General features: G+C 41.4%; 12 protein-coding genes across 16 annotated transcripts in view; 6 read left to right on the top strand and 6 right to left on the bottom strand.

Annotated features, from left to right (window-relative positions):
- Positions 1-17,784: 17,784 nt before the first annotated feature.
- Positions 17,785-23,627, bottom strand: LOC117492237 (inward rectifier potassium channel 2-like). The gene is made up of 2 exons (XM_034142379.1): positions 23,489-23,627; positions 17,785-21,311 (listed from the first exon to the last, which is right to left on the bottom strand). Exon 2 carries the CDS (start codon positions 21,061-21,063, stop codon positions 19,741-19,743), a length of 1,323 nt encoding a protein of 440 aa, XP_033998270.1. The 5' UTR covers positions 21,064-21,311; positions 23,489-23,627; the 3' UTR covers positions 17,785-19,740.
- An 807-nt stretch (positions 23,628-24,434) lies between these two features.
- On the bottom strand, positions 24,435-28,366 carry LOC117493199 (inward rectifier potassium channel 16-like). Its single transcript, XM_034143649.1, has 2 exons — positions 28,305-28,366; positions 24,435-25,701 (listed from the first exon to the last, which is right to left on the bottom strand). Exon 2 carries the CDS (start codon positions 25,673-25,675, stop codon positions 24,533-24,535), a length of 1,143 nt encoding a protein of 380 aa, XP_033999540.1. The 5' UTR covers positions 25,676-25,701; positions 28,305-28,366; the 3' UTR covers positions 24,435-24,532.
- Positions 28,367-31,258: 2,892 nt separating this feature from the next.
- Positions 31,259-34,032, top strand: LOC117493464 (5-hydroxytryptamine receptor 3A-like). 2 transcript variants are annotated; one of them, XM_034144028.1, is made up of 9 exons: positions 31,259-31,350; positions 31,451-31,590; positions 31,842-31,886; positions 31,965-32,071; positions 32,152-32,321; positions 32,741-32,856; positions 32,979-33,189; positions 33,277-33,408; positions 33,556-34,032. In XM_034144028.1, exons 2-9 carry the CDS (start codon positions 31,495-31,497, stop codon positions 33,810-33,812), a joined length of 1,134 nt encoding a protein of 377 aa, XP_033999919.1. In that variant the 5' UTR covers positions 31,259-31,350; positions 31,451-31,494; the 3' UTR covers positions 33,813-34,032. The 2 variants fall into 2 exon arrangements, with proteins under 2 accessions (XP_033999919.1, XP_033999918.1); XM_034144027.1 differs by having other exon boundaries at positions 31,267-31,354.
- A 419-nt stretch (positions 34,033-34,451) lies between these two features.
- Positions 34,452-37,147, bottom strand: LOC117493334 (Golgi apparatus membrane protein TVP23 homolog B-like; the record flags this gene model as incomplete). The annotated part of the gene is made up of 7 exons (XM_034143846.1): positions 34,452-35,047; positions 35,129-35,257; positions 35,350-35,475; positions 35,936-36,025; positions 36,493-36,637; positions 36,720-36,787; positions 36,992-37,147. Coding segments are annotated over 7 exons (741 nt in total), but the record flags the coding sequence as incomplete, so codon positions are not given.
- A 654-nt stretch (positions 37,148-37,801) lies between these two features.
- LOC117492220 (proton channel OTOP2-like) lies at positions 37,802-41,344 on the bottom strand. Of its 3 annotated transcripts, none has more exons than XM_034142352.1 (7): positions 41,318-41,344; positions 40,406-40,776; positions 40,182-40,318; positions 40,029-40,087; positions 39,293-39,435; positions 38,356-39,203; positions 38,094-38,264 (listed from the first exon to the last, which is right to left on the bottom strand). In XM_034142352.1, the coding sequence occupies exons 2-7, from the start codon at positions 40,773-40,775 to the stop codon at positions 38,094-38,096; spliced, it is 1,728 nt and encodes a 575-aa protein (XP_033998243.1). In that variant the 5' UTR covers position 40,776; positions 41,318-41,344. The 3 variants fall into 3 exon arrangements, with proteins under 3 accessions (XP_033998241.1, XP_033998243.1, XP_033998242.1); XM_034142351.1 differs by having other exon boundaries at positions 41,306-41,324; XM_034142350.1 differs by lacking the exon at positions 41,318-41,344 and having other exon boundaries at positions 37,802-38,264; positions 40,406-40,841.
- A 3,182-nt stretch (positions 41,345-44,526) lies between these two features.
- ush1ga (Usher syndrome 1Ga (autosomal recessive)) lies at positions 44,527-51,055 on the top strand. Its single transcript, XM_034144308.1, has 3 exons — positions 44,527-45,008; positions 48,827-49,280; positions 49,655-51,055. The coding sequence occupies exons 1-3, from the start codon at positions 44,845-44,847 to the stop codon at positions 50,453-50,455; spliced, it is 1,419 nt and encodes a 472-aa protein (XP_034000199.1). The 5' UTR covers positions 44,527-44,844; the 3' UTR covers positions 50,456-51,055.
- An 867-nt stretch (positions 51,056-51,922) lies between these two features.
- On the top strand, positions 51,923-55,675 carry LOC117492397 (tripartite motif-containing protein 16-like). Of its 2 annotated transcripts, XM_034142656.1 has the most exons (6): positions 51,928-52,739; positions 52,975-53,070; positions 53,178-53,411; positions 53,659-53,824; positions 54,626-54,700; positions 54,803-55,675. In XM_034142656.1, exons 1-6 carry the CDS (start codon positions 52,335-52,337, stop codon positions 55,327-55,329), a joined length of 1,503 nt encoding a protein of 500 aa, XP_033998547.1. In that variant the 5' UTR covers positions 51,928-52,334; the 3' UTR covers positions 55,330-55,675. The 2 variants fall into 2 exon arrangements, with proteins under 2 accessions (XP_033998548.1, XP_033998547.1); XM_034142657.1 differs by lacking the exon at positions 54,626-54,700 and having other exon boundaries at positions 51,923-52,739.
- Positions 55,676-55,720: 45 nt separating this feature from the next.
- amn (amnion associated transmembrane protein) lies at positions 55,721-58,455 on the bottom strand. The gene has a single exon (XM_034142658.1). The coding sequence runs from the start codon at positions 57,207-57,209 to the stop codon at positions 55,773-55,775; it is 1,437 nt and encodes a 478-aa protein (XP_033998549.1). The 5' UTR covers positions 57,210-58,455; the 3' UTR covers positions 55,721-55,772.
- A 1,507-nt stretch (positions 58,456-59,962) lies between these two features.
- LOC117493335 (proton channel OTOP2-like) lies at positions 59,963-64,119 on the top strand. Its single transcript, XM_034143847.1, is given in 8 exon segments — positions 59,963-60,006; positions 61,998-62,389; positions 62,465-62,601; positions 62,700-62,758; positions 62,830-62,954; positions 63,038-63,227; positions 63,229-63,841; positions 63,942-64,119. Coding segments are annotated over 8 exon segments (1,731 nt in total). The 3' UTR covers positions 64,113-64,119.
- Positions 64,120-64,853: 734 nt separating this feature from the next.
- On the bottom strand, positions 64,854-73,564 carry hid1a (HID1 domain containing a). The gene is made up of 19 exons (XM_034142659.1): positions 73,426-73,564; positions 72,687-72,836; positions 71,638-71,808; positions 71,023-71,139; positions 70,403-70,509; positions 70,173-70,289; positions 69,380-69,587; positions 68,733-68,789; positions 68,509-68,649; positions 68,331-68,421; positions 67,626-67,777; positions 67,454-67,532; positions 67,134-67,298; positions 66,748-66,975; positions 66,214-66,365; positions 66,049-66,135; positions 65,871-65,962; positions 65,625-65,783; positions 64,854-65,542 (listed from the first exon to the last, which is right to left on the bottom strand). The coding sequence occupies exons 1-19, from the start codon at positions 73,489-73,491 to the stop codon at positions 65,479-65,481; spliced, it is 2,403 nt and encodes an 800-aa protein (XP_033998550.1). The 5' UTR covers positions 73,492-73,564; the 3' UTR covers positions 64,854-65,478.
- Positions 73,565-74,397: 833 nt separating this feature from the next.
- Positions 74,398-78,295, top strand: LOC117492400. Its single transcript, XM_034142660.1, has 3 exons — positions 74,398-74,949; positions 75,198-75,315; positions 76,088-78,295. Exons 1-3 carry the CDS (start codon positions 74,933-74,935, stop codon positions 76,310-76,312), a joined length of 360 nt encoding a protein of 119 aa, XP_033998551.1. The 5' UTR covers positions 74,398-74,932; the 3' UTR covers positions 76,313-78,295.
- A 19,762-nt stretch (positions 78,296-98,057) lies between these two features.
- Positions 98,058-142,853, top strand: part of LOC117492754 (BAH and coiled-coil domain-containing protein 1) — a 60,819-nt gene continuing 16,023 nt past the window's right edge. The window contains exons 1-12 of the mRNA XM_034143135.1: positions 98,058-98,283; positions 101,282-101,605; positions 128,170-128,352; positions 134,915-135,037; positions 135,250-137,253; positions 137,425-137,820; positions 138,008-138,119; positions 138,218-138,417; positions 138,872-139,024; positions 140,238-140,515; positions 140,875-141,220; positions 142,036-142,853. The exon at positions 142,036-142,853 is cut by the window's right edge and continues 97 nt beyond it. Of these exons, the coding sequence (XP_033999026.1) occupies positions 101,434-101,605; positions 128,170-128,352; positions 134,915-135,037; positions 135,250-137,253; positions 137,425-137,820; positions 138,008-138,119; positions 138,218-138,417; positions 138,872-139,024; positions 140,238-140,515; positions 140,875-141,220; positions 142,036-142,853 (4,785 nt within the window). The 5' untranslated portion in view covers positions 98,058-98,283; positions 101,282-101,433. The remainder of the gene's footprint in view (positions 98,284-101,281; positions 101,606-128,169; positions 128,353-134,914; positions 135,038-135,249; positions 137,254-137,424; positions 137,821-138,007; positions 138,120-138,217; positions 138,418-138,871; positions 139,025-140,237; positions 140,516-140,874; positions 141,221-142,035) is intronic.

A 142,853-nucleotide genomic window follows, 5' to 3' on the forward strand; every position in this document is an offset into this window, starting at 1 on the left:
CCTTCTTTCCCCCCACTTTTCTTAAGACTGTAATGTAAATGACCTAGCTGAATTAATCCTCTTCCCTATATAAAGTCATTGCTTTTCTGTGTAACTTGGTCAGATCTTTGTATCACATCAGAGATGCAGGTTATCTGTCCTTCCTGAAAATAGATTGATTCTGTTACATTACATTACATTACATGTCCCTGAGACACTTCACCCCAAATTGCTCCTGTGGGGATTGTCCACAGTATTGAGTATGTAAGTCGCTTTGGATAAAAGTGTCTAACAAGTGACATGTAATGTAATGTAACAGAATCAATCTATTTCCAGGAAGGACAGATAACCTGCACCTGATTACACTGCAACAAGGCTGCACACTTCCTTATCTCTTTTACACAAACACACACACAGACACATGTTCCACTAGTAACAAAGAAAACAAAAATTGCTTTGACTCATCGCCTCGAGCAGTTCCCGTTAATCTGTTTGACCTATTTTGGTGAATGAGCCCTGTTTTTTTCACCCAATAGGTTTCCTTTGAAGGATATGCTGACCTTTAGGCCCAATTACAGTCTGAAAACACTGAAACACTGAAACACAAAACACTGAAACACTGAAACACTGAAACACCGACACACAGAAACACCGAAAACTAATAAACAGCCCTGCTATATACTATGACCATTCTTTACTTATTTATAATATGTGACCCGCTCTATCGAAATCAGTCGGATGTCGCAACGGCTCATTTCAAAATAAACGTGGATTTGCGGAAAAAACTATTTTTTCGGGGTTCGGGTGTTTTGTTTGATTTTAAATAAACAAAGTCTTGGCTTTCAGAATATGAAACTTTTATTTCCAAAATCACACGATAAATACATTTGTGAAGCTTGTAAAGGGAAGATGACAGGCACCTCTCAATCGCAATCTGCTGTTCCTGTAGCGCAGCCCCCCCCTCCCTCCGGCTGAAATTATGAATGTAAGGCATAAGTAATCATAGATAACACGGCAGGGTCCGTTACAGTTTGTTTTCATCTGATTTCAATTAAACAAAGTCTTGGCTTTCAGAATATTAAACTTGTTTCGGCAAATGTAGATGATAAATACAACTATGAAGCTTGTAACGGCATATTTACAAGCGGAGAACGGAGTAACTTAACGTCACAGCAAGCATAACAACAGCCGGTGTTTCTCGTGAGTGTTTTCCCCGGGAAACAAACACAATACACACAAACGCAAAAATACACAAACACACACACACACATACACTCACACACTCGCGAGCTTCCCCCAGACCAGTAATCCAAACGGAAATATTTTCCCTCCGGACTATTTTGATCATTTGCTCCGCTAATAATCAATCAGATCGATGGATTCCAGAGAAGAGGAAACTTTGAAGGCCTTTTTCTCAAAATGATGACTCGGTGACAGTCATTATATAATGTGACATATTTTGCTTAATATTTGGAGTACAACAAAAATCTTGATATCATTAGAAAGCTAGGAATCTCCTCTTTCCAACAGTGTATACAACTCAAAATGTGTCTTCGGGTCAATGCGACTGATTTCGATAGAGCAGGTCACATATGGTTCAAATGGAGTAATTTGAGTTGTCTGATGCACTTGATACAATTTTACTTTTTAAAATATTGATGTGTTTATTCAAAACCATTTCAACACACAATGTCATGACTTTTTCAAGATCTTTTTGTCAAACTATACTATGACTTTCTCTCATTTTTTTTAGAGATCCTATACTGACATTGCAGACAAACTATATAATATAATTCTTAACTACATACTATACTTGGACTTTTTTCAAGATACTTTTAACATACTATAGGTACTAGTACTTTTAAAATAAATGTTCGGACATTCTACACTGTGACTCTTTTTTTTAAATGATATATAGGAAATACTATACTATGATTGGAAGACAACAGTTTTTTTAAATGTAAAAACCACTTTTTTTATTTGCAGAATTTCATATTTACAATTTATTGTATTCACCCCATAGGAATCAATAATACATTTATACTGATTGCAACATCCCCATGATCTTCTCCAGCACAGAATCCCCCAGATGAAGGGAAATATTATAATGGAGTTTTTGCACTTCGGCCAAAGTATTCATGTGTATGCTGTTTTTGACACAAAGATGCATTACATCTACAAACAGAGCATACAACGCGAGCACATGATACACTTTTGGTGTTTGTTTAATTTCTTCGGTAATGTTACAGAATGTTTCGGAAAATGAAGATTCTAGGACCACTTTAAATGTTTCGTTTACAATTGTTTCCCAATGACCCGGAATAGTACTGCCAGAATGAACGATATCCAAAATGTCTTCTAGTTTACAAACTTCAGCCATTCTGTTTACACGGGGATCACTACTCATTCTGTTTTCAATCGTCATCAACAACACACTTATTAAACAGGTATTGACTGCATTCTGATAGATATATACAGATTGTTTTCCATAGTAGTTACCCATTTTTATTTTACTTTAAAGAAAAGTCAAAGTATCGAAAAAAAAAAATCCCTGGCTTCAATCAACCGCTGGTTATTAGTCTTCTTCTTCTCCATCCAGCTCGGCATGGATCTTTTCAAGTCTCTCCTTGAGGCGTCTGCAGTTTTTGAGATTGTGCAGAAAAGCCTCCGAAGCGCCTTGGATCCTCCATTCAGCCGTGTAAATGTTTTTATCATTAAGACTCTGGTCAATCACAGTAATGAAGTCGGCGAGCAAAAGACTTTTCATTAACGCGTTGTAATTGTTTCTGAAGAAATATTCTGGAATGTCATTCAGACAATCGTGTTGCCTCTGGCCGGGGTGACTGACTCGGCATCCATTGCAGATTTCTTCTCTGTACCGATGCAGCACCCTCTCCAGAATATCAACCAACTCCGATTTCACTATGTTCAAAAACAGAGACGTCTTGGCCCAAGGAGTAACATCAGCAGCAGTAGTACTGCAAGATTTGGGTGTCCACAATGGTGGTGATGATGGTAGTCTAGGAGTTTGTTCCTGGCTGCAACTCGCGGGGGGAGACTTGGTTTTTCCAGGGACGGGCGAGAAAAAAATTCAGAGGATGAAGAAACAGAAAAAAAAAACGGACAGCACGGCAGTTTCAAGAAGGATGACACAGTTTTTTATGCATGACATGCAAAAATATCTTGAAGCCCTACAAAAAAAAAAAAGGTACAAGTATATTGTGTTGAAAATATCGCAAAAAGTCGTAATATTGTATAATGTATTAGTTGCATGTTGTATTTTGATAAAAATCACTGTGTAGTTTTTCAAAAATATAATGGAAAAAGGAGAGAAAAACAAAAAATAACTATCACAGTATGTTGAAAAAATATGAAAAAAGTAATGTTGTGTTAAAATAACATGAAAGAAATCAAAGTAAAGCATCTAAAAAAAACATATATTTAAAAAAAAGTAATGCTAGTCAAGTCAAGTTATCAAAACTGCATTGTTTCATCGAAACAGTGTTAAAATCACAAACTTTCCATTTAGAGTTTGATTCTTTAAGAAAACTCAATTCATTACAAATTAATGAATATTTTACCAAGTTATAAAGTTTTGCATCCATTAAAGTGTAACTAAAAGTATCTTTGTAGGAGAAAAAACTAAAATTATTTAAGTTATTTCCAGAAAACTGGATTGTCTTACTAAAATGCCCTTAAGAGTCACAGTCTTAAAGAAAATCTGTTCAGAAAAAGTACTTAACTTTCTATCAGTTGTAAAGTTGACAAACATAAAACTGTATCCAAAAGTAAGAGAAGATGTTTCAGATGTTGCATGTGTTTCAGATGTTGCATGTGTTTCAGGTGTTTCAGATGTTGCATGTGTTTCAGATGTTGCGTGTGTTGCAGATGTTGCATGTGTTGCAGATGTTTCAGATGTTGCAGATGTTTCAGATGTTGCATGTGTTGCAGATGTTGCATGTGTTGCAGATGTTGCATGTGTTTCAGATGTTGCAGTTCATTTTCGTAGCAGCTTTTTTACAATGGCTAGATGGGGTATACAGGTTACGAAACACTTGAGCCGCATTTTCCTTTGTCACCTGCAGTGGTGTCATTTTAATACTTCGGTGATAACTATTATTGTAACTTTCAATTAGTTCACGCAAGACGTCTATGTATCTATGAGTGTTTTTTAGCTGTAAAATACCTCCTCATTTTAGTTTTCAGCGTACGGCTAAATCTCTCTACCACACACGCCTTCATGTCACTGGCTGTTGCATAATGTGCAATACCTCGTTTCTTCAATAAGGCTTGAAAAACTGTTTCAGATGTCGCATGTGTTTCAGATGTCGCATGTGTTTCAGATGTTGCACGTGTTTCAGATGTTGCATGTATTGCCTGTGTTGCCTATGTTTCAGATGTTGCATGTGTTTCAGATGTTGCATGTGTTGCAGATGTTTCAGATGTTGCATGTATTGCCTGTGTTGCCTGTGTTTCAGATGTTGCATGTGTTTCAGATGTTGCATGTGTTGCAGATGTTTCAGATGTTGCATGTGTCTTACTAAAATCCCAGAGTGCCTTTAAGAGTCACAGTCTTAAAGAAAATCTGTTCGTCTTAGTGGGGTCCTTAGTTTTGGATGATTTGCTGAGTGGGGTGGGACTTATTGCGTTGAGTGGGGGGAGTCATCTGTAGAAATGAGAGTTTCTTTCACCCGTATAATGTCCCTCGCTGTTTCACTCTTTTTAAAAAGTTATTTTTCATCTATCATTTTCAACCAAGCAGCAAGAGGTCAAATTTAAGAATAAGTAATAGTTTGTCACGATTTTACGGGAAAAAGTCAGAGCGCGATGTCACATCTTAAAGACAGCTTGAACTGGATAGATGGTTAGTCTTTTTCAAATATACCATACGTTCTGCATGTTAGTATATTTGGCCAATCGGGTTACGCCCTACTGCCCCACTCCCTCAAGTCACGCTTTGGGAAGAGGTGTTTAATTTGACAGATCTGACTTGATTGTTGTTGTGATGGCTGAAGGAAGAGGGACGGGGAGGAAAATTCAGAGGGTGAAGAAGCAGAAAAATAACTTGTTTGTAAAACGGACAGCACGTCAGTTTCAGGAAGATGACACCGGTTTTATGCATGACATGCCAAATATCCTGAAGCCCTACAACAACAAAAAAAGGTACAAGTATATTGTGTTGAAAATATCGCAAAAAGTCGTAATATTGTATAATGTATTAGTTGCATGTTGTATTTTGATAAAAATCACTGTGTAGTTTTTCAAAAATATAATGGAAAAAGGAGAGAAAAACAAAATATCACAGTATGTTGAAAAATATGAAAAAAGTAATGTTGTGTTAAAATAACATGAAAGAAATCAAAGTAAAGCATCTAAAAACATATATTTAAAAAAAGTAATGTTAGTCAAGTCAAGTTATCAAAACTGCATTGTTTCATCGAAACAGTGTTAAAATCACAAACTCTCCATTTAGAGTTTGATTCTTTAAGAAACTCAATTCATTACAAATTAATGAATATTTTACCAAGTTATAAAGTTTTGCATACATAAACGTGTATCTTACAGTTCCTTTGTGAGAGAATTACGCACAAATCTGTCATATCAAAACATTCTATTGCAGTATTTTATCTGTTTTATGTGCTCTATATATATATATATATTTGTTGCACTGTTGGAGGAGCCTGTGACCTATGTTTTTCATTGACATATCTACACTGTAGCTAATGGGCATATGCCATAAAGCCTTGACATTTGAAACTTAAAATTATCAAAAACTGCATTGTCTCACTGAAAACAGCTCTAAAGAAAACCCAATTCCCTACAAAGTACTTTATATTCTACCAAGAAACCATATTCCTTACAAAGTACCAATTGTAAAGTGTTGCTCACTTCAAAAGTGTATCTAAAAAGTATCTTAGTAACAAAAACAAAAGCAAAAAGCATTAATGTTAACAACGCCTCAAAGGGCGGACTCCTGAGTTCCATAATGTCCCCCCCTAACATGGCACTTGGACTATTTACATCATCCAGGGCTCAACACCAGTAAATACACCTCTCTTTATCCGCTCTCCAAGCCTCCAAGGGCGGACTCCTGAGTTCTGTAATGTCCCCCTAACATGACACTTAGACTATTTACCAGAGGTGGGGACTCGAGTCACATGACTTGACTCGAGTCAGACTCGAGTCGCATATTTTTTGACTTGAAACTTGCTTGACTAACATTGATAAAAGACTTGACTTGACTTTGACTTGGTATTCATGACTTGAGACTTGACTTTAGCTTGAGACAGATGACTTGAAAGGACTTGACTGTTTACAATTAAATATTTGCGTTTGTTTTTGTAGTGAGATATTACGTTTAGTTTTTTCGAAAAACGTGATTGGGTGATTATAGCGCCGTGCGCGCAAACCTGGCAACCCACTAGACGGCAGGAGTGTCAGTTAACATGGCAGCGGCTAGCGTTACTCCAAAAATAGTGAAGTTTGGATTCAAGGATTATGTTGTCGATGACGCTAATAAGAAGAGAACATCGGTATGCAGGGTCTGCAGCATAAAGATCAATGACACGACCACCAAAACATCCAACTTCATTCGTCACTACAAAAAAACCCACAGAGAAAGGTGCGTGAATGTGTTGTGTTAGCTAGAAAGCTAACGTTAAGTTTAAGCTACGTTAGACTTGGTTTCAAATCGATTAAGCATTGCAAAGAGAAGACAAAACGGTAAATTAACACTCGAACCGCCAAGGGATTCATTTTGACTATCCCTGATACTGACGGGCTGTCAGGAGAGAGAGAGAGAGAGAGAGAGAGAGGAAAAGAGATGCCTCATTTATTTCCCCTGTGTTAATATCAGAAGTTACTGTAAACTGTTGAATAATGTAGTTCATCTACTTTTAGTAGTTTGTTTAAATGTTTTAATTATGTTGTTTTTGTTTGTAGAAGTGCATCATTCCTTGATTTATTGTAAAATGAATCTGAACTTTTTGATCTGTTATGATGATAAACTGAAGCAATTTCTAAATTAACCCAATTAACTGAGTTTTAAATCGTCCTACTTAGTTTATAAGGAAATTATAAAGAGGAACAAATTAAATGATTTGAAAATGATATCTATGTAGGTGCTGATGCTGTTGGTGGTTCTAGTGTTAACATACATTTAAATTAAATATGTGTAATGGCAAATGCCATATATGATTTTCTTAACTGGAATTCTGCCTTTTTGAACAGACTTTTTGACTGAGTCCTAGCTATATTTTCTGCAGTTCTAGGGTTAATATTAATCTAATATGATTGTCATCGGTCTAAATTAGATTTCAAATGATTAACTGTGTATGTAATGAAGATCATAGTGTGGGTTAAATCCATTTTCATAACCACTGTCTTTTAACTGATTTAAATGCGGAAACTGGGCTTATTCATCAGAATTTCGTATGACTTGACTTGACTTGACTTGACCTGAGCAATGACTTGACTTGACTTGCTTGACTCTCACCGCAGTGACTTGGGACTTGCTTGATACTTGTAGGTCAAGACTTGAGACTTGCTCATGACTTGCACATGTAGGACTTACTCCCACCTCTGCTATTTACATCATCTAGGGAAGCACACCAGTAAATCTTCCTTATAGTTAATAAAGTAATTAAACAATAAAAAAGACAAGATCAGGGGGTCATTAAGATCTTTAAATTAGACAGCGCAAGAAAGTTCACTCACACTCTTAAGTCTGTGCATTGCTAAGTGTTTTTACACCCTGTCTGCCCTGATCAACCCCCCTGCAGCCACCCCCAGAATGAATAGCAATATAATATAATTGTTCTTCTCTTTTTTCCTACCTACAGCTAATTCTAATATTACCCCTACACAACCTCATATAACTTCATATAGGGATTCTTTAATAGTTGTGTGAAGTAATTAAACAATAAAAAAGACCAGGGGGTCATTAAGATCTTTAAATTATTATTACCCTCTTCAGAGAGACTTCATTGTAGTTAATAAAGTAATTAAACATTAGTTCACTAGCCATACAGCTTAAGAGCACATCCAGTTCACATGCCCTACAATTTCAAAAGAACATCCTTAGTTAACAACAACTTCATAGGGGGTTTTAAAGTTGTGTGAAGTAACTAAACATTACAAATACAATATCAGGGGATGATTAACCTCTTTTTTAAATTATTATTACCCTCTTTCAAAAAGAGAGCCCCTTGTAGTTAATAAAGTAATTAAACATTAGGTCACAAACCTTGCAACTTAAGCGAACAGCCTTAGTTAACACAAATCATATCTAATAACTGACTGGGAGAGGGAGGGGTGGGTGGAGGGGGGTGGGGGCGACAGCTCGAGACAGGGGGGAGACAGGGAGGATGTCACACCTGTACGTGATAAGGATATAACACGCAGGTGTGATATCACACCGGCATGTCATAACACCTCGAACAAAGGAGGTCATTAGCATAAGTAGTAGTAGGTGTGACCTGTCACTTTTTTATGCATACTAATGAGACGAAAGTGGGATGAATATAACTACTTACAACATTGATTACCTGAGCCCACAGGTGTAACACTGAGCCCTCAATGTGGCAGGAGTATGTCCTTAAGTGGCACACCACTCTTCTCCCATTACTTGTTCCTCTCAGTGTACGTGGAAAACTTGCTATGTTTTCAGTGCTCTATAGACTGGAGATGGCTTCCATTACACTTGTGGTTCTTGTTCATCGCATTAATTAGACCACACAGCAGAACCTAACCTTTCTTTGGCAATTGTACCAGGAGAGTTGCTGAAGCTCCAGAGGTGCATTACATGTGCACAAACATGTTTTATTGTTTTAAATGACAATAAATGCTTTATCGGGCACTTTATTTGCTGTATATCGCCAAGCCATGAGATTTGCCTTAAGGAATATAATGCTGATGATATAAGATGCTTGACATAAACACCTGAGTTTGATTTCGATCATTGTCCCTCTCCCTGTCTAATCAGAGATCACATTTCGTTTCATGCACAGCTTTTGCTGCATTGTTTCCATTTCACCAGACCTGCTTAAACCAAGCATAAGCCACCTCTGTAATCTCAGGAAAGGAAGTAAAATTATGTTGTGACGTAAGAAATAATCTTCTTGTTGGGTGGAATTGCATTCTGAGCAGCCTGAAGAAATAACTTGTTATTTTTAGAATGATGTAGCTCTTTGTCCTTGACAAATAACCTTTTTTAACTTATTTAAATAAACATTCTGCATCCTTCCTGTTTGTCGTGTTTTGAAGGTCATTTATACAGCACAAGGTGTGATGTCAACCCCACACCGGGACCATCATGAATCCCCTGCGCGCCTGTACATTTTGGTTGTCAGATAGTTTGACACCATGGGAAGTTCAGCATCAGCATCCCACTGACGGATGGCAGAAAGGCCAATGTCGCCACCCTTAAGGGCTGGGGAGATAATCTCATGTAGAAAGAGGGAGAAGATGATATCGACCATCTGCTTGGTCTGGAGGGGATTTGATTGGCTTGCGGCAGCAGAGCGGAGCTGTGGGGATGATGAGGCCTCCCTGGTGTCCCATTCCGCCGGGTGCTCAGCTCAATGTCACCACTGATTGGATCCTCTAATCTTGCTCTGTGTGAATGAAATCTAAAGTGGGTAGAAGGATCATCGCATTTACTTTGCTTTGTGCCCAATGTTGTGTGTGTGTGTGTGTGTGTGTGTGTGTGTGTGTGTGTGTGTGTGTGTGTGTGTGTGTGTGTGTGTGTGTGTGTGTGTGTGTGTGTGTGTGTGTGTGTGTGTGTGTGTGTGTGTGTGTGTGTGTGTGTGTGTGTGTGTGTGTGTGTGTGTGTGTGTGTGTTACGTAATTCAAATGCAAATGCAGCTCATTAGGGTGCATTCAAAATCAAGGCACACAAACAAAAATGTTCTCTGGTATATATGATAAATATATGTTAAAACCCCATGCTGAAAAGTATTGAAAAATGTAAGATAAAACACAAATAAATGCATCAAGGAAGCATGACTCTAAATAACATATGTGTTTAACAAGAAATTAAATATATCAAATTAATGTAAACAATGATGGTGGCACAATCAAATGCAAAATGAATGAAAAGGGATTGAAATTTGTCCCCAATTCGACGTTGATCTGCAAATAAAAATCAGCTCCTAATTTTCTCTGATACAATGCATTTCATATCTTATATTATGCTTGATTCATAACTAAATAATAAAGGAAAAGCTGTAACAGTTAAAGGGAGTAACAGACATGAAGGAGCATGGAGAGTGCATTTCCTACTTGCTTGCCATTATGATCACTTAAAATAATCAAACATGCCATACTATCATTTATATTTGGACACTGAACAAACAACAAGAGTTTGATTCCAATTGTCTCTCTCTTCCAGAGGGATCAACACTGGAGATGACGTTGCTGGTTGCCCCGATATCGTTATAGTAACCCTAGCTGTGGGCCTTTCTTGGCTCTTTTAGGTGCGGAGGCTGCTTGGTCCTCAGGGGGCAGATGTGCCACACGTTCAGTGGAAAGAAGTCAGCTCCAATCACAAAAACAGGTTAACAACATTTAGTATGCAATATTAGTTTTGTTGAACATGGAGCCAGCAGCGGAGCAGGTTACAGAAACAGGCTTGTGGTCAAAAGTAATCCTAGAAGGAAGGGAGGAAATAGAGTGGGTAGGAAATGATCACATCAGCGTCCAAACTCCCAGGTGTTAATGTGTGTTACTGTACAAGTGAAACATGGTGTTCTATGTTGTTTGGCAGACATCTACAGATATCATGGACTGTCGTATATTTACAGTTGTTGTTCCTCAGTGTAGTCAACTGGCTGGCAAGACCAGCTTGGTGGTAACCTTTATCACCAAAGGGCGTGACATAGTCCAGAGGTATCCATCTCTCCTCAGCTGTCTTCATAAACAAGCCCATCTCAAGTATCCCCTGTCCTTCAAATTCTCCATTCTTGAAATTGCGCATGATTTGATGTTTGACTATGTTCTTATTTTATCATTACTTTCCAGGCTTCACTCAGTGAATTTGTGTAATTTGAGAGGAGTCTTGGCAGAGATCCTGCAGCAGAATAACCACAGACAGAAAGAAAGAAAAATTCAGGAGGTCAAGGCAGAGTGAAAAGGAAACATTTAGAAAGAGAAAGCGACAGAAAAAAAGCACAGGTATTTGCACTGTTTCTGAGTATTAGTGGATCCACATTGTCAGCAGGGCTTTGTAATGACGGATAGAGGCATCATAAATGGAAGTCAAGGAGGCTTTGTTTTGGCTGATGAACCTCCATTATAGGCAACACTGTGCAACACCACACCACACAGAGCCAAGTCCTCTCAGTACAAGGTGCCGCTGGTCAAGAGCCAACAATGAGCATAAAGTAGGTATCACTTTTGTTTCCTGGCTCTGGATGCATTTGTCAAGGTCAGAGGAGCCTGAGCCAGAAGGACAAAAGTCAGCGGCACGAATAGACAACCAGTTACTGACAGGGAAGAGATTGCAAAACTGTAAATGTATTCTGCCCCTAAGGAAAGGACAGAAAAAACGTTGTTTCTATAGGTAAATACACATCTGAGTTGACAAATATGACATGTGGGGTACCCCAAGGCTCCATCTTGGGGCCTCTTCTCTTTAACATCTACATGCTACCACTGGCTCAGATAATGAAAAACAACAAAATAAGTTACCATAGCTATGCGGATGACACAAATGTATGTAACAATTTCACCAGGAGATTATGCTCCAATTCAAACACTGAGTAAGTGCATTGAACAAATCAATGACTGGATGTGTCAGAACTTTCTCCAATTAAACAAAAATAAAACTGAGGTAATGGTTTTTGGAGCCAAGGCAGAACGTATAAAAGTTAGCGCTGAGCTTCAGTCTGCAATGTTCAAAACAACAGATAAAGCCAGAAATCTAGGTGTAGTCATGGACTCTGACCTGAGTTTCAACAGTCACATTAAAACAGTTACTAAATCAGCCTACTATCACCTAAAGAACATATCTAGGATTAAAAGACTAATGTCACAGCAGGATTTGGAAAAACTTGTCCATGCTTTTATCTTCAGTAGACTCGACTACTGCAATGGTGTCTTTACAGGTCTCACTAAAAAATCTATTAGAAAGCTACAGCTAATTCAGAACGCCGCTGCTCGAGTCCTCACTAACACTAAGAAAGTGGATCACATCACTCCTGTTCTGAAGTCTTTACACTGGCTTCCTGTGTGTCAAAGAATAGATTTCAAAATATTGTTGCTGGTTTATAAAGCTTTGAATGGTTTAGGCCCAAAATACATGTCTGACCTACTGCTAAATTATGAACCATCCAGAACTCTCAGGTCTTCAGGGACTGGTCAGCTTTCTGTCCCCAGAGTCAGAACTAAACATGGTAAAGCAGCATTCAGTTATTATGCTCCAAATATCTGGAACAAACTCCCAGAAACCTGCAGGTCCGCTGCAACTCTTACTACTTTTAAATCCAGGCTGAAGACTTTTCTTTTTGCCGCTGCTTTTAATTGAACTATTCACATCTTAAACTGCACTGTAACTTTTATCCATGTATTTTTTCTTTTAATGTTTATCTTTTCTTTTTAATGACTGATTTTAAATGCCATTTTCTTAATGTCTTCCATTTTTGTAAAGCACTTTGAATTGCCTTGTGTTGAAAGGTGCTATATAAATAAACTTGCCTTGCCTTGCCTTGCCTTGCCTTGCCTTGCCTTGCCTATGATAATGTTCAGGAAACAGAATCTCAGGCACAAACTCAGATATATTAGCATGAAGCATGAACAGTTATTAAAGCAATAAACTAACAATGCACATTTAAACAAACACACACGATTACATGTGGCAGCTACGTGCAAAATTCTTTTGTGGCTTCTAATGTAACCAAACACACCCTCTGTGAATGAATATTGCCTTCATGAAGGCGTGGGTAATGGAAAAAACCTGAATCTTGTCCAACATATTGTACCTGCTGGATGCTCCTATTCCTCCCCTGAGTGCCATGAGACTCAGCTGTCAAAGATAGAGCCAAAACAAGTGTCAGCAGGTGTTTGTGTATGTGTGTGTGTGTCGGAGTGTGTGTGTCGGTGTGTGATTGTGGGTGGACAGGTGTGGGTGTGTGTTTGTTTGTTTGTTTGCATGTGGGTTATTGTAGTTCAAGAATAAATTATGATTATTGAATACCAACAAGCAAAGTCGTTTTGAAGATATTATATTATTTATTATATTTTTATATAAAAGTATCTGTATCTATTCTTTTTTATAATAATTTTTAGCTAGTCAGAACTTTTGTTGTCAAAGAAAAGTATTCAAATCTAAGCGACAAAAGAAAGAAAAACTATTAAATGAAACCAATGAAACCAGTAAACTCCACATGGCCATCAGTACGATTTTGCTGTTGATCACTGCATCAGTTTTATTTTCACTAGCCGGAAATCCCATTTTCACACATAGGCAGGGTTGCCAACTTTGGGTACCTGGCTGGAGTGAGATTTTGATATCATGGGTTTAATTACACATATGCGCACTAAATGACTGCTATCATGTCAGTAGCGGGACCTTAGCATATATATTGGATATATATACAATATATGCAAATACACAATATTGGACACAGACTATAAAGGGCACAAAGTTTCATTCACTAATGAAAGTCAAACACATGTTTGTTTCCACTGTTTTATTGTGCCTGTCGCGATAAGCAAATAATTGACTTATCGTACGATAAATAAAAATGAACTCGATAAATTGCCATTTACATGAGGATGTGACAAGCAGTTTGAAAGGATGTACTTGAATTATTATTATATATTATCATTATGTCAGTGGTCTAAAATGGTCATACAACGGTGCCGACAATATTATCGTTTATCGCAATAATTTCCGGGAAAATGTATCCAACAAAATTAATTATCGTGAGAGGCCTATACATGAAACACACACACACAAACAAATCTACAGACTTACTCCAAACTGCCAAATATATTAATTAACACACTCTCACTCTCATATACTCTTTGACTCTATTTTGGCCTAGTAGAACAATAAGCAGCAGACTTTTACTTTTTATCATTTCTACTGGATCTTAGATCTGCGCATGTGCAATACGGGTCGGGGATTGACCAACCGGCTCCCACTGCTCTGCTGTCTGTTAACGTTGTTAAGAGTGGTGGGGGCGGGGAGGGAGCGGATTGACAGCTTGAGCAGCTGTCAACTCAACATTGTAAATAACCAACCAAAAATGATCGCCGGTTCATCTTGTTTTTGGCGTGAGAATAGTTTGGGCAGCGTGAGAGCGTGAGATTGAGAGTGAAAGCGTGTGTCACACGCCAGATGCGTGAGAGTTGGCAACCCTGACATAGGCCTATAGAAGGTGCAGGTAAGTAAGCTATTGGCTGTTTGGTCTGCCGTTAAAGTGAATTTCGCTAACAGCCAAACGCCAGTCGGAGATTTACTCTTGCCTGACCTCTTGCTCAATTACTCTCTCACAATCAGGTGTCTTTGCCTATACCACGATGTCCGTACCGACAATGATAAGCTAACTTTGTATAGTTAGCTGTACAGCTAGCTAGCTTATTTTTGTTGTTTAGCTATCTAGCTTAGCTAGCTATACAACAAAGGTTCATAGTACAACAGACAGGCAGTGGGAAAGAGGTGTAATGTTTTCTATTTGAAGTCAGTTTACGGTCAAAACCTACTCTTTTGGGTGCTTGCATCCATTAGCACTACTTAGTGCTTGTTGGCTTACACGCAACTGGTGAATTCAGAATGCACTTTTGCACCCGACATTTCACTTAGGATGTATCGCAATATGATATCGCTGCAATTTAAAAGCAGCAGGTGAAAATGATGCCTTGTTCCGCCTGTACAACAAGTCCTCATCTGCTATCATTGAGTAAATGGTTGATAGTTTTGGACAGCAGGTCTCCGCTGCACCGTCAGACCCACCAGGGGCCTTACGCAATAGCCTCGTCATTAGGATTATATAATTCCATAATTCTTTTCACTTCATGCCAGTGAGTGGCACACCTTTGGATGCTGAAAACCAATAATGATAACTCACAAAGCATTATTAAATATATCTTTGCACACTGTTTCAGATTAGTCTTCAGCAGGCAGTTAGTTATGACCTCGCCATGAAAAGAACATGTTGCAGGATTTATATGCTTGTCATATGCAAGGTCAAGCACATCCCTCAGACTTGCATTGCTCTGAGAAAAGTTTGCCATCTGCAGGTTCTGTCCCACTTCCAGAAATGTTCAGGCAATAAGTCATTTTGACTGAATGGTTACAATTTGTGAACGTCACCGCAGCTCTCCTTCACCATCAAAATCATCACACTGCTTTCACGGAAGTAACAGAAAATGCAGAGGCTGAGTAACAGAGACGTCACATCTATAACGGTTGGGAACCAAGTCTGTGATGATAGGATAAAGCTGTGTATGCTGCAGCTCAGTCATGTTAAAAACGTTCATTTACTTATACACCAAATTGTATAACTTAAAGGGGGCCTATCATGCAAAATGCACTTTGTGATGTCTTTTATACATAAATATGTGTCCCCGGTGCGTCGGGGAACTCACGCAGCGTCAGAAAATAAAACCCTCTCTCTTTTCCTCCGTACCCAAATCTTTTCAAAACGGGTGTACAACGAGCGGATACAGATTTCCATCCGAACTGACGTGTCCATCCGTGGTGACGTCAGCGGACCCACAGAAAGTTGCTATCAGAAACAATGCCTGACGTGTTTTGGACGTAATCTCGTCTTTGTTTACATTAGCAAGCCTCGCTAACACTCAGAGCTAACCTGTACTGAAGAGCACATGTGTTTAAAAAGCAGGAAATAAAAAAAGAACCCACCTTGTGATAAACCTGCAAGAGAAAAAGCATTTGAGCTCCATACTATTTCAGAAATAATCCTTGGCGTGGTTTAAACAGGATGGCGTTTTATCACAACCGAATTTAACTTTATCTCCGGTAGAATTCTGATCAGGCATTAGCTCCGCCTCCTCTTCTTTCTTTTTTTTCAAGCTAAGGACCCAAGATCCGCGTTTCTCTAACAGGGCTGCAAAAGAGGGGTTTGAGCAGTATGAGGCATGGCTACAATGGGTGATCTGTTTGGTATTTTGAAAAAAAAAACTTCACAGACATGTTTTGTATAGGTATGGCCCTACAATATATTTTTCAAATATAGCATGATAGGTCCACTTTAAATGACTGAAAACCTTCATTACACTCTTTCATTTGACACATATTTTTTTTCTGAACACAGCACTAGACATGCATTTAGGCCAAGCCCATACAGTTCCAGCTATTTATACTGTTGCAGTCTGTGAACGTGTCCCAGATATTTTTTTCTGATATAATACCCTTTCTAAATATGTACAGGAAAGACTTTGTCCAGACTACACACACTTCCTCCTGAGCGATAAATATGACTGTGTGTTTTAACACTTCTAAAATTATGTGTACAAACTTTCTCTAAGTGTCAGTCCCTGAGATAAACCAGGGGTGTTTCTGAGCCTTTTCAAAGGGTAAAATAATACAAATGCCACACTTTTACTTGTATTAGTTTTATCTTTGTTGAGATCATATTCTTGCCTATACCTGTTTTCCTTCCGGATCCTGACCTTATGTTTCTTTGCTCTGCTGTCGAATTGTTTATGTTTATGTTAATTCCTCTGATCTGAAGGTCAAGTTGATTAGCCTGTTGTTAATAGATGGGGGATTTTGTCAGTGAGGCGTCATCGGCATCATTGACAGGATCTCTCTGGCCAACGCTGGCTGTCAATTTCTTTGGAACAGGGCACCGGGCACAAACAGGACACACAGTGAAATGTTGAGTAAAACATAATTTCAGAGGTTCCAGGATTTCTAAACAGAAAAGGGACAGTCCTAATTTTCACCCCAAGCCGGAGCTTTGTAGCAGTTTCATTGGCTAATGTGGAAAAAGCCCGGAGGCAGCTCCCACTTCCTATGTAGAACCAAATCAAATCGGCTCACTGCCTCCCTTCGGATGTGTCTGATCAATAGATCCCTCGACTACGTCTCATGCTGGCATAATGCAGCCGTGGATGGAAAACTAAATTTGCTGACAGATGTGTCATAGAGCAAACCCAACCATCACTTCTGATACAACTATGTTGATCCCATTTTGTGCATATTTATGCTGAATTCCAAAAGTGATGGACCTCACAATGCTGGCTGGGTCCTGTTGTGTATTACGCAATATGTGTGTCCATGTGGTAGAGAGATCCCCTTTGTTTAATCTATTTTGGAAATCTAAGAAAGAAATATAATACATTGAATTAACAAATACATGTTCAGGACAGGATGATGACTCCTATTGTTTATTTGTGGCTTTGAAAAATATTAGTTCTACAATATAAACCCACGCTTATTTCTAAATGTCTCTGTAGTTTAGAAATCATTTATTTTCTACAGTTTACAAAAATGGAGAGGATGAGGCATTATTTTCATTGCCATTACAAAAAGAAAATACTTCCAGCGTAGCCGACTGATATACTAGGGGTTTTCGATGGGCCTTCACCGAAATGGAGTGATTCAGTTTGGTGAAATAGAGCTAATGATGGGGTGAGCTCTGACAGATAACAACAATTAGAGGAGCACATCTAAAACAGTCGAGCCAGCCTCCAGATGTCACAGATTTTGGGTCAAAATTAGATGCATTGCTTAATGGAGTCTAATAATTAATAATACATGTACAGGTCATACACAAAGTATCATCCACTGAAGTGCACTTTTTTAACAATTAATTCACAATTTTTTATTATTTTTTTCACATTTTTATTGAAAAAAGGACATAAACTGTTTTCACCAACTGCAATATAATCATACAGTGTTTGCATTATAATTTACAAAAGATTAAAAAAAGTCTGTACAGTCTCTGGTTTGTGCAGGAAGGTAGTAGGACCTTGGTAGAAAAATAAAGACCTAAGACAGGAGAGGTGTCAATGTAAGATCAGATCAAATGTTTTAATTGAATGATTTCCTTAACATAGAGGTGGAAATGTAATCCAAGCATGAATGTGTCACAATAAGAGTTCAAGCATTGTAGCTCAATCTCCTGTAAGACGGAAGTCAAGTGTGCTGCATTATTTTTGACTGTACCATTTATCAGCAAAGGTCCATTCAGACAAATAACTTCACAAGACCTGCGGTGGTTAGGTGTGAGGGGAAACTACTATGTGTCCAAATTCTGGACCACTTCCACACCAAACACATTGATTTTAAATAAAGCAGACTATGTCAGCATCATCTCAATTAATGCAATGTTTCAACGACCAACCACTGTTAGATGAGCAAAAGCTACAGTTTTTAGGTCAGCATCCACTAACAGATTATTTTACGGTTGTTGTCTCATATATGTATCTACACATTTGGCTTTGGGTATTAAAACAATTTCTGCTGAAGTTGGGGGAATTCTCTGGTCAGGAATAAAAATGCACTACAGCTTTGGAAAACACACGGACAGAATCATGCTCGTCTACATCTAGCAATAACATTATAGGCTGCATCTGCAATCTTCAAAACCGATACTTTAAATTACAAATAATACATTTTGGCTCCTAGATTTCCATCTAAACATACAATATGTAACTTAGCAGCACTTATCATCAACATTCATAACCTCAGCTCACGATTGAGCTTCCTGTAATGCTTCCACGACCTGTATTGCACATAAGAACATGAAGTCCTGCAAAGACCTTAAGGAGTGGCATTACATTTCACAGTGAATCTCTTCTTAATGCCTATTCTTCCTGTGACATCTATTGCAGTGTGTGCCTCCACCAGGACTGAGACTTTTGTTAAGGCACACGTTGCAAGAGATGCTATACTTAGACAATGTGATGGGCTGAGGAGAAGAGTGTGCTCTTTCCTGCAAATAGGAGTGTACTTGCACATCGAAACTTAACAGGGTAGGTGATGAGTTGAGGGTGAGGACACAATGAAAAACGAATAAATAGCTTGCACAGGACAGGACTCCTTAGGTGAAATAAATAAGTGAACTTTGGAGACTTGCCATGTGTGAGCTATTTGTTTTTCACATCTCTTTCCTGCGTCACGCAATGAGAGTAACGCCATGCAAGACCACATGGAAGAGAACTGTTATTATACTTTGCTAAGAGACCAGCTCATTAACAAACAGCGGCCTTTGTGCAGGTGGTTTAATGGGTCAACATATTTTTAGTAGCCATTGAAACAAGATTATTTAAGTGAAATGACAAAATCAAATATGGAGGAAGGTTGTCATTTAAGTGTCAACGTTTCAGGTTCAAATGTTAATTTTGATCTATATTTTTGTTTATGAAGTCACAACCTTGTGTGATGTTTAGGCTACTAATAATATCTATTATACCCAGGAAAAATATGCCCTTTAGAATTATGAACTGTATTTTCCATTAAATTGTGGTAATTGTATATGAGCAACTGGCTATTTTACTAAACCTCTTTAAGAAGGGCACACTGCACAGTGTGTCACTGAAGGCATCTAACCCATTTCATCCCTTTAGAACCATCCAAGCAGGTCATTTATCACCAGTTTCATCATAAACAATATACCATCTGGATTCCCATGGTGTTGTGTCCGTGAGCTTCTGCATAGAGAACTTTTTTACCCAAGACACAGTCTTTAACAAACCGTCATGCATAACAAACAACAGCCATCAGGGTAAAATGTAAAAGTTTTAAAATACCATGTGGTCGTTTTTAACCGTTCTTTATCCCTGCAGTCATATTTCAGATTCTGCTGTCAAAGGCCTTGATTCTAAGGGCAAAGAGTCCAGATTGCACTCAGAGTCTGACACCACATCTGTATTTGTGTCATCAAGTGCACATACCTCAACAGCCTTTATCTCCCTGATTTCATCCTCCTCCTCAAACTCCTCCTCCATCTCAACTTTTTCGAGAGCCACCTCGTTCTCGTAGCAAAAGGAGTTCCTCGTCGAGTTGGAGGCGCTGGATTTTCTCTCGGCTAGTTCTCTTGCACTACAGTGGGGTGTGCTGGGCACCTCATACGTGTTTTCAAATCGAGAGTAGTCCACTTTGTAGTAGTTCTTTTCTTCGAAGAGCACTGGCTCAAAGCGATAGCCCCAGAGGATCTCGCTGGCCAAGTAAGAGCTCCGACACTGAGTGGTCATGGCTGTAGCCTCAACCATGCCCTCCAGAATCACCACAATCTCAAACTCTGACGTCTCCAACTCCTGTTTGCTCATATCATAGAATGGGCTGTCCTCATCAATCTCATGAACAATGGTGATTGGAGATACCAGGAAGATTCTGTCAATGCCACTATCGAAGCCTATGTCAATGTCTACCTGATCCAGAGGGATGAACTCTCCCTCTGCGGTGGTGCGGGACTTGAGCAGCTGGGCCCTGACATGGGCCTCCACCAGGTGACTCTTCCTAAGGTTCGCCACGCGCCACATCAAGCAAGGTTTACCATCCCTCATGGCCACTGTAGCATAATGGCTGAACACCAGGGTTTCATTCCTCTTTTTGGGTTTGGCCATCTTGGCCATGACAGCACCGATGATGAAAGCGTCGATGATGCATCCCACAATGCTTTGGAAGACGACCATAAAGACCGCAATGGGGCACTCCTCCGTCACATAGCGATATCCATAGCCAATAGTGGTTTGGGTCTCCACTGAGAACAAGAAGGCAGCGGTAAAGCTGTCCACATTGGAAACACACATCTGAGTCGAATTGTTTAAATCCCCGTAACAGAGGGCCACTAACCAGAAGATAAAGCCAAAGAACAACCACGACAGCAGGAAAGAAAGGCAGAATATGAGCACCATCCAGCGCCAGCGGACGTCCACGCAGGTAGTGAAGATATCTGCCAGGTACCGCTGGCCTTTCTCACTCATATTGATAAACTGCACATTGCAGTGGCCATCCTTCCTGACAAAGCGGCTCTGTTGGTGTTGCGCTGTGTGCACCTTTTTGACATTTCCGTTTCCATAGCCATTTGGTACGGCAATAGTGGCCAGCTTCATGCCGTCTTCCTCAGAGGAGACGATGCTGTAACGGTGGCTTCGCACACTCCCCATGACTTCCGCCTGGGAGGGCTGGGCCGAATCTGCTTTGGAAAACAGTCTAAGTTTTTGGTAGAAGCGTTGGAGAAACAGTTTTGAATGATCCTGGGGACAAACTCAAGAAGAAAATGTGGACAACAGGACTAGACCCTAAGGGGACCAATGGAGGGAGGGTCCGTGCTGCTGCAGGCGGGTTGTGCACCTTTGGTGAGGGCAGGTCACTCCTATCTGATGGCTGCTTTGGACCTCATCAGTGAAGTGGGCTGCGGAAATTAACAAGAGAGAAAAAACGCTTTAAAGTAATCAGCAGAAACCAGAGCAAAGATCAGTGTATGTGGGTGTGTGGTTACCTGCCGTCTAAATAATGCAGTGCACACTCATAGTTATCTGTGCTATTCTTACCTACACTGACGATATACAAATGTGTGTGGTGCAGCCAGAAAGCACAGGGAATGCGTAGTGCATTACAAGTAGATTAACTATATTATTCAAGCACTTTGATAGCTGCCAAAGAAGGATAGGATGTGTTCCTTGCTAAACGTAAGTATTGAGTAGGCAGCTCAGACCATGGGGAGCTGAATCAAATTACAGACCAAGTTCATGTTAATCTATTGAGCCACTGAAACAAAGACATGTTGTAGCTCTTTGCAGATGTGTCTCAAAACTCTGTACCAAAGAAGTGTGAAAGCAACACGAGAAGAACACACATAGCCACTGTTTATTCACAACTACAGTTTGCACCACTAAATCATGGAGGAGATTTAATGATCCTTGCTGCATTTCAGAGAGGATGGGTCTATTTCTCCGAAACCGACAGTAACCTTGCATCATATGTAATAGAGCCACAAGGACAACTAAATTACAAAAGCTATTGACTTGGTTGGTGTGTTGTGAGAGGTCCATTAAAATGCACCACCACAGGCTACAAAAGGCCATGGTCAGCCAGACATGCTCTGCTAGTGCCAAAATAACTCCACTTTGACACTGTCTCATCGAAGAGTCACTGTTGTGTCAAAGTGAAAAGATCCATTTAGTCTACAGGAACTTTTCAATAGATATTCTTAATAGATTATCCCTGATTTAATTTTATAGTATAGAGTTCAGGTGTCAACACAGGAAACAGTTTGTTTATTTTTTCTTTTCAATCATTTCATTTAGTGAATGACTCTGAAAGTGATCAGAAGTCATGTAGGATAAGATTTGAAGGGTTGGTGCTAAATCCCCCTGCATCATCTTTGTTTTTCTCAAGTAATGATGTCACTGCTGGGTCGACTACAAAGAGCAACCTGTCACGCACACTATTGGGAATATGAGGCACCATTCATACAGTAATGAATAGAACATGTAGGTACCATATCTTATTTCTGCATGTTTTTAATGACTTATTATGAAATGCTTTCCCCAGTAATGATATAAATGATGTCCTTATTAGAAGGACAATATCCAGTTTCAATAATGAGCATACATGTACTTTCTATTTAGTGACCTTTTTGTTTTGTTTCAGTATTTTGTATTATATTACTGGAACAAGGCAGACTTAACGAAAGTCTATGATGCACACAGTTTAGGCTACAATGCTAAAGATCCTTCAAAAGTGTGTGATTCATATTTTAAGCAGCCTGGATTAAACAGAGGACACATTTTAAACACAGCTGACCCCCATTGCAAATCAATCTCTACCTTTTCGTGGTGTTGATGCACTGACACTGAACTCACACTACACGCACTTAGGTCACTCTCTTCTCCTCTCAATGCAAATGGCTTTTTGGTCACTAATCTCATATGTGCTCACTATATAACATCCCTTGTTACTGCAGGTTGGTACCTTATGATAGTTCAAGGCCAGAGGAGGCAAAACCTGTGATTGTTTGTTTTGCGTGTGTTCTCAATTAGAGCCAACAGCTGAGGCAGATGGAAACTGGTTACATAAAGCTGCTCCATTTTTTATTACACCAATCAATAACTATGACCAATCTTTCAACAGACAGCATTTTTTGTTTTAAACCTTTACAACACTAATACTTTTATGAGAGAATACTATTTAATTGTTTGCTGTCATTTTACATATCTACCTTAAAGTCATATTTAGATGTGTTGTACACAACAACAAGATCAGTATAGTATTATATACTTTAGTTAAATCAAAGGAAGTCAGCGATACAGATCACGTCATCTACATCCTGCAATCTCCAATAGCAGAAGAAGCAAAACAAATATTTAATAACCATAATAATAATAATAATAATGATAATACATGCAGATATTGTTAATAATAAATAACTGTATTTCCCCGTAATTGAAATTAATCTTATTACAGGAAATCAATTTACTTTTACTTTTGAAGTGAGGCTTCACATAAATTATGCAGAGAGCAGATTTATTTTTCAGACAACATCACTTTATGAGTTAATTATAAATATTCCCTGCCTATTACACCTACCTGTTGGTCATTGCGTTGCAAATTGTCCGCGTCCTTGTTGTTATGAGTCCCATATGCTCCACACATGCACACTGCGTCCCTTTTATTCTTGCTGTTCTTTTATTAGGTTCACTTAGCTTCCCGTCTGGCGATGCAAATTCTGCCATAACCCTCTCCAGCAATACTGAAGTAGATGTTTCTCGTTGCATAGACATACTTTAAAAACACGTGTGCCTATCCCCGCCCCTATCACTGTAGCGACCAATTAAAATGTGCAGCGCCTGTTTGAGGGTCTGAGCCCTCATGGTGGGTTTACATTATCGGTCTGAGTGTATGACAGGGAGAGTCAAACCCACTTTTCTCTAAAACCATGACGTTGATTTAACAGGAAACAAACGTCAGATTGAGAACAGGGCATCTCCAGAGCCGCTAAAAAACACACTGTATGTGAGTGGTGAAAGTATTCAAAGTATTAACTTGAGAATTAGTTTTTGTCCTATACTGTCTGAGAATAGGAAAATATGTTGGTCATTGTGGAGTAAATCCTATATGTGAAATCTGTGACTTTCCAAAATAAGCATCACTGCTGGAGTGCTTTTGAGTGCACTTGGTGAACACAAGGTGGCGATGTATATCTGCAAATAGGACAACCAAGGGCTGGCATCACATAATGTGGTGACATTATTATTATAATTCATGTTTCTGAGTTTAAAAGGCAGCTTTTATTTGTGTTCCATATTATTTGAAAGATTGGATATAGTTTTTGTTAAAGTATAAAGCTGACTTACTGATTATTCGTGTATTTATTGTTATTATAAATTATTATACTATGGTATCATACGTTCATTTTGTATTTTTTGTGTTGTTGGAAAGTCGGGCATTGAGAACGTATTTACTCAACCAGAAACATTTTTATGAATGTCAACAAATGACATTTGTGGTAATGAATTTTATTCATCTCAACCATTCAAAACAGATTATAACCAATGTCTATAAATTCACATATAAATATATTTACAAGAGCACACCTTATCACACTGTCCATCACCAATCATCCTATTTTAATCACAAACAGGTTTGCTGCATGACCTCTCCAGTGTTGTGAGGATTCCTTCTGCAAGTGTTCCTCTTGTCCAATGCAACGAGAGGACCGCGGGACAGACTGCCCTCTACAGGACGTCCCCTCCTGTCCAACTCCTCTGCACTGAGCAGTGGCACAGGAACCCACGTGGTCACATTGAACAGAGCGTAGTCCACCTTGTAGTGCTTATTGCCCAGTTTCAGCATGTCCTGGAAGCGCTGGCCCCAGCGGATGTCTGCTGGTGTGTAGGAGGTTCGAGACTGGTGGAGCATCCCCGTAGAGTCACCGTTGTAGGTGAAAGACACCACCAGCTCAAAGTCTTCCCCCAGCAGGTCGTCAGGGCGCATGCTGTAGAGGGGACTGCCAGGCTCCAGCTTGTGGACAATGGTGGCTGGAGTGGCGAGGACAATGTCTCGATCCTGGATGTGTACGTCCTGGTATGACATCACAACAGATCCCCCTGGCTGTTTCATATAGCGGACTAACATGGCCTTGACGACACCCTCCAGGATGTGATTTCCCCTGAAGTCCCCAAGTCGCCATGACAGACACAGAACCCCGTCCCGCAGGTTGACCACCGCACAGCTGCTGAAACCAACCGTCTGAGCTCTCTTACGAGCGGAGGCCATTTTAGCAACAACAATACCAATGACGATGGTGTCCAGGAGGCAGCTGAATACATCTTGAACCGTCACCAAAATAATGGCCACCATACAGTTCTCAGTCATCCCCCTAAAACCGTAGCCAATGGTCGCCTGGGTCTCCATTGAGAACATAAAGGCTCCAGTGAAGCCACGCACGTTTTCCACGCAGGGACTGTTAGATACATCGTCAATGTCACCGTGTACTTTCGCAATGAGCCAATAACAGAGACCAAAGAAAAGCCAAGATAGAATGTAAGACAGAGAGAAACCCAGGAGCGTCACCCTCCAGCGGATCTCCACAAGGGTGGTGAAGATGTCCATGAGGTATGGGGTCCAGTATCCAGGGGCCTTCTGGAAAACCACTGGGAACCTGCCATCTTTCTGCATGTAGCGCAGCCGCCTGCCCTCCTTTTTACTGCCCAGTGTGTGGATTGTGGTGAAGTTGGTATCAATGATGACTTGCTCACTCCTCTCTGTGCTCATTGTGAATAAAACTGGCTCTCAGACTCCTGTATGAAGAAAAATGAAATGAGAAAATGCATGTTAGGATGACAAAGGAGCTGGAGTGAATGCATTTTACCCATTACATGTGACTTAAATGGTACATTTTCTCAAATTTGTTTGTTCAGCTGAATCCTTCATGATTGAGTGAGCAGCCGAGGTCACTCCATGCCTCGGGCTGTCAGAAGCAAACGACTTGAGCAGTGCCCAGCTCAGGGTGTTAAAAATGTACTTCAAGATCAACATTTCTTTACTGGTTGATTATTTACCACATGTTCCATTACGGCCTGGATATTGTCAAGACTGCAAGCTGCTCTATAAACACTTTAATGTCTGCATTAGGACCACATGTTACCATGCAGAGGTTTTGTTTTTATTCAGCTTGTTAAAATAATGTTTAAAGTAATCAACATAACATAAAATAAGCATTTTCAATTATCCAAAAAAACCTATTCAATTTCTTTTTTTTTTATAAAGTTAGAGCTTAAACTAAATTATAAAAAGCATGTTTTTTTTTTTTTTAAATGAATGACAATAAGTCTTGATTTTGATTTCTATACACCATTTTTTATTGTTTTGTGTTTTTTTGTTGACTTAAACATACAAAATAACAATAATTTCGTTTTCTTTTAGACACTCTTTTACATATATAGATTTGGTCATGACCATCCGACAATATTTACTGGCTTTTGGTCGGGGGAAATCTGTTTACCACAGAGAGTTACCTCTTTTAATGGGTTTCGCTTATCTCTTTGTTTGTGACCCAAAACATATTGGCAAAGGAGACAGGTGCAACCTTTTAAATAAAGTCTTAAACTGACACATTTTAGAAAAATCTGAAAAGTAATGGGACTTTGTGTGAGTAAAAAAAGCTTGTTATGTTTTTTTGCCAAACATGCATGCACAATTGTCATGAAGTGCTCAAGTAATCTAATTCCAAGAAAGTGTGTCTTGGTTAATTAAGCTAAATGTGACCTCTATTTATGTCCTAAGGGGGGTCAATTATTATCCTCCAACCACCTCTAATAGCTATCACCTCCAAATGCTTCCTCAGATGTCAGACTTTAACCACACCCCTATTTTACTCGATAGAACATAAAACACACATTATGTTGTATTGTCAGTACATTGTTATCACTTTCTTATACCGTATACTCTACTTCAAGACTTGTAATCGGACATTTGAGTTGTCACTGATGAAAGGCACGCTATCAAGTTTCAGCTTGTTAACCCACTCACAGATCAATGTGTTTTTAAAGAGATATTGTTCCTTCCAAGAAGTCAGTTCGACTTTCATTTAGAAAGTTTACTGCTTAATTGACTCAGTTGAGAACATGTAGCTGGTCTTTATCTCAGTTTATGATAAATGGCTTACAACACATCCTTACTTTCGGTCAGGCAAATGTTAATCTAAATAAGATTTTGCTGTTTTCCACTCTCTTAAGAAATAATTGAAGAAGAAAACAAACATAGTGACAAAACTTGAGTGTTTCAATAAAGCATATAACTATAATTAGACTACAGATATATTTAACATTGTCATACATTGTTGTGTCACAATGCTTTTGTAGCAGGTGGTGATGGTATATGATAAATTGGTAGATAAAAATGCGTAGTTATAGTAAGTTACCACGCATTTGTAAGCAGGTGAATAAGCAGCAGTGTCACAGTTACAGACTGCTGATTTCTACACAGCAGCCAAGCAGTCCATGGAGAAGGACAAGTGTAGGTTATAAGGCAAGCCTATGTTATTAAGGTATGGTGGTTCCAAATATATATATTTTTCTGAACATTTCCGGTAGCCTTGCTGTGTGCTTTTGTTAGTCTCAATTTCTTAACCTCTTTTTACATATTTCACTGCCTTTTTTCTATCAATTTAACCTTTTTCTTTCACCTTTCAAACCCTTTTGTGAGCCATTCTGTGATCACACTGAGCGATTTTGACACTGCAGTCTTTGGTAGCCTATATGAGAGCAATCTGGACCTAAGCTTGAATCTCAAACCTGAATGAAATGTCTTAGTTCCTAAAGAACACCTCATGTTTTCTTGTATAACTCTCACTATTGCCTGGAAATAGTTTGTGTTATGAGGGTTAATCCTCAAACAACTTCCAATCAATGCCGTTTATATAACAACAAATGTTGATGTTTCCCCATATTTAACAGGAATTCACAAACTTTAGGTTAATAGGAAACATTTAAAATATTTAAAAACGAAAATCAATTCTCTGATGTCCTTTTAAATTCCAAGACGTCTCTTCAGTTCATGCTTGGCAGTACTTAATAATTGCTGTTATATTTGTTTTAAATTAGTTATAATGTTTAACTTTTACAACTTGTAGTTAATTATTTCCCTTCTATTTAGCTTGGCTGTTGCTAATATTATGGAATATTAGTCTGTGGGATTTGTGCACCTATGCAGCTGCATTTGTGACAATTTAAACCATTTTACAAATATTTGAGTATTCTTACAACAAGAATTCTGAAAGTGCTTTAAGAAACAAAAAGCACTTTTTCCTCAGCATAGACACTAGTAAATTGCATTCATGTCATAATTCTTTATAGATAGTTTTTGTAAAAGCACACAAGGTAAATTGTAAAAGTCATCTTACTTGCAAAGTAGAAAAAAGACAAAAAGAGTTGTCCGGGGCCCATCAGTCGAGGTATAAGCGATGTGTTGCCACAGTGAAATTAACCTGCAGGGTCAGTCTGTTACCAATGTTTGTGGGCTGGCTCTGTGGCAAAGTCCAATTTAGTTCTGATATCACAGCAATCCCTTCCCTCTGAAACCTTATTGGACAATCTGAAAGAATTTATGGTCTATGGAATATTTTAGAGGTTCCTCAGGAAAAAAACATAAATGCCCTTTAACGGTCTTTAGATGTTGAAATAGGTATTGCGTTATAAGTATTTACAAAATATTGAAGGCACATATTGATGATTTGTAATATTTGAGTGATTTCTATGATTCATTAGACAGAAAGTTAACCTTTGCTTCATCAGCTGGAGATGCATTTCTGATAAGACAAGAGAGATAACACCTGAGCCGCCAGGAAACACTAACCTTCACCACATTTATTGCAGTCATAATCTGACGATAGACAGAGGTCTACAACACCCAAACAACCGTGTTGTGGTTTTAAAAATAGAACATAGGGGTCATGTTTTACTTTTAAAAACAAAACTAGGCTGTCCTTTGAAACCTACCTGATTCATTACATATTGGTTGTTTAAGATGATGTGTGAAGACAGAGATAAGAGACATTCCTCTGAGAGATAACCTGGAAAGAGCAGTTCACACTAAGAGAATTTCACTTCCTTTAGCGCAGTACATAACAAAACCATAAACTGTGAAACAGTACAGTATATTGATGTCCAATTGATTTAACTGTCCACACCATACGAGAAATTACAACATTATCCAACATTTCAATTTGTTTAATTTTGTATTTAATTAAGTGGGTCACGACCATGATGCACAACCGATAATGCAAAAATAAATCATCATAAAGGATTAAATTAGACTGTGTGTGTGTGGGTGAGTGTGTGTGTGTGTGTGTGTGTGTGTGTGTGTGTGTGTGTGTGTGTGTGTGTGTGTGTGTGTGTGTGTGTGTGTGTGTGTGTGTGTGTGTGTGTGTGTGTGCGTGTGTGTGTGTGTGGTGTGTGTGTGTGTGTGTGTGTGTGTGTGTGTGTGTGTGTGTGTGTGTGTGTGTGTGTGTGTGTGTGTGTGTGTGTGTGTGTGTGTGTGTGCAGACCTTCTATTAGGTATTTGTAACCTCTTTATTAGTTGTATCAGGGCACTTTATTTGGGCAAGAGGGCCCTTTAAATCAAATCTCTTACCAGCCAATGTGATCTCACTATATATTTTCTTTTATAAGGCCATTCTCTGCTAATTCTACAGACTGCATGCATGAAAAATAAAACCAGCCTGTCTGGCACTACCAGCTATGCTACATTCAGGAAACCTAAACAAGTTTCTCCTCCATTCTGATGCTTGGTTTAAACTTCAGCAGATCACCATGTCCACATGTCTAAATGCTGACCCCGGATTGGCCTAATAGACAGGTGTGTTAACTCACAATTGCACAGGTGTACCAAATAAACACAATTTAAAGACACAAAATATGTGTTTTACATGATATATATCATCATATATCGTCAATTTTGACTCATGAGGTATATATGAACTTATTGGATATAAGATAAATCACTAAATTAGTCGTATTATAAACAATACACGCTACGACATGTCAAAAGATTTAAATAAAAACAGCCATCATTTCAATGAATAAAGTACCATAATTAAAAAGCAACAACGTGTTGGCGGGGACAGAGTGAGCTTAGTTTTATGGTAGAGGGCTTTGTGTAGTGAAAGAACACTGATTTAAAGATAGGAGTCAAGAATTCAAAGAATGTGTTTTGAACCTGGGTGCCAGACAAAGAGAGACGAGAGGCTGCTGTATTTTCTCAGTAAAACCTGAATAAGAGACAATAAGAACAATGCAAGTCCAACACGCAGGATGACCGGGAGGCACGTATTCGAGACCAGGCGGTGATAACCTCATTGACTGATATTGATCAGATCAATCTGATATGACACAAATGTAAAATATTCAAGATAAAGCACCTGTTGGTCAAGTGGTCCAATCATTTAAATAAAATCACATTCATAAAACTTGTATGTAAGGTTTTATATGCCCTACTCTGTTTTTATACACATGGCCATTAAAATGTACAAAAGTCACGTTTGGTAATACGATTTTGAGAAATACTATTTATACACAGAAATAAAGCAGAAACACATAAGAAATAAGACAGTAATACAGTCATGTGATAAACCTTTTTGGGCTTTTTTATTAAAAGAGCATGCCTAAAAATCTAAGATACATTTTATATTGAATAGTTTTAAGAGACACTGTGTACTGACCCTTATTTTAGCACTTTAAATCATCATACTTATTTAATGTTGTAATAAAAATTAGATTAATAACAAAATATTATCCTCCAACTACTATGAAATTGTAACTTTTATTTTAAAAATAACACTGTTTCATAAATATGTTAAATCGTATATTATTGCAGATGACAACCTCATCCTGTAAGACATAAATAAATGTTCTGGCAGTGCAGTTTTTTTGTAATAAAGATTCTAATTAACCTCATATAGTGATTATGTGTTTCGTATTGTCAAAAGTAAGGGAGACTAAACCTGAATTCATCAGCAGCTGTCAAAACAAAAGCCATTCTGTGTAATGATCTTCCTGGAATACACTGAAACCTGTCTTTGTCCCACGGGTGGTGGACTCCTAAGTTAAATATACAGTCCCATTGAAATACAGGATGGCACGATATAATGACAAAAAGCAGCTGGAGCTTTACTTGTGTCTGCTGGCAGGTAAACAGTGTAATTGCATTTGTGTTCTGTCTATTTACACAGGACTGCGGGATGCGCTGAACATGAGACGACCATATTGTCCTGCTTACACGGTGGTGCCAATATGTTGTGAAACGTCACAGTCCAGCCTATTTAAGTGTCATGTCAGGGTGACAAACAGCCATCAGTCAGTCTGCAGTTATCAGTCATATGTGAAGTCTTATTTTCAGAAATGTTAAGATTCCTGAGAAACTGGAAAGCTCTCTTACTGAGTTTACTAACAGTAGGTAAGTGTAACTTAAATGAAGGGTTTATATTGGTAGTACACTAAAGGCAGTATTCATGTATATTTAATGCTTCATTTTTTTTTCTTTCTACTTTAGGATGTGGAGATGCAGTCTGCACAAGTCGCCGATGTCTGGCTGAAATGTTGATCAAAAAAGGCCTTCTATCACAGCCACAGACTGAGAACTGCACCCATGTGATCAAAGTGCTGTTCATTGAGTACCAGACTCTGGCAGTTGTGAGTATCTGTTTTGTGCCGCTATCTGAGAACCTTGTTTCTCTTTTTAGACCTGTTAACATAAAGAGAAATACAAATGTATCATGTGATGTTGCTGTACAGTACCTGCTGAATATTTGTTGAAAATGTAATTTGATCAGGTCAAAAGTAGATACATTACAAACTGTTATTAATCTCAGCAATAATTTGAGACACAAGCACACAGGTCTAATTTCCATCAGCATCCAATGATTTTGACTTTTTTTTAACAGGACACAAAGAACCTGCGCCTCATCAGTCGTCTGCAAGCTAAAATTGTACGTTTGTAGATATTTACAGATGGATACAAAATAAATAAATGTTTTAATCACATTCAATTTGATTTGAAACTACAGGAATGGTCAGATCCTGAGTTGAAATGGAACACATCAGATTACGATTATGAAGACGTGGTCCTGCCAGTTGGAAAAGTCTGGACCCCAGAGATCCTTGTAACAAATGGGTAAGGTTCATGACACAATTCCAACAAATGTAATTAATGGACCTCTTGATATTCACATCTGTTGTCTTTAACCTGTGCAGAATAGAATCAACTATGAAGCACAACTCCAAGGATCTGCTGGTACTGAGTGATGGCACACTGAGACACTCTGTGGTCATAAACGCAGCGGTGAACTGTGAAGTCAACCTCTTCAACTATCCATTCGCTTTTGATTCTTGTCCAGTCGCCATACAATCGTGGTCCGATACCGGTATGTTATGAAAACAAATATTATACTTTTTTTTGTATCACTAACTCGATGGTAAGCACCTATTTTACTCATCAATCAACATATCTGTGATTATTCTGAAGAAGATTTTGATAAAAAATGTTGTCTCAAGTGACTGCGCTGTTGTTTTTTTGGGTCTTATCTTGATGAATTTCCAGTTATTAAGGCATCTTCATAATTTTCTTTTATACATTGTAAAATTAGGCCACATTAGTTTACTCAGATTTTTTTTAAATGCAGGTAATGTGGGCGCCAGGTTTTGCCAGAATTAGAGATGGAATAAAAAGGACTATATCTCTGGTTCTGCTGCACTGATTTTGATCTTTTTTTTAAACTGCATATCATGAATCTGTCAGCGGTATAGGGTTGAAATCAGTAGAGTACCCTTTTCTTTCTTTCAGGTTGTGGTTCTAAGCTGGTAATAAAGGAAGTGTTTAGTGCTGATGGTAGCCAGGGAGATTGGCAAACTGATTATGTGGAACTTCAGAATAAAAGTGATAGCCGTCAATACATCCTGGTAAGTTCATGAACGTGTAGCATGGTCATTTAGACTTTTCATAAGAATTCACCTTATTGGTGCAAAAGTGGTAATAGCCTTTCTCTATTGTAATGTGTCATTTTGTCTGCCATGTTCCTCAGGTGAATTTAAGTATCAAACCTACCAACCCCTTTATAACATTACTGATGCCCAGTATTCTGATCCTCTTGGCTGATATGGTCAGCTTCGCTCTGCCGCTGGGAGGTGGTGAACGCAACTGTTTCAAGGTCACGCTGGTGCTCAGCTTCACCGTGTTCCTCAACATCCTCAACGATATACTTCCTGGAGACAGCTCTTGCAGCCCCATCATCCGTCAGTCAGCTCACATGCAGACACAAACCAAATAGATACACAGCAGCAGCATCATTTGAGTCACTAACAACCTCGTCTTTGCTGCAGGAACCCACTTCTGCATTTGTCTGGTGTTCCTGGTGTTCAGCATGCTGGTGTCCCTGGTGCTGACACGCTTGGCCATAGACGGTAGTCTCATATTCTGCTGCGGCTCCAAAGGGACAGTCCCCGACAACACAGGTAACAGGGACAAAAAGAGGAAGAGGGTGAGAATGACCTGGCCTTTAAAGGACTTCTGTTTTGTTATTGAGTAGGGGATTTTAAGTAGTCCTTATTTTTGATGAAACACTATATAACCTGCTCTCATTGTGGCTTCACTCCCTACAGAAGTCAAAGCTGACGTTAGTGTGGTTCAGATTAGCAGCCCAGAGGAGGATGGTGGAATGCTGAAAAAGGTGGTCAACTTCCTGGAGGCTGTTGACGCAGACACACTGAAAAAGGACAGAGATTTGAAGTTTGCCAACAAATTGGACAAGACATTTTTCTGGTTCTATTCAATAGGCGGAACTATGTACTTTATTGCCATGATAATGGTTATGGTAAAGTATAGATGTGTGGTTAACCATTTTGAATTCTGGTATTAATAAAATGAATGTTGATACTATAACAAACAGCTTAACTGAGCGCACAAAGTTCAGGATATAAAGACAACGATTGATGCCAATCTCAGTTTACATTTATAAAACTTGTTTAGCTCACTATATGTCAAATACTGCAGATGTATACTCTCAATTATAAAGATGTGTGTGAACATATTTCTGAAATCATACAAATAAAGGAATGTCATGCTTCACTCCTCAATCACTTTTGAGTCACAGTGTATGGAATTATATATAAAACTAACATCTGCACACATGACAAGACCATGTTCCTTCAGCCCTCATAAACAGGAGATGTTACTCTAGGATTTCTCAATGATGATATTAAGACATGTGTGGCATTATTTTGTATTGGAATAAAGTGGTTGTAGTATAATGCCTTTCTATACAAATATGTTAAATGCAAATTAAAGATAAAGGAAATGGTCCTTTGTTGCCACCTACTGGTTAAAGCAGTCACTGCAGGTGGGCAGGGGACACTGCACTTTGTATCTGCTGAGGTTTTCCTACTTGGACCTGTTGACATTTTAACCTCTATTCATTTCATTAAGAATTAGACATACTTTTTGAATGCCTGATGATAGGAATGGTGAGCCATTAGTTAATTACATTTCCATCCAGAGATACTTTTAGTATAATATGTATTTATTTATGTATTGTAAAGTACAACAGTTTCCCAGAAAGGTTTGTACAAAATCAGACAAAATAAAGCTTCTTGAAACAACATATAGCAGTTAAATAACTTTTAGCTCCAAAATCCAGTTTTAGATAACAAATACCTAAAGTATTGCTTCGTTCCAAATCCTCTCAGGAATAATTATTTAAACACAATCTTCTTAACTTCTCTAAAAATAAAATAAAGCTTATTCAGGATTGTGCCAGTGATGCTAGTGCTTCAATTTCACAATTACATTACCTCAATAAAAGTTATAACACTTCTGATCTCTGCATAAACTACTGTATGAATGTATTCTCAAAAGCAACTATTGGATTTCTTTAGAAAACGTTTGGCAATTATTCCTGAATCGATCAATGCACTTGGAGGAAACAACACATACAAAATCTGCTTTATCAAAAACTTGAAAGAAATTATAAAAACCCATATAACCTCAAAAAAGACCAACAAGAATCAAGTATTTATGCGTCATGCGTTCATCATTTTGCAGACGGGTTGTCACTCATTCTGTTCAACTTCAAGGTCCCTCTGTTTTCTTCATTGCCTTTAGTGAAAAAAATGTAAAAAGTTATCATGTCATTAAGGCAAAACTGTATGAAGGGAAGTATGATTACTCTTCACATACCTGTTTAAAAATCTCAACGGTGAAATAGTTCTTTGCCATGTTTCTCAGGTTGGACTTCCCGCCCACCTTGCATCTGACATAGCCATACAGGTTGGCCCCTTGTAAAACCAAGCCCATGATTACTACAGCCTGTGGGGCACAAAGAGGAATGAGATATACCGCCACAATAAATAAGATGCAATTTAAATCCACATTCACTTTAAAAACAACACTGAACTGACCAGCCATTTAATCTTGAGAGAGAAAATGGTGCTGAAAACGAAAACGATCCAAAAGAGAGGGCACACGATGAGTCCGAGCCAGAAGATCCGTGACTCAGCACCGCTTGTTGTGTTCAGACTTTGTGTCTATCGAGAAAGATAAACAAGACTTTGTGTCATGAATTCCAAGATACAAAACCGTCATAATCTTACAAAAATGTGTCTTCACTTCTATGTTACACCGTTTGATTGTTCAATAAGGTCATGCAGCTACATTATACCATTAAAAAGGAGTGCAAATACTGATACTTAGAACATGCTGTAAGGCTTATTTAGCTTGCCTGTGAAACTTTAGGTGCACATACAAGAATGCAGTCATTGTGTGTGAAGATCCTCATACTCAGATATGTATTACTTTCTTGGGACTTTGCTTCTAATAAAAAAGAAACATGATGAGGCCGTTTGGCTTACAAGAGATTAGTTTTTTATAAATGTGTCTGTCTTTCAGAAGAAAAACCTTTCTTTGGAAAAGGTCATTCTTCTTCTTGAGTTGAAAAAAAGCCCAGTGCATATTCCTGCAAGGCATTCTAGAAATGTATCTGCTTACCTTCCGTGACTCAAATACCCAGTGGCTCTTTCCATCTTCATCCACTTGATTCCACCACCGCAGGCCCACCAACAATCTGCCAGATACATTCTGGAAAAAAAGGGATCCATCTGTTAATGAAAGCCTGGCACTTTGATTTGATAGACATAACACACGCAGATTTTCAAAAAACAACCCCCAGTTTTAACATGGGACAAAACTAAACAAAAAATAATAACTATGTAACTTCCGTTGTGTGTTGAAAAAATGTACATGCAACAATTTGAAAAATCAAATGAATTGTTTTTATATAATTAAACATGCTCCTCACAGCTGATTTATTGTAGGGATGTACTACTTTTTTTCATGTGATGATGAATTGAAGAACAGGAACTTCTTAACTAAATGATTCATTGATGATTCGAGGAAATATTCTTGCGAAATATTTGGAACTGAAAACAACGCCTTCAGCCCTAAATGTGCCGCAAACAAGGTGTTGTGTGGGAAACAAAAACATGACATAGTTTTCATGCAAGTCCATAGTATATAAATGATCCTATGTCACCTGACCTGCTCACCTTGACGGTCCAGAAGTCACATGACAGCAGGAGGATGATGGTGACCATACAGGCAATGAACCGACTGCTGAACATGTCACACAGTAAGTAAACCAAGATGGCACTTGTTCGGAAGAAGAGATGAAAGAAAGAGACCACCGGATGTCTGAAACACAGATTTGATTCTTTAAAAAACAATGATCAAAACAGGATAGTTAATTTTAAACTATAACCACAAAAAGAAGCACCTTATGTTGGACTTTCTAACCAACGTGTTACCGTCATCTTCACCAAAAAGCGGAGCGTCTTGGGAGTCCTGAAAACATGAGAAAACATTAGCAGGTTAACGCTAATGCTAATTTGTAAAATACATGTATAACGTTTTCATTTCGTTTCAATTGCAATTTCAATCCAAAAATACATGCATGTTAAGGTATAACATGTCAACTAATGGTATATCATACTCAAAAATAAATATAGTTATTAAGTTATCCCGAAAAACTACATTAGGATGGATCACCTGTCTTAGCATGTTGATTCTCCGGGATGTATTTCCTGGTGACGTGTAGTAAACAAGTCCGTGTGCTAAGGACCCAAAGGAGGGAGGTGTGGCTTTTAATATGCCTGACTCAAAGGTAAACCTAACATATCCGCTCAAAAGTGTAAGGCTTTTATTTCAAGCTCTTAAAATTCTTTAAGAGAGCATTTGTTGGGTGCGTTCAATCAAGTGACTCAGTGCATAGTATTTCTTGTATAACCCGCTCTACTGGCACTTATTTCGAAACATATTAAACGACATGAACTAACACGTTTGCAATATCTTTTAAAAAAAAGAAGCCTAGTACTTAAATGCCACAGTAGTAGCCACAATAAGGTAACACATATATTATCTATAACAGTGTAGGCTACTGTTCATTTAGTGCATAATGAATCATTTCAAGGTTGCAACATGCAATTAGTTTAATTATCCTTGGATAATCAAATTGATTTAATCTATACAGTCAATCGTTTAGTGAAAAATACCCATGAGAATTTCCTACAGTCAAAGATTAAAAAGCACAATTTAGGCTGAAACTATAAAAATGTTTCGTAATTTTCTTAAAAATGTACTAAAATGTTGATTCCTTTTCTTTCCGATATCTTCAATCACCCAATCGGCTAAAGTCTGATCTAAAATAAAACTGGTTTTCGACTACAAAGCTCTTTCAAAATAGGCTGTTTGTACTATAGCTTTTGTATTGGGCCGGCTAACTACACCTTTGTTAAAATAATTACAACAATAATCCTTAAAATTATAATCATAATAATTGTTGACACAATCATTCTCTTACTCAACTAATTGCAAACATTGCCTTTATTTTGTGTGTACATAGGTTAAAACAAAAATAATGTCATACAAGATCAGCTTTGCAATCCATTATTATTGACTTCTGAAAATAAAGTTTTGAATACATTTACTTTGACACACATACTTGTATACAAAGTGATGATATATGTCAGTGAACAACTACTTCACACATTTATAAAGAAATAACAAAGATTCATCAAACAAACTAGAATGTATACAAAACAGCTTTCTATTGTCAAAACATTTGTCTGTACACATCATGTGATCTGCAGTGTTATGATGTCAGAAAAACCTCAAACAGACTAGCAACTGAATGCATGCGGTAAAAGATGCCAAATGGAAGTCCAACATTTACAACTGCAGCCCACATGTTGAATTGGTAGAACTCAGTTTCAGTGGTGTGGTCAAACTGGGGACGAGCACCGAATGCTGGCATTATCCACAGCTGTCCAAAAAAAAGAGAGTTGAGAACAGATTGAGTAATTGTTGAATTTTAATACAGTAACTTTGAGAATGTGAGGGAAAATACTACTCACGATGACGTTGCCCAGCAGCAGAAACGCACAAACCTCCTTCAATACCCGTCTCTTCCATAACAGTTTAGGCCTGTGCGCGACTGTGTGGTTGTGCAGGCTGTCTGCTGTGAGTACCGGGCCGGGCTCTGTGTCCATGTCTGATTCTTCAAGGATGCTCATATCTTTGCCTGGCTGCAGCACATATGGATTTGCCAACACACTGATTGGTTCTACCTCATGGAAGGGCTCCCGATGTAGACCTTCAATGATGAAATAGTTCTGCAGGCCGAGTTGGATCACCATCAGGATAGCCCATGCCAAGTTGAGCCCGTTTAGGTAGCCTTTGGCTCCAGTGCCAGCCATTGCGACGATGGTGAAATAGCTGATGATGAACTGCCCCAGTGAGGCTCCCACCAGCAGCCCCACATCCAGGCTGCGGGTGGGGTTTTTGTCTGATACATGCTCCCTGTGGTCTACCTGGTAGATGGCACAGCCGATCACAGTTGAAACAGACATTAGTGTCACTATCACTATATTCATGACAAAGTGGATCATTACTACTTTGTCTTTCTTGTCTTCATCCCTATTGTACTTAAGTATTTCCATCTCGTACACGATAAATGTTGCCAGACCCGCCACCACTAAGAGAACTCCTGCCAAAGGACCAAGAAAAACCTCAGTCGGGCGGAATTTGATTTTATGGTGTCCATGTTCTTCTGTTACTCTTCCCACATTTTTCCACATGATGTAGGTCATGGCCGAGGCAAATAGACTGAACTCGATGTTGAAGGGATACAAGTAGTAGTAGGCCTCCTTGAAGAGGCTGCATGAAGTGTGGCTGCACTTGCAGGTATCGTCACCATAACCCGCTGTAGGACATAACAGGGCACAGAAATGTTATGCCATGGTACTTTAATCATTTCTAAATTTGTTTTAAGTGCTTTAATGCTATAATTACCTCTGTTGATGTATAGGTTTCGTCCAGAGAGTTTAGTGGTGTTGCTTGGATATTCAGGAACTGTTGTTTGATGAAGGGACTCCTCAGTGACTGCAGCCATCCACACAACTAGATTTGTGGAGAGGGTTAGCATAAGCCCACAGCTAAATAATAAGACAAGAGAGAATAATGATCAGAGACAAAAACAGTTACAAAATAACTTTTAGTGACTTTAGTGCAACATTAAAATTCAGTTTCCACCAAGTAATGTAAAAGAAGTCTTACTTTAATTCAATAGGATTTTCAAACCATGTAGAATTGCAGGAGCACAAGTCTTTAGGTCAATGGACAGAAAGAATACAAAAAGATGCTGTTTCCAGTGTAATATTATATTAAATATCATATATATATATTTTCTGGGTTTCTTAGTTCTATATTATTGTTAACTGAACAACATTGCGTTTTTGACTATAAAAGACGTCAACTTGGTCTCTGGGAAATTGTGTTAAGCATCATTAAACGTCCTCTGACATTTATAAACCACATGATTTATTGATGGCAATTGATCACTACTGTGGCAGCAACTACACAACACAAAAACTCTCAATTGTCAAGGTTACTATCAATTGTCCCATAGAACAAAAGATGTGTTTAGCAGGGTTCATTTTTAGGTATCACATAGATACCCTCAGGAATAGCCTGTTAACAAAGACAGTGAATGATGGAAAAATAAAAAGGAAATTCAATAATCACGTACCGTGTTATGTTTCTTTGGAGCTCCACACAGTCCATGGCGTGGATCCACAAAAAGTATGTCTGCAAAGAGATTGCACAATTGCATCAATATTTTTGCAATAATGAAGAATGAGTACATTAATTGAGCTTCATTTCTTGTAATGGGTCATTTTACCTGCACAAGAACGAAGACAAATTGCACCACAGGAAATGCAACCTTAACAGCTGAATCGCAGTGGAGGTAGCCCACATAGCTGGCTATCTTGAAAATGTCCATGATGATAGTAAGCAGTCCAAACAGCACAAGTCCTCCTAAATAAAGGGGCAATAAACAGAATCATAAAACTGTTTCAAAATGATTATTATATAACAAAAACGTAATTCTAATAAATTACTTACCCCTGAGCCAAACAGGTCCTGCATGGCAATCTTTGTATGCAATGGCATTTTCTGTCCTGGCCGTGAAGGCGATATAATAAACCACCCAGATGGAGGTGAGGAGGAGGAGGACGATGAGGAACATCTGCAGGTCAGAGCTGCTGATATTAACATCTTTGTAAGCACTGCCGCTGACCAAGGCACATCCCAGGATCAAAATGTTTAAACAAATGATCACAGATAGCATCAATCCGAGGTGTCGACCACGCTCCTTAAGGACCCCATTTGAAGGGATGTTCAGCTCTGGTTCACATGTATTCCCGGATCGACTCGGTACATTGATGTTGTTGGAAAGGTGGGCCTCCTCCCTCTCCCTGTCTTTGACGGTCATCCTGCATGGTTCACAGGGATTGCCATCGGCCAAACAGTCACATGCATAGCCAGTGTTCAAACACATCCTTCTTTCTTTAAGGTCTGCTCACAAATCAGTGGTTTTCTGCATCTTGTTTTATATGAGACATTACAGGTTTAACAGCTACACCCACTCATCAGGTCCCTGTAAAGACAGATCCCGCCCAAGCGAAACCTTTTCACTGGCACAAAATCAGCATAATTGTCACCCTGATGGTGCTACACAAAAGAGTAGTTTCAAATCAACAAATGGGATTTAATTTCTCCCTCTCCAGGCTCCATTTGCCAACAATGCATGTGACTGGTGCGGTATTGAGTGAGAATTCACAAACACGTTTACATCCATTTTTTATTTTAAGCTACCCTCTTTGTATCAATAATAAAAGTAGGAATAACATTAGGACAAGTGAAATATATTTAAAAGTCACTCTTGACAATTACCAAAATGTAGATCATATAACAATCCAACAAAGCATTGACCTTCTAATATCCAACAAGAGGTTTGGGTACCTGTAAGCCTACCTGATGCAGTGGGATCCTGTGAGGCAGTCTGAGCTGTCATGCCTTTTATATGCCTTTAAAAAAACACTGTGGTTCACTGTACAGTCATAAATGTCAATAATCTGTTTTGAACACCATATTATTACCAAACACAGCCTGTTTTGCACAAAATACTAATGCAAAGTTCAAAAGATGTTTCCTGGAAAAAACCTTTTCTCACGATTTCCAAAATACAAGAAACCGGTTTATTTTTGGATAAACAAAATGTTTTGATATTATACAATACACTGGAAATGTCAGGTATTTCTTGTAAAAGCCTTCACAAAGCATGCACACTCTTAATGTTCATTATCTTTTTTGCATTTATGAATACTTTTGGCTGGAGTCTTTTATTAGTGTGTTACTTGGTTCTACCTGATTCCCTTTTTTCAGACTGCATGCAGCTCACAATCTAAACATGATCTTAAAATATTTATGTAGGCGTAACATGTGTTACTCTATTATCTTATTGATTCCCTGCTTGAATTACTTTGAGTTCTTCAATGCTAAGCATAGCTCAATTAATAAGTGTGTCTCTGTGGCTCGTCTCTTAGGCTGGAGGTGTAATACATGAAAAGCCACTATCTGTGTCTTTTGTTATGTGAATTTCAATGTGGGTATCGTCTGATTCTTCAGTCTGCTGTCCCTGGTGCAAATGCTTATATTAGATCTTTACTTTATCAGGGTGGGGCTGATAGCAGAGGTACTTTTTCATTGTGACACTCATGTCGCTCATGAATCCATGTTTGTCTGCATTCATGTTTCTCCGGCAAACCTACCACCAATGGAAAGTTTAAGTGAGAACAATGGTTCATTCAAAAGAACACAAACTCGCAATGACACCAGTGATTCTGACTATTCCCTGTCAGTCACATTGAGACATTTCCAGGAAATATTTTGTATTTCTAAATGTGCAGAGGGGGGAAGTAACTAAGTCGTTTACTCAATTACTGTACTTAAGTACAATTTTGAGGTATTTGTGCATTACTTGATTATTTCCACTGTTGTATACTTTGTACTTCTACTCCACAACAATTCAGAGGTATATAGTGTACTTTTACTCCACTTGTTTTGTACCTTTAGTTACTTTACATATTTGGACACTTAAATAAGACTTTAGTTACACCTGGAGTTAAATCAAATGCTACCCTGCAGTATACAAAGTCATTACAATTAGCTGCAACTTTACCAGCTTTGATAACACTTTAATGCATCAATAATTATAATCAAAACATATCATAAATATATTATTCTGAAATCTGCATAGTGAGTACTTTTACTTTTGGTACTTTAAGTATATTTTGATGCTAATACTTTTGTACCTTTACTTGAGTATATATAGGTTTATAACAATAGAGGTTACGTTTTTAATCAAAACATAAAATGTGTGTGTGTGTGTGTGTGTGTGTGTGTGTGTGTGTGTGTGTGTGTGTGTGTGTGTGTGTGTGTGTGTGTGTGTGTGTGTGTGTGTGTGTGTGTGTGTGTGTGTGTGTGTGTGTGTGTGTGTGTGTGTGTGTGTGTGTGTGTGTGTGTGTGTTGTGTGTGTGTGTGTGTGTGTGGTGTGTGTGTGTGTGTGTGTGTGTGTGTGTGTGTGTGTGTGTGTGTGTGTGTGTGTGTGTGTGTGTGTGTGTGTGTGTGTGTGTGTGTGTGTGCTGCATCCTTACCAAACCTGTGAAGTTTTGGGCCGTTTGGAGCATTTTCACTGAAGTTATGAGAAAACCGTGTTTCATGGTGAGCATTTGAAGATTTGAAGAAATCTCAAAACTGTCCCAAAAATATTGAAGGCACATATTGATGATTTGTAATATTTGAGTGATTTCTATGATTCATTAGACAGAAAGTTAACCTTTGCTTCATCAGCTGGAGATGCATTTCTGATAAGACAAGAGAGATAACACCTGAGCCGCCAGGAAACACTAACCTTCACCACATTTATTGCAGTCATAATCTGACGATGGACAGAGGTCTACAACACCCAAACAACCGGGTTGTGGTTTTAAAAATAGAATATAGGGGTCATTTTTTACTTTTAAAAACAAAACTAGGCTGTCCTTTGAAACCTACCTGATTCATTACATATTGGTTGTTTAAGATGATGTGTGAAGACAGAGATAAGAGACATTCCTCTGAGAGATAACCTGGAAAGAGCAGTTCACACTAAGAGAATTTCACTTCCTTTAGCGCAGTACATAACAAAACTGTGAAACAGTACAGTATATTGATGTCCAATTGATTTAACTGTCCACACCATGTGACCTCTTACGAGAAATTACAACATTATCCAACATTTCAATTTGTTTAATTTTGTATTTAATTAAGTGGGGCACAACCGATAATGCAAAAATAACTGTGTGTGTGTGTGTGTGTGTGTGTGTGTGTGTGTGTGTGTGTGTGTGTGTGTGTGTGTGTGTGTGTGTGTGTGTGTGTGTGTGTGTGTGTGTGTGTGTGTGTGTGTGTGTGTGTGTGTGTGTGTGTGTGTGTGGTGTGTGTGTGTGTGTGTGTGTGTGTGTGTGTGGTGTGTGTGTGTGTGTGTGTGTGTGTGTGTGTGTGTGTGGTGTGTGTGTGTGTGTGTGTGTGTGTGTGTGTGTGTGTGTGTGTGTTGCATCGTTACCAAACCTGTGAAGTTTTGGGCCGTTTGGAGCATTTTCACTGAAGTTATGAGAAAAAAAGTTGATGAGCATTTGAAGATTTGAAGAAATCTCAAAACTGTCCTGTAGATGTCTTCACGGCTGGACTGTTAGCACACATGTGAAGTTTGAGCACTTTTTGAACATTTTCATAGGAGTTATTGCGACATCGTCTTTTATGGCGAGGGATGTGTGTGTGTGTCCCTCCATGGAAACGGTATGATGACACCCCATAATTAACGTAGAGCTGTTGAGGGCTGGACCGTTAACCATTATCTGAAGTCTGGTGCTGTTTTGACCCTTTTCATAGGCGTTACGACAATGGCGAGGGATGCGTTTCCATGGCAACGGCATATGGTGAGATGTCAGATTTGACGTAGAGCTGTTGAGGCATGGAGAGGTGATATACAGGTGAAGATTGTGGGACGACCGGACTAATTCTTCTACTGTCTTTAATTGAGTAACATTTTGATTGAAGGACTTTTACTTACAACAGAGTTTTCCTACACTCTGGTATTTCTACTTTTACAACAACATTTGAGTACTTCTTCCACTTCTGTGTACTTCTTCCACTTCTGTGTATTTTACTTAGAGGGTCCTTCTGGGGGATGTAATTGTGTGTTTTGACCTCGGCCACCGGGAGCACTGTTACCCACACACTGTGTGTGCACCGGCGCGTCCATGCCGGATACCACCGACTGACGCCCTGCTCCACTCATCAGGAGCGGCTGGTGGCTGTGGGAGAACTGCGGGACAAACATGGCACTTCGGCCTGTCTCCTACCACTACATCGCCGCAAGACGACGACGATGAAGGTGGTGGTGGTGGTGGTGGAGTTGATGAAACGCAATGGTGTCGAGCATGGTGGATTAACTCTTCACCATGAATGACAGGTACCACCGAGCGGCCCGGGACGGCTACCTGGACCTGCTGAAGGAGGCAACAAGAAAGGATCTGAACGCCCCGGATGAGGATGGCATGACGCCGACGTTATGGGCTGCTTATCACGGCAACCTGGAGGCTTTGCGGCTGATCGTCGGGAGGGGGTGGGTACAAAGAATTGGAAGATATTATTATCATCATTATTTTGTTTTAAAGTGTTCATCAATGTGCTCTGTCCCGGTTCAAATAAAGGATTAAATGAACAAATGAAATATAAGCTATAACTTATCAGGACGTGTGAGCACTACTTTTCCAATCTTCAATCATTTGTATTGGGTATTAAAACTATTTTTGAGAAAAGTGAAGTATTTCACAGGTTCATTTTCTTATTACAAAGGTGTGCAGTGTCAGATTGTGCATAAGGCAACCCATAACAAATCATCTTCTTTATTGGAAATTATTATAAGAACAAAATGTATTTCTATGCTAGAAGTAGGGCTATGTAAAGGCATATTTTTTTTGCAGTGCCGTTTAACCATACAATGTTCAGCTGCTAGAGCATCAGTACTCCACTAACAATGTAGGTCTCTTTGGAACATTGCATTTACTCAGTGTTACCATGATAACTATTATCAGTTAGTTAAACTTGACATTTAAGACATCAAGTTGATATGCCATTATCTCTAAAAAAGCAAATACAGTTTTCATGGGATGATGGGATATGTTTTACTTTCTTGACATAGTAAGTTAAACATAAATATATATTGCCATATCTTGGAAAAAACTACATTTCATATTTGACAGGGTTCAGTACTGCAGGCCCTGATCTACAATTATTCAACACAATAACCTCAGGCTTTGCTCTTGGCTAGAAAAACACTTTGACCAAACAACCTACTATTTGGCCATGTCTGAAAACACTGATAAGAGAGTGTCTTGCCCAACAAGATTACAAAACATGTCTGCATAGATAACCACCAAGGCACAGGTTTTTTTTTTCTGCATTTACATTTGAACATGCTCTAGGGATCTTTTTGAGCTAAAGTTGAAGTTAATGCTTTAACATTGATCAGTTAAACGTTCCCCAGATACTTTCCACACTTTAGAATCATCCTCTGAAAGACTATTACGAATATTTTACAGCGGGGGATACTTTGTGAAGCCATATAGGATATTTGACTGTGTAAAATTGAACACATTCATGGCATTTATCATGATGACACTGATTAAGGTCAATTGATGGCAGGGACACCTCTCAGGAGAGCACATATATAACTCATAGCGATAGTAGTTCATCATGTTCTGCAGTCCTGTATACATTCAGTGAATTGTAACTGTATAAAAGCCAGAACATGTTGGCCCATTAAAATAACTATATGTAAAATAAGAAATGTCAATACTTTGTTTAAATCCGTTATTGTTGATGATTATCACTTTGATAGAAACTTCTGAAGTAATGGAGACAGGACTCAGAGAGACACGGGAAGAGCAGGAACTTTGATGGCAAACACTGACAGTTTATTTGGAGCTTCGGCCGGAGAATTCACAAGACATGTGCTGTGCCACGAGTTGACACAGCGGTTGCCAGACCAATTCTGGAGACCTCTACCCCAGACCCATGTATTTAGCTGGTTCTGAGAGAAGAATCAACATTGTGCATAACAAGATAAAACCATAACACCTCTATCAGCTGATGCCAACAGGCAGGAACAGGAAGACAAAACACTGAGAGCACAGCAGCCCAAGGTTGCAGGTAAACTGGGTCAAAGGTGTGGGCCTAGGAAAATATTTCCCCAACAATCATAACAACCAATTGCACATTATCACCAGCAACATATATCTTTTAAATCAAATGTATATCAGTCAACATGTTAGAAGGCTGCTTCATTGTATAAATGCTGGCCTTACTTCAACAAAGTGAGCTAATGTGATGATGAGGAGTCATGGACAGCCCATTCCTCATTTTTTCTGGCTGACCTGGTTAGCACGTCAGCCACAAAAAAGGGCCCATTATGAAGCAGTGTAATGAGTAAAGTTTGTGAGAGGCTTACTGTAAAAGTGAGACGATGAAGATTATTCATCATGCGAAATATCAGATTTTAGGCCGTTTATTTTTGCTTTTTTCTGTAAACACACAGGCAACAAAGGGTGAAAGGCTTCCAGTCCTGATGCTAAACTAAATTCACTATTTCCCACGGAATAAGTACAAACAAGGCCCTAGAAGCATTCATCTGACAAGGACATAATATTCCTCTATTGATAGCACAACGCATATAAACCCCCTGATTGACATGAGGTACTAAAATTAAACATTAATAGCTGCCATAATGTTTCACAGAGGCAGCAAACTCGTGAGACCCGGGGATATAATGAAGAGAAGTTTAATACCGCTTGGCAATTTCATGGGAAAGTTGCCATGCAGCGCTATATTTGGCAAGTATATTGCACTGCGTGACCTGCAATAACATCAAGCTGTCATAGGAAGTGAAGAAGCAAACAACCTATAATGCAATAAATAACAGGGGGAGGGATAAGTAGGTAGAACTATCACTGCTGCACTCAGCATTTTACTGGGACAGACATAAATTATGTCTGTCCCAAGATTAAGCTATATTTTTAGATACATTCTCCACCTACAACAAGCATACTGTATATAATATGAGGGTGATAAATATTTCATCTCAAAATAGAAATTGATCATGGCTACATTTTGTTTATCTCTTGAAATTAGTTTATGGCTTTTTATGTTCCTATATGTATTCAGCGCAGGGTTAACAGTTCCTTTAACAGGACCATTGTTTTATTGTCTCTTTCTGGTGTGTTTGCCAAATATTGTCTATCATGCACTCGGTTGACAACCATTTCCCTTAAGTTGAACTTCAACAACCCCTGATCCTGAAGCTGCCGTTTCCTTTTGAAACCAAATCCTGTCCAGAAAGAAAAGAGCAAGGGGGCTGAAATCAGAGTGGGACTTTGCTTATTGCTGCCCAGGTTGGGTCTCGCCGATCTGACACACATTCCCTGTGAAAACCTTACAACACAATCCATCAATAATACATTCGCCTTTCGACAGTAGCTTCACGTCTACCATATCAAATATTCAGCAGTCTGTATGTGGCTGCATTGGGTGTGACACCAACGAGATGTCTCCAAACTGAAAAATATAAATGCAAATAATTTAAGGGTAAGATTGTTTAACAAATATCAAATTGTTGCAGCCAAAAACATGCTCTATACAGTACATTATATCACAAATAAATCCTGTTTTTCTTGGAATGTTAATATCAGTAAGATCCTAAATGGAAACTAAAAATGTGAAAATGCAAATATTGAGTTCAATATTTTTGCTTTTTAGCTGTACTCTGCAGACAGCCTCTGCATCATTGAAACAGCTGTAATACTGTATGTTTTGTTCTGAAGGAATTCAGCATGACATCACCAGCTATGCACAAATGTGCTTTTTGAGTCAGGAGCAACCGATATGGCCTCCCCTGAAACTAGATACAGGTAGTGTAGCAGTGTTGTTGGCCAGCCTGTGGTCATATTACAGACAAGACAGCAACACGCACACATAGAGGTAACCCTAAGGTCGCGGACTGTCAGACAAGGGTAAATGTTGCTTGGTTGCAGTTATGGATAATAGTCTAATTATTTTCATTTTAATCAAGACATACTGTTTGCAAATTAGTCAAAGCCTTTTAAAAAGTATTTGTTTTACAAAACATCTGTGCTTGGCTTTCTGAAAGGGCAATTTGGTGTTTAGATGATACATTATTAAATAAGGCCCCATTAACAACCCATGGTTGGCAGGTCAGTGTTGAAAACATAATCAAAAAATCACATGCTTACTCATGAGTATGTCATCTAAACAAAAGGCCAAGGAGACAACCGGTATCCATGACAGTCTAAACAAGAGCTGAAAATATTTTAGTCTTAAAGAAAGTTCAAATTCTGTATCTAATATCTTTCTTATGACCCACAGAGGAAACCCTGACAAGTGTGACATATGGGGGAACACGCCGCTCCACCTGGCAGCCGCCAATGGTCACCTCAACTGCCTTTTCTTCTTGGTGTCTTTTGGTGCCAACATTTGGTGCCTGGACAACGACTACCACACGCCATTGGACATGGCAGCCACAAAGAATCACATGGATTGCGTCCGCTACCTGGATAACATCGCCACCAAGCAGACAGGCCTCAACACGAAGCTGGTCAGCAAGATGAGGGACAAGGCGTTTCGCGATGCTGAGCGGCGAATAAAGGAGTGCGTGAAGATGCAGAAGAAACACCACAAACGCATGGAGCGGCGGTTTCAAAAGGAGACTTCTGAGGCCTCCGCATCAGACGTTATGAGCTTTTCCAGTTACAGCAGCAGCTCTCTTAGCCACAAGTTGCACAAATTAAATTCAGCCACAGTCAGCGTGCCATATTCTCAGGTCAGGAGTTCTTATTTTGTATTCTTAAAGGGTAGAGTTTGTTTTGTTTGGCATGTTTGCATTGTTCAGGTTGCCAACTAGACAAGAGTTTTGAATCCCTCCTCTTTAGTGCATGACATGAAGAGACTAAGCTAAATTCTAACATGGTCACAGTGACGATGCTAAAGAGCTATGTTAACAGATGTTACAACTGATTATTAAATGACTACTCTTAAAAGTATTTGGTCATAAACCACAATATTGATTTATATTATTTTGTGGACCATTGACATGTCCTGTGTAATAATTTAAATTGGTCATAAGTAATGTTTGGAACATTTGAATCTTTAATTAGTTATTGTGACTAATTACTGTTTTTATTTATGTCGTATTAGGCTACTCTTCATGCCACAAACCGCGGGAAGACCAAGATACAGAGGAAGCTGGAGAAGAGGAAACAAGGAGATGGAACATTTAAAATCTATGAGGAGGGGAGGAAGAGTGTTCGCTCTCTCTCTGGACTTCAGCTGGGCAATGATGTCATGTTTGTCAAACAGGGGACTTACGTCAACCCTAAGGACCGTGGGCGTCCCAACGTTCGTGACATGTTCCCCAGAGACAATTACGATGCCATTTCACGTGCCATGAGCGAGCCGGACCTCCACGGGCCCGATGTGGAGTACTCTGAGATCAGCACTGACTCAGGACATGATTCCCTGTTCAACAGGCCTGGTCTGGGAACGATGGTCTTTAGAAGGAACTATGTGAGTGGGGGGATGTTTGACCTTGGCGGTCGAGATAAGGACAGTGTGGACCAGTCAGGCAATAATGTGCGTTTACGCAGTCGGCTGCAGCATTACGCAAGTGCAGATGAAGACAGCATCGGCAGTGCACGCAGCCTTCAGGAGAGGAACGTGGAGGAGCTGCCCTGGGAAGACGTCGAATTAGGGTTGGATGACGATGACGAGGCTGACACAAGCCCTTTGGAGGTGTTCCTTGCCACCCAGAGCATGGGTGACTTTATCTCCATTTTTAAGAGGGAGAAGATTGACCTTGAAGCTCTGTTGCTGTGCTCTGACCATGACCTCAAGAGTATCCACATCCCCTTAGGACCAAGGAAAAAGATCTTAGAGGCCTGTAAGAGACGGATGGAGACCATAGAAGACCCAGACTACATAGAGGACACACAACTGTGACTGATGGGAATTTCTGATGTAGAGCGTAGTGAGGAAATATGCAGATATTTGTTATGGTGTCTTTGAAATCCAGCATGGATTGTCTTCGGTAACCCACTGTTTCTTCACTTAATTCTGTCCTGCAGATAATGAAAGTTGTTGTATATGGCTCCTCATGATGTGGGCTCATCCATGCTTAAAGTTCAGGGGAGCATTGTGGAGTGAAGATTTGGACAGGGAAGACATAATGATTTACCTCTCCTAAGACATTGTGAAGATGAATGTGTCAAGCAAGAATAGGTGATTGTGAGACAAATTCCTCATAGGGTTCTGTAGGATTCAGTGTCTTGTTAGCCTCAGGAGAGTCACTGCAAATATTTGTTGTATGTTGGATGGTGGGAGTCGCCTGCACTGCATGGTTTAACAAACTGAAAGACAATTTTCAGAGTGCAGTCCTGTGCATGCCATGTGAGACTGTTAACAGAGAACTGATTGTGGGGCCAGTGTCCCCTGAAAATGTTTGCCCCTGTGGGGTAAATCTTACCACCTCATGTGCCTGCATTGCTCGTGCCTGTGCATTTGCTTAAAGGTGTCTTTTTCATAAATACTTTTGACATTAAATTCATTGTTAGTTTATTATTAACTCTTTCAATCACAACATTCTGGGCAAAATGTCCACCCACAGCCACTGTTTCCTTCTCTGTGGGTGTTTACATAAAGACAGTCGTATTGTGGCTCACTGTTAATACAGGCCAATTGTTCATGGAGATTCCTGATTTCTTTGTCTTTAGATCATTTTATAATTCTTAATATAACATCATTCTGTTCTATATTTTGCATATAGATTGATTAACTTTTGTAAATAACTAATGTTAGTGTTGACAATTTAACAGTTCTCCAACTGTTGTATACCGAGTAGTTTTAAATAATGTATTGCACTCGTTACTGTTAACTACTAAATCCATAAATTATAAGCTGCTCACATTTTAAGACGTGCCTTTTTGGGATAATTATTGGTTCAAGCTTCATAAAATGTGGCACAATTCGGGATTTTGTCAAAATGTCAAAATTGTGGTTCTTTATAACTTTTCCACTTTTATCAAAATTACAAAAATGTAGTACTACCACCAGAATTATCTACACTAATTGTTTGTGTGTGTGTGGAAGCGGAAGAGACACAGAGAGTGGAACATTCTTGTTTCGACATCTTCAGCCAAAATCCTCACATGCTGTTCACACACAAAAGACAAGCGTCACTGTTGCCTCTGTACTCCATGACCCGAAATCAGGAAGTTGTTCTGCAGATAATTGGTGTTGCCTGGAAGCTCCATGCCTCTGACATTACACTGTTATCAGAAGGAAACACTGTCAGACTCTCCCTCTTGAGTCCTTTAGCCACATTCACTAACCAAAAGCTAAACTATACATAGACTTTAGAGATAATTGTTCAACTTGTTTTCTTATTGGCAGTAGGAACCCGACACTACCGGTTTTTGTGTAACCATTATTGTTGAAATAAACCTTTAAACTCAACTTTGCCAGGGAAAGTAAATTCAGTAAATAAGCCAGGTCATTAACAGAATGAAGGAAAGGATGTTTATTCCCTCCCTGGCTTAGTCATGATAAACTCGTAATTTCCTCCTCTCATCTGCGTAATATCCTGTATCCTAAGCTTAGCGAGTGGGGATGCAGAACACAGAGAAGAGTTAAACAGAGGAGGGGTGAACATTGAGAAATGTTCAGCTGGCTGAAATACTTCAGGCGTGGTTTTAAATGTTTTCCTTATGCACTCTGGCGGTCTTTAGATTTCAGAGACGAGCAGCAAAAAGTAGTCTGTGTTGTGGTTACCGCCTAAAACTCAACCAAAACAGCTTTAGGTGACGAAGGAAAACTGTCAAAGATGGCCACGCGCAGCAGCAATAATGAGGAAAACTTGAAGGATATTCAAAACAACACAGACTTAAATAAGGAAGTGAGGGATCCTACCACCGAGATGCTGCTCCCACAAGATGTGGTATGTGATTCCTGCATCGACAGCCCTAACAAGGCCCTAAAATCCTGCCTGACCTGTCTGGTTTCTTACTGCGAAGCCCATCTCAGACCCCATCTGGAAAACACGAAATTTCAAAACCACCAGCTTGTGGATCCTCTGCACGACATCGACTGTCGGACTTGTGAGGTTCATCAGCTTCCTCTCGAGCGCTTCTGTCTGATGGACGGCTGTTGTTTGTGTCTGGAGTGTGAGAACCAGGAGCACGAGGGGCACACGACTGCATCTGTGGGGGAGGCACGGACACAGATTGAGGTCTTAACAACACAACACAACAATTTATTCAACACAGACAGGTCATGTTGTAATGGTTATCTTTGCTATTTGTGCCATTTCTTAAGGTGGCTTCGATTGCTAAAAAAAACAACCCTTTCAACATATCAAAAGGACTGAATATTACGTCATATTAAGTACTTATGTCATATGTAATGGCCTGATATCTTTGTAGCGACAGTTTTTTATGTGTTAGTTACAATTGTTTGTCCTCTAGACTGAGATGCAGAATAAACAAGAAGAGATCGGTCAGAGCTCCTCAGCAGCTGAGAAAGCAATTGGAAAGCTCCAGGACAACACTGACTTAATAAAGGTATGTTATAGACAAACATACACCAAAACACATTTTCCTTCGATTCATTTAATGCACATTGGTCTGGTTTGAATTATGTTTTTTTTCTTTTTTCTCTTGCTCTTCAGTCTTCAGTGCAGGAGGTTTGTGTTATTGTTGAACAGCAGTTTTCCAGGCTGCAGACAACTGTGGAGGAGGCCAGGAAAGGGGTGAAGGAGGTGCTGGAGGGAGAGCAGAGACAGGCCCTGAGACAGGCTGAGGGCATCCAGGCACATCTGGAGCAGAAGAGAGCAGAGCTGCAGAAAACTCTGGCTCAAATGAATAAACTCTCCAGGAGCAAGTCAGATGTTGACTTCCTGCAGGTACAAAATATCTCAAATACTTCAGATAAAAACAAATAAGTATTTTGTCTGAGATGATCTGGGATAAGCACAGGAAGTTCTCTGAGACAAGGAGTTTACTTTGGACGACTGTGTGGACAGTATATACAGAACAGGCATTTCACTTAGTCTGTTATTTTTGCAGAGATCAGGGAAAAAGCAGTTGCATGTCATTCAACAGTCTCGTTTCACACACTAATATATGTCACTTTTGTTTTGCTTGTTCCAGGAGTACTCAGAGTGGAAAAAAGGAGTGGCAGATGTATGTCTGCCTAGCCCCTGCATCAACCGCATGAACCATCTAACTTCCTTTGTCCAAGTTGTGACAGATACTACCAAGGAGCTGTGTGACCTGATACTCTCGTCCTGCACAGAAAGACTGAAATGTAAAAGTGGTGAGTGTGTACTGTAGATCATACTCTATCAATATAAATTCCTATCTTAAGTCTTTTTGCTTACCATGGACAAAACAGATTGAGACTTCCTTTCTTCAGTGTACCTTGTAACTAGGAGTGAAATGTGATCAGAATTGCTCTTACTGTATATCAGTTCAAACATACATTTGCTGATATCACAATGTCTGCCACGATTTGATTTTGACTTTAATTCGATTTAGGTGCTTCACGTAATCATTATGAGACAATATCAAAAGCCCCTTTTAATACAATCAGTTGTACTTTTTATCAACTCACAAAGGGCAGCTGAAAAGTGAATGAAGATTACATTTGAATAACTAGGCTAGTCCAGATTTTAAAATGATGAACAATATATTCCTTTAAATAGAAATAATAAAAATAGATCTGTATAGCTTGTCCCTCTTAGAGGTCAGTGCACCATATGTAAGCATGGGCTGTTGTTGTTGTTGTTGTTGTTGTTACAAGATGAGTACATTTCTTTTGTTAATTTCTAAAAATCCATGTGACTTTAAAGAAGCTATTAGGACAATTGTGTAGGATTAAACTCTTCATTTTGAAGAGGAGAAGGCCACAAACCTGGTGAAGAGTGCACCTTCCTCTGTTTAGACATGCGTTTAGCCATCCCAGTACCACTGCCTCACAAGGCCACTACGACTGCTGTGCTGTAGATATTTTATGCTTTTTCATCTTTCTTTGCTCAGCGTTATTTTGTAAACCTCTATTTACACATCTTCTTGTCTTACAAAAAACCCAACAATCTTTCTGCATAATATAAACTAGGTACTAAATCCCTGATGCAAGAATCTGAACCTTCAGCATTGCCTGATCCTGAGACCCGAGAGGACTTTTTAAAATGTAAATAGACTTTTTATATATATTATATCTGTGTTTACCATTTGTTGACTTTGAATGTTTAATTTAGAATGATTCACCAGCTATATATCCCCTATATTGTAGACACAAGGAGTTTGACCTTTGACCCAGACACCACCCATCATTTTCTCCGTGCAACGGATGGCAACAGAAAGCTGACTAACACCAGCCCCTGGCAGCACAGCTACCCAGAACACATTGCTCGCTTTGATTATTGGCGTCAAGCAATGACTTCGGACAGCCTTTACTTGGGGAGGCACTATATGGAAGCAGAGCTAAGTGGGGAGGGAGCACATGTAGGAGTCACGTACAAGAGCATCGATCGGAAGGGAGAGCAAAGCACCAGCTGCATCAGTGAGAACGACTTTTCCTGGTGCATGGGAAGGAACAGCCGAGGTTTCTTTGCCTGGCATACTGGTGTGGAGACGCCTTTGGGTGGCACTGATATCACAAGAATTGGCTTATATGTAGATTTTGAAAGGGGCTCTCTGTCTTTCTTTGATGTAACAGGTCCTATGCAGCTGCTACACAAGTACATGGTTGATTTTATAGAGCCGTTATATGTTATAGCCTGGCTGTCAAAGAAAGACAACGTCATTTCTCTTGTTTAAGCTAAATGTTCAGCTGCCTTCACTGTAAGCTTGTTAAAGAGTATAGAGTGCCTTATAAATGTTTATTGAGGTTATATAACAAGTTATCTAATTGTATGGTTCATATGGAGGATTTTTTCACATACATGTCAGTTAAGGTTACATTTACTACCATCTAGTGGCAACTCTGCAACATGACCTAAGAGACCTGCACAGCAGTAGGTGTGTTAGGAATTTACTGCAGCTTTACTGCTCTTGAATTTAAAACAGATGGTGAAAAAAAAAGTACACAAATGTCTGCCAGCATTTCTTTTATTTGCCTTTCATATACACTTGCTGAAAAAAAAGCAATAAAGCTTTAAGAGGATTTTCTTTGTCTATGAAGTGTCTGTAAAATCATCAAGTTAATACCATTAAGTCGTTTTTTTAAATCATTGACATCTTAAAAGTTGACTTGTTCACCTTCAGGCATTAAAATCTGTTTCATTATCATCATAAACCGGATTTACAAAGTGCACACCTGACTGAGTCATGGAGATTGAATTCTTTGTTTCAGTCGCATACAGTCCAGGAACGTCAGGCATCAAGTTTGACTTGTCAAAAATTGGATTATCATAACCGTGATCAATAGGCCCATTGAGGTCTTCCTCATCTCTGCTTCTCCTAAAGCTGCTCAGAGATGGCAGGGATGGCAGCGATGGCAGCGATGATGGCATTTGGATAACCCCTCTACGAATCAGAAAGACCAAAGTGATTATGATTGAAATCCCAATCAAAACTCCAAACACAGTTCCAACCACCATCCCAGCATTGCCTCCAGTCTGATCGCTGCTGTTCCCGGAGGAGGCTTGAAATTCAGCCTCAGTGATACCCAGGCTTGAGCCATGAGAGCGTGCATCCTTCAATATGTCCCTGGCCAGACCCTCTGACTGTGTTCCCTTCTCTTCATCCACAATAACCACCTGGATCTCAGGTGAGGTACCAAAAGGGACGATCCCCATCAACTGCTGTGACTTGAAGATTTTAGACATGCCCAGCTGAATGGATTTGTATTTTGGCAAAACTAGAAATAGGTGATGGATTCGTTGCCTGTAAGTTTGCAGGTTGAAACCAGTGGCAGAATGGATTGTGACAATGGCACCACAAACTTCACAGCAGTGTCCGACAGGGAGGAGAGGCTTCTTACAGCCCAGAGAGGCACATTGAACAGTGCTACAGATACGCTTATGGTTTACAGAATTCCCACAGGAGCAGCCAGAAGGATCTCCACACTCTTGGTTCCCAACAGTGACAGCAGAGGACCCGTGAAACTGCAGCCGGCCTGAACGTGAGCTGAGATATTGGGTGAACTCAGAGGTGCTTTCATACTTCTTCCCCAGCACAGACACAGATTTGACAGGAACAGAAGACTGACTGGTGCTGGTGTCCACCCTGAATGAAGAGCTGGCTTTAAAAACCACATCGTCGTACTGGCAAGGGACACTCTCCTCGTGGACTGAGAACAAGAAGTTTCCACGCTGCAGGTCATCCAGGGTTGCAGACTCCTGCCACAGAGCTGGGTTTAACCATTGAAGAGACTCAGAATCTTTGAACTTTGTCATAACACCCGCTCCGCAGCCCGGATCCTGTCCACTCACAACATAAAATCCAGCTCCTGAATTCAGGATGAACTCTCCATCCACTGGCAGCCTCATCTCCTGCACAGCATGTGTGGTCTCCACAAACACGGACACTTTTCTCTGGACTGGAAACTGAACTATGTCGTTGCCACATGGAACAGATTCTTTGTCCCAGTTGGTCTTGTTCTCATAGTTGGTGTCAGGAATCCACTGTTTGTACAGGGAATCCGATGTCCCGACAAGACAGAAGAGGAGAAGAAGCATGTCTGTTGTTTTCAGCATCCTGAATGTTTGTGACGGGCTGAGAGAACATTAGGTGAACTTTGTTTCTAACCTTGTGACTGACACATGAGTGCACACCAATAAACAGTGAGGTTGGTGAGCTCTGAACTACATCAACCTGTTGAAGCAGCTGACCTGTAAACTATTTACTTTTACTGCAGCAACAGCCCTGATTCATCCTTTATCCTTTGCTTAGTGTGTCTTTTATCACAATATCACACAAATGAATGAATTATAAACAAATACTTTGATTTTTTTAAAAACATTTCCATAAACAACTTCTGAACTGTCCTCTCCGCCCATTTTACCCCCAAATTGACTTTGTTGAGGTTTTCATTGAGAACTGTTCCATACATATTTGCTTTCAAACTAAATGTCGAAATCTCCCACTTGTATTTAGGATGAGTGCAGACATGCTGAGGCCCATAAATGAAACAAACAAAGGATAAATATTTCACTCTTATCCAACTAAATTACAGACATAAAGCTGAAAGAAAAAATACGTTTTACAACATTACATTTCTTTAGGATTTCTTTCAAGATCGTCCCAAACATCATTATTTTCCTGGAGGAGGCCTATATTTTAGCCTGAGCCACGCCCTTCAGATTCAGATTTCTACAACATGAGATGATCCTTTGTCTTTGGCACTAGTAAAACAGCACTCACCATACACAGCACAACATAAATACATAATACATGAAAAAATTGCATCTTAAAGTCAAAAAGCGACTAAATGGCAGTCATAATAAAAGTGCTAAGTGAAATGTTCTTTGACTTGCGTGTAGTCCATTGAAATAGCCTATCATGACATGGAAGTTTATTAATGATATTGGTTTATAATGATGATAAAAATGTGTAGATTTGTACTATTGCTTTTGCATCAGCATAGTATAATAAGACAGAAAACAGCTTTTTTGTGATTTAAACTGTATTGGATTTGTCCATATCTGATTCAGCAAAAAATAGGTTCAATCTGCAAAAAAAGCATTCATCCTGCTTTCTCATAGAGGTACCAGGATCATCCATGAAAAAAAATAAACATTGAACGCACCCTCATTGAACATGAACGTCACCTGAGGCAAGTCTGCACTTGCGACACAATCCCTTACTTGCACACATAAGAAAGACATGTTTTTCTTGTTTACATAAAATAACAATAAAGTAATAAACGTTTTTCCGTTTTTGTTGTATGAATCAAAAGACGGATAACGAGAAAACCTCATTAAAAAAACGGTCCGATTTTGGTTTTTGATAACAACTTCATCAATTTTCCGTTTTGTATTGAAGAATGAAGAAAAGCGGTCCGGTGGACCGGAAGTTAAAGAACATATTTCAAAATAAAAGACACGAGGATATAATGGCAATGCTGTAAAGGTTCAATCCTGGAACCCAGAAGTCTGACGAGGATACGTTTATTTCTGCATTCACATGCAGATATGCGTTTATAGAGATTAATCCATGTATGCAAGCTCTGTGCATAACTTTATTTCGCTGACCTCCGGTTTGTACGACTTCCGGTTTGTACTGTGTCTGTAAATCCAGTGTCCCCAGCTTGTCGCTGTGTGACAACCATAGACTGGTGACAACGTCATGTTTGTTGCATACCTGCAAGATTTACCTGTGAACTGTCGCCCTACTTTCACCTGCACCCAGCAGCAAGCGGGAGAACGATATATCATACAGTCGACCCCTAAAACAGTTCACTCAGTAATGGAACAGTTGTTAAGCATTATTTTGTCCAACTAGACTATATTATGAATTTGATGTTTGTCTAAACTGCTAAGAAGCTGACAGCTGAGTTAGAACAGAAAGACATGCAGGCCATAATCACTAGACGCTCAAAAGAGGAATGTGTGTGTAAGGCTTCCATGAACTGAATTGAAACACTGTCCATTAGTTGATTAATAAACAAGAAATTCAAGTCAAAGTTTTAGGCATTTTCATTTTTAGCACGCTGTAAATATGGACTATGAATGAACACATGTGAAAACACACAAATAGGTTTATTCTCAATACTCATAACAGTATCAGACACAATGACTTTACTGAGAGTGAAGATGACATGAACATAGTTACTGTATGGTACTGAAGACAAAATACAGCATATTGCATTTACCTCTTCCTCTAACTCTTTCTCCAAAATTGGCCTCCATTGTTGTGCACAACAAAGTGTTCAAGCTCAGGTTTCTAAGTGATCTAATTGGTTACGTGGCTTTTAACATGTTTCTGGGGGCAGGGGTTTGATAATTGCGTGTGGTATTTCAGTGGCAGTGTTTAGCAAACAACACACAGGCTGTTGGTTTTGAACAACGTGTCAACGTGTGTGGTGCAGAAGCAGCAGTGAAGTCCTTGTAGATCCCTGGCACTTTGAGGGCAGACAGATCCAGCACCTCTCAGCTCTCAGAGACATCAACACATAAACTATTCTGTGTGCATAGCTTACTTTCACATAACTACTAATCTCTCACTTTACTTTCTCTGACATTGTTCTCTGCTTTGGATTGCGGACATCCCAGCCATGTGCTCTACCGGGCCTGGTTTTACACACTGGGTTTAAGCAAGATATATAAATGATGAGATGATGTGTGTATGAGACATGATGAGTGTGTAGTTTTAGTATTTAATGACATTATTCTCAGACTTGCCATAGTTCTTGGTTTGTACCACTGCTGCTCTGTACAGCTGAGTACTGGGGACCCACTGGGAGTCATGTGACTGGAGCAGGAGAGTAACACGCGTCACACCTGCAGCCATGATGCTCCAGCTCAACGGGGGTCGAGTCTTTCAGCCCCACCTGTAAGAAGAGAAACAAAATAAATACGTATTCAGTTTGCTTTGTATTATTTATTTTAGGGTAACATTTTGGTTTAATAACATTGTGCTATTTTAAGGAGTAAATAAGTCATCTTTTTTCCTAAATGTTTTCTACTTACAACTTCTTATACATACTGATATGAATTGATTTACTTTTATACTATGAACGAAGAAAAATAACTCTTTAACAACAGAACAGGAACAAAACACAACTGTGACCTCTGTGCAGCACACACATACCAGTCAGTCAATTTCTGGGGAGTAGCTACCTTGTGCTAGTTATATTAAAGTTTATGTTTTACTATTGGCTGTGTCTAACCTGTCTAAAATGAGCCAAATCCCCAGGAACATGTTTAACCGGACGGTAACTAAGACAGTAACAACACTTCATCCTGAACTCACTGTGGGGCCTGTCTTCATGGACCTGTAGCATAACACCCTGACACATACAAAATACAAAGTATGTTCATTAAGAATGCACATACTGTCCCTCCTCTGTCTTTCAATGTAGTCAAACTTGTTGAAGAAAAACAATAAGTTTAACGTTACAGAAATAAAAGCTTCATTAGTCACCCTCCTAATTGTAGACGTAACTTCATAAGTACAACTTGAAACATTTCTCCCGCTTGCTGCTGGGTGCAGGTGAAAGTAGGTCGACATTTCTGTTTACATCGCTGACATTTGTCACAGGTAAATCTTGCAGGTATGCAACAAACATGACGTCACACACCGACACGCTGGACACTGGATTGACCAAATAACTACACACTCTTATTTACATTTGACACATTGTTCAAAACCAACAGCCTGTGCGCTGTTTGCTAAACACTGCCACTGAAATACCACACTCAAGTATCAAACCCCTGCCCCCAGAAACATGTTAAAAGCCACGTAACCAATTAGATCACGTAGAAACCTGAGCTTGAACACTTTGTTGTGCACAACAATGGGGGCCACTTTTGGAGAGAGAATTAGAGGAAGAGGTAAATGCAATATACTGTATTTTGTCTTCAGTACCATACAGTAACTATGTTCATGTCATCTTCACTCTCAGTAAAGTCATTGTGTCTGATACTGTTATGAGTATTGAGAATAAACCTATTTGTGTGTTTCCACATTGCATGTGTTCATTCATAGTCCATATTTACAGCGTGCTAAAAATGAAAATGCCTAAAACTTTGACTTGAATTTCTTGTTTATTAATCAACTAATGGACAGTGATTCAGTTCATGTAAGCCTTACACACACATTCCTCTTTTGAGCGTCTAGTGATTATGGCCTGCATGTCTTTCTGTTGTAACTCAGCTGTCAGCTTTTTAGCAGTTTAGACAAACATCAAATTCATAATATAGATATATAGACTGATAACAACCTGGTACTAAGCACACAGGCATCTTGTTAAAGTTATCTTATCTTAGCCAGCATATAAGATTGAAATATAAGACTATGAAAAATACGCAACTAGAAAGACTACAAATCCCAGAGTCGCGTAAGTGATGTCACAATTGTTTTCCTCCACTAAGAGATAGCTAAGATCAGCGCCATATAGATAGAATCTATCTATATGGCGCTGATCTTAGCTATCTCTTAGTGGAGGAAAACAATTGTGACATCACTTACGCGACTCTGGGATTTGTAGTCTTTCTAGTTGCGTATTTTTCATAGTCTTATATTTCAACAGTTTTACGACAAACTGTGACTTTTTTGACATGGAAATGATTTTTTAAGATTGACAAACATATGTGTAATTCATGGCACAATTCAAACGGGATCGAAAGATAAGTTTTCTCTCTCCATTGACTTCAATACATTATTTTTCCGAAATAAGGTCCCATGGGGCGGAAGTAGATGGGCGTGACTTCGCCACTCTATAAGGTCCCATGGAGGTCCACCGGAAGGGGAGGGACTTCGCCACTCTAGTTTGTCAGCTGGTAACTGTTCTTTTTTTTTTTTTAACTTGTTTTCTTTTGTAGAAAAACTCTAAATGATGTTGTGGAGGCCCATCCATCCAACATAGAGACAGCAGCACAGATGGACAACATCCAACATTTGACCAGTCCTTTCCATAATACCAGTGTTAGGGACAGCATTCACCATATGGAGGCAGTGATGGAGAGGGCCCACCATGGTGGTGGATGGCTCCTGTCTGGCATTATCTGCATCAACATCCTGATCCTGGGCTGCGCTCTGGTCAGCGGAAGTACCTTCAACAGTGTGGCCATTACTGCTGTACACAGGCAAATCTTCCTCATCATTCTCCCACTCCTCACAATGTTGTGGATGCTGTTTTACACAGTCTTCACCTCACGAAAGGATGAGGCTGTTTCGTTCAAAGATGGCCATGCGGGGCCTGCATGGCTCCGAGGTCAGTTCATTCTTGGTTTAGGTTTTAGGTGAATGTCATTTCAAGATTTAATCACTTAAAATGTTTTTGTTCCAGCTGGACTTCTACTGTTTGGACTTCTCAGTCTCATCATGGACATCTTCAAGATTGCCACCGCTGTGGGCTACCTTCACTGTGACTCTGCTGTTATAGTTGCATTTCCTGTCGTCCAAGCTGTGTTTCTATTTGTCCAGGTTGTTTTTATTTTAAAAACGTTAAGTTAATGCATTGCAAGAACATGCAATCTGTTGATGAGTTGGGAGAACTGAACAAAACCCTGTTGGCTTTTTAGACATATTTCCTGTGGATTCATGTGAAGGACTGTGTGCAGCTACACACACATTTTACACTGTAAATTATTTTCTTTATTCATCAGAAAATATACCTATTCTTGCTGCACACTCATGTTTTCATTCTTCCAGATGTGGGCTTACTCTTACGCTTTCAACTAACCTGGTGGTATGGATGGCAGCCGTCACTGAGGAATCTCTTCACCAGACTGACATTCCTGATCTAAACTACAATGTCTCACAAAAGATGTACAGAGGTATTTCGAGATGGTTTATTTTCAACTCTTTCAGATTTATTTTAGCATCAATAAGAGAAAAATAACTTAATCTTCCATTTCAGCCAGCTTTGTCAATAAGAAGTGTAATTGCAGTTACTCAGCATGCTACACCTTCAAAGAGGCCTCCTACTACCTGTATCCCTTCAACATAGAATACAGTCTCTTTGCTTCGGCTATGGCCTACGTCATGTGGAAAAACGTTGGTCGGCTTGTGGACAATCACAGCCATCACAAGGTCAAGTTCCGCATAAAGGGTGTGTTTGGGACCTTTGACCGGCGTCCTCCTGGTGGTGGCAGGACTTGCAACATTCATAGTGTACGAGGTGGACATAGAAACAGGGGATGTGAAGAAAACAGACAAGGCTCTGCTGATCCATTTCATCATGAATATAGTGATAGTGGGCATGATGTCCCTCTCCACTGTGATTGGCTGCATCATCTACAGGTTGGACCACAGGGAGCACGTATCTGAGAAGAATCCAACCCGCAGCCTGGATGTGGGGATGCTGGTGGGAGCCTCACTGGGGCAGTTCATCATCAGCTATTTCACTATCGTGGCAGTGGTGGCGACAGAAGCCAGAGGATATCTGAACGCCCTCAACCTGACCTGGGCCTTGCTGACAGTGCTACAGCTCGGCCTGCAGAATTACTTCATCATTGAAGGCCTCCATCGGGAGCCCTTCCATGTGATGCAGGAAGCGGCTCTGCACACAAACGCTCATGCTTTCCAGGAACATCCAGAGATTATCATTGTTCAGGAAAGCCATAAGTCCAGCTACTTCCTGACTTCAAGCCGTGATAAGCCTAGTTGGAAGAGAAGAGTACTAAAGGAAGTCTGTGCCTTTCTACTGCTTGCCAACATTATTGTAAGTTTAAGCTTATTTTCTTTCATTGATTATATTGAAACAAACCAATGATCAATAATGTTTCTGTTTTTAAATGTGTCCTTATTTTCTTACTCTGCAGCTGTGGATCATGCCCGCCTTTGGTGCTCGTCCCCAGTTTGATCATCCCATAGAGATAAAATTCTACAAAGTCTCAATGTGGACGGCCATTGTGAATATTGGACTTCCTTTTGGAATCTTCTACCGTATGCACTCTGTCGCCAGTCTCTTTGAGGTGTACGTAATCTCGTAGATGGACTTCTGTTTGGGAATGCCGAGTAATTTTATAAACGTATGTATTTAATGTCCATTTTTATTTATCAAACCTATACATTGACCTTGTTATATTAATAAATATTATTGAAACATAAAATACATGTCATGTACAACTTGTTGGCCAACATTTAAATAACAATATTCATTTGTATTTAAGATGGATATGCCTTTCATAATGTGCTGCACTTTACAGGCACTAGCATTTAAATGTATTTATGACCAGGATTTTGTATTTTTCCTCAAAGGCACATGGTCAATTTAGCAACGGACAGAGGTTTTTATTTAATGGATCAAAAGAAACTGTCTGGACTGTAAACATTACAAATGGTTTCAACCCTTATGACTTTTACCCTTTTTAAAGTACTAATTGCGTGTAACAGGTTTGTTTTGGGTATAGATAATCGCATATTAATTATGATTATGTATTGATTTGGTCCTTTTTAGAGGCTTCAAGGGGTACCCAGTATTTCACAAGAAAATACAATTTTACTGGTTGCTTGCTGGAAAGGGGCAATAGTGCCTTCTAGTGGTTATGGTCCAAAATATGTATTTTTCACTTTAAACAATTAATAATTTAGCAGTTATGATTCAGTGAGAATTTAAGTTTTCTTTCAGTATTGATGAGACTCTACACTGTTGATAAAGTCTAAAGTGTGACCCAGTAGTTTCACGTCTTTCCCATTAAAGCACAGAGTTCAAGAATGCAACCAACCCAACATTCACAGATGCATATCAATATATATTTTCAGGATAATTTACGTAAAATACAATTTTCAACATCAAGCATTGTAAGCATAGCCGACCAGATGGTCATATACATAAAAACATACAATCTGTATAATTCTCTCAAATCCTGTAGCGTAAATTGCACAAACTACATCCATTTTATTAGACAACCAGTTGAGTGCACTTAAAGCATGGCAATTACAACAAATAACGTGAAACACCAATAGTGTGCCCTCCAGGATATTTTACAAGCCTCTCTTGGAAATGATAATGTAATCTATAGCAAGAGCTGACGGCAAAGTTTACCAATATTTAATCTTTGACTGGTATGCTGCCAAGAAAAGAGCCTCGGCCTTCAGTAAATGCTCCAGACATTCTATGGTCTTGAGAAATGTACAAACACAGTAGTTCATGGGCAATTTTGATAATTCAATCATCTCCCATTATCTGAAAGGTATCTCTACCCCTTACGAATGACTTGCCTACCAAATTTGGTAGTGAATAAATGTTGATGATTAGGGAGGCAAGTTAAACACAGTGAGGTTTATCAGAAGCCAAGCGGATAATGAAGGGAGGAGAAACCCTGGAGTTGAACAGTCCCATTTTTGGTCTTCTGCTTACATCTTCTGAATCTCAAAAAGGCGGACATCAGTGTCATACCAGATAGGAGGGTCCACATTGCTGGAAAATCAAAATCAGATGTAGGTGTTTAGTCAGTGTGAATAGACTGTTGCATAATTCTCAGCTCTTGTGGTTGACTTACCGCAAATAAACAACCCCCCACATGTAGGTGCGAAACCACATGGCAGTGCCCGCGTTGGCCTGATACTTTCTGATGAGGATAGGGTGAGGAACTGGCAGCAGGCCGACTAATGTGCCATGCTGGAGAAACTTCAGGATCTCTGATTCATCTGTCAGACCCCTGCAGTGAGACAAGTGAGCACACATTAAAACAAGGTAACATTTCAAAATATACTACATGGCGATTAAAGAGAAATCGTTGATGTACTTGTCGATGCAGATCTTCTCCACCTGGGGAACCAGCACCTGTAGAAGTCGCATTATAGTCTGCAGGGGAAGTTTACTTTTCCAGGAGAGGACCTGGGACAATAAAGATAAATTCAGATCAGTTACACATTCTGCCACATCTAAAATAGGAGAGGCTGAAAGCAAAATCAGATACTGACCCATTCTGGTGTTGGAGCCCAAGAAGATGTTGAAGACGCTATTGAAAAACGCCTTCTCTCCATTTCTGCTTCAGTGTAGAAAACATCCTAATAATGTAAAGTAAAAGATTAACTAACTTTGCTATTCTTTTAAACAGAGACGTGCACACAAACACACACACTTACTTCGTTGTCTCTGCCTGAGTTGGACTCTGTGTCACTGGTCCCAGCGACTGCACTTTGCTCTGAGGGGGCTGCTTGTGAGGCGCCTGTCTTTTGGACTGACACCATGGTGCCATCCTCTGACACCTGGGACTTTTCAGTCAGTTTATCTATAGCTGCAAAAACACAGAAAACCAATCATTATTTGCAAGATACGTCTGGTGATTTCATTTATTCTTCTAATTGTCAAACAAACCCATGAAAACACCAAAACCAAAATGTATAAGTATTGTCTGTGTATCCAAAACCTGATACACTGTAGTGTATTCTTCTGTTTTTGGCCATTTCCTCTTTGTAACTGATTAATTTTTACGATAAACATTGGTACTAAAGTGTATTTTCAGTCGACTCTACAATTTCTTCCTGCTGTTAATAGTTGCTACTGCAAAACTTTGAAAACAATACACTATTTAACATATCATATATCATAACATATCAAGTTGACCTATGATCCAATTTAACCCTTCAATAACACAATAAGAGATAATATGTCAGCACCTGGTAAAGCAACCAGGCTGGTCTTCAGTGTGCCAGGCTCTGCCGGCACAGCAGGGTGCGAGCCCTCCATGGATACAGTCTCCTGAGAGCTGGTGCGGGAGATGACATCCGGAGTCTTCCTCTTCCTCTGCAAACCCTTCTGGATGCAGGCAGAATCAGAGGGCAGGTTGGCCAACTGGTGGAAGACGTTGCGTTTGCGGATGATGGCGTACACCAGGTTGCAGTTTCCTTGAAGTGATGGAAAGAGGGAAGGATTTATTATGTTACAAAATGTCTTACTAAGTTTATTCTAACACATTGATCTTGACCACAAAAGCAAAAAGGCATTTCAAATCCTTACAAGAGAATTATATACAGCATTATGTTACATGTCAGCTTTTCCTTACCATCAAACTGGTACTGGATAATATTGTTGAAAGCCTCGAGAAGAAAGAACACAAGGTGATGGTTCTGGGCTACAGAGAACAAGAACCAGGTGGTGGAGAAGGCCTCCAGCAGGTGGAGCAGTTTATTGGCTGCCACCATGGAAAGGCTCTTCAAATAGGGAGACACTGCAGGATGAGAAATGTCATTAAATAAGGAAAACTATAACCATTTTTATTTGATTAAGTGGCATTATTTCTTATGAGATGATAAAATGTTTAAGTAATTGATGCTGCAAATAAAAGGTGTGTGTTGCCAGACAGATGGCGCCAGAGCAATTCACCGTTTACAACAATGGTGAGTAGGCAGTCAAACAGAGGCTGGAGACGCTGGTGGCCTGTGGTGATAATCTTGTGAAATACCTACAAAACAAAGACAGTGACAGCTGTGAGCATTAACTGTAACTATATTTGGCAGGAATTAAGACCATTTCAGAATCTGTAGTCGCCACTCACCACTATAAGCAGGTCGGCATGAGTCCCCGTGAACACAGGGATGTCCATAGGCACATGGACGGAGTAGGGCTTATTCAAACGCACGCCAAAGTTTCTCTCTCCACTCAGCAGCAGCAAAATGAACACACCAATGTGCATGAGTCCAACACGGGCTGCAGCCATAAAACACATCAGAATATAATTAAAGGTCACCTATTATGCAAAATCCACTTTTTAATTTCTTTCATACATAAACATGTGTAAAGAGATTCTGAAAGTGTCAGGAAAAAAGATTCTCTCTCTTTTTGTCCTGATCCATTTATATAAAAACCTGTCTGAAAATGAGCTGATCAGATTTTGGCCACTTTATGATGTCATAACGATTTTTTGGGTTGTGTGACCATTAGCCAATCACCAACCAAGGTAACCCCCCCCCCCCCCACACACACTTTATCACCTGAATCTCCTCCTAGAGCACCATTGTGTTCTTTTTAACTAAATATCTCTCAGAGGGGCGTGGGGAGTGGCTCCTTATTTTCATCTAACAGACAGAGAATCAGCACTTTTGAAACAGGGCTGAAACAGAGGGGTTTATGGGATGCTGCAATGATCTGTTTGGCATTTCAAACATGAAATGACCTATAATATATTGATACCTTTAACTAAATGTTTATTAGAGATTTATTGGGTGCAAGGACAATCTGAAAACACTGGGTTGAAACTCACACTGGTCAGCCCTGGCATCATTCAGGTAGAAGAGTATAGGAACCAAAATATCCAGCACATCACTACTCTTCAGGACAAAAAACAGGAACTTCTGTCATGGGAGCACACAAGAGATTTTGTTGAATAAAACAAAGCTCCTAATCAAACAAACATTTCATTTGTTGTTATTTGTTCTAACCTTGTTAAAGTCACAAAGCTTCCAGAAAAGCACCAACAGCTCTTGGTGGAACTGGATCTTCTTTGTAGAGTTAGGCAGGTAAGTCTGAGTCAAAGGGTTGGTCAGCAGACGAGCTAGGCCCTTCAGCACAAAGTCAAAGTCCTAACAGAGAGGGAGAAGATGTGCTTTTGACATTTGTATAGGGAAAATCTTTATGTTTTTTAATAGAATGACAATCCGCCTACCTCTTCTCTGTGGATCCTTGACAGATAATTCACAAAAAGGTTTTCAGGGCCTGCAGTCTGCACCAAGGTAAAAATATGATTTAAAAAAGACATTAAACAATGCCATTCAAGGCAAGGCAAGTTTATTTATATAGCACCTTTCAACACAAGGCAATTCAAAGTGCTTTACAAAAATGAAAGACATTAAGAGCATTAAGAAACATATTATAAAATGGCATTTAAAAACACTCATTTAAAAGCAAATATAATAAAACATGAATAACAAAGGTACATGAATAAAGATTACAGTGCAGCATGAGATAAACGCATCTGAAATGTTTAGGTCTGACTCTCAATCATTGCTAATGTTTTAGCAGAAATAGTTTTCTTTGACCTCACTTTCTTTCTACTTTCTTTTTAAACTTATCCTTTAGTTATTTCAAGTGTTTCATGCTAAACGAACCCCCCTTTAGAAAATTCTGATCTGCAACCCAATATTCCGAAAATTCAACGGATCCTGGCCATATTTGTGTAGCATATAAAATTAATTTGCTCCCAGACATTCATGTGGCTTGTTATTTTTGGACCCCATCTGTAACCCCAATACACGTAGGGGACTTTCATTCAGTGATCAAATGGATTTCTTTGAATATGTATTGGTCTCGTACCTCTTGTTCCTCAATGCTGGATGGGGAGGGAGGTCGATGTGGAACCCCTCCGTCATGCTCCAGCGTCACAATGAGGATCTGAACAGCCTGCTCCACCAGCTGCTCCCGGTAGTCGGAGAAGAGCAGGTGGTTGTACGGGATGCCATAGCCCACTGGATCATAGGCACACACCACATTCAGCAGAGAGGTGAACAGAGGCAGAGCATGTCTAGGGAAAAGGACATAAAGACCAGGTTATAGAATGATGTGCTAGAATTTACCCTTACCATTTTTCTTAAGGAAAAATTGTATATACTCTATTTTGTAATTAACTCCCCTATTTAAGTCAATGCAGAATGTAAGTAGTTCACAAGACAATCAGAATGCATTCATAGTTATATACAAATGTGTAAGCATGAAAGACCATTCCGCAACACAATTCAAGACTTTGGAAATAATAGTTTGACTGTAAAGAAAGATCTAAAAGAGCTGCATATAAGAAATGTTTCCCTCATTTAAATGCATGATAATGAACAGATCAACTTGTGATGTTAATCATGAAGTGCGTTTGAAAGCTCTGAAAGGTTTTGGACTAGATTGCTTTGGTTAAAACTGTAACTCTTTGATTATCTGCCATGGCTTAATTCTGGTTAAAGGTAGTCCATGTATTCACAATAATGTAACGTCATCTAATCAAGGTTTTACTTCCTCTGGCATTTAAAATGAAAGGGTAAACATTTACATAACGGTTTGCTGGGCATCATTGCATGTGTTTGTCCATACATTTGTGAACTTGCTTAAATCTGCTTATTACCTGTTTTCTGTGGAACAGAAGAATGTCACCCAAGGGTTGAGGACGCTGTTATCCGTAGAGGAAGGCAGATACATGGCCTCAGAGAAGCACGTTAGTAACAATCTCAGCAGCTCTGTCCTGAAGAGGATCAGTAAAAAGAACTTAGAGGTTGACAGAAAAAAGTCACCCATGTAAAAATAAGAGAGTAAAACCTGTACGTGTGACAGATCCTGTCAAGCCGGCTGACTCACCTATTTAGATCATGGATGTAATTGAGAGGGGGCGACTGTGCAAAGCCCACTCCTGCCTCCCAGATGTATTCACAGCTGTCTATAGACTGCATGTTCTCTACTGAGTCCTGGATGAGGTCACAACAAATATCCAGATTAAAATTAGTTTAAGATTAGCTAATTAATGTCACAAATAAATCATATATATATATAAAAAAAAAGATTAGCAAATAAATTAATAATAAATGTTTCCATGATGTGTGGCTTGTGGAAATGTAGAAGTGATTAAATAATTAGCATAGAATAACAAAGGTTACCAAGGAAGTTTAAACCCCTTAAGAGCATTTACTGTTAACAGAGTTGTGGTTTGACGGAAAATTCCTTTCTTGCTCATGAGAGTTGAGGAATTCTTCCAGGTGAGAATGACAATTGTGATCTTTTTCTATGCAAATCATTTTCAGAAACTAGAGTTACAGGTTAGTTGGGCAACATAAGAATGAGGAAGTAGGAAACAATGCTAAAAAAAAGTATCTTTAACAATCAAAATACATGTTAACCATTCCCAGCTTTTTTAAAAACCTATCATTAATGATTAATGCTGGATGGATTTGACACGGCAATATAAAAAAATGGGTACACACAGGGCCTCTCCTATGGCTGTGCACAGTGAAGTCAGGGCAGAAGAGGAGGTCAGCGATGGCCAGGAGCAGAGACTCGGCCAGGGGTCGGGCTCCATCATCATCATCCAGCTCATCAGTCTGGAAAAGATGGACACATGTATGAGACTAGATCCAGATGATCAGCATTATTCTGTATCCTTCATTGAAAGGTATTGTGTAAATGGTAAAATTTGTTGCAAAGGCTTGTCAGAAATGTCTCAGTACAGCTGAGTTATTCGTCTCTACAGGTAAAAAGTAAAAAACACCTCATTACTACTGGAATGGGAAACAACTTTAACTTAAATAAAAGAGGTTTACATATAAAAAGACCAGGCTGATAACTTGTAATGCTATAAACACTGTATCGTATGTTCAAAGTAAGTTAGCATCTGAGAAGCATTATCATAATGTTATATTGTTTGTTATATTTGTCATCAGGTTTTCAAAGTAAGATGTCGTCAACACTTACTTATAACAACATTTAAGAGTGAGTGCTGTGAAAGTATTGTTAAGAATAATTAAAAGACTTGTTTTGATTGTCTCCCCCAGGAATAAACAAAGCATTTCTGACTCTGATTGATTCCTGTTCCCACTCACCCCAGCCCGGCCAGCCCCGGGCACAGTGGACCAGAAGAATCCTCTCCAGTCCTGGTCCTCAAAGATGTAGGGAAGGATGCGGCTGAGGATGCGAGTGCAGTTCAGGACCACCTGCTTCTCCCTCTCTGTGGGGCAACCAGACTCTGCACCCTGCACCAGCTTCTCCACGGCCTGAGGACAACAGAGGAATGAGATGTGTGGTATTGAAGCATTTAGTGATGTGCTGAACAACATGCTCTTCTTTTTTTTCACGGTTTGGTCTCAGTCGGTTAATAATTACCCAGCCAACATGCTCAATACATTAATAAACACCATCATTTCTGAGGCATCTTGTTCCATAAAAAAGATTATGGCCATTTTTTTTAGCATAACATTCTTTGTTAATTATAATAATTGTATGTTGAGAAAGCCTTTTAGAGTTAGCAGACCCTTATAATACTTTTATTATAAGAGTATTATAAGGTTAATAGTATCATATCAACTGGACAATATTGATTTTATTTTTGGAAAACAAAGACAAAAAACCTGCAGCACTTAATAAATTGATTGTTAAAATATATGTGTTTTGATTACACTGGGAGGTACATTGTTTGAAAGATATGGGGACATGTGTTTTTGTTATAGGCCTTCAACACATATTTACTTGAAAATAATTCTTGATCTAAATTCAATCACCAGCATGTTGCTGGCTGTGTTCAAAATATGTACCAAACCCCTTTGAATTAGCAGCTTCAAGGGCTCTCGTCTCCTCCTCTTTATTTAATTAGGCTCTAAGTACCAAGTATGCCTGTTTTGTTTTTGATAGGCTACTTCAAACGGAAACTGGTACCAAGAGACAGGAAGTCAAGGGAAAGGAAGGGAGAGTTGACTCACTTATTCCCTCATCTGAAAGCACGAGGCAGTGCTTTGCTGACAGACTCCTCCGCTGGGCTCTAACAAACAACACTATTCCTCAATGTAGCCTCAAAACAAGGAGTATCCCTATGCAATCTAACATTATAAACAAGTTTGTGTTACACAGATGCATCAACAGTTTCTTCAGTGTGTACCTTATAGCAGAGGGTTGCTAAATTGGAGGGGGACTCTTCTCGAACAGCTCTTATCTCGGCCGCTGGCACCAGTGCAAAAACATCCTGGACCGTGGTGGTGGTATCTGCCCAGAACTGGTCCCAGAAGGCATCGTCTGTGGCTTCCACTGGCTGTAAAAAAACATGTTTACATTTCATTTCAGGGAGATTTAAAAAAACAATAGCCCTAATAATCTTAAAGTGCATTTATAATAATATAATATATAGCCCTTTTTATTCAGAATGCACCTTCTTTTGTCTGCATAGCCCATCTATGGCCGACCTAATGGCAATGTAAACACAAGCTCTAGTCTAGCAGCAGCAGTGAGGAAACATGATATGGCACCCTGATCTAGCACTGTCCACCTGCCGCATCTGCAAACGCCAGACTACGTCATCAGCTTTGATTTAGCAAAGCCATCTTTTTTTCCTCCATAAAATACCAAAACATGAACACATCTTGTGATGTGCATCGTAGAATAAACCATAAATGAATCCATGACAAATACGACATATTTGGACAACAGTGATTTTAACATCGACCTTAGGAACACTTAGGTAATGGAAAATAAATATTGAGATGTTGCATGCAACATGAGACTGTTTTCCTATCGCTACCCCATCATACGCGTCATCTCCTCGGTGATGCTCTCCAGTGCGCTCATCGGCACAATATCTATCAATTGTACCCTTTGTTCAGCTGTATTGGAAGCGCATTTACCTGTGTTTTTGTTGTCAGCTGGATCACTGCTTTCCTGAAGTTCAGTTTTGAGTCGGTGCTGCCCATTGCGATTATTTCCCTTTATACTAACAGGGCCGCTGCTGTTGAGGATCCCTGTTAATCTCACCTCCGTCCTTCGCTTGAGTCATTGGCGGAGGCGTTTTTTACTCTATTGGCTGGCTGGACCTGCTGCAGGGTGTAACTTCCGGGTTGGGAAGATGTCAACAATAGAGTCAGATCTTTATACAGTCTATGAGTCAGATTAGATTGTTTTGTTTCTAGCATTTTAAACTGCTATACAGCCTAAAGACTGTGATTTATTTATTTTTCCTTAGGGGGGAAATGTTTCCATATTATAAAATAACCATACTGATTTTACGTTCAGACGCCCACTTTCTGTTACATTGTAGATCTAATTTATTGAAGAAGCAGTTTTTTTTATTCCAACCCTTAAAGTAATATTTACAACGGTCTGCAATGTGTTGTAGTATTAGGTTTAAAACAGCGACATCTTTTGGGGAATGTACCATTTTTGTCAGAGCCTTATGACATAGTTATTAAATTGGTGTGTCTGATTAATAAAACCACTTACTTTTTACAGAAGAATCTTGTTTTAAAAAAACGAATTGTAAAGTTTAATTCAAATGAATTACTCAATTAAATCAAACGCTTTATCGTGCACTGCAAAATGTGCACCAGTGTTATGACATGCTGCATTTTAGTGCTACTCGTAAGCCCCTTGTTTTTCTTTTGCAAAACGATGTTACCCTCATTGCATACGTGTAAATGATATTCATCATTTGCCTTATTATAATTGTTATCATAAATATCGTGCGTATTACACTTCACATATCTGATTCCACATTAAACTCTAATTTGAATGTCCTACTAGCACAGTATAGTTTATCTTTCCTTACAGCCCTTAAAAGCAACACTGCTGGTTTTCGCGCAGGCGCAGTGCCATGTAAACACAACTGTCGCGGTTGGTTGTGGTTCTGGCTGTTTTAGCTAGATAGGTTGAACAAAAATAGCTGTTATACTCGGGCTTTGGCACTGAGATCGTTAGATTTTTGACAAGGAAACTTTACTTTTTTTCTGCAGTATGTGCCTTTGTCAGCAATTTAAGAGCATCAGCTTCGAAGATTAGCTAGCAGTGCGTTAGCTTTTAACCTAGCGTTTGTGACTGGCTTTTTTAACTGTCCTAGCTAGCTTAATGCTATTTCGGTAACACCCGGTTACTATGCAATTTTTAATTACCAATTATTTACAATTTTGAGTAGTTAATTATACACGATAATCCTTTCGGTGTTGCCAAAATGTCTTATAGTTTCACATTAATATTTACCATAATTAGCTAGCTTGGCAAGGCTATTTTGCTAACTCAGGCGATAGGCCATCGACTGAAAGGAATCAAGCTAACAAGTCGATAACGTCAACTGTTCGGGTCCTCGGTACTGATCAGAACAAAAACAACGGGAACTCACCGAGATTGATTTAGTGTCATCATATGTTGACTGAAAACAGGTAAGGGAGGCGTACAATACATAATATGACGCTAACTGATGAGATATTGCTCGAAAGAAATGTTTTTGTTTCGTTGATGTGGCCTATATCAACCACCTGCATCAGCCATTTAAAATAATTGTGATTATGGGGTTGGTGTTGAAACATGCGAGCTGCAGTTGATCGTTCATGTGTCACAGCAAACATATACATGTTAGAGGCTATATGTGTTTAAAATGCGTGTGTGGATGTGCTTGAAACCCAAACAGGAAACGTCAGCGCAGCGGCGGTGATGAGGAGAGTGGCCACCTGGTGCCTCAGGCCAAGAGGCAGAGCAGATCTCACCCGCTCTCTCCTGAGCCGGGCCGGGACGCGTGGGACTCTGAGGTACATAACACTGTCATAAGGCCTACTATAGTAATACTGAAGAAGCTGGGCATACAGTTGTCTTTTTTCACTAAATGTTCTGTAGCAGCAGATGTCAGCAAATGTAGTTAAGTTCAATTTGTCTAAACAAAGAACCAAAAAACTGAAAAAATTAATTATTTGTCACCTTTTGAGTTAAGATAAGATAGGACTTTATTTATCCCGAAGTAAATTGTTTTGCCAGAGTTTAGATTTCATCTTAACATCACTCTCTACTGGTTAAACTGATAACCGAGTGTTTAGGGCATGAACCTCATGGGGGCAAATGCCCTGAGTAGCAAGCCTGGTTAAAGGCTTTTAATTTATCTAGAGAAAACCACCTTAATGTGATCAATGGGGAGAACTGGGATAAAATGTGTTGCCCTATCTGTTGTAACTACTTTTTCATGGTCTGATTTGTAAATTCCCTAAACTCACATGCTGTTGGAATACACTACCTTTAGTACTGTCAGTGTTACCAAACAATCTGACTTTCAGTGTTTACATAGGAGATGGATTATATATTAGGTCCCACTGTCAAGCTATGGATATAACAGTAGTTTAGATTTTGATTTCATGCTAACATCACTCTCTACTGGGCAAACTGATACCCAAGTGTTTAGGGCATGAACCTCATGGGGGCCCTGAGCAGCAAGCCTGGTTAAAAGGCTTTTAATGTATCCAGAGAAAACCACCCTTAATGTTGACATTCATATCTAGTTTACGCACTGCTAATGTGACATCTGCATTTCAGTCCTCCAACAGTGAGAGCAGCAGCAGCATCAGCAGTCCTGAGCATGCGGCTGGGAGCTGTGGCAGTCAGTGTGTTGTGGGCCCCAGCAGTCCGGTCGGCTCCGGGGACTCTACAGAAATGGCCGGTGGCGCCACAAGCCTGGTGACCTACCTGCAGATCAACCGCATCCTGAAGCACGCCCACTTCCAGAGCCTGCAGAGCCGATGTCCAATCAGAGACACATGACGACCCCATGTCTCTCTCTGTGTGCCACCAGAGGAGCGAGTCCCTGAGGCATGCCGGAGCCCCACATGCTGATTCACTTCATTCAGCTCTTCCCACCCATCTCCAGTTACTGTGATCTCCCACAGCTCTAACATACCTGTGGATGAAGCGATCAGCACTTGGTCAGGTATCTGGAGGGGATTCATCATTCAAATAAATCAAGTGATAATCATTTTAGCAATAATAACTGTGTGATCAACTTAAACACATTTTTTGTGATCCACTTATTTTCTGACCAGTCTGGTTTACATGCTGCTCTGACGGGACTGATTGAAGATGACAGATCCCTGTGTTTTGTCTTAAATGTTGTATGAAAACAGTGCTACTGGAGCTGCAAAAAGTGGCACAAAACACGATTTTATGCCGGTCAGTGTGACTCGTTTAGTCTCATAGTAGGGTACGTAAGTTGTACTGAATCTGATGTCTGTGTAAGAACATGGACCAGTCTCAGGGAGGATTTGCACTTGTCTTGGACTGCTCATTTGCTTTCATATTCAGACGGGCAACCCTCTACAGGGACCTGTAGAACCATGGGTGGTAACTTGGCCAAGGAGGTTATGCTTTCTGACCCTATTTTGTTAGTTTATAGATTATTTAGAGTTCAGTTCAATTCAGTGGAGAGCCATCTTATGCGTTAGGTGATTTGGTTAGTTTTAGTGTGGTTTGCAGTTTTAGGACATTTTTCAATACTTAACAAAGTACAGTATGTTTGACGGTCCTGATGCTGATAACAATTTCAAAAACCATTGATTGCTAAACCAGGTGTTGCTTACTGACATCTTTAATGTTTAATTTTCTCCTGATCAGACTTATTAGACCATTAATTTGTCAGCAGGAAAATGAAAAAAACGATTGGCCTGGTTTTCATGAAACTCAGTGGAAAATGTAAGCATGGGTCAAAGGAGAACCCATTCAATTTTGGACCTGGATCATCGGTCGGATACAAACCTTATCTTTTACTCATGGAAACAGCCTTGGCAGAGGTCTGTGCTCCGCGTGTGCCCTTCTCGTTATTTAAGGAAATGAAACATCCCTTGTTTTTCTTGTGACCACTACAAAGTCTTGATTATTCAATAAGTATTCTGTGGATCGCATAGGACTAATCAACTTCAATTAAATTCCACTTCTCGTATTTTACATCAGACATTTATAGGTAAATACAACATCGAGCATATCTTTTGTAATTATTCTCTGAATACAAGTTGATTCATGTCAAAACTGATCATGATAGGAAGCTTACCATGAAAAGATTACTTGGAATCATTTTTATAGGATTAGGTCTGATAAGTAGGCGGTTAAGGTTTCTTGTGTTTTCTTGTGATCATGGGAACATTTAGTGATCACAACATTACCAGCTTTGTTTTATCATGACCACAAAAAGCAAACAAGACAATGGTGTTCAAACCGCAAACTCCATACAACTTTCCATACTCCTTTTAGCCTTTTCAAATTGTTTTTGATTGTATGGAAGCGTTTGAGCATGTAGGAAAAAGTAGTTGTGTCTGTCCAGAGGGGGTTACATCACAGCCTTTAGGAACAAAAAGACATTCCCTGGGCTTTGTTTGCGATGTGACCACTGAAATGCTGTTTTTAAATCGCAGACAAGCCTTTCTGCCTGTGCACTAACATTGGATGGTTGCTGTGTGTGTGTCCTTGTGCACTGAACATCCAGGTACAAGCACTGACCACGAGGCTGTGCGTCTCTTCTCTGAGCATTAGATTGGTTTTATTGCTAAAGCCTCATTGCAGGAGTAAGCATAGCTGTTTTGATTTTATTTTCAGACTGGTGTGTCAGAAGTTAAAGCATTTTGAAGATGTGGTTTATTTTTTTCAATGAAATATTTTTTGTATTTAGTGATGTACATGACATTAGCCTGCCATTGAGTTTTTTTCTTGTAAATACCCCTTCATTTCCAAAATAAAAATTAATGTTTTTGAAAAAGGCATTGTTTACTTATTTTGTATTAAGCTGCATTTTGCCCTTTTCAAAATGATTTAATACATCTCCTACATGTTGATGCTGGGTGATCTGGTTCTATTCATACTGTTCCTCTTTTTGAGAATATACCTATTAGGTTTTGCTGACAGGAATTCCCGCCATCCCCACATCCTCCCTTTTCCCTCCAAATAGCCAGTAATGAATGACTCCCCATGCATTCAGAGCATCATTAATGAGAGATGACCTGTGTCTAAGCGAGGAGCGGGGAAAGGTTTCTTTAATTAGCACACTACATGTCCTTGTCTTGTCACAGACACAGTAACAGATTACATACATTAATGCACCACACGTAACCACGGTTACCTTGCAGGCCACTGTGGGTCCTCATTACTCGCCTTCTTTTGATTCCCTCGCTTCACCTATCCGTACTAAATTAGAGATGACGAATGAACCAATGATAATTCAGGATTAGCAATCTGCCTGCATGTAGCTCTTTTTTTCTCAGGTGCATGCCTTCTCATTATCCTGAAATGCAGCACTATACAGAGAGGGACAATTAGTGAGTTTTAAATGAACGTTACATTTTTAGCATCATCTGAGGTATTCCCTGTTTTAACCAGCCTTTTGTATTGTGAAGCAAACATCCCATTAGAGCCAGGCAAATGCTGTGTAATTAAACTGGCAAAAATGCAATTAGCAGCATCTTGGATAAATATTTATTTAGTTAAAAATCAAATTCCTGTTCACGAAAAACTTTATTGCATGTTGAATAAATAATTTACCCGAAAATGTACATATAATCAAGCCTTCATAGGCCTCTATTGGCCCTATTTTTTGGTGTTAAGTTAAAATATCCTTTAACTGCAGTAGAGATCAGCGTTTATATCATTTTTAAAACAGCCTACTGGATGGATGAGACATAGCAAAGTAAATATATAGAAAGTTGAATTCAGTGTAAAACGTGTATTCTTTTGCACACGCTGTTTAAAATGGTAACATTTCTGGGGGAGGTAGTATTAATATTGTTGTTGTAATGTTATTATTATTATGAAGAACATTAACAACAGCGATAATATCATTCAGGGTGAATGGTTAAGTAGATAAACTAAATAACTAAAACGTTTCATCCTTAAATGACCAAGAGTCAAATGTCACAGCACACACTAGTTTTCACTGTAAATACTGGGATAGTGTTCTTTCTGACAGCAGATGTTCTGAGTCCAGATGTTTATGAAATGATCAGCAGAGGGCAGCACACTCTGAGTGTTAGCTGCTGAAGTCCTCGCAGACTGCATCATATAAAAGATGGGGTATTCTACAACAGGGTCAAAAAGTGTGGGCTACGCGGAAGATATTTATCTTTAATCTGTTTTCACACACAAATACACAAACACATCATACACACTGTCCTTTCTGGGCAGCGCACAGATATGAAGGTGGGCGGTGATGAATGGCTCATATCAGCTGCGTGGAGAGGCAGGAGAGAGTTAAATGAACTGTCCTTGTTCTGGGGTCTATGTATGCGCATACATTGTTATATTTTTACCGTGGCCAGCGGAAAAAAAAATCTGGGTTAGTCTTTGGTTTGTTTTCTTTTGTGTCCTCTCTGCTAAGATTCCTATCTCTCCTCAAAGGCAAAAGCACACTAAAGTAATCAGCTACAGCCAAACTACTGTATGTTTTAGATTTATCAGTGTCTGGTTCACCTTCAGCTTCAACACTAGAATAATCTCAACAATCTTATTTTAGAAAAGGAAAAGACAAACTGGTTACAGGACAGTCTTTGGAGTGGCGTTGGTATATTCAAAATATGAATCATGTCAGACCTAAAAGAACAAGAGCAGAAAAAGGAAAAGTAAGCTAAAGCTGACCTTGCCACCCTTAGCTGTCTTTGCCAGACTTTGCCTGATATGTGTTTGGGCAGCTGTTGCCTAGCATGAGCTGGTGATTGGGTTGGCATCAACCATGCAGCTTACCCTCACCAGCCAACACAAACATCTGCTTTACCTCCCCACAACTATTTTCGCCCAACATCAAACAACAAAGCTCGCCCGCTCTACTGCCCCCATGGCCATCCGAAGAATTAATGACCCACCAAGCGCATTAGCGGTGCCCTATTGCCCCGGCCTGGCTGGAGCGGGGAATAAGGAAAGCTGTGGCAGAGAAACAAGGAAGAGGGAAGGGTTAGTGGGTCGGGATGATGAAGTACTTCGCAGGTCAGGAATCGAGATGGATAGTTATTCAAGTAATATTGTGATGTTTACTGCATTCATGCAAATCCCTTTTCATCCTGCAATGCGCCTTTATCATTCATTTTACAGTCACGTTCACAGATGAGAAATTTGATTTCATAGCATGTTATTGTTTGCAATTCTGGTTCTCTGATAGATGTTAAGGGTTTCAGTGAAAGCACAGTATTACTCTCTATTTTTGCAACTTACCCTAGTGGTGTACTCAAGTTGAGGAAGGAGTTTGTTAAAATACAAATCTCTGACTAGAAGGCAAAGCACTCAAACTGAAACAACCTGCTCTTGAGAAACAACGAAAACAGAGGAGGATCTTCTTCCTTATCCTCAGTGAGTCAGCCGACGCTGCTGCTGTGAAGGCTCACTCTTTCCCCAACTGTTGCTGTCAGGGTGTGGAGAGGAGGGCTGGGTTATCTCACTGACTGCAGCCTAAACATGCAGCCTCGATGCAGCTGAGAAACAGTCGTCATTTCCCTAAGAAAAAGAAAGAAAACCGTCCAGCCACTCTCTTTAGAGCTGTCTGCAGTTTTAAAGCTTTGAACGGACTGAACAGAAAAGTAGGATGACCGACAGGCTCGGCATGCTTGGGTCTGTGTCTCCGGTTCCACTTTATGGCCTCCCTATTCAATTTCACACAATGCGCTCGAGAGACAATGTACAGTAGACTGTTTTCACAGCACAGCGAAGTTACAGTCATGGCCTCGATCAATCATAATAAATGTTCACCCCAGTACACAGAAAGAAAGGCTTTGAGCAGTTTTTTGTCCCACATGCAGGCCACCAGTGTTCCTCGTTTTGTGGTTGCTTGTGAGGATATTCACACACCCTGGCTTATATTTGTAAAACGTTTACAATTTTCTGTTTTGACATGTTCAGCTGTCAACACTCGCAGGCCTTCAACCCAGAGTGTGCAGGAGGGAAGAAGTGCAATAGTTTAGAGAGAGTCGTGCTAAGTGGGACTGTTTAGGATTGGTTGGGTAGAGCATGCACTCAGCGCACCACAATATATACCGCTGTTTTCTAAATGGCCCCTATTAACTGAATGGGAATAGGCTGCACTCAGGCCTGTGCTGTTAGCTCAGAGAGGACAGGCTACATGGCTCACACAGCCTGGTGTCGTGTGCACACGGCTGACCTACCACACAGACATGTTTCATATCCAGAAGACTGATATGGCGCCGTTCACAGTCACCAAGGTGCAATTTGTTGCATTTGGACTATAACTGTCAGGAAGAGATATACCCTCACTTAAATAGCTGCCCATAATCTGCCCCTCTCCCTGTATTATCCTAATTGAACCCACGGGCGGCCAACGCCATCAATAGCTGAGCTCATCTGCAAATTAATAAAACATGGGCCCTCTCCAAATCTGTGCTTGAGATAAAGCTTGAAGCTACTTAGACACACTAAAGGACTGAGTGTTTGTGATTGTTATTTTCAAAAGGAATGGAAGCACAATAAAAATGTTTTCATTTTCTTTTTCAGCAGTGATGAGTCCTTATGGCTCTCCAGGTCCTATGTGTATTCCCAACTCGCTAGTTCTTCCTTTTCGTAATGGAAACACTTATTAAAAACATAAAACATCATTTACCTAAACATGCTTTTGCAACCCTCGAACACAGGGATGGTAGATCGGAGGCCACACAGCTTTGAGGCGCAGATTCTTGATGATTCAACAGGTGATCACCGAGCAGGATGTTTTGTTTTCTCCTCACTGCTGACTGTTGTGAAGCCACATGTTCCTTGGTCAGGGCTTAGACATGCTGGCACCACCAACAAGTGCCAGATCAGCACAAGAACAGGGGGGTTTTTGACTTTGTGTTTATTTTTGACTGTCTGGACGGACGCCCAGCGTGATGTGGGAGTTGATGAAACGGGTGGTCATCATAATAAGACCTAGATCTTAATAATAACAAATCCTAGAGGACACTAAAAAAGCAGCCAGGGGTTATTAAAGACATCTATCATGTATCTTGGGCTCGTAGTCACTGAGTTACCATCCCTTCTTCTTCTTCTTCTTCTTCTTCTTCCTCTTCCTCCTCCTCCTCCTCCTCCTCCTCCTCCTCCTCCTCTCGCCATTGTTGATCACTCTTCTGTTAAACATGCAGCCAAGGCCATGGCGACAAAACTTCCCCTCCTTTCTCTCCCATAAAGCTTTCTATCATGGAGCACAAATCCATTTGTTTTCACACATACATAACCCAAGCAAGACTTTCAACCTCCTACTGTTCCTCCGAATGGAAGGCCGAGCCTAAAGTGGCATCAGTCTCTGAGAAAAGGTGGGACTCCTCCATATCAACATAACGTACATGGCCTTGAGTGCACCTGAAAGTGGTTGGTTTGCTCTTGGGTTGATTTTACAGCACAGTATGCTGCAGGACATAAAGAAAGGAATGCTGTTAAAGCTGGAAGGCCATGACAACTTGATTAGCCATCAAGATCAACTGTGAACAACCTGGGAGCATGGAGAGAAAAGGCTGACATCACAGAGCTCGGGTATATGGAGCCATGGATATATGGACAACATAGAAAAAACATACTGACTCTCCAAAGAAAACAGTGACTAATCCTTGGACAGAGTATTGTTTGGGCATGCACATGATTGTTGAAACACCTCGATGCCACAGTGAATGATGGTGCTCACTTGTCTATGCTGGACCAGTTACAAAGTGAGGGGTGTAAAAACACGAGTAATCATCAAACCAGAGGGTAAGCAGGTTCCCATGAACAATATACACAGAGACAAGCCTTTTCATCCACAGAGCCTAGATGGTTGAGCTTTAACAGTGCACACCATACAAAAAGAAGACACAAGGTGCTTAAGGCATCTTACATGGCACAAAAGGGCTGATCATTTGTTGGATTTGTTCGTTTTAAGTGGTTTCGACCTAAGTGTATTTACTCAAATATTACTGGGCTCATGTTTTGTCAAAGAAAAATATTGTACCTTTAATGGGCCACTCAACTGATTTAAAACATTACGTTTTAAATCCCCATTTTTTTCGAATTGTTCTCTATCGCAACAATTCAAATGTTTGCCATTTTATTGATTATGTGTCAGACAATTTCTTTGCCAGGAATGGAAACTCAGCCGTTTGCCTGGACACTCAAAGCCAATAATAGTTACAAAATAACATTGTGTGAAACATTGATGCTTGTTACAGGTTAAAGAAAACATATTATTTAGTGACATTTGGAGATATTGGTAAGTGAACCACTTTGTCTAACAACCATATAGCTGTCTGGGAAATGATATGATTACATGATGCATTGTGGGAGTTCATATTACCCAAAGATGTATACAGTAAAACAGTTTGACGAACTACTTAAAAATACTCCTTACATCTGTATATTAACATTTCACCCCTCTGAAAGTGACTATTCATAACGAAGAGTGCTGTTACTTTTGATACCTGTATAGATAATTTTACCCTTAATAATTTCTTTGGTCATGTTTTATCTGCATTGACACTGCAAATGACATGTTTAGGGCTGAAAACACAAAAGTGCAGTGTAATATAGGGCTGTCTGCATTCTATTTAATGATTTACTCCACCAAACTTCAGTGGAAACATAATATTTGACATCCCTTTGAATGTCTTGTCTAGTGCAACAGAGCGTTATGTCGACTTTCATTACCGGAACGGGTTTTTTGGAAAAAGTAAACCTTGGAGTTTACCCAGGCAGCCTTGTTGAAATTTGCTGTGTTGATTAACATTTTTTTTTAAAGAACTCTCTCACTGTCATTGTCACTACCTATACAAAGTGAAGCCCAAAGGACATTAAGTGGACGATTTATGGCCTCCATATATTTGAGTGGAGGGCTGCTAAACCTTATGAAGTCTCTCTTGGCGCTGTAAGGTTTTGCTTTCTCTGTCTCGCTCTGTTGGTTTTCTCCCTGTTGCTTGAGAGTGCCTACAATTTCCCTCTCTTTATTTTCATTGGCATTTAAAGAGCTCAGTGCTCTGTTGAATGTACTCATTCAATGGTGAGCTTTTCAACACACACACGCACACACAAACACATTAGAACACACATGCATGCACACACACAAAGAAAGCAGCCGCGAACATGCAGAGAGTAGACCCTGACTCTCATGTTAAAGGCACACAGGAAGTTGAAACACAGCAAGTTTCAAACGTACATCAGGTCTGAAAGCATTTCTCCCTGTCTATGCTCGTCATTGTTTGGGGGCATTAATTGATTGGCTTGGTTTCTATTCCCTTTTGTGAAGTGGCTTTAGTCCTTGCTTTATGAAGGTTGCTGAAATCCATTCAGACCGTTCTCTTTGCCTGCCGAGCAGAGCACAGCGGTGGAGCAGCCGCTGTCTCCACCTTTATTGGTGGAAATCACCCTTGCACATTTTAATCTGCCATCTCCTGGGGTCTCATAATACTTTATAGCTTTATATGTCTCATCAGGTTTAATATTCTAGGATCATACAAAGAAATGACTTTCCTTTTTATTTTTATTCTCTTGGTCTTCTTGGCTTTTCGGTCACCATCATGCTTTTTAGTTCTTATATATTAAATCACCTTCTGCTGTGTGTGTGTGTGTGCGTGCGTGCGTGAGTGCGTGCGTGCGTGCATGTGTGTGTGTGTGTGCGTGTGTGTGTGTGTGTGTGTGTGTGTATAATTGCCCACACATGAGATCAAAGAGTGTTGGTGCAGCAACATTTTATTATCAGCTTTTTTTAGTAAAGGAGTGTGACAAGATGCTGAAAGTCTTTGTACACTCTCCAAACTATGTTCCAGTAATTAAACGTTTAGCAGTTTTTCCTCCCATAAAACAGCCAACCTTCACCTTGAGGCTATCAGGATCTACAATAATCCTGATGGGGGGGTAATTGGAGAGGTAGGTGTAAGAATCAAAACATCAAAAATAGTTACGTTAGTCAATTTGACTCATGTGAGCTGCAGCTTTCCATGCCTGCTTTAAAAGAAAAAAAAGAAAACGCACACAGTCACACATACACACACACACACACAAAGTAACAGCTCATGCAGATGGTCCTATCCACATCTGGCGACAGCTGGAGTTGTAAGCACATCTGTTCCATCCTAGGTGGAAACAGAGAGGGTTACTGCTGCTTTAATACTGACCTTCCTTTAGATATTTTTTCACTATTTTGAACCACATGGTGGCCAAAAACCAATAGCAGGGGGGTTCTCTTCCCCCAATTCAGACAGGATGGGCTATTAAGCTCGCCCAATGGGAACAAATGTCTTCCCAAATCACATCGTTTACACTCTCACACACACACCATACCTCCTTATTTTTCCTCTTGCTTCTCCAATGTTTTTGTCCTTTGTTCTTTCACTTCTTTACTCATTCTCTGCTTTTCCTTCTCCCTCGATCTCATGTCAACATATGATCAAAGCAGCTGGTGAATCACCTTGAACTGCTTTGACCGCTAAGATCTGTGTGTGTGGGAGACGCATCGTTGCTACAGCTGCGAGGGTTTGTGGTCATCTTGTTGACCACTTTTCTGATGACACCTTGCCTTCAAAAACCACCTTTGCATCGTAACAGATGTACCTTTATAGGGCCTGTGCAGGTGGCACACAAGATTGGAAAGCACACATTTTGAAATGTTTAATTTGAAATACAGCCAAAGACACATGGCCTGTCTCTTACTCATTTAATTTCACTCTCCCATCCTTCTTTCTGGAGATCCATGAGACCTATTTCCTTTCTCTTCCATCACCTTCTACATCTTACTTTTTACTTGCCCCATCTTGCAATCAATCTGCTGTTCATCTTATCTAATGAGCTCATTAGGGTGTCTTAAGCAATGGTGATTGATAATAATGGCTTAGAAATGTCCCATTGATTCACTTCTATATCAGGCCTGTAAGGTAAAGGCACTCTGCAATAAACTCATAGGTCAACTGAACCCTCGTTCCTGACTATCCCCTAAATCTAGTCGTTTGGTATCAACTCAAAGGCCCCTCCCCCCGTTTCAAATCATGATGAGTGAGACTGGTCTTTAGTTGACACATCTGCTTGGACTGGTGATAAACATTTACGCAAAGTTTCCTTAACAGTGTGAAAATGCATCACAGTTTAAAGGATACATCAATGACTCGTTTTTTCCTTGAACAGGTTTAAATCCTGACATATTTTACATGTTTACAGAGACTGGTGAGTGAAACCGAATGTTAAGAATAGACATCTCATTTTTCCAGCCAACCAAAACATAGGAGTGTTACAGTCGGTCAGTTTGCTGGAAGTATTTAATTTTTATTGCTGGGCTTCTTAACAGCCATGACTGATGGAGGCATTTGACTTTAAGAGCTACTGTTTGGAATACAGGAAAGTTTGTGAGGCCACTGCCAATATGTCTGAGGTTATACTATAGCTTTTATGTATGCCGTTTGTGTGTTTTCATTTGTATGTGCATGAAGGAAATAAGGAGAGTGAAAGACGGGTAAGGGTGTTAATGATAATTTGGGAGGGGGTGTGTGACAGAATATGCACCCACATGAATAGCGCACAGTCAGCATGCAAGCTCAAATCACTTCAATAGTTTCACATCAACCAATTTAATGGCACAATCCCGGGCCAGTGAAGTTTTTATTCCAAATCCTGTCCATAATCTAATGGCCTTTGAAAGTCTGCCACTTCCCCCTGGCTGACAGGTTGTGCATTTGGATCTAATTGAATCCATTTACATCCTGCACAAATGGAAAGCACATGGAGGCCTTCCCACCTGGTTCTGATCAGCTACTGAGTTGGGAGAACCACGCTCTGCGGAGTGTGCCTGATGCCAGCAGGGGATACACCAGTGAAGTCAGAGAGAGGGGAGGAAGAGAGAACACCTTTTGATAATTCTCCTGGCTTTAATTTAATTCAGCTTGAGTTCGGTTACCTCTTCACATTTCCATTTATTCCTATCTGTCTGGCAGATTGTGGTCTTTTTCCAGTAGTGTAATATTTAACCACTAGGGGGAGTCCAACTAAACCCTCTCATGTATCACTGTGTCTGCTAATGTGGACCTGTGAGCATTCATATGCTGTACAACAGAGAAGAGCTGAGTTAAGTTTAAAATGTTACGGTTTTCATTACATTTAACAAAAAATGTATGTAGAGTGTGACATCTGGGCCAGAATTATTCATTAATTAGCATTTGACATGCCTTTACAAAGGTGTGGGAAGTTAGTTTAAAGGGTAATAAGACGCATCTGTCAGTGAATAAGATTTGACAGTGAGCTATTTTAGGTTTTCAAAGCAAAGCATGGCACCTGATAACTAAAAAAGGGCTAAACATTATCAAAATGATCTGATGTCAGACTGCAGGTGTTTTGTTATTTTTTTAATATAAAAAGATTCAGTACAAACAAACAACGAGAATGAAAAATAGAAATGGATAACTCTGTTGCTTATAAGTTTTCATTAGCATGTTTAGCATGAAATCACAGACAATGTGCTTATTTGAACGTTACAGGTCGTAAAAGAAATAGTTTGACATTTAAAGAGGTGCTTGCTTTATTTCTTGCTGAGGAAGATGTTAGTTTAACAGTGACCATAATCATGTATGTTTAATAAACAGGCTAAAGCAAGCAGCCAAGTAGCTAGCTTAGGACCAAGACTTTTACCACCCCGTTGTATATGGATAAAACAAACTAAATAATGTGTTAGCAATGAGCTCTAAAGGGCTGGTAGGCAGATTATTTTCCCTTTTGGACAGGTCAGATGTTGCAACTTTTCTAGTCTTCTGCTGAGATAAACTAACCAGCTGCTGGCATCAGATTCATATTTACCTACAAACATGATAGGTATCAAACTACTCCCAACGAGGAACTCGTAGTGGCATTTCCACTATTCCTATTTTTGGTCTGGACATTATTTAATTAAAATAGGCCATGTTTTATTTTCATTTTTTTTTCATGGTAGTGTCATTCATTCTTGCATTTGGGTGACCACAATATTACTATACACCGGTTGGTTCTGACATATGGAAAATTGTGTTTTGGAGGATTTATTTGAATATACACACGAATAGTCCAGGCTTTAAACATGGCCTACATTCATGTGTTTTTGCAAATATGGTTAATGGGGGCAGTGGGTAACATCATGACCTTCATCAGATCTCCCCTCGTGGTCCATTCAAGCCCCACCTCAAAACACATCTGGTTTGACCATCTCCCCCCCCAGACCCCTGCCAGCCACCCCCGCCTGCACCTCATCAATCCTCTGTGTCATCATTGCCACACTTCTGGCTATTGCCAAAGTAAGCCATGACACAAAGACGTGAAAATGATGAATGGACTTTTCCGGACAGGAAGCGGCGATGGTTGAAGAGACACCCCACCCTCACTCATCTTTCCGATCAATTTTTCACTTTCTTTCCACTGTCACGTCTCTCTGTTGTCTGTCCCTCTTGAGTCAATAGGAACTAAGCGTTCATATTCCACAAATAGAGCCCTCCAAAATATGTGGTTGTGTTTTTCATTTTCTTAAGAAAGTTGAGTCCTAACATTGGCTTTGAATAACCAACTTTTTGGTTTGGTTTTGGGTTTTAAGCAATGTTGTGGAACTGAAGTAACTGAAGAAACTTTGGCCGGACAAAAAGAACATTTATATAGACTTGTAATTTTCACATTTCTTACATCTGCGTCCCACTTTTTCTTCCAGTTTTGACAATTAAAAACATTGTAGGTTATCGCTGTTTACACAATTCAATCTGTGACTACTTTAGTCCTCACATCTGCAACCACAAGAGTTACAGTAAACCTTGTGACGTCTTTATACTGTCCATTGTTGTGTCTGCCTACCCATAACATGTCCATTCACTAGTGAACAATGCTGTCCATTAACTATTATATGAGTTGCTGTGGTTTTTCTGGTTGTTGATGGGAACAGAAGTCTCACTGTGTTCCTTCAGAGACATAATCAATCTTGATCGCCAAAACTATCGGTTACAATTGACGTTCTAAGCAAGGCATTGGTCCAACACAGTCCCTAAACGCTGTAGAGTTTCTCATAATGGCTCATGAATGAGATATTCGTTGTTAGCTTTCATCAGACATGGTTATTACCTTTATAAATTGTAGTAATTTTCTCTGTCATAGCCTATGTCATATGATTTTAATGTTTGTGTCAGGGTGTGTCTCGAGGCTTTAGGCGCATATTTTCCAACTGAGCTAGCTCTTAAAATCCTTATAGTCATCGCTTACATTTTGCCTTCATGAACTCTAGCTTCCAATATCAGACCAAAGAAACACTCCCTTGTTTCAATGCTCCCTCAGGGCAAAGTGGCACTGGTAGATATTTAAGGGATTTAGGCCTCCTTTGTTTAGGGTACTGAAGCCACTCCTTCCCAAGAACCCTAAAGCAGTATAGGAGCAAGAGCGCTGCTTTAATAAAAGATCTTCATAATCTATAAACTGATATAAGACACCGAAATCTTAGTTTCCTTCAAATAAATGATGAATAAAACATACAATACATTTAAATACAAGTTTTCTTGAGACCATTTGTTTTCATGCCTCCAAGGTAATTCTCCAAGGAGTTACACAGTTTGTCTGACATCAATTATTTCAAACAAGACAAACAGCTCTTGTTGGGCCCTCTTCACACAGCAGGACAGATGTGAATATTCAATAAAATACCTAATATTGCAGGTTAAACACTTCACCAAGTAGACGTTTTGGGTGCTCATATTTAATTTCAGTTACCCCGAAAGACATATAGAGACTTATTCTTGCATATTTACAGATTCTCCTTCATGTAATTTGATTAGTGGACCAGGATTTCAGCCAGCCCTCCCTAATTTACTATTACTGAGAAGAAAAACAATTAAGCTATACGTGTTAGCTATCAAGGAGACAAGGCACCCGTTCACAGGCACACCAATGGATACAACACACACACACACACACACACACACACACACACACACACACACACACACACACACACACACACACACACACACACACACACACACACACACACACACACACACACACTCACCCACACACACACTCACCCACACACACAGTCTAATTTAATCCTTTATGATGCGCCTGGAATTTGTAATGATTTTAATTAGGAAAGGTGCAATAGGAGTCTACTCTGTGGCAATGCTTACACTCCAGGGTGCCCGGAGCCAATTAAAAATATGTGCTGATCAAACAGCCTGCCCTCGCCATGCACGACTATCCCTGGAGCCTCCGCTGCTGCAGAGGGACGGCCAAGCTCAGGGCCTCTTGCTCCCACCGAACAGGCTGCAGAGAAGTCGGGGAGCTCCACCCAACACTCTCCGCCCTGAGATCTGGTTCAAGGCTCAGCTTAGCCCATTAGCTGCATGCTATGGTGGGCAACCGGCGACTAAGCAGCCCCATAAGAGGAATCCTTCAATTCACAATCAAAGGTCTGTGAGAAAATGTCACACATCCATTTGATCCCCACAGAGATCCTTTTTTCCCCACAAGGGAAACTGGCTATGCCTAATTTTCCCTCACACTCTGAGTGAGAATGTCACATTAAATTAGAATTATAAGACAATTTAGAGTGACAATTAAGCCTGATATTAATTACAATGTTCCTTTTGTTTCGGGCATCCCTGCGATGTTGCCAGACCCAGGGGTGCCCAAAATAGATACATTTAAATGAATTTGAAAGCAACATATATTTTCCAAATGTTAATATTCTAGAGGAATCCTTCATCTATGTCATATCCTTCCCCCTCCTTTCTCTGTGAAGTCCCTCCTCTCTCTATCATTAGGAATCACTGTCCCCTGTGATTAATGATACTAATGAGCATGTGCAGCCATTCACTCTGCCACACATTATTCTATCCTCTGGCCCAGGCCATGTGTCATGTCCTCCTAAGAACTAAATAACATGTTTCTCTGGTCTTATTCTCTAAAACAATAATATTAACTCATATCTTTGGCTAAATCTGTGTCAATTGGTGCATGTCCACACATGTACTGTACGCGCAGAAACATGCTTACCTTCATTTTGGACAACAAAGATTATATTATTATTTTTGGAATCTCGTGTAAAAAAGAAAGGACATGGAAAATATATATTTGCATGTACACTGAAGGCACAGGATAATAAGAGAACTCTTAAATGTAGCTAAATTGATCCTTAATCAAATGTGACAACCTACTGCTGTCTGACCTGAAGGAGTCCGAATTGCAGTGTGCACTATCAAAAAAGATGTATCTTTCTTTTGTTCTTACATTTTCAGATATTACTGTTAATTAACGTTTTTCTGTTAGTTAATGGTTGAAAGTTCCCTAGTGCATATTCCCACCTCTTCTACCTGTAGGGTTTTAGAGCACATGTTGCTCATTGAACCCAGAGTGCTCACTGCCATTTCTTCTTTTCTCCACTTTGACATTGTTGCAATTATCTGGCATTGTTAAACTTTATCTTTGGCACACGTTGCAGGCTTGTCAGGTGGGCAGCCAGAGCGATAACTGCATATTTGAAGATCCATAAAAAGGCCTTCCTATCTTTGGGAGTCGTATCAGCCAGGACACTGAAATACAGCTCATCACTTTTATGTCAGAACCACAATCAGCCATTGGGAAGTGAAATTAATATGACAGGGGGGCCATCTGCTATAGGGGGGGGGCACAATGGCAGGCAGGAAAACGGGTTTAGGCCTTGCAGAGGACATATTTAATTGGACGCTTCATGTAAAAAGCATATACATGTCATATAAACTGATTTGTTGGTAAGATGACTGAGCTGGATTTATGGCAGCAGGCACAGACACAGGGAGAGGCAGAGAGAGAATAAAAAGCATGGCATGGAAGCAGACAGCTGTACAGTTTAGCTATTACTTCCATCAATGCACATCAGATAACTGTGAAGAATGCTTGGTTTCGTTTAGTTGCTCGTTATCAGAAGCCATTATAACATACTCTAACTTCAGTACATGTCTGTTTTTGTTGTTTTTGTTACAGCAGATAACATTCAGAGGCTGTTGCCTGCTGTGCTGCAAGGCCTGAATCACTGAACCCCTATTGATCATTCATCAGTAACTGGTGGGCCTGGTCTCAGCCCCTTCTTGATTCAGTTAACAGAGAGGTGGATGATTAGATGCTGCTGCCATGGCTTTACCCTGGGTTCATTTTCTGGTTGCCTTGCTGTCAAGTTTTCCTACTCTGAGGTTCACATTAGTGATTGTTACATGTCTTGGTCACATTGCAAAAGTGTGGTGAAAAAGTTCAAATGTTAGCAATGTTTGGTCAAGTGTACACCAAGCTTTAATAGCTGATTACAGTTTATGTCTCCATTTCATTCCAAGAGATATGTGGACATGTAATAATGCTTTGCAAAAATTATCCAGTAATATGACTTTGTAGGCAAAAATCCATTATACAAATTTAAGGGAATTTTAGCTGTGATTCACAAATCAGTCTCCAGAGGATTTGATCAGTTTGTTACAAGTCAACTTGAAGCAGGCGCTTCTGCATAACACAATCTCTCTCATATCCCTATAGCATAAGCAGGACATAGCCTTGATTTGCACCATGTCAATCTTAACAGAATTCCTGTGGTGTTTCTCTATCAAACTGGCAAGAGAAATCAGAATATCTTAATAAATCAGCCTTAACAAGCATTAAGGGGGTCGTAGCAGAAAGAGAGAAAGGGAGCGTTAAGTGTGTAAAATGAATGCTGGGGGATCTCTAAATGAAAAAGAAAGAAAACCTGGGAGTGGGAGATACCAGGCCTATGTCTGTGAACTTGAACTGATCTCTGCCTAGTTTAGCCATGTGATGCCTCCACCAACCTGCAGCTGGGGGAGAATCAATCACACCACAAACCCCCTTTTCTTCTCTCAAACAAGAGCTTTTTAGTGACAACAGCCATCTTGGTCACATGACCATGGGAGCATCATGCATCCCCCCAGTGTCCACCAGCACCCTTCACTGCAGATGTTGGGTAACAACATGGCTGGTGAGTTTAATAATGGAGGCACAATGTTGCTCTTGTGCGTTGTTAAGCCCTAAACAGCTGTTTTAGATATCCATGATCACAAGACCTGGTCAAGGAACATGATGACATATTGTGTGGGACATTCTGAAGAAATGATCAATGAGATTATTGAAACAAAGAGTCAACTAATTCAATTTATATTCATATTAAATATTATATTGTCAGTGCAGTGGTATTCGAAAGTATACAAATATGTTGATGTCCACATCCCATACAGACAAAATACAAATTGATTAATAAGAGTATTTATATCTGTAAGTGTGAGGTTTAATAGCACATTTATGGGTTTTATTCTGAAAAGTGTATTGCTGTTAGCATGGAATTGCACTTGCAGCCTCCAACTGGTGATGAACTTTGCAATGTTTTAATTTCCACTGAGGGCCCGCAGGGCTGCAGGGGAACAGTCCTGGCCTCATCTAATCCCAACTAATGGAGGGGGGGGGTTAAAAATACAATGTCAGGTTCCCTGGGTTGATGAACTTAAATGTAAAGAAGGGGATGTCACAGAGTTGTAGACTAGTGCTAGTCTAGATCTTCCATTTGTATAGACAAATACAATGCATGTTTCATTATCAAAATCACTGTGTGGAAAGGATACTTTTTTATTTATTTAAGAAAATAGACATTTGGCATAAACAATCATGGACATGTGCATTTTTTAATAAATAAATATAATTATATTCATTATATAGATTTTTTATTTATTTTGTTTTGTGCTCTATACTATAAGCAGTTGTTTTGCATTGGCTGTGTTTACCGTCTTACGCACTCATTCTTCCAATGATTTTTGGTTGTCAGTCAGAGGAAGTCTGAATGAACGAGATCTGGTTTAAAATTGATTGGCCTTTTGCTAAAAAAAAATTAAACACGTTTGTGCTTGGTAATCTGAGACTAGAAAAAAAAACAAAAAAAAAAACGAACCAATACACACATTAATAATTACTGTGAAATTGGGGTCCCCCTTTAAAGCGTTTTGGGATCAATGGACACACACACATACACAGACACACACACATTTAGATGATGTGCCTATTTCCACCTTGAGTAGGCCTATGCCACGTCACCTATGATAAACATTAAACAATTGCCTATTTTTATTTAATTTATCCTGATTTATATTTTCAGTACTGCTCTCGATATTCGAGCAGTTGCTAAATGTTATGAGCTTTAAATAAACCTGTCCATGTGAGATTAATTTCATCCTAATTAATATATTGCTGATATCCAATCAGATACACATACAGGCACTTGCGACTGCTCCTATACTCACACAAAGCCAAACACACACGCACACACAGACACACACGCACACGCACACACACACACACACACACACACACACACACACACGTCAAAGGCTATTGGTTGTCAATTCACCCAAATTATTTCGGTTGCATGACTTGTAACATGACCAAATGAAACGCATAAAAAACGATCCCAAGTCATTTAGGCCTGTTCACTTATTTGGGATGATTCAATTCATTTTTAAACAGTTCTTGCAGTGAGATTTTCATTTAAATGGCTATATTAGGAAGACCATCTATTTTAAGATGCCCATACAACTTTAATCTCGAGGTAAATTAAAGCGTTGTTTTGAATTTACCCTAAAGAAATATTTTCAGAGAAGTAATTCTGTGTCTAAATTTTCATTTGATCCAATGTGCTTTTATTGTATTTTATGTGGGGAAATAAAAGCGTATAGACAATCAGTTTGTCCATCCTTAATGTCCAAGGGCCCTTTCTCGTAGACGTGGGTGGGAGGCACACACTGTCAATCATCAACGCTCCATTGACCAAGGACAATCCTCGTCGTAAAACTGGTATTTTTCTTAAGAAATCACTCACTCCGCATTAATTATCTCTCGTCTGTGTGTGTGTGTGTGTGTGTGTGTGTGTGTGTGTGCGTGTGTGTGCGCGTGTAGGTGTGTGTGTGTGTGTGTGTGTGTGTGTGTGTTCATGCACGTAGAGCTAACCTCTTTGAAACCTCTTTGACTATTTCACATTGCATGCACTCACTCAAGAGGAGCCCACTGAGATGAAATTCCAACACCTTCTGCTAAAATACAAGTTAGTATTCAAGCAAAGCAGCCGACCTTTAGTACAATCTCACACAGCAGGGCAGTGCACAGTGAAAATAGTGTCAGCTGTGGCAAATGATTATGGTCACACTGAGTGGATGCAATAAAATCCATTAAATTTGGCTTGACGTTATTGTGTGCAAGCTTTAGAAATATTCCGAATTTATTTTGTATTGGCCTATGTTGAGGGAGGGAGGGAGATCATGTCATATATAAATATTATACCCCTCAAAAAAATATATAAACACCAATTACTGAAGAGTACTATGTCAAAAACGTACGTATAACAGGGCTCATTAATACAGGAGGACATTTGGCAATTTAACAATTTTTATGTCAAGGGCATTAATAGCCTTGCATATATATTATTTTGCATAAAATATTGGGCCTCGTTAAATGCACGTTATGTAAAGAAATAACCAAATTAGACGTAAATTAGGAATATGATCTTCTTTATTTTTTATTATAAAAACAAACATAACATAACAAATATATTGTAAGTGGCAGCTATTAGGGAGCCTCCAATAAGTATTTCCAGAAAAAACAACTATAAAACAAAATAAAATGGCTGCGTGGTATAAACCATGTCAAATATTTTTGGCTGCAACACATTTATGATTATTTCTACATCGTCTTCATATCCACTGCCTCCCCTGGCTCCATGAAAATATTTTACACGCAATTCTGAATTTACCGACTAGAGCCACAACGACTAGCCTAAAAAAAAGCATGCTATGCGAATGAGCCAAAGCCATAATTTATATGAAAGAAATTACTGTTTTTAAGACGTTTTATTTTAATTTCCACCACACTAACCCCACGACGACAAACCTCATGCAGCCACAATTTTAAAGGGTGAAAAGACTCCATGCAGATTTTCTTCATTAAAGCGGTTTTCAGCAGGACGATCCACAACCGGAGCTCTGTTTCTCTCCCTCCTCTCACCCTCACGCGCAGCCTATAACCTGATATTGTTTGGAGGCTCGTGTCACTTGTTTTCATAACTTTTCATAATAATTAGCCATTCGCTGGTTCGCATTTATCCCAAAACTAACCTCGATTATTTTAAATATCCAACATATAATTTCCCTCTCTCTGCAGTGTTCCCTTTGATTCACGCTTGACTCATATGGCTTCAGGGCCAATGGGGGTCCGCCTTTGGGGTGCCTTGAAACCGACTCTTCTTATCCCCTTTCATCATCTAACCAGGGACGCCTTGAAACCGCAGGGCCAGTTATTGCCTCTTTTTTTTCTTCCAGTCAGCTCAATGCGGACTGGCCAACAGCCAATCAGAGTCTTGTTTACACTTTGTGACTGACAATGCTCTGGCACAGCGCCAGCCAATCAGAAGCGTACATACAGGGAGGGATTCATTTGTAAACATTTAGCATAATGTAATAACCAAGTCCATAGTAATAACATGATGGAAATATTACAATTACAGTCTTGTCTGCATGATTCAGTGTAGAGTTTCAAGAAAGTGGCTTTAAAAGCACTCGTCAAAACGCCTCTAGTGGTTTTAAAGAAGGAGAAATTAGACTGTAAATGTCATAAGTGCCTTAAATTGTTAGCAAAAGTGTTTTTCAAAAAGGTGTTTTCAGATGAAAAACAAACAAATCTTAAACAGAGCTAGTTCAGTTTTATATTGCAAAAAGTCAGCTGTACTTCATTTAAATTAAGTTGTATTTATATTTGGTCAGCTTTCAAATCAGTGTGGTATTTAAACATTAATGATTAGATATTTGTTTTAATATATTTTGTAGTTTTATTATTCAGCACCATAAATAGTTGAGGACTATTAAGCAACAAGTCACAGTAAAGGAAGGGATGTAAACATTCAAAACAGTTTTAAATGTGGTATCAATCTTTTTGATTTATCAAAGTCATTCATTTGGGTCTTTTTCAAAGCACATGTACGTATAACTGCACCTTTAAAAACATATATATTTTTGTTTGTCAGTATGTTTGCCTAATTAGGCTATTTATATTACTATGACCTTTTGAGATGTGTTCAGGGTTCTAGGCTAGAGCTTGCTAAATGTAATAAAGGTAAGGTAATTTAGCCTAATTGTTCGGTTCTAATATATTTTTTGCATTATCCATTGTAATGTAAGTTTGGGGTTTTCTTGAAAGCATGCATGAATAGAATTGCACATTCTGATTGAATGTATTTACTTTTTCATTAGGGGCTGTAGACTTGTTTATTATCTACATTTTAAGCTGTTCCCAGGCTGCTCTGAGTTGTGAATGATTCAGACCATCCCATGCTTTAAATCTGGCGCTTTTCTCTCTGTTTAGCATTGCCAGTCATCACACTATTGGCCTGTGCTACCGGCCAATCAGAACCTTCTGTATCTCCGGGCGGGCGGCACGAGCTAATTAACATGCAGGTATCCGACCAATGGGAGGGCGTGTTTACCCTGCCCCGAGACGCGAGGTACGCAGTTGCACCGGGAGAGAAACCGCTGCTCGGAGATCCGAGCCGCGATCCAGCCAGGCCGGAAGCCCTAGTTCCACAGCTTCCATAGACTGAACCAGCAGGCTACAGCACAGCCTCAGATGGAAATATTGTAGGATTTCACTCTAGCCACATGGTTTATTCAGATTTTGATTTTAAATGGGCGTCGCACTTGGCCTTACTCCTTTCCACCCTGTGTTTTGTGATTTTATAATTTATTGTTATGCAAGGATTTAACATACCAGTAAGTAGTCATTTTTATATTCAATTTTTTTTATTGAATACAATTTATTAAGGCCTGTTTTTCCTCGTTTAAAGATGACAGAGGTTGTAATTTAGTCCAACACGCTATGACATGCATTTTATTTTACCAGGTGCAGTGCTATAATTTACAAAATAACACAACAGGATGTATGAGGTGTATCCTATGAGAAATAAATCGATCATTTAATGTATTGAGCTGACACTAAATACATCCCCCTGAATAGTTTCTATTATAACATATAGCCTAGTTTTATTAATATTAGGTGGTCCATATATAATATGAGCATTTCTAACAATTTAAATGGTTTCAATATATGTTGGCATTGGAAGCATGTTCGTAATTATTAAAAAAATTGGACTATTGATTGGATTTATTTGCATGTTGTTTTATTTTGAATTATGCTATTACAATGGTGCAAGGCTGTCTTTTTTTTTTATCAATCGGCGAGTTCGAGCATTTACAAATTGTTTAAAATAATGTAGACATTTTTGTGAACCGGTCAGTGGGGGACTGACTATTGTTTTATTTATATTGCAATAAACTATTAGTGTGTAACTTGCATTTGTTGAGCGGAAGACGTGTTTCTACCCGACCCGGCAGAGGTGCACTCCCTGCCGGCCAGCTCAGTCACGGAGGGCCGCCTGCCTCTCAGCGCGAGTCCGACCTATACAGCGTAATTTGATTTATTATCTGCGTTTCTGCTTTCGATTGGGTTCTGTAAATGCAATTGACAGCTGCTTAATGAATTACATTAGGGGCGTCGATCATTTGAACGGTTAAAACAAATTAAAGCGTATATTTGTGAGGATATTTGCACAGTGGAGGCTGGGAGAAACCTCCGTTTGTTTTTACGCTGCCGATATTTAATTCATATGATTGTAGGCTACCCTTCGTACATTTACAAAACAGCGGTCTCTTCACAGCCTGGTAAATGTTAAATATTTTTTTCGTGAGGATGTTAGTGGACATACAGAGGGGGCTGAATTCAACAGCATGGCGAGGGGGAAGGTAATGGCTGACTGCAAAGCACTGTCTCGGTGTGGAAACAAAGACAGTCCTGCTGACGGGCGGCCATTCACCTTGGATCTCTACACAGTCCTCAAAGTGAAGACTCAGCCTTCATGCAGGCAACAGCAAGGCTTCTTAAAAGTGTTCACGTTAAAGGACCTACATGCATGCAGCACATTAGCTCAGGAAGCCTCAGTGGAGGAGATTTGGTCTCGGGCAGCTCCGTATGGAAGGATTTTATTGTTGTTGATGTGGCACTGAATTGGAGGCTCGGCTGTAACTGGCTACATGTGGAGATAATAGTGCTTAAAGTAAAATAGCATGTATTTTAACAAATATGCCATTCTTACACACATATATATTTGTTATAATTAATTATAGCCTATTTATGGTAAAACCACTCATTTATTTTTATTTTTTAACACCCCCTGCAACCAACCGAAACCCTGTAGGGACCCCAAATTGAGATAATAAAAAAAAATGTAAAACCACACATAATAGTAGCTATAGCTGTAGTCTACTGTATTGAGAATAACTGCATTTTCTTTCAAACGTATACTCATTTTGACCTAAACAATGGCCTTCTGTTTGTCTGCTTTGTTTGTAATTACTCACAGGCAGAAAAACGATGATTTCTGTTAGGACTAACATATATTTTAACATTGAAATTGCATTTAATTTTTGCAAATTAGGGTTTTTTGTCGACTAGCCAATATAATGTATACTACTCCATTTGATTACCTGACCTGAAATAGGTCAACGCAGATGAAGACAGTGAGAGTGCAGTTATTCACATGCACACACACTCACGCACTGCACGCGCACATACACGTACACAAACACACACACTCATGCACTGTGTGCGCGCACACACACACACACATATACACACACACACATACACACACTGCACACACACGCACACGCACAGAGAGGGTCCATGTCTTTCAGGAGTTGATGCATCTCTGTTATGGAGAGCTATATTAATTATAGTCTTATTTGAATATCATGACTTGCTTTATGGATGGTTTATAAACTCTATTTAGCCAAAAATAACAGGTTCGTTGTGCAAATTGTTCGATGCATTATGCATTTTTTTCAATTGAATGTTTTATTATAAATAAGCCATTTTGTAGAACATATTGTATATTTAGGTGATTTTTGTGAGCTTATATATACGATCACTGTAGTGCAGAATGTGAACATGTGGTGTGTAATGAGAGCTGGATGGAAGTTATGGAAGCAGAAAAACGCCCGTATCAAACCGAGACAATAGGACGAGCAGGAGAAGGCAGGCAACGTTGTTCACCTTGAGATGTAGGCTGAGAAGGCTTCAATCATTTTAACCAGCCCACACTGGACACCACTCTTTCTCCTTTTACAATACGAGGCGTTTTTATATTTGTTGCAGCAGCATACACGATTTCATTTAAAAACAAAATGCACGTTTGTTTTTTCATGGTTTTTGGAGAGAGTGACAGCTGGCAGCTGTTGACGTGGTAGTTGAATCAATTGTTATGATACAATATAATATGAACCTTACTGAATACAATGGGTTATATGGAAACCTTAAATGTGATAATCTGCTCGTTGTGCCTGTGTCTGTGGGACATGAAGGGCTCGTCCCATATGATGCATATTAGGCCTGTATCCCAGGCTGATCAATAGAGCTGAATGAGAGCCCGGCTCAGTGGGCTTGTGGACGCCTCGCCTGCCGTTTCTATCTGCGGTGATATTTTGCACCATCGGTTTTAGGTCGAAAGGGTTGATTTCAGCTTTACGCATAATACAGGAGACGCCTTGATATGACAGATTGTATATCTGGGCTACAATTCATTTTAATGGAGCGGTACTAATAATTAGTTGTCTTTTACATTTTTACTGCACTGTCAGTAGCTATGTCTGCATTTTGCAATTCATAACTGGGCTTACCATGTTTCTTGATAATGAAACTGGATTTCTTTGACAGAAAAGATGATCGGGGGCTACGTTTTTGGCTGGGGAAGCCTGCGATCGACTGAATGCAACACATAGATCTGAAGGAAAGGATTATTATATGGGTTGCATTTGATTTTCCTGACCTGCCCTATCCGGATTTCGGATTACTCAACATTCTTCGGAATGGAAGGACGAGATTTTGCTGCTCCGGCTCACCTCCTATCAGAGCGGGGCGCCCTGGTGCACCGAGCCGCCTCTCGGATCGCTCCCTCGGGCCACGGCTCTGTACAGCACGGCGGTCACTTCACGCCGGGGAAATATTACCCCTCGCACATACCAATGGCTCCCCACTCAGGTTAGTAAGAGGTTTTATTGTCATACAAGAATGCAACCGAAATATCTGTTTCTATCAACATGCTTCTATCTTAAAGCTGGCTCTTGTTTCAAATGCTCTTATTATGTTGCACTATAAACCCTGTACATGTATCAGCGTCGAGTGATATGCTATGCCTGCATGTGTGGTGAAGTAGCCTACAAAGCAGGTGATGTTTTGCTCAAAAGAGAATAATTTTACGGTGTTTTCCATTTTATATAAATGATTGCTCAGGTGTGGCTGTTGACAGAGTTTCCCTATTCAAATATCAGCTAATAAATCAGGCGAAATTTGATTTACACAAGGCCTACGATCAGAAATTTTGATTAAGCTGAATCAACATTTACAGCTCAAATACCTCAAAGGTAATAAAGACATCTTAGTTGAACAAATAGCCATTTAATAAGTTATGTAAATGCCATTGTATTTAAAAGTTGCATTTGACATCCGTTTTAGTTTGCAGGAAGTTGGACAGATCACACTGGCACTGGTTTCCCACTGGCTTTGGGGCTGAATCTGAAATGAGATTTTGTCACTTCACGTTAAATTGACAAGTGTCACACCATTGCCATCGCTCAACCAAAATAAATAAATAAATGAGCCCTGGGCCATACCCAGAGCCATGGAGCTGGGTGATCAGGTCTGCATAGGTTACAGTATGATGGTTGGAGGAAGAGGAGCAGTACTGAAATCCTCCTTCCATATTGGGCTTCAAAGTGTCAGGGTGCAAATGTGTTCACAGTGCATGCATCAGGTTTAACAAGTAACTTGGGTATCTTATGTACCCAAATGTGCACTTTAACAAACATGGGTTCACATTTTGTCGCCAGATAGAACAGTCTGAATATATAACTCAGCCTTAAGACTGCTGAACAGATTAACAGCTGTTATATTTTAAAATATGGGTGTGGACATATACACATACAATAACTTTTAAAACAAAAACAAAAACGTAATGGTTATAATCATGCTTAATGATCGTTTTTTGTATTATTATAATGTGCTAAGATATCTGGTGTTAGATTTTATTAAATAAAATATAATCCCTTATTTCGTGTTTAGAAAGAAACAAAAAAAAAGAGAGTTTAAATGAAGCACTTATATGACTGGATCAGAATACACTGTCTTGCTTTTATTATTCCCCACCCATGTAACACAGAACATATTTAAATATGTCACAACAGTGGCATACTGGTTGCATCAAACAGTTATGCTTCTGAAACCATTTGCTTTGAAAATATTGTTGACGGTTCTTAAAAAAAACACATGTTTATCATGCAGCCGCTGAGAAATCTAGGGTCACAAGGAAGCAGGGAATTTTTAGCGTTTAAAAGTTATTTTATGTAACATATATCAGCCAAAATTACAAGTGGGCCCAGTGTAGGTGGTTGTTGTAGGCGGTTGAATACAGCACGAAAGTAACATTTACCAATGTTTTTGTATTCTACATTAGATTTTATTTGTTTATATAGCCTATATATTTTAAATATCTTATCAAATGGTTATTCTATAGGAAGTATTATGGCAGGTTAATTCAAGATGTAATTGAAATTCATTTGATTGTGAAGGATTCATTTGCAAATCAGTTTTATTTTGTCATTCAGGAGAATTCATGGGCAATGTTCACCATTCATCACACACCATTCATGTTTACTTAAGCAACACACACACACACACACACACACACACACACACACACACACACACACACACCCAGATCGCCTGCGTCTGTATGTGTTTTTCTCTTATGGATGTTTTGTTGAGAGCATGAAGGGTAATGCTGGCTACAGGGTACAGGTGCTCCCCAACCAGATTTGCAGTTTCTTTTGTATTATTGTGCTGCACCAACACGAAGGCCTACCCTCCAAATGTCATCACTGTTCAATGAGCAGCACAGGTGGTTTATTGTTCTCCCCAGCCTCGTCTGTAACACATGGGCGTGACCGTAGAGAAGTCTATCTAATATCCTCAAGATCTAAAAATGACTTAATTTCCTACATTTAAGGATTTATTTTATTGAATTAACATGGAGAATAATTTGAGTTCCCATAATATCTAAATCCCCTCCAGGCGCAGTTAGAATTATTTTGATATTTGGTCCTGCTGATGTGCTACATCTGATTTATTGTCTTAATATGATTTGAAAATGTCAAGCATGTCATAACGCAAATAGGTAGCTGAGACATGAAGCATTTTTCACAAATATTCATTACGTATTTTTTCAAGATGGCAATTCATCAAAACCACGAAAGACGGAAAAAAAATCACGAAAGACAAAAACATTTTTCTCTATTATGTCCATAAAGTTTAATACACAATGTATACTTGTTATTTTATTTAACAGTAATGACTAATTAAATCTGTCTTATTTCATTTAGCTTACCCAAATGAACACAGGTCAGTTACACCATGTAAGACCAGTCAAATGCTCGTCGGTTTTCTGACCAAACTGCTCCCAGATTGTTGTTCATATTGACAGGGCCGGTCATTAGCGTCCCTTCAAGTGTCCCGTATGCTAGCAACATTAGCACAACTGAGCATGTTGTTTGCTGAGTGTGTTGGATCTCTTCAGTTTTCTCTGCACTTTCCCCCTGGGGACTAACTTGCACACTGGTTCACATGAATACTTTACAAAGAGCATGAATATTTCAGGGTTGATGTAAAAATGCTTGAAAAGGCTCCTCTGACTTTGCAGAGGTATTTATTGTGAGCGCTCTCTTCACCCTCGCTGCAAAAAAAAAAGAAAAAAGGATGGTGGTTGCAACACCCTCCCTCAACATTGTTCCTTGCCGTGTTACAGAATCTTCAACATATTTCGGGGAGGAAATCTCCTTTCTTTTTGTTGCGCACACTTGTGAGTTTGGTTGCAATCAGGCAACAACAGACACACGCTCCTACCCTGTTGTTCACTGGAGCATGTTAGCTTAGAACCGGTAGAGATTCTGTCAGTGTGCATTTGCCTGTGTCCATCTTCACCTACTACAAGCCAGTCATTTGTAATGCATGTCAGGTGGTCGATTTATGTTTGCACTAGGTTCTGGGAATGTGACATTGAAGCAACTTCTCTTTGTGTGCTTGCTGATACAGAGAGAGAGACCTGTAAACTCATCTAATGCGGATTCATTCAGCCAGTTCATTTATAAAGGACTTTGAAATAGTAATTTTATCTCCTGCTGGCTCCGGTACAGAGTTGGAGACAGTCTTTACTTGGCTGTGAGGCCTGGATTCAGATGTTGGATAGTGTCAAAGCAGGAGAAACAGTGAAGCTGTCTTTACCGCTGGCATTTATGGCTGCAAGCTCATCTTTCAGCCATATTGTTCTGATCAGTGTGCTCTGGCTGAGGTGTGGCTGTGTGAAAGCAGCAGGGGTTCAGAGGCGGTCCATGGCTGAGCTCTGCTCTAAACACCCCATGTAATGAAAGGTCATATTTGTGTCATCTAGCTCGCTCTGCCTCCCCTTCCTTTACTTGTCCCCTGTCTCCTTTTCCGTAAAGCTGTCCTCTCTCTCCTCCCCTTCATTTCTCAGTCTCCTTTCTTTCCAGCAGGAAGACCCTTGTGTCTGGGAAGCGGTGGTCTTCCTGCCACCTCTGTTTTAGCCACCCTCCCCTGCCCCGGGCCATTGTTGCAGACCCCAGCTTTGTGTGCGTTTTACGGCTGCTGTTAAAGATAAAAAACAGTCCCTTCCACCCCCTTTATTGTTTTCTGGTAGGATGTCCCTGTCATTCCCTTGGTTTTTATGTCCTAGCTGGATATCAGAGAAGCTTCCCCCTTCAAAGGTTAGCTATGCTGTCTGCCTTCTCCTTCTTTTTTTTTCCAAAGGGGAATAAATAACTTTACTGAGACTTTTATTGAATGTCTCATTGCTGGAGTATCCCATGGCTCTGTGGTTGTTGAGAAGACGCTTCAAAGGCAAACACAGGTGTGGAGTGAGCAAAGAGATGGTTACAACAACCCGGGTCTTTAAAAGAATAAACCTCAGTAGTGAGTGGGTTGTTTGTGAGAAGGGAGGCTTCTTCTTTTTGGCCTTGAAGCTCTTGTGTTGTGAGCACTCACAGATTGTACCCTGCTTCCCCTGGCTTTACTTACCCCACCATCCTTGCTGACCCCAGACACAAGTGTTGGATGGAGTGTGTTGTACAGCACACAGTCTCACTGAAAGTCAATACTTTCCTTTCTCTATATATTTAACAATTAGGAATTGAACATAAAGAATTTAGATAGATATGGAGCACGCCATTTAAGCCAACAAGACATAGACAATTTGCAACAAAAAAAAGATACAATACTATAATTGAAAATATCTTGAATAATAATACTATTTGAGTGTGCATGTGTGCGGTTTACATTAAAGGGGTTTAATGTATGAAATTCAAGAGGTGAGCCTTACCAGATTGCAAAGAAAACTGATATGCTGAATACCCCATGTTAAATATTACATTAAAAGGCCATTGGTATCAGAGAGCCACTGTGGTGGCAGTACAGTGACAGAATGTGGGTCTCAGGCCAATTCCATTTGACTCTGGCCTTGTGCACTCCCTCTGTCTTTCTCTCCGGCTCTGCAAAACATAGTGAGAACCTTGGCCTGTTGTCAGGCTCGTTTGTGGATTGTTGTGAGATGACACGGTTCAGCCACGATGTCACAGGAGTCCCCCTGAATAGTGAAGGTGTTGCTTGGCATCCTACACCTGGCTGAAATAGCAACTTGCCCAGTGCCGCCGCCATCTGTCACCTTCCACTGACACTACCACTGGAAGCCCAAATGACTTGCAAGGCAGTCAATTGCTTTGAAAGGGTAAATCCCTTGCATATTTTTCAAATACCTTTGGTAGATTGCGGTCACCAATTTTTCCTGGGCATCTGTAACAAACTCGGCCATTTCTTATCACTATTTAGATCATTATACCAGGTGCCAAATATCTAGTAGTAAAACAAATAAGTAACAGCACGTGTAAATCATTAAACTCAGGTAACAGACAGATTTGACGTCAGAACTGTTTCAAAATGGCCTAGGTTGAGAGGCGAGGGTCTCAATTTGTAAGAGGAATCTAGCTAGTAAGTAACCATGCCGCCTCATAGACAGGCTCTTCAAACAGACCGCCACCCATACTACACCGTGTGGCATGGTGCCACAGAGCCCTGGCCTCGAGCGTGGGGCGTGTACGCAGGACAAATACAAAGGAGACCCACGGGTGAGAGTGACGACCAGAGTAATACCTTCCTGTATCGGATTTCAGAGCATTAGATTTCAAAAACCTTCCCATCTATTTTTACACTCAACACAAGGGAAGTAAGAAGTTGCATTAAAATTCGAAGTGGCTAGGAACATTTTTTGTTTGCTTCCCATGAAGAACACACATGCACACACACACACGTAGAAAAAATGGAAAAACACTGGACTGAAAATGTATTGTTGCAAGATTGAATAGACTGATACGGTTGCCCAAAGTCAACCATTTCTGTTTTGTTTGTGATTTGGATCTCTCTGTTTTCTCTTTCTGTCTTTTTTTCCCCTTCATTCTCCCTCCTTCTCCCAGTATCAGGCTGCCCCTCATCAGACAGCCCCAGGCCCACCTCAGTGCATGGCTGTATTGCATGTGACAGCTGTTAGACATTATTAACGGCTCAAGCAGAAAATCCAGATTACTTGTTTTTTAATTTCAATTTTATTATTGTAATCGTTCAGTGAAAAGAACAAAAAAGGGCCGTTGCCCTATTGTTGTGAGCAGATTTGTGGTCAGTGACAATACTATAAGAGCGTGTGTGTGTGGTAATGTTTGGGTGGGTGGGTGTTTTTTTCCCTGTGTGTGCGTGTGTGCTAGTCTGTGTTCTCCAGACACCCCCACTAGATCCGAGGCACCCTGTGGTTGGCTGTGAGGCCCAGACAGGTGCATTGTTAACCCTCTAACGTCTGACTCTATCCCTGGATGTGCTGCTTGCTGTTCATGGCAGGGTTTTATGTACGTGATGCAGCTTTTGTAGCGTTCACATTTTTCCAAATGTTGCACTATTTCTCTACATATTAGAGATGTTGTCAAAAATCACAATTCTGCATCTGTCAGACAACAGTTAAGCATTCAGCCTGGAATTCTACATAAGAACAGACTGAAGTTTCTATGCTAGCAATAACAAATTGTTAATGTATGGGATTCATTTTTTAAAGGGAAACGATTATACAATTCAGCAGTTGTTCCTCTACTGAGCTTCCTTTTTGTCTGTACACTAGGCTTCCCCACTCCTTTCAAATAGCAGACTATGATCCATAGATGGGGTATGATGGAGTGGAAGGACTAAGAGCAGATGAACTCAAATACTGGGCCACAATGTTGGCGACTGTCAGTGCGAACAGTGGGGCGCTAGTGACACGGTACCAAACAATGAGGTGTGCTGCTAAATGTATACAGAGATTTGCCATTAAATATACATGCCTCTCAAGGATGTGTCAGCCCTTTTGCAAGAAAACAAAGATTAGCATCAGGAATTCCATTTTAATAAGTCTCGCGGGACAATTGAACCAGCTGCCTAGCCCGCGATCCAAAGGGAACTTGTTGCTCTCTCTCTTTCTCCTTTTTTTGGCTTCCTCCCTCTCTTGCATGGATTTCCTGTGCTCCTATTGACATTGATCAGAATGAAAATCCTGCCCCCTCCCATTCGGTTGTATTTGTCAAATCATTTGTGTTACACCACAAATTCTTTCATTTATTCATGTTCTATCATTGATGATCTTATGTCTATACCCCCTGCACCTCCACTCTCTTTGAATTTGTCCGTCTGTCCACCTCATTTCCCATGTTTTTCCTTGTCCCCTCTGCCTGGTGTGACCACTAGGCTACACTGCCTCCTCTTTCTCATACAGTAAGTGTCCTGAAGATCTGGGGCAAATGACTGGCTCCTCAGCAACAGATGTGTGTTTGTCTGCCGGTGCTGCATGCATTAGCTTCTTCTGCTTGAAATGCATGGCCACTGACCTACCCTCTGGTGAATGTGGGGGAGGGGACTGAGAGAGTTTGTGTGTGTGCATGACAAAGAGACAGACAGGCCGAGAGAAAGAGGAGGAGAGCGACAGCAAGACTAGATGCATGCTGTCACATGCTGTCATACACTTGCTGGTGCATTGCAAGTAGACGCATACGCACACACAATCACACACGCATAAACACACACATATACACACGCACGCAGACTGGCACTACACTCACACATCTTGCTTCCCAGGAGGCCGTGGGGCCAGTGGGACAGAGCAAGCTTGAGAGTCTGGTTTGTCTGTTTACATCTAATTATAGAAACAGGACTATTTCTGCAACCACTGCTCCAGCTTTTTATATTGAGAGAGAGAGAGGGAGAGAGAGCAAAGTGAGAGCAAGGGGAGAAAAAAAAAAAGCTTTGACAGCCTTTTCTCACAATAGTGAATGGTTATCTCATCCCCTCAGAGCTGCTACAGTCTGCGGGCTCTCAGTACAGTACGGCTGGAGGCAGGGGGGGAGGGTCTTGTATCGTATTCTCTCATCCTCATGTAACATGAATGTGCAAATGTACAAGAAGCAAGCGACAGAAAAACAAGGCTATGTATTTCCCCCATTAGTCTAGCTGATACATTCAGTTCACAGTAAGGAAAGAAGAAAAAGAGAACAATGTGTTCACCCCTGCCCTGAAGGCTCTTGCTTTGACCCAGTGGAAAGGGCTGTCCATCACGAGAGTCAAAACAAAAGGAAGAAAGAGTTGATGTTAAGGATTAGCGTTGTATAAAATGTATCTAGTATTAAAGAGACAGGGCCAGTGCGGTAGTTAATCCTCAAGCTTGGTGGCTGATATCCAGCTGAGTGGCTGTTGTTAGCCAGGGGGGCCTGGAGAGAGAGAGGGGGGGGGGGGGGTGCTGTCAGCCCTGTCGGCCCTCCTGGGGTTGCCAGGTGAGAGTCAGATCAGGGCAGGGTTGTGGGTCCGGGCCAGACAGGTTGCAGCCTCTTGCAGGTGTTCTCATAAAGAGCCCCCGAGGCCAAATCCCAGCCTGCTGGATGCAACATGAGCCAGGTGCTCTCCATCCCCCACCCAAAAAACATAAACCACTACATAATGGAAAAATGTGCTTGCATACACCCCACTAGCACCCCCCACTGCCACCCCCCTTTTATTCTGAGACATGGCAGGTAAATTAATTGGCCGTGAGTATGTAACGTATATGCCGAGATAAAGGTGCGCTGTCTGGCCGAGGCGTAGCGTAACGGCCGTAATGATGGCTCCATTGTGTTGATGTTGAGGGGGGGTAGTTAGCGGCACTGCCAGCGGGGCCTTTGCTGGAGGGCTGGATAGTCTCTGATTAATAGTGGGGAATGCTTTGAAGTGACACCCAAGTGCACCGGCTCACAGTCTAATAGCAATGCCATCAGTATGGGGAGTGCTCCCTCTTCCTCAGTCTTCATTAGCTAACGTTTCCCTAGCGCTATCTGGCCACCCTCCCCTCACACGCCCGCCTCATCTACAGAGGGCCTTTAGCAGCTTTCAGGTTTTTATTTTTGTAATTGTTTTGTGATTTTACTGTCATTTCTCTCTGTCATGTTTGGTAAAGTAGGAGATTATTTTTCCTAGAAGGCAGAGAGGGGGCCTTTTACTCAAAGAGCTCCACCGCAAAGGTGAACTGTGGCACAGCCTAAAGACTCCTGGGATTGATGTGGCACAAGTGGGACATGGCTGGGGACTATTCCCAGGATCCATTTTGATCCCCCACACTGACAGACAAGCTACAGCTGTGTGTGTGTGGGTTTGTATATGTGTATGTGTGTTTAGGAAGCCGAGGCGAGGAGGCAGGGTTGGGTCTGTCAGCTGTTGGAGTAAAGTAAACTATTAGCGGTGGGAGAAGGCAGTGTTTCCAGCGAAGAATTAGAACCACTTCTAATTGCAGTGAGGTTGGGCTATGATTACATGCTGGCTAATGCACTGACAGACCTCTCACTTGGCTGGCGCTCAGAACGCTGCTGAAATGGCTGAATGCCTTTTGGTTATACAGCATAATGGGAGGGTGTGTGTGGACGCACGTGTATGTTTGTGTGTGTGTTTGCAATGTGTGGGTGGCTGCCTGTGTGTATCTGTGATTAAACTTGCATTTAAAAGTGATTTCCTGTGCTTTTTACATGTTTTTGTGAGTTATGCATTTTGCTTGCATACTTGTGTGTTTGTTTGGTGTGTGATAACTGCTCTGCTTGTTTTTTGAGTGCCTGTCGTTATTTGTAGCGGAGGCAACTTTTCTCTCCAAATCAAAACTCAGCTGGCGCAACTGTCTCCGAACAGTACAGAAGAAGTGTGCTTTTGTGCGCTTCAGCTTTTGTGTTTGCATTCGTTGTGTTAGCGTATGCCGACGGGAAAGAGCAATCAAAGGAGCTGTGTGGTGGAGAGATTGTATGAAAGGATCCAGAGAGGAAACAGAGTGGCAGGCAGCTGAGAGGGCAGCATGTGGGGGTGGACGGGGGGCTGATGCAGGTGCCTAATTCTACCTCAGCTCTCGGCGTTTTATATTCCATCCATCTCTCTCTTCTCCACTTCTGCACGGGGCTGTTGGGAAATGTTGTAAATCCACCTGCTTTAATTACAACGTTGATTAGCGGATATATCTGTGACAGTAATCGGAATAATAACACACACAGATGGATTTATACAACATTATATTGTAAATCTGTTGCATAAGTAATCAGGTAAGAATTTAAAAGAAGCTGTGTTCATTTTTCAACTCATAATTTTAATTAATAATTTTTTGCGTGTGGAACAGCTTGCTCTCAGGTGTGCGGATGCCCCCGTTTGCGGGAAGCTGCAGTTTACTGTTTTTAAAGACGAGTGCTGTAAATCACATCACATTCCCAGCATAAGGAATGACAGTTATGGGAGTGTATCTGCTGTTTCTTCATCACGCCCTAAGGGCTGTGTTATCTCTCTTTTAACCAGACAGAAGGAATACAGACATCATTGTGGATTCTGTGAGGGGTCAGGAGTTTATACTTCCAGCACAGTAACACAAGTTGTGTTGTCTGCATCCCTGCCTATTTCCTGGGTTATTTATGGGTCAAAGATAGGCTAAAGGACTGATCAGGTCACAAGGGACCTACAGGAAGCATTATGCAGGTTTTTGGAGGTCAGCATAGAGTGAGTAAGTAGGGATTGGTTGCACACATATGGATTTGTGTGCAGTTGGACGTGTTCAGTTTATTTTGGTGATGTGGAAGGTCTGTACTTTTTCAGACACATGGAGTATGAGGAGAGAAGTGGTCATCCTGGGTAACAGGGCATTACCAGACCAGAGTCGTCTGTACTCATGGAAACTGGATGTGTCAATACCACAGGCATGCTGGATGTGGAGTAAACTATGCAGCCGTGTGGGAGTGAGGATGGTCAGGCATACTGGAACTTTGACGGTGCTGCAGATGTCTGGTATTTAAAAAAAATAAGTACAGAATGCATGTCCCGCAATTTATGAACGTTTTTTTAATGTCTTTTTTGAGCGGTAAAGGGGGGAAGTTTGTGTGTGTGTGTGTGTATCCCCATCTGACAGATCTCCTTTCAGAATGTGGAGCTTCCACACACACACACACACACACACACACACACACACACACACACACACACACACACACACACACACACACCTCCATTATGTCCCCATAAGGGAGGCGAGTCCCCACACGTGACTGTGTAAACAGATTTAGGTCCCCACAAGGATAGTAATGCTAGGACACACACACACACACACACACACACACACACACACACACACACACACACACACACACACACACACACACACACACACACACACACACACACACACACACACACACACACACACACACACACACACACACACACACACACACAGTTTTACGCTCACTGTCTCATCTGTCAGTTGACAGAGTTTTCTCCCGCTCTGTGGCTTCTCTTTCCAGCCAGGCAGATGGTGTACATTCAGAATGAAAGCAGATCCTAAGTCGTTTTGGATCGCCATCAGTTCGGTAGTCTCTGAGCCTGTCCTGCATGGGGCTCAAGTTACTTAGCAGTGAGCCCAACCAGGGCGTAGTCGCTGCCTTCCCTCCCTCTAAAGTGTACATATGTCCAGTCTTAAGTGTAGTGCTTTTTAAACCAAAGCAGCGGTCCATATTCACTTGCACAAACACTGGAGCTGAACAAGGGCTTCTGACATGTTTCATTGCGCTCTCCTTTGCTCCCTACCAACTACAAGATACCTCTAAACCCAATGGGGTGCCTCCATGCTCTGCTCTTCCACATTCGCACACAGTTTCTTGGAGCCCTACTGTGTGCAAATAGCAAATGCTCTGATGAACCCATTTCCCCATGCACCACCCTCAGCCCTCCACCCTCTGTGTTTTTATGTGACAGAATGAGCTGGATTTATTTTAGCACGCGGGCTCGGACCCCTTTAACAGGGCTGGTTTGAGGGCACGTCACTTTGAACCTCTCCTAACTGTAAGTGATTTTATGAGGCGTGCCAGTCAGCCAGGACACTGCGCCACACTCGGATTGGTGGATAGCAGTGGGGATTCCAGCACACACCATCTGGAAGACAGTGTACGTTCCTGAGTAGGTGATTATACACATATGTTTGTGTAGGTTTGTGTGTTTGCGTGCATGTACAGGAAAAGGGATGGTTAGCTCTGGCTGTGAAAGGAAAAAAAAGTTAGGCATTTTCAGGGAGGCATCATACTGCCCCTGCCAGCATCTGCTGATTTATGAGCTTGTGTAGGAAATCTCCCATTTGTCACTTTTCATCTCTTTTCTCCACGTTATCCTTTTTTTTCTCTCTTTCACTCTCAATGGAATTCAGCTTTTCCCCAAATCTTCCACTGCCTCCTAAGAACAGAAAAGAAGGGAGGAAGGAGAAGGGAAAATGAAAGCAGCCAGGACGGAGCTGTTTTCCCCCCCTAACCATGTAGAACAAAAGGCCTGTCTATTTGGATATGTTTTTAGTAAATATTCATAGGTGTTGATATGACAGCGTAATGTATTTTGTTTGTGGTAAGGAGGCATGTCATTAGGCAGTGTATACTTTCAGCGTGTAAATAATTCAAAGCACTTGTTATGGTGCTGTTCCCTCTGCACTGTGGTTTAAGCATTGTTGAACAAAGTAAGAAAATAAACATTGTACCTGAGTCTTGCATGCAAAGCTGTTTGTGTGTGTGGAGAACAAACATTTCTGGCCAGAGGGACACACAGGTTTGCTGCTCATACAATACTGCACTGAGGTCACAGTCAGGTCAACTGTAGTCTGGTGTGTGTGTGTGTGTGTGTGTGTGTGTGTGTGTGTGTGTGTGTGTGTGTGTGTGTGTGTGTGTGTGTGTGTGTGTGTGTGTGTGTGTGTGTGTGTGTGTGTGTGTGTGTGTGTGTGTGTGTGTGTGTGTGTGTGTGTGTGTGTGTGTGTGTGTGTGTGCGTGCACACAGCATGTGCGAGTGTGCACCTTACTCACTCAGGCTCTAGCTATAAATCTTCCTCACCCTTTCCTGGCCCGCTGAGGACACAGTAGGAGCAGTTTGGGGTTTCTCTCTTCTTTTAAAGCGGAGGAGAGTTGGAAAGGGAGGGAGAGGGTAAAAGGTTGGAGGGGAAGAGAGATAAATGAGGGAGGGGGCTTAATGAGAGCCCTGACTCACATGATTATGGTACTGGCTGATACAAATCAGGATCTTTCTCAAAGAAGTCAATTAACCCCCTCCCCCCTTGCATAATTATGCATGGATTGCTCCACTGGCGCTTTACTGATAGGGTTGCTCAGCTCAGCTCAATATGCAGACTCATGCTGCCTGCATATACACAGGCTTGTGTGTGTATTGTGAGATCCATCCGTCAACTTTTTTTTGTCTGAATCTCCTGGCTGTCTGCTTTAAACTGCAGGGTTTTTCATAGCCATTAGTTATCCCCAACCCACTCATCTTTCTTCTCACCTGACAACCTGAAAGAGCCAGTACCGATCCGAGCCAGGAGGGGGCTCCACCCCAGGAAGCCTCTGGTCATTAGTGCATTAGGGGCTAGATGATGGCTGAACTCTGTGGTCAGAGTAAATAAGCAGTGCTGTAGAATGTCAACACGACCAGGCGGCTCCTTCACAGCACCCAGTGTTGACATAACTGCTCTCTTATCTGAGGAGCGCAAAGCCCAGCCCCACAATAGAACCCTGTGCCAGAACAAATACAGTAAGGAGATAAAACACACACACACACACACACACACACACACACACACACACACACACACACACACACACACACACACACACACACACACACACAGGCCATGAGGGAATGTGTTGCATGGCACTAAAAGTCTAAACTGCTGCTGATGCCGGCATCCATATGGCACAAAACAATGCATTACTAAAGCAGGGCTTTACAGCGGTAGTGAAATGAAATTCATGCCACCAGACTGTCTGGTGTTCATGTGAGCTCATGAAAAATAATGGGGTGTTTAGGATCGGGGTAAAGGACCTGGACTCGGCTTGCGCTGCTTAACCTGGCAAAGAATGAAGGGCAGTCTGACAGTCATGAGACGAGCTCTGCCGTCTGGCTCCAGCGGACGAACAGTTTGTGGACGTTGCGGCTGGAGCTGTGTGTGTGTGTGTGTGTGTGTGTGTGTGTGTGTGTGTGTGTGTGGTGTGTGTGTGTGTGTGTGTGTGTGGTGTGTGTGTGTGTGTGTGTGTGTGTGTGTGGTGTGTGTGTGTGTGTGTGTGTGTGTGTGTGTGTGTGTGTGTGTGTGTGTGTGTGTGTGTGGTGTGTGTGTGTGTGTGTGTGTGTGTGTGTGTGTGTGTGTGTGTGTGTGTGTGTGTGTGTGTGTGTGTTTGTGTTTTAAGCTGAGCAGAGGGGAAGAAATGGAAGTGAGGTTACAGAGAGAAAGATGACAGTGGTTTTCTTTTCAAACCCTTGTTTAAGTACCTGTGTCACATTTGCTATTTTTCTGTGTCAAAACATTTCAGAAGGCCCTCTTCCCCTCATTGCCTCTCATCACCCTAATAACTCTTCTTTATCCTCCTTCCCTGTCTCTCCCCGTCCCCCTCCACCTCCCCCTTCCTCTCCATTATGGCCCGTGCCAGGTCTAGACTGAGCTTGGCTCACACTGGCATTGTGATAACCTGATGAAAGCTGTTGCTCTCTCGTGGACATGAGGACACCCATATGTGCTACCTCTCTGCGTACCTCTCACTGGTGCTTCCTCCCTTTAACTCCGCAACCATGACTCTCTCTCTTCGTTCCATGCATAGATTCCCCAAAATCATTTCTCTGGTCAGGCCTGCCACATAGCTTGAGGCTTTCTGGCCCAACACATAGGTGCTGACATGTTTTATGGCCAGCAGAGCTAAGCGTATATTAAATAAAAATAAGAAAAGCCAACATGTGCACTCATAGGCCCACTGTTCAAAGCCAGTTTAATGGTTACTCTGGGATGTAGAGTTTTTATTTGAGACCCCAGAACACTACCAGAAGTGCCATTGAGCAGTTGGAAAATATATGATTTTAATTTCAATCCTGCTGACATTATATATATATATATATATATATGGTGGTATTTTGTGTGTGTGCTCTTTCAGTGAGGATGGGCTATGGCAAACAAAACGAGCAGCTGCAGCACATCTGTTAACTTCGATCAGATGCTGCAAGCCTCCCGTAACCCCTACAAGGCCCCCCTTGTTTTTCTTTTCTGTGCTGTTCCTGAACACGACCTGCAGAAGAAATACACAGGGAGGGGGGGGTGACATGTGACTGTTCGGCCCGCCTACCTGTCCAGCGGGCTAGATGTGATCACCGCAAAGGAGATAGACGACCGCAATGGTATATGTGCAGCCAACCAACCAGACAGACAAGCCATGAGCAGTTGATCAACATGATACCCCTCCCCTCCGTCTCCCTGGATTGACCTTGGATTGTGCCTTTCCTACAGTTAAAGACTACATCAAGCTAACCAGCTGGCAAGAGGAGAGGAGAGCCTTTTTATGGCTGCCCTGCTCTATGTTACACTTCATACGCTCATGTAAGGGTGAAGATGACCTTCTCTCCTCTGTACAGATTGCAGGAAATGCTCCTTATTCTACTCGTGTCTGTTCGAGTGTGTTGCTGCAGATGTTGAGCAGGCCTCGGCAGCAGCATTCCACGGATGACCAGTGTCAGCAGTTGGGAGACACAACTCATATTTAAAGCAGTTTGTCAAATGCATTTCGTAAAATCATTTACTGTGTGATTTGGCTGACCTTGTATGCACTTTAAGGTGTATGCTGTTGGTGACTGTGGGTTTGAAGGTGGTTATCTGTATGGGCCAACTGGATTAACGTCTTTCAAGTCAAGGATATGCAAGCTTGTTATAAAGTGTGGTCTTTACAATACTTTATATGTGTTGGCCTTGCCTCTCCAGGTACATTTTCTCCCCTGGTTTGGAGGCTATCAGAACAAAATGGTTGCATTTGTCTAGGCCAACGCTACAAGAATCAAACCGTTCTCCTTTGTTCCCCTTGTGAACCAGCAGCAAATTATATTCAGGGCTGCAGAAAGACCTTGGGCTGACTGGCTAGTGCGGTGGCTCTGGGCTCTGTTATCTGCACTGTTCTGTCTCCGCGCCCCTGACAGGCTACATCAGACGGAGAGAAGCCAGAGCAGGGAGCTGCCTTCTGTTTCTCTCACACACATCACTCCAGGACTTTATCATATTACAGTCCAATCCAAGAGAACTCAGAGGACAGCAGCAAAGCAGCCTCTTCAACCAGGCCCCTCGTGTCCACCACTGCTCTCCATGACCTAAAGGAGGCGCCGGGCCACAGATTAAATAGGGAGGAGAGAGGATGGGAGTACTAAAGTGAACAGGACATACCGACAAACCCCGGTTGCCAGTTGAATGCTGGGACTCTGATTTATTGGTAGTTCTGACGGAGGGAGGGCTGGTCCTATGACTCCCCATAAAACAAGACGTTCATTACCCTCCCAGGCTTGAGGAATACTGATGGACAAACAAGAGCAGAGAAACAGAAAGCAAGTGGGACCAGGGAGTGGGAGGGAGGGAACGTGGTTTAAAAAAAAAAAATAAAAGTGTTAAAAAAAAGTGAGAAAGTGTTTCCATTTTTGTAAGAGCGTGGATGACAGCAACTGAGGGAAGAGAGCGAGGTGATGAGGGAGGACAGAAATATGGAACTTAGCAGCAGGGGGAAGGAGTAAGAGTGATGGAGAGGGTGTGAGGACGGAAAGGGAAAACCGAGAAGGGGAATGAGTGATGGGGCTCAAAGGAGCAAAGGGAGAAGAGGGATGAAAGTGAAAAAGGAGAGACAGAATCTGCCCCAATGAGTGGAGCTGCTTGCAGATGTATGTGGAGTTGTCGGTATCATTATACATCAGCCAGAGGAGATGCCGAGACTCGAGCAATGTGACGCCTTTGGGGTTGTGTGTGTTTATCTGTGTATGTACTGCACCGCACTTTTATTCTCCATCCTCGCGCTGTTCATGTCTCCTCCAAAGCAAACTGACTTCTGAGTTCCACAGAACACACTCGCCTGTGGTGAGGTAACATCCACCCACAGCCACACTCCACTTTTCCCGAAGCCTATCTTTCTAGCACTGCTGGTTGAGAGAAGAAAGGTGTAGACCACCCAGGACCGGGTAGTCAAAGAGCTGCTTTGATGTGGCACAAGCATATGTGCAGTGCATGGGTACAATCTCTGGTAAAACAAACTCGCAAAACACAGTTTTACTGCCTCCTGTGCGGCATCATTACTCCTCGTCACAGGAGCGCTGGGATGCTAGAAAAGAAAAGAGTGTGAGAAGAGGCAGCCACCTCCTGTGCCAGGCAGTGCCGGGCTGAAAGACTGGAGCCGTATGGTCACCCTGAAGGAGGGGAAACCTGCCCAGTCTAACCACATCTCAATTAACCAATTACGTTCAAAAGTTAACAGGGGACTAATTAGAGGGAATAGTGCTGAGCACCGTGACCTCGCTGGCTGAGCTTTGATTGCGTTGGCTGAAACATGGCACGCAAGCCAACGTTAGTCACCCATCCCTCCCCTTTGCCAGAACATAAAACCAATGGATTTAGACAGATCAGTCATCAGCTGTAAAACAAACCAGATCCAGAGCATTCCACGTGATGTTTCCAGTGGAACAGTAGAACCATGAAAATCACATTTTTGGATCTGAAGATCGAAAGACCTGTGAGAGAATGTACAAAAGTGGAGTCATATCTAACTTAGCCGTTTCCTGTTTTCCCTTCTCGTATTTGGTCCTACAGATGGGTTTTAATGGATGCCAAATGGGAGGTTTAGTGCTCCGCTATTGGCCTGTCGGAGTATCTTTTTACCGTCGTCATATTAAATGACTTGTGTTTAGGACTGGAGGCTAATGTGTGCTCCTCTCGGTGACAATATGCCTCAGGCAGAGAGTGTTTGTAACTTACCTCTAAAAGTACACATTTGATCCCTGTGTTCAAGAGGAGGAGGGGGTGTTGCTATATTGGCTGCTACCACCAATAGAAGATATGTAGGCTGTATGACACAATTGTAGTGGGGCTGCTTTAAGCCCCCGAGCCAAATACAGTGTGTTTGGAATAAGGCTGACAGCTAGAGAAAGAGGTGGAAATCCTTCTTTGACTCTTCAAATCAAATCAAATCAAGTTTTATTTATATAGCACATTTTTAAACGATTTGTGGTCGGGCCAAAGTGCTGTACATATAATAAAAATACCCTACAGTAAAGACACTTTACAGCAAATACAACAGCACAGTTTGTGCAGAATATCAGTATGAGAAAACGACACCCTCTGTCCTTAGACCCTCACATCGTACAAGGAAAAACCTCCGGAGAAAAAACCCACATTTTAAAGGGAAAAATGGGAGAAACCTCAGGACTGTTCTCGTCCTATAGCGAAGATATCTTTTTTTTAGGCTTTAATAAAAATGCTATTACACTTTAAGTTCCTACATTCTTGATTAGCTGTGTGTGTACGTGTCTGCATGTGTGTTTGAGGGAAAGATTGTCAGGATGCAGTTTGAGGGGTGAAGGACTCCCCTGTTGTATGTGAGGCCCTGGAGGATTCCTCCCCCCTTCCTCTTTACCTCCTCCTTCCTTCTGCTTCAGCCCCCTCCTTACACTCATGTCTTCCTCTGTGAGATCCACAATGCTGGGAAGAAATGTGTCATTAACAGGGGAGACCAAAATAATGTTTATGGGCTCAAGCAGCACTGAAATCATTTTCCATATCAGTGCAACTGCATGGGCCCTGTGGGGGAGTAAATCTGATGTTCTCCTCCCTGTGCCAATGGGAAACATCATGGGAAAGAAAACAGATTGGATTGTTAGAGAGATGGCCTGACGCAGCTGTGGGCGGCTCTTTTTGTGTTTGGGTGTGTTACTGTGTATGTGTGTGTGTGTGTGTATCACGAGAGGGGAAGAAAGAGACAAGTAGGGAAGGGGAAGAGATCAAGAGAAAGCAAAATACAAATGCGGATATTTAGCGTGCATGTGTAAATGAGAGAATGAGATGGATGAGCCCCACTATGGTAATCACAATTTTATGCCTCAGGAATAAAGAGCCGGAACGCAGCAAACGGCCCTGAAATGCCCTCATGTAACAATGGGTCAGTTAACAAGCACACTCACCAAAAGTTTGGACAGATAACAAATGGTTCTCCTTGAGAAGTGTGTAGCTGCCCTGTATACAAAGCGCAAAAATGATTCTGGCCTTGAGATCGCCCAGAAAAATGTCAAGCCTTTATTGGCCATTCTATAAGAAACACTTGCATATACCAGGACACAGAAATCACTTTCATTGTTACGTAGCACGGAGGAGCGATTTAATAAAGTGAAATGCAAAATAACAAGGAGTTGCTTGGAGACATAACACTTTTTTGCTACAATATGCACATCGTGAATATTTAAGTTCTCAGAAGGTGAATGATAGTGAAAGCAGAGTTTGTGTTGTGACATTGTTTTTGCTTGTGTGTGCTATTACATCTCTGTTGTGGGAGTAGGGAATGTGATTGTGCATGTGTGGGTGGATGTAAAAGGAAGGTAATGGGCCTTGAGCTCATTTGTCCTGGCCTGGTCCTGCTGCTGTTTCGGATCTGTCCTCCCACCTCCTGTCCTGGCCTGGAATGTCTGCTTGTTGTGCATAGAGGCCAGTGACTCAGGACACTACTGCACTTTCACACGGATCCCTTCAACACAAGTCCAAATGACAAGTCCAAACCCAACAGACAAAACCTTTACTTTAGCTCTCTACCCAAACACTCATGTCCCAGATACTCTTGGTCCAGTATCTTTTCTTATCAGTAGCATCAACTCTGGGCCACTTTACCCTAAAGGCCGCTACACACCCACCTGAGACCAAAGAACGCGTACCGAAGGCGTCCCGACTTTTACGACAGCAACGTCGCCTGCGTCCGCTACGCCGCCCGCTACGCCGCCCGCCTACGAACACACCGCAAATACTTCAGTCGACGAGTGGCAATAACTGTCCTTACCAGCAGGTAGCGGTAGTGTGAACAGCCAATCAGAGTGATTGCTTGTCCCGACTTTCTCTGACCTTGAATCGGCCGCGGGAGGTGTGAAAAGGTGCCGTAAAGAGACGACGGTGCGGGACACACCAACCTGAGTAGGACGCCGCGAATGCCCGACTGCCTCTGACGGCCTCGGACTCCCAAAATCGGGTTGGTGTGTAGCCAGCTTTAAACTCTTCATCTATATCTCTTCTCACTCTGAATCCTTCACCCTTTAGCCAGCCCTCACTTTGACAATTAGTTTATTGTCTCTTTAACAACACACTAACCGGTCTGCTCCTGCAAATAGCCGCACCGGTCTGTGTCCAGCTCTTTATTCACTGTGCCATAAAAACCCTCTCCAGCAGGAACTCTTCCAGACATTACTATCTCTTCCTGTCTGTGTGCCTTGCCTCCCCCCACAACGCTGTTGGCACAAGAGTGACGGGATTAGAGGTGGTGTCCCTTTTTGACAATGATTACCCTCAGTTAAATGGAGGCTTAATGAATGATTTATTTCAGTAAGTTGAGGTGGAATACCCCTTGAGGGGGATGGTCGAAAGTGGCACACATGTAACACTAGTTTGTGCACTCTCCTGTACAAACAGTGACGGATAGGGAAATGAATAATGGAGAGAAACATATATTGGTGGGATATGTGCAGGTTCTTTGACGTAGCTTCAACCTTTCTAGAAGAAAATATCCTTCAGAGAATTTTTCGCGTGGCTTTTTCTCTGCTATCTGTTTTCTATACAACATCACTGCCTGTTTGGATCCATTGTTGTTTTCAGGCTCCCTGCCAAGCCAGGACGAGCCAGTTGGACTCATTTGTTTAGGATTAGAATCTCATATCCCTATCATGTCAAGTTGTATATTGTATAAACAGCTGGGTGAAGTGCGTGGGGAGCCTTGACCTCCCCACACCCATTTTATTTGCATAGTAGTAAAAAAAGAAATGTTCAGAATTAATTTCAACCCTCCGTCACTTCAATCTCGCGCAAGTGGCTGACCACGAAGCCACTCTGCAAACACAGGCTGTCAACTTTCAGCGAGACGACCACCATACGCACACACAATCACACACTCAAAGCCTAACATATGCTCAGCGACACACACTCCCACACACTCGCTGCTTCTCCCTCACTCTCAAACTTTCTCACAGTTCCTCACACTCTTATCTACACTTCTAGTCTCAACTCTCGCCCCTTACCCCTCCTCTGGATGTTGCCCTTTGGTACATTCTCACTCTCTTCCTCCATCCATTCTTTCAACTGCTTCTCTCGCTCCCTTTCCACTTCTCCCACCCCCGCACTGACCACATCCACTAAAACTCACTCCACAGGCACGCAGTGTGGAGAGTGTCGGAGGCGTGCGCTGCTGGCACTTTCCCCCACCCCTGCACTGGGCCCGGCTCCAGAACTGGACCGCGTGCTCACTCTCTTTCTCACTTCAGTATGCTTCTGATCAGACCAGCCTTCCTACTAGAGTTGTAGAGGGGGGGCCCGCTCCCTTAGCCCTACCATTCAAACACCCACCAACCCAAAAAGTATAAAGTCAGGGAGGGGATTTGTAAAGCAGGGGGCAAGTAACTACCCACACAAAAAAAAACACTTGTTTCTGAAGTGAAGAGGTATCTGGCTACAGTTGCACTAATGTTTTCAAGATGGCTTTGACTGTTTGAAGGAAATCCCCCCTCTTTAGTAGCCATTTGAAATTCCTTCTGTGTTTTATTGTGAGGAAGTAGGCGCTGGGTTAGTCAGCGGCCCTCCAGGGTAGCGTGCAGTCTGTCTGGGGCTGCTGGTGTGTACAGTCTCCCAAACCAATCGTGATTCCCCGTGTTGCCAGAGAGGGTCAGAACATTTCGTTGTGTGTTTGTGAATGAATATGTGTGGAAAGTCTGAGTGACTTGTTCTTGGTCGTCTGAATTCCTGGGACATGGAACTATATCAGTAGGAAACTCTGATGAAAAAGACATATCCTGCTCAATATGTTTTTACTTGGTAAGTTCACTTTGAATTTTCTAATTCTTCATTGGGTCTTCACTCCCTGCTTTAGATTTCTCAAGTGTTATAGAGCCTAACCAGGCTATTACAACCTTCAGATATACTCTTCAAATATGTGATTAATACATGTTTTTGTGTCTTGTCTTGCTATGTCAGAGTTGAAGCAGTGGAAGCTTTGTTCTTTAGATTTCTCGAGTGTTAAAGAGCCAAACCATAACAAACTTGCCTAAAATCAGAAACCCTCTTTTAATATGTAACCAATACATGTTATTGTGTCTTTTCCTGCTGTGTCAGTTAAAGCAGTGGAAGCAACAGCTATAATTCAACTAGACGCTAAAAAAAGGCAGCTCTTGGAAAATAAAATGATTACCTAACCTGTTGATTGAATTTACTTAAGACAAGAAAGAAGGAGGTTTGTGCTCTGTCTTTGGATGTGAGTTTGGAAGAGTATATGAGCTGTGATCGCTCAGGGTGCATTATGAAGAGCTCCAGAGCCTGGCTGCCACATGGCAGTGCAACCTCAACTTCTTGTGATCGTAGGTCTAATAAAGGGTGTGTGTTTCTGTGTGTGTGTTGTTTCCAACTCCATGCATTTCTTCCTCTTTTAGCCTTCCCTCTCTTGTGCTGGCTGATCACTCAGCTGTGGAGAACAGGTTGATGCCGTCACACCTGCAATTTTCTTTCTGTCTCTTTTCTTCTCTTGTCACCATCACTCTCAACTCTCGTTGTCTGTCTGGTGTCCTTGTCTAGACGACACGTCCATCCGTCCCTTCAGGCTGCCGTCTGCAGATAAGATAGAGAGCCGCAGACTAACCTGGCTCACTTTTCAAGAGCAGACTGAGAAATATGATGCACCTCGGAATAATTGTTCTTTATCTTCTTTTAGACAATAGACATAGTCGTAGATCTGAGCTGTGTGTGTGTTGATGTGTGTGTACGTGTAGTGTGCTTATATGCCAAAGAATGAGTGTGAACAGGTGTGTGTTTCTTCCGGACCAAATTTTGATCTGATTCCAAGGATACAAAGAACGCGTTATGGGTGGGTGCTTGTTGTCCTCTCAGCTTTTTTACCCATTGGGTTAGGGTTTACATCCTGTTATTGTTTAAATCCTTAAGACACCAAATGACCACTCACCCATAAGCTATAAGTAGGGGCAAAGATTATGACTGCTCACATCCCACAAATGAACACATGTTGCCATATTAAATTCCAGAGAAAGGTTTGTTTGTGTATGTGCTGAGCAGGAACTTGGGTGGGGTTTAAGGTATGTTAGAAAGGCTGTTGCTGAGCAGCACACTGACCATCTGCATCTGCCCACTGCTGTTGGAATAGCTAGCATTCAGCCTCCTTGCCTCAAGCGCTGTTTCTATTTCGTTCCCATGACAACTGGGCCTTCATTCTCCGCCTCCCCGCCTGCTGCTCACTCCGTGCCGCGCACAGGGGCCTGTGCCTCGGCCCACATTACCATTTGTGCATGTGTGTTTTGGTTGTTGTGCACAAACTGGACTCCTTCACCCTACACTTCCACACTGGAGCGTGGGTGGAGTAGCACTTAACACCTCCACCTCCAGAGGTTCTGGGATATTTATTTGTTTGTTTTAGTGTTTGTACATTTGAACCAATTTAAACACAACTGTGCTAGTGACGGTGTCAGGGTGAGGAAGGTGGGGTTACCCATCCCAATGCTCCGCTCTCCTTTAATTCTTTAACAGGATTAATCTTCATTGCTGTCAGGGATCGGCACTGATTAGGATGCACATGACCCGATTTCCTTAAGAGACCATACGAGTGCACTGCTGGCCCCACTTAAGAAACCCAACTTTTACAAGGAGCTGGTGTGGTAGTGGCATCAATGTCACCATTTAATAAGCTGCTAAACAAACAGTTATGGTGAGTCCAGCCCCGGTGCTGTCATGCCTCAGAGCTTTGCTCCACTTGTTCCGCACTGCTTTGGTTGGCACCTAAACTGAAACTGCCCCTACACCGAGGCAGACCAGCCCTCTTTAATAACCTGTGTTTTTTCTCACCAACACCTCTTGATTCATTAAGCTTTAAATGGGTTTAGGGAGGTCATCATATTAAAACAGTGTGAGTGTTGCACATGTCCTTAGATTTCACAGTGGTATGAAAACGCTTAAGAAAATTGTAAGGGAAAAGCATTTTTGCGCATCATGCACAGTTTACTTCTCAGCAGGTGGCAAACAATAGACAGAGCACAGAGGGAGGGGTCATTTAATGAGTGACAGACTGTGGAGTCAGCAAGAGCCAATGTGACAGAGGTGAAGGCTACTGCATTATTATTTTGTACTAGATGAGATTGGGCGATTGCCCTTCTCCCAGTAGACACGGTCAGAGTCTATGGCCAACCTGGATCACTGAGCGGTCTCCTGGCGTTGTATGAGTTGATCTGAGACCCTCCTAAGGTTTTTCTTCAATGCCTTTCTCCCCGAACATCAGTTTGCATTTCAAAGATCCCCTTGCCTTACATCATGACATTCCCTTTTTATGTATTGTAACTCTCCTCCCCATGTCCTTCTGGCAGAGGATCTCTCCTCTCTTGGTGTGTAAAGAGGGGCTTCATGGCCTCTCTCATGTCACTCTCATTGTCTCTCTCACCCCTTCTCTCTCTCTGGGGCGAGGCTGTTAATAATGCAGGAGGATTAGCTGATTTATGTGAGCCGCAGGCACCGAGGAAAGCTGGGGTTCCTGGGGGCGACTGGCAGAAAGAGAGGGCAGAGAAGTGTGCAATGTTGTGGGCGGTGGCATAGAGGAGCCCTGGGTGTCTGGATGATGGGGTCTGGATGGGTGCCTGGCGAGCATACTGGCAATAATCCACTCCCTACTGCCCATCCACAGAGCTCTGCCAGGAGCGCTCTGCAGGGTCAGGGGTGATAGGGGGTGGCAGCAGAGAAGGAAGAGGCAATGGGGTCTGAAAAGGAGAAAAGCATGGATACTGTCATCAGGCTACATCCCTGCAGCATGTACGATGTTGCTATGGCACCCATTTTGACGTGGTTGCCTCCTGGAGATATTTTAAGTAGAGGAAGTATTTTGTTGTTTCCCTAGCATGGTATCTAAAATACATTCTGTGTACTTTGACTCAAAAGGTTGAGTCATAAAAACAGTTTTCAAAGCATGTTTGTGCTGTTGTACGGAACAATCTATTACTCAAATAAAGAACCTAAATGGATAGCACTTAAATGATGTATGGTGAATAGGGATAAGATAATATATACTTTATTGATCCCAAATTGGGATACAAATGTGTAATGTTTAGGTAGGTGTGCTGGTCTTGATGCTTAATGTTGGTGCTATTTAGTAGCGCGCGCACACACACACACACACACACACACACACACACACACACACAAACACACACACACACACACACACACACACACACACACACACACACACACACACACACACACACACACACACACACACACACACACACACACACACACACACACACACACACACACACACACACACACACACACACACACACACACACACACACGGTTGGTTTTAAGGTGGTTTCTGAGGAAGAATATGGTTGGGGATTGTGGGGGATTTCCACCTGTTTCGAGGTGTGTCTGCCTATTTCTATGTGTGAATTGTGTGTGTGTGTGTGCACTCGTGGTATTTGAATGCTCCTGTGCTCTGGCCCATGAGCCACAAGCCATCGGTGCAGGAGCCAGCTCAAGACTGATGGGTTTATTCCTGCTGTCTGCTCAGAGGATGCGCTCGCTCACCGCTTGGCTGACTTAGACTTCCTTGCAATTGTTCTCACACTCCCAGAAAAAAAGATCGATTCATGTTTGAACTGATTCATGCTTAAAGGAAATCAAACCACACCGTGTTCCTTGTTAGATCAGCTCGTCATAATGGTTGATAATTAATTGTAACCATGTTGCTCTCCCCCAACGTTTTCATAGCCAGTCCCGTGTGCACAATGTATGATACACCAATGTGTGAGTTTGTGCAAGTATGAGCCTGTGTGCTCTCATCCAGGCACCATACATATGCATGAGACTTCACGGCAGTGTGACTTGGGGGAAATGAATGTGCAAAGAGTCGGGCACCTAGACCCCTCTCTCAAGTGCACTGGCGGGCGCGTAATGGGAATGTAATTTAAGCAGTGGTTAATCAGTGTGTTTTCTCCAGATTGCCCAGCAATGCATAATAGACAATCAGCCCCCAGTCACACGGGCGTTGCTACGAATGGTCAATTACTCATCATAGTCTTGTTAAACACACAGTTCAGCCAGCCAGGGACAGATTGCTCTGCTGGTGCCATCATTATGGTAAAGAACAAAGCAAAGAAATGCTATGTGTCAGAAAGAAAGCAGGAGAGAGGGAGGGATAGAAAAGAAAAGGAGGGTTGGGAAGAGGCATGCGCATTGTGTGTTTTTGCTCATCGTTATGGGACAGTGGAGGGAAAGAGAAGAGAGGAGAGGAAAGGGCCACTGTGATAAAGCAGAGGGAGAAGAATAAGGAGTAAAACGCCAAAATGGAAACAAAGAAGAAAGTACGGGATTCTCAGAGTCATGCAGCGAGAAAGGAAGAGCGGAGAGACAGAGAGGAGGTGAAATGGAGCAGAGCAATAAGAGAGATTGAGGGCATGAAAGTGAGAGATAGAGAGCATAAGATAATGGAGGGAGGGAGAGAAATTGAGAAAGGGACACTGGGGAGCGGGAGCAAAAGTGTGTGAGAGCGAGAGGGAGAGAGCCTGAGAAAGTGTGTACTCAGCTGTGAGATGAGACCTCTGTCTGCCCATGGGGAGAGGCGGTGTGAGAGGAGAGAAAACGAGGGGAGAGGCCCGGGCTGTCAGTGAGGGGGAGGAGAGTCTCACACTTTTTCTCTCCCCACACACACACACACACACTCATTCAAGCTCTCCACGACCAAATCGGCCTGGCTTTGTGATTCCAGTGGGCTCCATCCTTTTAGATCTGTTGTTTTTTTTTATGGTCACACTCATGGCCACTTTGCACTCCTCTAATTCTAACCATGTTTTCTCTCCTACCTTTTTTCCCTTTGGGTACGCAGGCAGTGGATTGATGGGAAATTCCTCCGCCTCCTTCATGGGGACCTTTCTGGCCAGTAGTCTGGGTACCCCCCCTTCCCACCCGTCTCACCCTTCCCGGCCGCCCTCCTCGCCCTCCTCACCTTCCTTCCGGGGCGGACCTCACTCCAGTGCCTCGCCAATATGGTTTCCCCATTCGCATGAAGGTACCTCAAATCACACATGTACACAAACACATGGCCCTGGTCTGACCACATATATGCATGTCCTGGCAGTATTGGGGACAGAGCTTCACAGGGTGTATTGTTACTCTGATATTGTGTATTTGTAGGCAGTGTTACCGGTTTCCACAAAAGCAAGGCTTGTAATCATCCAGCAAGAGCCAGGCTCCATCCCTTTTTATTTGAAAACCAAAATAGGTCCGGAGTAAAGTACCATGGTTTCTGGGTGGGGACACAGGGTCAATAGTTCAGCCAAGGAATCTAGCGGTATTCAATTCACGTCAGCAGGAATGTCACTCAAGACTCTCTGAAGCAGCACGCGCCAACGCGGGCTAATAAAAAGTTGCAGTGATTGCAGAGCTTTCAGCTGGTGTCTCCATCACAGCTTAATAGGGTAGTTCCCAAGCGATGCTTAGGATTACAAAACCCTCACACACACACAGAAAATATAAACACACACTCAGTTCAACACGTCACACTTCTTTTTAGATACAGCCAAGAAGTCAGACAAGGATAACGTAGAGAGAGATTAATCTGTTGGGGTATTTTTGAAATGTTAATGCTAAGAGTGACAGATAAATGTAGGACCTTTTCATTGCCACCCACTGATCTATTAATGCAAGGTCTTCTTTTCTGAGACTGCACATCTGTCACTGTTAGATTAACACGTTTATAATCTTTTGCTAATTACAAGATGTAATGGCAGCCCAATGCCATCTAGTGAACCACACTGGTAGAAGTTGTTGGACTCTTGCTATTTCAGCCCTCTTGTATTTATTTTCTAAGAATAGCCCAGCTGTTACTCCATGGGGGAACGCCAGTGGGTTGTATTTGTTATTTGTGGTCACTGATCAGCGTCGCCCCAGTTGCCTGATGTTGGTTTGGGGCTGATTGGGCACATACAGCTGAGATGCAGTTTTTTTTGTCTGTTAAGCCATTGCATGCCCCCCCCCCCCCCCCACACACCCACCTCACTCTTATATCCTGACTAGGGGTTGTGTCAGTGGACAGCTGCTACAGTGGTGAGAATAGCTGAAACTCTAGACCTTTTCAAATAAACATAGAGACGGGGCAATTACATTTGAATGAGATATGAACTACCTTCGGCTCAGTCGGAGACAATTTCCCTCAAAACTAATTTTGTAAGCATTAGTGTTCCTTTTACCTTATAGTTTCAGGGTTTCATTGTCAAAGATTTTTGTTCTTGTGGAAAAGTAGAATAATATTAATAAGAGTGATGATGATAATGCCAAGCCTAATAAAAGTAATGGAGGTGATTATGACTGGGATTATTACTCAGTTGGCAATGGAGGCCATTATCTCTATTGCAGTTTAATTGCATATAACGCACTAAGAGCATGATTGAATCCAGACTGTTCATCAACCACATTCAGCTGTTCCCTCCTCAAGATAATTGCATATTGTCTTTTTCCTGTTTTGCATAAAAAGCAAGTCATCAAAATGAGCGGCACAATTACCCAGACTCTCGCCTCCTCTCTCCGGGTGTCAGCAGAACCCCAGCAGCAGCAGAGCAGGCACTGGCTCGTGTGTGTGTGTGTGTGTGTGTGTGTGTGTGTGTGTGTGTGTGTGTGTGTGTGTGTGTGTGTGTGTGTGTGTGTGTGTGTGTGTGTGTGTGTGTGTGTGTGTGTGTGTGTGTGTGTGTGTGTGTGTGTGTGTGTGTGTGTGTGTGTGTGTGTGTGTGTGTGTGTGTGTGTGTGTGTGTGTGTGTGTGTGTGTGTGTGTGTGTGTGTGTGTGTCACCTTAAAGATATTCTCAGAATGTTTTTTGTGAGCAGTGTGTTTTTAAAGTGGCTGTTTGCATGCAAATCCAAGCATAGCAGCTCGAATTTGTATTCAAAGATTACTGTATGATCCTCATGTCTCAGGCATATACCTGTCATGGTGCAGAATGCCTTTGTCTCTGCTACTCTTCCAACACGTTTGCCACAGATTAAACAGGTAACATCTACCACGTATCGAGCAATACATAACAAGGATCTCATTAGCCACTCAGCATCCATTCACTTAATGTCATAATCATAAAATATACGTCTACATTAGGTAAGTGTCTTAAGAACAAATGCTTAGTTTCTCTATACGAATATCAATAGCAAGCTTTTAAAATAGAATTATGGTGGAAGTCAGATAAAATGTGATAAAAAAACACCAGGGTACAATCCTATCTGAATGTTTGCTTTTAATGATACAGTACAAAAGGTGTAGACATCATTTGGAGGTAGATCTGCAACAACATTCACACATGCGGCTTATGGGTTTATTCCATTGAGTGCATGAGAAAAAAGCAACAAATGTTCAAGAAATGTTTTCTTGAAAATGAAATGTAATCTGGATTTGAACCAACAAATAATCACAAGATTGTTTGCCTGAATTTCCACTACATTAGACATCTGTTGACTAGTTCTTTGAGATATTCTGCTGACTGACAGAAAAATAAGCCTCTAAACAATAGCTCCTTCGGGAAGATAATAATAATAATAAAAACGATAACAACTAATACTTCTGCTAATAATAATACTAAATAGTGAATTCTAATTAATTACATTTTTATTCTGGCATTAGAAGGCAACATCAGAGAGAAAAATAAGTGTTTTCAACGTAATCCACATCAGCGCAGACATTGGTTTGGACATGGTCTGAATATTATAAAGAGGGCCAGTTAAATCATGCCTACAGACCACATTGGGAGCATAAGCAACAAACCTTTAAATTAAACATTAAACACACCTATAAATAACATCCCCAATAACAGTGTTGGACCTCTGGATCCAGATATTTTTGGCAAAGAGAGTGACTGTGGGACAGAAAAGTCCTGTGTTGACTTATGTTTAAAGATTTATTGTGTTGGGAAAAATAAGGTCTACAGTACTCTGTCTTACAAATGTCGGGATATTTATAGAAGGTGAAAAGACCAAAATCACAAGGCTTTCATGATGTCAAAGAGTAGCACAGATTAAAATAGTTCTGTGTTTTTAGTCTCTCTCTTTAGATTGACATTGTGTGTGCTACACACTGTTGTTTATCTGCTGAGTGGAGACATGGACTCATTGGCACAGAGTTTGAGAGGGAGAAAGCGGTGGCAGTATATGATTGTGGGTGGAGGAACACAGCAGAGAAAAATAACAACTGTGGTGAGCATTTGAATAAATGTAATGTAAAATGTTTTTCATAACACCTGGTAAAACGGATTTTGTCCTCTGAGCTTTTGGAAGATTTATTTTCATGTTTGGAGCAGTTAAATAAACAATGAACAACCCCCCCCTGAATCAACTGAGTGGAAAAATAAAAAAAAATAAAAATGGACTAAAGGAAAAAAAACCTGCAGGCTCCTCGAAGGCCTGAGGCCAGCTGGCTGCAATCCAAATGACTTATTACGTTATGCCAAAAACAATTGCAGCCTCATATCTCTGTCAACACATAGACACACACAAGCATGAACACACACACAATTGCCTGCGCACACCTGTCTAATCCACTTCTGTTTGATACGCCTTTCCAAGCCTATCTTCAGTTGTCCATCTTTCCTTCTGTGAGCAGTTGCAAGCCTTTTTCTTTTGTGGGATTTAAGATGCACCCCCATCGCTTATTTTCCATACTCCTGCCTCTTTCATTCCCTCTCTGGCACACTCTCTCTATCTTTCTCTAGCTCTCTCTCATGCCAGCCTGCATCCCTTCCTTTCAATTAGTCAAACCTGAAAAGATCCACCACAGCACTGCCCCTCCTCCACCAAACCCCTCCTCCTCCCGTTCAGCGTCTTGATGGTTCTGTCACTTTTTCTCAATTAGCGGACCTGACAGGCAGCTCAGCCTGCTCCTCCTCTCCTCTTGGTCCTCTTCTGCCATGCTCTCTCTCTCTCTGTCCTGTCTCGAAAATGTTACAGCCATTTTCGTGCTGACAATTTACACTTCGGGCTTATGTTATTTTGCCTTTTAGCAAATGAAGAAACCCACATGAGAAAGTATGGGCTAGTGTGAGGAAGGGAGAGCGGAACTAAACACTCTGTCGTCTGCCTCTTATTCAGCACGCTTAATTCTCCACTGCCTCTAGGTGCTGTTCTATATCCAACCCCCTTCTTTGTCCTTCATGTCAGTCTGCTTCTCTCAACCCACCATGCTGTGAGAAATACCTTCAGAACTTCTAGAAATCCCTCCCTGGGATGCAGCTCTGTTTGTTCTGCCGCTCGCCCCTGCTCCGCCCGTGGAAAAGAGGGCAAGCGCTGTGAACTCCCTTCTGTCATTCACTTGCCGATGCTGACTCGTGTGTGTGTGTGTGTGTGTGTGTGTGTGTGTGTGTGTGTGTGTGTGTGTGTGTGTGTGTGTGTGTGTGTGTGTGTGTGTGTGTGTGTGTGTGTGTGTGTGTGTGTGTGTGTGTGTGTGTGTGTGTGTGTGTGTGTGTGGTGTGTGTGTGTGTGTGTGTGTGTGTGTGTGTGTGTGTGTGTGTGTGTGTGTGTGTGTGTGTGTGTGTGTGTGTGTGTGTGTGAAGGGAGAGAGAGCAAGGCTGCTGTGCAGTCAGCAGACTGCACTAAGACCCTGCTCACGTCGCCTGCAGAAGCAGTAGCAGCAGCAGCAGCTCCCCTTGTCCTGCCCAGATTAATGGCTGAATGGGCTCTGCCGTGCCCAGCAGTCCCCCTCTTGCCGCCCCAATGGAGGGCATGCTGAAACTGAGCGGGCTGGCATTATCGGGCACAGCCAGACCACGCTGTGAAAAGGGATTACGCCGTCAATCGTCACGCTCACAAACAACATGCTGCCGCAGAAAAAAAGCCCCTCTCCCAGCTTGGATAAAGACTACCAAACAGCTCTCTGCTATTTCTCTCTCCCAAAATCAGAGAAACATTTATTTCTTAAACAAAGGATTCCCCCTTTCGCACTGTAGATGAATTGGCATACATGTGTGTGCTTATTACTCATTAAAAAAGCAAGACAATCAAGAAAGAGACAGACAAAAGGGGAGAGATAGAAAATAGGTTGAAGAAAGAAAAACAGGGAAAAAGGTGAGGGCATGTAATTATCACCTCATTGCCCTCCTCAGAAAGCAGCACCTCCTGTGTTATTGCAGGACTGTTTGCCATCTCTGTGCATTTCATTAATTAAGATGGGAGCATGCGGAGGCCGCTATGAGACGAGGTCATTAAGCCCACCACAACACTCCTCCTCCCAAGAGCCAGCTCACAGCACCGGGCCCATTGTTCCACCGGCAGAAAGTGAGACATTCAACACCCAGAGCTCCTGTTAAAACCACGGCGCTGCGCACACACACAGCCAAATGAACTGCATCTGCGTATCCTGGATCAGGCCGCACGCTTGCCAACACAAATATGTCTGTCTTTCATTTAGCTTGTACAGCTATGTTTTCCTCCCTTTACCCCCCGCCTCCTCCTTCCTTCACTATGCATGCGAGTTGTTTGAAACTGAGGCTGGAGGGTGAGGCAGGTGCAAAATGAAGGAAAAAGAGATGTGACACACCTGAGCTTCTTTAGATGACTCAGAGGTCACTGAGATGGTTTAATGTGGTGCTGGTGGAACGTAGACATACTGTCTGAAAATAAGCACAAACAGACGCTTCATGTCTCTGGTCTCATCTCTCCGTCTGTATTTTTCTCCTTCGCTTTTCTTTTTGCCCTAATACTCTTTCACTCATGGTGAAAGTGCATATAGGTTATTTTCCTCATTCTTCATTAATATCTCTGTAGGCTTTTCGTATCCACAAGTATATGGGTAGCACACAGGTTTATTCATGCGTATTACATTACATAAGGTATTCAGTAAAGAATATGCACTGCAATGTTCAGCAAAATATTTGATCAAGTGAATTTTTGAGTACTTAATTAAGAGCAATTGTGTTAAATAATTAATTATACATAAGTAGAGATGGGCTGATTAAATTCACATGTATTTGTTTAGATGTTTTAGTTACCCAATTGTGTAAGTGGGTTGTCATAGTGATTCTTTGTCTAATACAGCGATAGGCTTTCATCTCAATCCATGTTTTCTCTCTCCTCGCCCTTCAAAGTCTTTTGTGTTTTTGAATGTCCCATTGCAAAAGGAGTTTTGTGTTTGGTTGTGGTGTAAATCTCCTCCTGATGGGCTTGATGCAATAAGCCCAGGTGTACTGGCTTAAGGGCCCAACATTGAAATGACCTTTTACCCCTGATGTAGGTCAGTAAAGGTCAGCCCCCCCCCCCCAGCTCTCTCTTCATTGTAAACACAAGCTTCAAATCCGTCCTTATCGCTCCATCCAGATGGAAAGAGGTGCCAGTGCCAGCTCTGAAAAAGAGATAAAGAACGAGCCATATATTCCAAAGACAAATTTCGTACAGCAATCTCCAATCTTGTCTTGTATTGTTTGCATTCTTAACTCAGGCAGGAAAGGCAAACATGACAAGCAGAGCCAGTACTTATTTGCGTATGAACACCACCAGCTGCATTGGACCTGAAGGATTATGCTGGGTTAGTCTGGATAACTGCATCTTGGAGGTTATTGTCCTGTCTTATCAATTCTCCCCTCTCTCTGCTATCCGTTTCAACAGCTCCAGGGTATCCTCGATTCTCAGGGAGTATGGCCCACACGTTTCTTCCCATGAGCCACTTGGATCACCATGCCAACAGCGGAGTTCTCTACGGTCAGCATCGTTTCTATGACACGCAAAAAGGTGAGGCAGGCGATGATTAAAATGTAATCAGACAGAAATAAGACATCTAAATCCAATTCAAACAACATAGTATGGTGTAATTTGATGTGGAATATTTATATAAGGATGCCTAGGGACACTATCATGAGAGCTGAACTATCTAATTCTGTCATTGCCTTTTCCTTTCTTGACTAATGCATTCGTCTCCACTGTCTTGCCTTCCTTCTTCTCAGAGAACTTTTATCTGCGAGGTCTCCCGTCCCAGCCACCCCTCATCTCAACCAATCACAGTCTGCCACCTATGTCCAGGGCAGGATCAGGACACTCTCAGGGGTCCTGCAGCAGAGACAGAGATCCAGGGGTAGGGGCAGGTCTCCATAAGGGCCTCAAAGAGGGGTCTGTGGAGAGAGGAGTTGTACCTGCTAAGGACAAGGAGAGGACCAGTAGCAAACAGGAGGCAAAGGAGAGACAACAACAGCAGCAACAGCAACAGCAACAGCACCACAGCCACCAGCCGCCCCAGCCCACACACCACCACCATTCCCTCTCCCATCAGCAACACCCACACTATCCACAGCACCCACTGCCTCTGGAGGAGGTCAACAGTCGGGCCCTGGAGAGGCATAAGGCATCTCTCACAATGGAGTACAGTAAGGAACACCCTCAGAGTATGGGCAAGCCCCTCAGTGCCTGCTTGCACAATGGAAAGATGCAAAACGGAGATGCAGGAGCTGGAGCAGGGGCTAAGCCCCCAATGCCCAGCTGTGGGGGGGAGGGCACAGTCCTTGTGGCTATGGGAGGTGGGGGGAGTAGCCAGGGCATACATATGGTTCCCAGTAGTAATGGTCGCTGTGGCAAGGAGGGGATAAGTGGGGAGATGAGGATCAGTGAACAACCTTCAGACTGTCTGGAAAGGAGTCAGGCACAGCTCCACCACACGCTTTCCTACTCAGTACCCCCAACCTTACACATGGGTTCTGCTGCGGGAGGTGCACACCCCCATCAACATCCTCATGCTCACCCCCATACACATCCACACCCAGGGGGCTTCCACTGCCTTCAGCTCCATCCCAGCCACCCACACCACCCACATCATTCCCACCACGCACACCATCACCCAGACTTTTTCTGCCCGCCCCCTCCGGCTCCTTTAGCCAACCCTGCCTCACATGACAGGGGGCCAGCCAATGTGGGGCGAGAACCTAAAGTCACAGGGCCTACATTTGTGCCATCAGTGGCAGGCCTGGGGGACAAATCCAGTGGTCCATTCCAGCATGGTAACCCTGAATGCCACGGTGTGGTTGGTGTGGTTAGTGTGGTTGGTGGCGGCAATGCCAAGGATAAGGTTGTAGAAAAGAATGGAGGCAGTGGGCACCATAGTAGTTGGCACAGAAAACAACAACAACAGCAGCAGCAACAGCAACAACAGCAACAACAGCAACAACAACAACAACAACAACAACAACAGCAACAGCAACAACAACAGCAGCACACATACAGAAAGACAGAGAAGGCTCCGGATTGGATGCAGGCCCACCATCAACATCTTCAGCCTTCACAGCTTCCTCAACCTCCCCAACTACAACAGCCTCCACATCACCAACAGCAGCACCAGGTTGTACGATCACGCAGTGCTGAGTGTGTCAACAGTGTTGTGGACATGGATGTGTTCAGACCCTCGCTGTCCCAGGGGCCAAAGGCTGGACACTCAGTCCCACATTCTGTCAACACTTCTCCTTACAGAGACTGTTCCCATCCAGGACCCCAACCAAACTCCTCCCCGCTGGGAAGTAAAAGCATAGTCCAACATAGTGGAGCTGGGGCAGCCCATGGCCCAGGTCCTGGAGTTGGCTGCACCTTACAGAGAGATGGTCAAAAAGTAGCCAGGATACGCCACCAGCAGCATGGCCGACCTGCGCCAGATGCTCCTTCTCCTGCAGAGTTGAACCAGGGTACTAGTCAGGAACTTAAAAGAAAGATGGACATGTCTCCTTATGGCTACAGCAACAACAGTGGGCAGCATCACCACCAGCAGCCCCCAGTGCCACCATGGGCCATGAGAACTATCCAACACATGTCCCAACCTGAGGAGCAGGGGAAGTCTTACATAGAGTTAGGGGTGACTAGTGGGCAACACTCCCAGCAGCAGCAACAACAGCAACAACAACAACAGCCAGGAATGCCACCTCCCCAGCCTCCCCCTGCCCCTCCCCTCAGTCAGCAACAGCAGCAGCCACCACCGCAGCAGCAGCAGCCACCACCGCAGCAGCAGCCACCACCGCAGCAGCAGCAGCCACCACCGCAGCAGCAGCCGCCACCACCGCAGCAGCAGCCGCAGCAGCAGCCGCAGCAGCAGCCGCAGCAGCAACCTGAGCAGCAACCTGAGCAGCAACCTGAGCAGCAACCTGAGCAGCAACCTGAGCCCCAGGGCCAAACTCAGGGGGAGAGCAGTGCCATGAAAAGCTTACTTAAGTATAGCAACCAGCAACAGCCACTGCTTCTCTCCCAAAAAAGCCCATTTGGGGGCCTTGGAAGCCTCAAATCAGCTGCTGCTGGGGGGAGCTGTGCCATGCAGGGCAACAAACAAACTCTACCTTCCAGAAAGGGCCCAGCCAATGACAACGAGCGCTCTGATTACAGCGGGCGAGGCCGGGATATTGGAGACACAGGACATGGGGAAAGCGAGGTGCGGCAACCACCAGTGGGAATTGCAGTGGCTGTGGCCAGACAAAGGGAGCCACCATGTCGATCCGCAGACGGTCATCCAAACAGCCGACAGGGCAGGGTACATCCCTCAGTCAAAGGTAAGGAGTATAAGTCACTGCCTAATAAACAGATGCAAGGAATACTGAGCCAAACTAATATGAACCCTCAGCACTCTGTCACTATGTATCTTGGGAGTCATATTAGTGTTTTGAGAAATGGTGAGAGACTTGGGAACATATCCTTACCAGGTGAAAGCTAATGGTTAAGCTAATACTTCTCTTGCAGGACCGCCCCGCCCCATGTATCCCTCAGATCCCACCGAAGAGGAGAGGAAAAGGATGAGTGGGGAACAGTTGGGTTTGAATTGCTTGGATAGAGAGAGAGATGCATATATCAGGTAAGCTAAAGAAAAGCCTTTGCCCAAAGCATGTTGAATACATTATTTTCAGAAACCTTCATTTGTATTTTTCTGTTTTTGTCTCAACCTAATGCCAGGGATAATAAGGAAAGGGTGGAATTTGCAAGAATCCACCCCTCCAACAGCTGTCATGGAGACCTCACCTCTCATCTCATGGTCCCAGGAGGGACTTCCCTCCAGCCTGGCCAATTAGGAGATCCTGCTGCACATTCTGTTCACCATCACTGGATGCCAAGAACTGGAAGCCCATCCCTCTGGATGACAGGACACTCTTATGGTAAAATAATATTGAGTACTTAAGAAATTAAGATTATTCCAACAGTGTGACTTTTTACAGTGTTGCAGATCATGTAAATAAGGCAGTCTTGTCCTGTTTTAACCATTTATGGAAGAGTTAAAAAACAAAGGTGTTTATACGCTCTGATGACCTACAGGTCAATTATTCTTGCTCAGCAGAACATTTTGAGTTGGCTTTAGTGCCTGCAGAGCTATGTGTCATTTGAAAGTGGTGCATAATACAGCTGCTGAAATATTACATTACCTGAAGAGAGAACATATTTAAATCTAAGCACGTTTTTAATTGTTCACGGTCAGGATTAGAATTGATTTTATAATGAAGTGATTATGATTGGTAGTTGGTCGTTGTATATTTGTAACAGTGATTTACCCAGTACCACTATGTGGTGGGTATATACATCTAACCTGACATGCTTTCTATAAACCATGAATAGGTCATTCAGCACTGCACCAGAATCTACCCCCAGGTTTCTCTACAGCCATGTCAGGCCCTCTGCAGCCAGTCCTGCCTCTGCCTCAGGACCCCTCTGCCCAGCTGGTGGTCCTGCCCTCTGAGCCTTCCAACCATCCTGCGACGCATCACCTGGGTATGCATAACTTTGCTTTCTCCTCTGTATACCCTAGCTTACTTTTGAAGAACTTTGAATGTGTATGCATGTACAGCCTCGCACATGAACGTTAACATTAACAGAACTGTTGTTAGTTCATCAGCAGTCTTCACAGGATCCCTCCCTGTGAAGACTGCTGATGAACTTCCCTTTAAGGGGCCCATTCAGAGAGACACACACACACCACAATTCAAACATTTCCTGCGCACCACCTGCTCAGCCCAGCAGGAATAGGGCTTTCATTGGTTTAGAGTACTCATCCAGAGCAACCCCACACACATGCACACACTGAGTACCACGTCACAGAAAGGGGAAGTGTGAAAGTGCGGGAAAGATTCAGTGAGCAGGCTGTGACATATAATTAGCTCACAATCCTGGATAGTAAGTTTCCCTTTGTGCTCACCAGGAGTTTTAGCCAAGAGGGTTAGTTCTTCTACAAAACGTATCTAAGGTATTTTTGGTGTGTCTTTGAGAAAAGGGTTAAGGGACGAGTCAAAGGTGAACAGGTTTTTGGGGTTACTTCAGTGTAGACCCACTTCTTCGGAAATTGGACCTCTGTCATAGCACAACACCCACACCAAGCTGTACTGGTCCTTGAAGCCACAACATGAGTAGGTTATCTACACAGACATGGGAACTGAGCTTCCTGCTGGGCCCTTTCACAGACCCTTTTCAGCTAATGTTGCTGGACAGGTCAGAGTTTTGGATGGAAAGTCCACACTGAATGCTCCGGCGAGACAAACATTTCCAGTCCAGTATTTTGACCTCTGATCAAACTACAGCCAACCTCATCTGTTCACATTTCATCATTGTCATGACTTTTTTTTTTTCGCCATTCCAGCAAATTCTCAAGACAGTTCTTAAGAGACAGCTTTCTGTTTAGAGCGGGGGAGAGTGTGGGATTGCTGCTGCCTGGGGAGATGTTGTTCTGCGAAGTCAAAAATATTTTTTCTGAACACATTTGTGGTTGCTATAAAATGTGAATACAATGATTTTTTTAAATGATCCATAATGATTTCACTGTCTTACAAATGGGTGCGTAGGAGGTAGATAATGACAGGATAAGGATATGAATATCACAATGTTGTGTTGAATCCAAAGGAAAAAGGTTGCCTAAGTGTGTATGCACGTGCGTGTCTTTTTGTTCTAAGGTAGCCCCCTCCGTTACAATCCTCCTCCTTTTTCTCATTAGATGTGATGGAGCAGCCAGGGCTGTGGCCCCCTGTGTATGGCGCCCGGGGCCCACCCTCCCACATGCAGCATCCTGCTGTGTACTCCCGATCCCAGTTTCTACGGCAACAGGAGCTGTACGCTCTCCAACAGCACCAACAGCTCCAGCATCAGCATCAACATCAGCACCAGAGCCACCAGTCGCAGCAACCACAACCACAGTCTCAAACCCAGCAGCAGCAGCAGCATGGGGCTGCGCATGGCATCGACATCCAACATCATGCCACTCAAAACTCACAGGTGATTATAAGTCAAAGAATGCAAGAAACATTACAATTTCAGTATATTTGTATCTATATATACACACATATAAAAGATAGCAAGTCTCAAGCAGAGTGAGTGAGTCAGCCTCACTCTCTCACATGACTACAGCCTATTTTTTAACTCACCTAAAATGTTTTGGGATTTGCTGACTTTGTAACAGGGATTGAGTAAATCACTGAATATAGGCAGCAGAGCAAGTAGCTTTAAATGTCAATATTGCAAGCAATTGGTAATTACAGTGCCAAAATATGAATTCACATGTTTTAGATCTTCTAGATTTGTAGGGCCCTTCAGTAAATGTGAAAATGAAAATAACAATTTTTCAAATGCCATAGATGCAGAAAGGGCCGGATGAGCCCTCTGTGGAACTACAGGAACTCATTTCAGAACCCAGAACGTCCAAACCTGCCAAGCCCTACACTTATAACGCACCTCGGAGGAATACCCCTCCCCCCGGGGCCTGTGCCACTCACCTGTCCCCTTGTTGCCAATCCCCTTCACTACGGCCACATCCCAGAAGCACTCCCTCTACACCCTGCCCTGCTCCCAGCCCTGCCGCAGCGGCCCCTCACTCGCCTGCCATCAGCCCTGCCCCACACCAGATACCCAAGGGGGCCGAATCCCAGGACAAGCGAGGAGAGGGACATCCCCCTCAGGACTACCCACAGTGTCTGGAGCCTGGTGAGAATAAGCAAACATATGTATATGCAAATAAAACGTTTTCAAGCCGCCTCTCATGGACTGCATGCAATTGCTTCATTAAAAGCCATCAAATAACATGCCGTTTGTATTTAGTTTGAGATTTAAAACTAAATATGGCAGACACAGAAAGAGAAAAAGAATTGTAGGGAATTTGTTTTACTTTGTAAATTATACCCAGTGGTAATTGGAATTGCTACTGTCTTAAATGATCCTTTTTCTCTGCTGGTGTTGTGGTAATATGTGTGGTTGGCTCTGTTGGCAAACCCCTGATTGACTGAACAGCTCAAAGCTACAGAAAATGGCTGCTGGCTGAGCTGGGGCTTTTCACTACCGTTACTTCGGTAATGACTGAGAAACACCTCAATAGCAGCCCTCACCTCTCCTCCACCCCCCCCCCCCCCGGCCCCGCACTCTCTTCATCATCATTAATGCCTGGCTAACGGCCGCCGCACGCCAGAGGAATTGTGTCAGGTGCTCTGATAAACCAAAGCCTGGCACACTTCAAAAAACCCACTCACACAACGTTGCATGTGGTCCTCTACCCTTCTTACTGCTGGGAGATTAAGGCAGAATGCATTTCCTTTTTCTGGGTTTCATCACCTCAAAAGGTAGCCAGGGGACTAATCTCAGAGAGGCCCTGATGTGAAAGGACTTTTGATTTGCATACCATTTATCAGCCAAATATAATTTAGGAAATAATGTCACTGAGATATTTTTGTGAGAGTTATATCAGAAATGTTTCTCTTATATTGACAATTAATGATTTAATTATCTATATTTCCTTCTCTCTATAGACTTGCCCCCTGGATACACCTACCCTGCAATTTCCATGGGCTACAGGAGCGGGCCCTCCCCCCAGGATGTTCGACTCGCTGAGCCAGCTGATCTGGAATCAGTCCAAGTGGAGCCTGCTGAGCATGCTCCCGAGTCTCTCTCCAGTCTGGGGGAGGAGCTAGACTGCCAAGTGGTTGTCAGGCCCCTCCCAGGGCCACTCCCATCGGAGGAAGTGCAGAATGCAGAGGAGGAAAGAGTTCTGGAACAGCGGGAGGAGGAAGACGTAGCAGCGGTGAGAACATCCAACTATGTGCCTGGAGAGAAGGAGGTGGAGGAGCAGGGGCCCGCTGAGGAAGAAGTGCAGGTTTGCCCCCCTGCTAAGAGCCCAGTGTGCGAGGCTGCTTTGTGTCCAATGCCGCTTTCAACAGAGGAGCCTGAACAACCAGAAGTTGTCGTCACCTTTGAAGATGACGATGCGGCGGTTATTGAGGAGGGCCAGGTCAACAGGACCAGAGAGAAGGAGCCAGAGCTGCCCACCATCATCGAGCTTGACCCTGCTTCCCCTGCAGCTCCTGGGCCTCAGTCCTCGGCCATTGAGGGAGCAGAGGACAGCGACCAGGAACAGAAGAGCAAGATGACCCCTGATGACACCACACTGGATTTTGTGTCTCTTTCCCCTGCCTCAGTTATTTCCCCGAGCCCGAACCAGGAACCTGTCGCAGCGCCCACAAAGCCTCTGGTCCCCTGCTACTGGAGTCTGGAGTTGCTGATTGCGGCTGCCTTCTGCACAGACGTACCTCCATTCCCCTTGTATCCTCATAGCACCCCGTCAGTTGTC

The sequence above is a fragment of the Trematomus bernacchii genome, unplaced genomic scaffold, assembly GCF_902827165.1.
Source record: "Trematomus bernacchii unplaced genomic scaffold, fTreBer1.1, whole genome shotgun sequence".
NCBI classification, from domain to species: domain Eukaryota; kingdom Metazoa; phylum Chordata; class Actinopteri; order Perciformes; family Nototheniidae; genus Trematomus; species Trematomus bernacchii.

Coding starts and splice junctions, on each gene's coding strand:
- LOC117492237 (XM_034142379.1), bottom strand. CDS start 21,063: ATGGGGAGTGTGCGAAGCCACCGTTACAGCATCGTCTCCTCTGAGGAA.
- LOC117493199 (XM_034143649.1), bottom strand. CDS start 25,675: ATGAGCACAGAGAGGAGTGAGCAAGTCATCATTGATACCAACTTCACC.
- LOC117493464 (XM_034144027.1), top strand. CDS start 31,300: ATGTTAAGATTCCTGAGAAACTGGAAAGCTCTCTTACTGAGTTTACTA. Junction 31,355..31,450: donor ACTGAGTTTACTAACAGTAG/GTAAGTGTAACT, acceptor TTTCTACTTTAG/GATGTGGAGATGCAGTCTGC. Junction 32,322..32,740: donor ACAATCGTGGTCCGATACCG/GTATGTTATGAA, acceptor TCTTTCTTTCAG/GTTGTGGTTCTAAGCTGGTA.
- LOC117492220 (XM_034142350.1), bottom strand. CDS start 40,841: ATGTGTTTGAACACTGGCTATGCATGTGACTGTTTGGCCGATGGCAAT. Junction 40,319..40,405: donor AGGACCTGTTTGGCTCAGGG/GTAAGTAATTTA, acceptor CCCTTTATTTAG/GAGGACTTGTGCTGTTTGGA. Junction 39,204..39,292: donor AAACCTATACATCAACAGAG/GTAATTATAGCA, acceptor TATGTCCTACAG/CGGGTTATGGTGACGATACC.
- ush1ga (XM_034144308.1), top strand. CDS start 44,845: ATGAATGACAGGTACCACCGAGCGGCCCGGGACGGCTACCTGGACCTG. Junction 45,009..48,826: donor CGGCTGATCGTCGGGAGGGG/GTGGGTACAAAG, acceptor TATGACCCACAG/AGGAAACCCTGACAAGTGTG. Junction 49,281..49,654: donor TCAGCGTGCCATATTCTCAG/GTCAGGAGTTCT, acceptor ATGTCGTATTAG/GCTACTCTTCATGCCACAAA.
- LOC117492397 (XM_034142656.1), top strand. CDS start 52,335: ATGGCCACGCGCAGCAGCAATAATGAGGAAAACTTGAAGGATATTCAA. Junction 52,740..52,974: donor AGGCACGGACACAGATTGAG/GTCTTAACAACA, acceptor TTTGTCCTCTAG/ACTGAGATGCAGAATAAACA. Junction 54,701..54,802: donor CCGAGAGGACTTTTTAAAAT/GTAAATAGACTT, acceptor CCTATATTGTAG/ACACAAGGAGTTTGACCTTT.
- amn (XM_034142658.1), bottom strand. CDS start 57,209: ATGCTGAAAACAACAGACATGCTTCTTCTCCTCTTCTGTCTTGTCGGG.
- hid1a (XM_034142659.1), bottom strand. CDS start 73,491: ATGGGCAGCACCGACTCAAAACTGAACTTCAGGAAAGCAGTGATCCAG. Junction 71,809..72,686: donor TAGCAACCCTCTGCTATAAG/GTACACACTGAA, acceptor TGTTGTCCTCAG/GCCGTGGAGAAGCTGGTGCA. Junction 68,422..68,508: donor AGCTTTGTGACTTTAACAAG/GTTAGAACAAAT, acceptor CTCCCATGACAG/AAGTTCCTGTTTTTTGTCCT.
- LOC117492400 (XM_034142660.1), top strand. Junction 75,316..76,087: donor GGGACGCGTGGGACTCTGAG/GTACATAACACT, acceptor TCTGCATTTCAG/TCCTCCAACAGTGAGAGCAG.